The sequence below is a fragment of the Mus musculus genome, chromosome 5, assembly GCF_000001635.26.
Source record: "Mus musculus strain C57BL/6J chromosome 5, GRCm38.p6 C57BL/6J".
In the NCBI taxonomy this organism is placed as follows: Eukaryota; Metazoa; Chordata; class Mammalia; order Rodentia; family Muridae; genus Mus; species Mus musculus.
The window spans coordinates 137,263,062-137,376,188 of NC_000071.6; the positions used below are offsets into that span (position 1 = coordinate 137,263,062).

At 50.4% G+C, this 113,127-nt stretch overlaps 6 protein-coding genes, 2 long non-coding RNA genes, 2 other non-coding genes and 1 pseudogene across 40 annotated transcripts; 5 read left to right on the forward strand and 6 right to left on the reverse strand.

The window, feature by feature from the left end:
• Nucleotides 1-19,284: 19,284 nt before the first annotated feature.
• On the reverse strand, nucleotides 19,285-25,583 carry Gm42456. 3 transcript variants are annotated; one of them, XR_003955814.1, is made up of 4 exons: nucleotides 25,504-25,583; nucleotides 20,527-20,663; nucleotides 20,223-20,403; nucleotides 19,285-19,427 (listed from the first exon to the last, which is right to left on the reverse strand). It is a non-coding gene; the product is annotated as a predicted gene 42456 (long non-coding RNA). The 3 variants fall into 3 exon arrangements; XR_003955815.1 differs by having other exon boundaries at nucleotides 19,998-20,403; XR_003955813.1 differs by having other exon boundaries at nucleotides 19,285-20,403.
• Ache (acetylcholinesterase) lies at nucleotides 25,186-31,405 on the forward strand. Of its 6 annotated transcripts, none has more exons than XM_006504547.4 (5): nucleotides 25,186-25,306; nucleotides 26,951-28,040; nucleotides 28,418-28,902; nucleotides 30,107-30,276; nucleotides 30,393-31,405. In XM_006504547.4, the coding sequence occupies exons 2-5, from the start codon at nucleotides 26,973-26,975 to the stop codon at nucleotides 30,518-30,520; spliced, it is 1,851 nt and encodes a 616-aa protein (XP_006504610.1). In that variant the 5' UTR covers nucleotides 25,186-25,306; nucleotides 26,951-26,972; the 3' UTR covers nucleotides 30,521-31,405. The 6 variants fall into 6 exon arrangements, 5 of the variants coding, with proteins under 5 accessions (XP_006504610.1, NP_001276939.1, NP_033729.1 ...); NM_001290010.1 differs by having other exon boundaries at nucleotides 25,193-25,306; nucleotides 26,948-28,040; nucleotides 31,056-31,405; NM_009599.4 differs by having other exon boundaries at nucleotides 25,193-25,306; nucleotides 31,056-31,405.
• On the forward strand, nucleotides 30,719-30,815 carry Mir8116 (microRNA 8116). The gene has a single exon (NR_106196.1). It is a non-coding gene; the product is annotated as a microRNA 8116 (primary transcript).
• Nucleotides 31,406-31,607: 202 nt separating the features above from the next.
• On the forward strand, nucleotides 31,608-32,603 carry Ufsp1 (UFM1-specific peptidase 1). Its single transcript, NM_027356.2, has one exon. It carries the CDS (start codon nucleotides 31,729-31,731, stop codon nucleotides 32,380-32,382), a length of 654 nt encoding a protein of 217 aa, NP_081632.1. The 5' UTR covers nucleotides 31,608-31,728; the 3' UTR covers nucleotides 32,383-32,603.
• A 39-nt stretch (nucleotides 32,604-32,642) lies between these two features.
• On the reverse strand, nucleotides 32,643-44,655 carry Srrt (serrate RNA effector molecule homolog (Arabidopsis)). 11 transcript variants are annotated; one of them, XM_030254930.1, is made up of 21 exons: nucleotides 44,363-44,655; nucleotides 43,985-44,124; nucleotides 39,851-39,979; nucleotides 39,466-39,612; nucleotides 39,065-39,253; nucleotides 38,257-38,586; nucleotides 37,183-37,352; nucleotides 36,906-37,090; nucleotides 36,693-36,791; nucleotides 36,497-36,611; nucleotides 35,665-35,822; nucleotides 35,330-35,391; nucleotides 35,167-35,245; nucleotides 34,738-34,926; nucleotides 34,279-34,452; nucleotides 34,018-34,171; nucleotides 33,714-33,907; nucleotides 33,406-33,562; nucleotides 33,157-33,246; nucleotides 32,926-33,031; nucleotides 32,648-32,845 (listed from the first exon to the last, which is right to left on the reverse strand). In XM_030254930.1, exons 7-21 carry the CDS (start codon nucleotides 37,256-37,258, stop codon nucleotides 32,770-32,772), a joined length of 1,914 nt encoding a protein of 637 aa, XP_030110790.1. In that variant the 5' UTR covers nucleotides 37,259-37,352; nucleotides 38,257-38,586; nucleotides 39,065-39,253; nucleotides 39,466-39,612; nucleotides 39,851-39,979; nucleotides 43,985-44,124; nucleotides 44,363-44,655; the 3' UTR covers nucleotides 32,648-32,769. The 11 variants fall into 11 exon arrangements, with proteins under 11 accessions (NP_001103380.1, NP_001346531.1, NP_001103379.1 ...); XM_030254929.1 differs by having other exon boundaries at nucleotides 32,926-33,052; nucleotides 33,157-33,258; XM_030254928.1 differs by having other exon boundaries at nucleotides 32,926-33,052; nucleotides 33,157-33,258; nucleotides 38,257-38,873; nucleotides 44,363-44,653.
• On the reverse strand, nucleotides 33,563-33,627 carry Mir7036 (microRNA 7036). Its single transcript, NR_106003.1, has one exon. It is a non-coding gene; the product is annotated as a microRNA 7036 (primary transcript).
• A 1,191-nt stretch (nucleotides 44,656-45,846) lies between the features above and the next one.
• On the forward strand, nucleotides 45,847-46,788 carry Gm43013 (annotated as a pseudogene).
• Nucleotides 46,789-46,836: 48 nt separating this feature from the next.
• Nucleotides 46,837-51,419, reverse strand: Trip6 (thyroid hormone receptor interactor 6). 2 transcript variants are annotated; one of them, XR_003955619.1, is made up of 9 exons: nucleotides 50,899-51,419; nucleotides 50,520-50,647; nucleotides 50,290-50,415; nucleotides 49,645-50,028; nucleotides 49,079-49,172; nucleotides 48,813-48,982; nucleotides 47,540-47,770; nucleotides 47,224-47,344; nucleotides 46,837-47,113 (listed from the first exon to the last, which is right to left on the reverse strand). XR_003955619.1 is itself a non-coding variant. In NM_011639.3 (9 exons), exons 1-9 carry the CDS (start codon nucleotides 51,005-51,007, stop codon nucleotides 46,982-46,984), a joined length of 1,443 nt encoding a protein of 480 aa, NP_035769.1. In that variant the 5' UTR covers nucleotides 51,008-51,180; the 3' UTR covers nucleotides 46,838-46,981. The 2 variants fall into 2 exon arrangements, 1 of the variants encoding a protein (NP_035769.1); NM_011639.3 differs by having other exon boundaries at nucleotides 46,838-47,113; nucleotides 47,592-47,770; nucleotides 50,899-51,180.
• A 77-nt stretch (nucleotides 51,420-51,496) lies between these two features.
• Slc12a9 (solute carrier family 12 (potassium/chloride transporters), member 9) lies at nucleotides 51,497-77,009 on the reverse strand. 11 transcript variants are annotated; one of them, XM_030254938.1, is made up of 16 exons: nucleotides 76,883-77,007; nucleotides 73,370-75,429; nucleotides 70,825-71,210; nucleotides 69,395-69,617; nucleotides 69,065-69,199; nucleotides 67,882-68,013; nucleotides 65,376-65,684; nucleotides 64,536-64,643; nucleotides 64,310-64,421; nucleotides 62,456-62,613; nucleotides 62,262-62,344; nucleotides 59,986-60,110; nucleotides 59,655-59,847; nucleotides 59,335-59,509; nucleotides 58,333-58,479; nucleotides 51,497-52,776 (listed from the first exon to the last, which is right to left on the reverse strand). In XM_030254938.1, exons 4-16 carry the CDS (start codon nucleotides 69,573-69,575, stop codon nucleotides 51,890-51,892), a joined length of 2,745 nt encoding a protein of 914 aa, XP_030110798.1. In that variant the 5' UTR covers nucleotides 69,576-69,617; nucleotides 70,825-71,210; nucleotides 73,370-75,429; nucleotides 76,883-77,007; the 3' UTR covers nucleotides 51,497-51,889. The 11 variants fall into 11 exon arrangements, 10 of the variants coding, with proteins under 10 accessions (XP_030110798.1, XP_030110793.1, XP_030110794.1 ...); XM_030254933.1 differs by having other exon boundaries at nucleotides 70,387-73,520; nucleotides 74,248-75,429; nucleotides 76,883-77,006; XM_030254934.1 differs by having other exon boundaries at nucleotides 70,387-73,520; nucleotides 76,883-77,009.
• Nucleotides 77,010-84,538: 7,529 nt separating this feature from the next.
• Gm52791 lies at nucleotides 84,539-86,991 on the reverse strand. 2 transcript variants are annotated; one of them, XR_003955817.1, is made up of 3 exons: nucleotides 86,018-86,991; nucleotides 84,871-85,005; nucleotides 84,539-84,777 (listed from the first exon to the last, which is right to left on the reverse strand). It is a non-coding gene; the product is annotated as a predicted gene, 52791 (long non-coding RNA). The 2 variants fall into 2 exon arrangements; XR_003955816.1 differs by having other exon boundaries at nucleotides 85,997-86,991.
• A 56-nt stretch (nucleotides 86,992-87,047) lies between these two features.
• On the forward strand, nucleotides 87,048-111,461 carry Ephb4 (Eph receptor B4). 2 transcript variants are annotated; one of them, NM_001159571.1, is made up of 17 exons: nucleotides 87,048-87,588; nucleotides 91,028-91,098; nucleotides 91,219-91,506; nucleotides 94,481-94,877; nucleotides 97,304-97,459; nucleotides 98,073-98,405; nucleotides 99,302-99,453; nucleotides 100,098-100,263; nucleotides 101,887-101,989; nucleotides 102,392-102,456; nucleotides 102,563-102,676; nucleotides 103,480-103,727; nucleotides 106,652-106,867; nucleotides 107,650-107,799; nucleotides 108,963-109,156; nucleotides 109,324-109,479; nucleotides 110,451-111,461. In NM_001159571.1, the coding sequence occupies exons 1-17, from the start codon at nucleotides 87,537-87,539 to the stop codon at nucleotides 110,578-110,580; spliced, it is 2,991 nt and encodes a 996-aa protein (NP_001153043.1). In that variant the 5' UTR covers nucleotides 87,048-87,536; the 3' UTR covers nucleotides 110,581-111,461. The 2 variants fall into 2 exon arrangements, with proteins under 2 accessions (NP_001153043.1, NP_034274.4); NM_010144.6 differs by having other exon boundaries at nucleotides 99,329-99,453.
• The last annotated feature ends 1,666 nt before the right edge of the window (nucleotides 111,462-113,127 follow it).

The following is a 113,127-nucleotide window of genomic DNA, read 5'->3' on the forward strand; positions in this document are numbered from 1 at the left end:
AAGAAGGGGTCAGAGGAGCCATGGTGATTTCTGTCAGGGGAGATCCTGTGGGAAGGTCTGTGGTGGGATTCAGCGTGGTGTCTCCAGTAACTGTGGTAGCATGGCTGGGGAAGGGGGCCTGACCTGTTCCAGTCACCGCTGAGATAGAAGGAGGAGGCTCTGCAGATGTGGGGACTGTGGGTGTGGTGAGGGTGGTGGGTGTTTGGGTGGACTCGGCTGTCGTGTGGACTGTCTGGGTGGTGGTTGGAGCTGAGGGGACACTGTCCATATGTGTGGTCCCAGAGCTGTCGGGGAGGATGGATGGAGAGAACGCAGTTGTGAGTGGAACATTTGCATTGAGGATACTTGTGTCTCCTGCACTTCTGGTACTTAAAAGTGTGGGCAGCACACTGGAAACAGAGGGATGAGTCTTAAGGAGTGTCGTACCAGTGGTCTTTGTGGTGGAGTAAGATGACATGAAATCGGTGTGTGTTGCTGGCATGCTGGGAGCTTCGTGAGCTGAGGTGAAGTCTGTCATAGTGCCCCACGGAACAGTGTCGCCCATAGACGATGTGGTGAGACTTGTCGTTGTAAGAGTTTGGATGTCTTTAGTAGGTGACAAGGTTTCAGACATGAGTGTCACATAGGGGGATGACACGCTAGAAGCTGTTTGTGCTGACCCAAAACTCGACATTGTAGCTATGAAACCTGGCGTGTCTGCAGGCAGGTGGCTGGTAGCTGTTGATGTTGTGGTAGGGACGCCTGGGTCATGGGAAGACGGTATGTCTGTGGCTTGGAATGTCCCCACAAGGCCTGAAGGACTAGAAATTGAGATTGTCCCAGGTGTGGGTGTTCTGAAGGTTGAGTCAGTATCAGAAGAAACAGAAGGCAGAAATGTACCTGGTGGTGATGTTACATAGCTGGTGGTCATTAAGGTAGCTATGTTGGGTGTGGAAATCGTCACCGCATTGACGGATGACGTTGTTGGTGTGGTTGTGTAAGAAGATGTTGTGCTGACAGCTTCTCTGGGAGTGTCACTTATGGGCTTCTGTGTGGTTCCCCCAGAGCTACTCATTATTGTTATCCCCATAGATGGCTCGCCTGAATGACTGGTTGTTTTCTTAGCAACAGAAGCAATCGATGTTGATTTATTGGTGGAGCCCTGGGAACGGGTGGAGGAAGTTACTGTTTTGAGTGAATTGCTTGCTGTAGGAAATGGTTTGGTAATAATGCCTGTGGTGGTCATGAGACTGGTATTGGGCGGGGCGGTGTTATCAGTTACTGTTGTAAACGAGGTTTTTGTGGGAATTTGAGAAGGAGCAGTAGCAGATAGATAAGTAACCCTGGGAGTGAGGGGCAGTGTTGTATGGACACCTGTTGGGGACATGGTGATCATTTCTGTGATCCCTGTGGTAGAAGAGGTCAGAGTACCTTGGGTTGTATATGTGGTTGAGACAGAAGAAGAAGGTGGGGACGGTATTGTGGGTGTGCCACCCACATCTGTAACAGTGGAGGCAGAGGTCACAGATGAGGTCACTTTCCCGACAGAGATGGTAGGTGCCATAGTAGTAATGGTTGTCGTTGGCTTGTCAGTCGTGGGAGTGGTGGTATAAGAGCTGGTGAAGGGTACATAGGTCATGGTGACACAGGTAGTGGTGGGGTGTGTGGTAGTGATTGTGAAGCCACTGGGCTGAATGCACTCGGTAGTGGACACGTAGACCAAGACAGTAGGAGGACTGGTCTCAACCTTGATGACAAACTTGGACATGGGGGCTGTCATGGTGTCAGGTCTGACGGGAGAGCTGGGCAATGACTTAAAGTTATCGGGCACACCAGCAGTCCTGGGTGTGTGCTCCCCATTGTCGGCAGCTGAATTAGGAGATTGGTGGGGGCCGAGAAGCCACAGAGGCGTCCCCGCAGCGTGCAGAGCACTGCTGAGAGCTACGCTGGCTGCTTCCGCACCAGGCCAGTGCGAGCTAGAGGTGGCCATGGTCATGGGTGGAGCTCCTGTGTCAGCAGAACAGAGGAATCATGGGTGAATTCATAAGTCACTCCATCAGCATCACTGTGGGGGAGGTCACTTCTCAGCTTCCACACCCATGTCACAAAGAACAGGGTGTTTGTCTCCTATGGGAGGAACTCGCAACTGGGGTCTGTTTTGAGTCTGTTCAGGAGGGCAGTGGGGGTGAGGAACCCCAGTTCCTTAATGGCTGCTGAGTGTCCAAGTTCACCTCCTTCCTTCCTTCCTTCCTTCCTTCTTTCCTTTCTCTCTCTCTCTCTCTCTCTCTCTCTCTCTCTCTCTCTCTCTCTCTCTCTCTCTCTCTCTTCTTCCTGTCTGTCTGTCTGTTTTTTTTCTGATGGTGGGGTGTTATGTGTGTGAAGTCTGTGTGTATGTGTATGTTATATGTGTGTGGTTTCTCTGTGTTATGTGAATATGGATTGTGTTTGTGTTTTGTGTATGTATGTGTTGTGAGTATATTTGTGTCTGTTATGTGTATGTAGTTTGTGTGTGGGTGTTGTGTATGGTTTTGTATGTATAATGTGTGTGGTTTATGTGTGTGTATATGTTATGTGTTTGTGGTTTCTGTGTATGTGTGTTATGTATATATGATTTGTGTGTATTTGTCATGTATATGTGGTTTGTATGTGTCTTATGTATATGTGGTTTGTATGTGTATGTGTATATGTTATATTTATGTGATTTGTGTGTGTGTGTTATGTGAGTTTTGTGTGTGTTATACTTATGTGATTTCTATGTGTTATATGTATGGTGTGTGTGTGTGTGTTACATGTATGCAGTATGCATTGTGTACTATGTGTATACAGTGTGTGTGTGCTCAGTGTATGCAGTATGTATGTGTGCTATGTGTGTGTATATGTGTATGTGCATTTGTGTGGTACATGCATGTTGAATGTACAGGTATGTGTATGCAAACACCAAAGCAGCCCACCAGATATCTTCCTTTGCTGCCTTCTACCTTAGTGTCTTGAGACAGGGTCTCTCACTAACAGGAAGCTTGTTGTTTTAGTACACTGGCTTGTTAGCCAGCAGATCCGCAGGATCCACTGTCTCTGGCCCGAGTGCAGTTACAGGCACACATGGCTCCTCCCAGCTTTTTACACGAGTACTGAGTCTATGGACACCAATCCTCATGCCTGCAAAGCAAGCACCCCAACCTACTGGGCCATCTCTCCAGCCTTGTTCTTGCTCTTTTCAAAGAGGATCTCATGCAGCCCAGAGCAGTCTCCAGCTCACTACATAAGCCAGGATGAACTTGAAATACTATTCCTCTTGCCTCGATCTCAGGCGGGATGAATCATACCCGGCCTTACGGGGTTCGCGCATGCTAGGTGTGCATTCTACCAAGTAAGCCATCCCCCCACTGGTCTCCCTCCTTTCTTATCCATATCCCATCTTCCCTTCTCTGAGCCTTCTTCTCCACTGCTGTCTAGAGTCTTCCAGCCCTCTTGGATTTTGGGTCCCACCTTTTAACCAATGCCTGCCCTTTCTCTCCAAATTAGGAGACCCCCCAGAGCTTGGCTGAAGGGTGACCCATACCATAGAAACAGAAATCAGCTCAAGAGGGAAAGGATAGAGAGGGAACTCCAAAGGAGAACAAGAGACTGGAGTCCATAGACTGCTAAGACTAAGGGATGGGCAGAGAGGACCACGAGGCATGAAGGGACCTGGAAGAAGAGGAAGCATCCAGAAAGAGATGTCTGAGCAGAGAGCTTGCTGCCCTTCCTAACATGGTGACTTTGGCTCCCAGCATCCATGTCAGGCAGCTTAAGGCTGCCTGTAACCTCAGCTCCATTGTGCTCTCTGGCCTCTGTGGTCTGTGATGCACGGTGGGGGATACACATTTTATACAGTGGTTCTGTCCTGGCTTGTTTTATTTTATTTTATTTTATTTTATTACATATGTAAGGAAGGGAACGTGAACCCACAATGCAATGTGGAAGCCAGAGGACAACCTTGAGCATCTTTTCTCTCCTCTTGGAGATGGAACACGGATGATCAGATTTGTCAGCAACATCTCTATGTGCTGAGTCATCACACTGGTCCAGCAAGCGTCCTCTCCATACCTCCAAATACACAGACTTATCTCTCCCTGGCAAAACTGTCAGTCACAGCTTAGGTGCCCTCAGCCATCATACCTCTGCCTCATGAGTGCTAGAATTACTGGTATGTACAATACTCCTAGCTTGGGCCCTTTCATTCATTACACACAACACATGTGTTACATATAACAGCACTAAGGATCAGACAGCCACAGTGGGAGTGAGCGTGAAGCATCCCCATCTCTTGTAACCTGGCTTTAGCATCTGTGTAGGGACTCAGGCATGCCTTTCCTATGAGCTGGGATGTCACCTCTCATCCCAGCCGCTGGGGAAGCAGGGTGCATGAAGATTCCCCAGCTGGGTCCCTGTCTGCTAAAGCTGTCGCCTGCAGGGGACGCTGGAGTGCTCTGCAGTTGGGCTGTAGCAGAAACAAACACTAAAGGTCAGAAAGGAGGGAGGAAAAAGGAACTGGGGGTCCTTAGGTGTGAGCCCCACACTTTATAGTCTTGGGGCAGCGCTATTTTTTTTTCTCCCTTTGCTCGTTTACCCCTCCCTTTGGGGAAGGGGATGCTGGTGCTCCAGCCGGGAGCCTCTCCTGCACACTGGGTAAGCACCATGCCCTGATAACCACTGTGCCTCTCCAGCCTGGGAGATCCTGGGAGAAAAGCAAGGCAGGCTTTGAGGTTCCCCAAGGCGAGGTGAGCAGCAAAAGGCAGAGTGGAGAGGAGAGAAAGGGGGAGAGAGGAAAGAGGAAAGAGAGAGAGGAGGAGGAGAGGGCAGGAAAGAGAGAAACAGAAGCAGGGATAGGAAGGTGAGGAAGGAGAAGGTGGCAGTAGTGATGATGATGATGATGATGGTGATGGTGATGGTGATGGTGATGATGATGTGATGGTGATGATGGTGGTGGTGGTGATGGTGGTGATGGTGATGATGGTGGTGGTGGTGGTGGTGGTGGTGATGGTGGTGATGGTGATGGTGGTGGTGGTGGTGGTGGTGGTGGTGGTGGTGGTGGTGATGGTGGTGGTGGTGAATGACGATAAAAAGAGCAAAGGTGTCAGGACAAGGAGGAAGAATTCCCCCTGAAAGGGGCTCGGGAGTTGAGGGTAGACTGAGGAGTGCTGGCAGCTGCAGAGAGGGGAGACAGACAGCAAGCAGAGTCCAAGCAGCATTGTCAGCCAGCTGCTGCCCCCAGGATGCAGGTGTAGGCATCAGAAGCCTGCGGCTTCTCTCCTCCCCTTCTAGCCTCGACAGCCAGAGATGGGAGAGACCCCTCTTCCTGCTCTGCAGGCCTCACAGCCAACCCCGCCCCGCCCCACCCCGCCCATCCTTGATCAGGAGTCCCGAGGGTCTCACCAGCCCCTCTCTCACTGCAGCTCCCCCCTCACCTGCTTCCCCAGGGGAGGCTCTGAGGAGCCAAAGGAGACTGAGCAGCAACATAGACGTCAGCAGGCTGGGAGCAGAACCGGATCCAGAGCCGGGGGGGTGGGGTGGGGGGTGGAAGCTGTGAGCCGTGGATCCTGGCCCCAACGCGGTGCACTGGCTTTCTGCCCTGCCAGGAATGAAAACAGAACAATTTCACCTTTGAGCTGCGCAGCCTCCCTCTCTTCTCCCCGCTACCCGGACATCAGTGCTGTAGAAAGGGAGGGAACAGGAAGCTAGGGCAGGCCTACTAGGGGCCAGGTGGGAGAGCCCCACCCTTGGCCTTCCTGTCCCCCATGACTCCATCCTTTCCAAGGACTCCGCCTTCCTCCCCTGCCTCCTGTAGACAAAGGACCAGAACAAAGCCCTGTCAGCCTTTCAGCTTTGCTTCAAGTCCCCTCGACCCTCTGTCCACAGCTGTGGGACTCAGACTGTGACTCCACGGGGAATAACGCAGAATTTAACCTAAGTCTTTTCACTATCAGAAGAACTGGACTGGGTCCCAGGAAGGGAAGACAGCTAGCCACCGGGACAAAAATGCTGCTTTAGTGTGGAAGGCAATGGCGGGAGGGTTCAAGTCTCTCAGAGCCCATAGGCAAGACAGTGCGAGGCCTGTAACAACCAGGGCTGGGGAGACAGACAGGCAGGTCCCAGGGGCTCACTGGGTAGCTCGCCTCACCAATGTGGGAACTCCAGATCAGTGAGAGACCTTGTCTGGAAAAATAAGGTAGGAAGTGAAGAAGTGAGAGTTGGAGTTGGAGGTGAGGGGATGGGGAGGGAGGAAGTGGGGGTGGGGAGGGGCGGTGTGTTACGAACACACATACACGCATACACGCATGCACACACACACAAAATAATTAAAAAGGACACATACAAGATTTGGGGGGTTGTCTTTGGGAGAGGGAGAGATGTGTGGGAGGAGGAAGAGACAAGAGTACAGTGGAAGATCTACAAAGTACACTCCTCAGCAGATAGACCATCAACCACATACAAAGTGTACAAGAACACAGTTTTCAAAAGAAAAACAGAAGATGATTTGATTTTTTAAAAAAAAAATTTGGGTAGCACTGGGGATCAAACCCTGGGGCATCCGGAATGCTTGCAAGCACTTTACCACTGAGCTGAATAGCCCCAGTCCGTCTAGCGTGATTCTGAATTGGTTGGGAGACAGCTGAGCAAGTAAGAGTGGGTAGTGCTCTGTGGAGGACCAAGTAAGAACAGGTACTGCTCTGTGGAGGACCAAGTAAGAGCGGGTACTGCTCTGTGGAGGACCAAGTAAGAGCAGGTAGTGCTCTGTGGAGGACCAAGTAAGAGCGGGTAGTGCTCTGTGGAGGACCAAGTAAGAGCGGGTAGTGCTCCTTGGAGGACCAAGTAAGAGCGGGTACTGCTCTGTGGAGGACCAAGTAAGAGCGGGTACTGCTCTGTGGAGGACCAAGTAAGAGCGAGTACTGCTCTGTGGAGGACCAAGTAAGAGCGGGTAGTGCTCTGTGGAGGACCCTGGTTTGCTCCACCACACCTGTATGAGTTGGCTCATGGCCATCTGTAACTTCAGTTCCAGTGGATCTGTAGCCCTCCTCTGACCTCTAAGGACTCCTGCATGGATATGGTGCACATATGTTCACTCAGATACATATGTGCACCTTGTTAAATAATCCCGTTCCCCACAGCCTCCTACCCACCCTCTTCTCTGTTCAGGCACGCATTTCCACAGATGTCTGTTGCCCTCTGGTTAATTACGGCTCTAGTTTAAAAAAAAATGGCAGCAACCCAAGTTGGGTTATGGCCACTCTGCAATGAGAGCTGGGTGTGCAGTGATTGTATAGCCTGCTCCAGACCCTTGGTTCAACCGTGGTGTGGGTTGGTGGGTGGGGGAGGGTACCACCAGGAAATCATAGAATAGTCACACTGTGGACTACCATGCTCAACTCAGAAAGAAAAGGCATGAACACCAGGTGTGTGGCACATATGCTGTCTTGGGAGGTGGAGGCAGGAGGATTGTGAGTTCCAGACAAGTCTGGAGTACATAGTGAAAGGGAGGGGGAAGGGATGGAAGAACTTAAGTAGAAGTAGGTCACTGGGGCGGATCATTGTCCCAGGAGATGTCTGTCTCTCTTCCTTGGTTTCCTAGTCTCCTGTTCCACACCATCCTGTGGCGATGCTCTGAGCCCTCTGAAACAGTGAACTCAAATAAGTACTTTTCCCTTCGGTGGTTTACATCGGGGATTTGGTAACTAATACACAAATTGAGGTTTAGCGGGAGATCTTTGAGGTATCCGGGCCATGCACACAAAGACAACCCCAACATTTTACCCCTTCCTCCCACGGACCCATAAAGTAAGCAACAGCTTCCTCTATCCTGTCGCTCTGAGATGCTCCACCTCACCACTGATCCAGAAACTTTTGTCAAGATAGTGAACGCACATGCCCACATGCATGTGGAGGCCAGAGGCCATCCTGAGTTCAGTTCCCAGTAGGTATGTAAGTAAGGCAGGGTCAGAATCACCTGTCACCCCAGCTTTGGAGAATCTGGCTCCCCACTTCTGACCTCTGTAGATAACTGTATTCAAACATATACTCTCCCATGCACACACACACACACACACACACACACACACACACACACACATACACACACACACACACACATACACATACACACACACACACATACACACACACACACATACACACACACACACACAAACACACACACACACACAATCATAAATAGAAAAAAATAAATAAATATTTTTTGCTATTATATTATTATTATTATTATTATTATTATTATTATTTTATTATAGACTGAGACAGGGTTTCCTTGTGTAGCCTTACTGTCCCAGAACTCACTCTGTAGACCAGGCTGGCCTGGAACTTATAAATTCACCTGCTTCTGCCTCCTGAGGGCCGGGATTAAAGGCGTGAGCCAACACTGCCTGGCTGGACCTTTCTTTTTTGAGATGAGGTTTCTCTAACTCTTTTAAATCTGTCCTGACCACTGTACCTTTGACAACTTGAAAGTAATTAGAAAGTGTATTTTCTTTGGTTGGTGGCTTGGTGAGTGGGTGGAGGAGCACCCTCATAGAGGCAAAGGGGATGAGGGAGAGGGGGATAGAATGAGGGGTTTGGGGGGGTAACAAGGAAGGGGGATATCATTCGAAAATGTAAACGAATAAAATGATTAACAAAAAAAGAAAGAAAGTGTATTTTCTGTGTGTGTTTGAAGGTAATTAGAAAAAAATATGGTTTATGATTGAAGGCACAACTTAATGGCAGCCTTCTAACCTACCATGCACAAGGCACTTTAATGACAGCCTTCTAACCTACCATGCACAAGGCACTGGCTTCAACCCACAGTAGCATAAGAAAGAGATACATTTTTTCCATTTTCATATGCATGTATGTTTTACATGTGTGTAGACACATATGTATGGAGATATCCATGCATGTGTGCATACATGGACATGGAGGCTGAAATTATGTCAAGAATCACACTCAGTTTCTTTTCTACTTTATTCATTGAGATAGGGCAGCTCAGTCAAACCCAGAGCTCACTGATCTGACGAGTCTTCTCCTGGCTTTCTCTGGGGGACCCCATCTCCACCTGCATCTTCCAAGACTGGAATTACAGGCTGCACCTCCCTGTGTTCTGGGGACCCACACTCTAGCCCTCATGTCTGTAAGGGTGTTGCTTTAACCAGTGAGCAGTCCCACTGCCATAGGAAATTTGTTGTCTTAGATTTTGTTGTTGTGGCTTTTTGAGACAGGATCTCTCTGTGTAGCTCAAGCTACTCCAGCCTGCCAAGTGCTGGGATTATAGATGATTTCTATAATCTAGAAGTTTAAGGAGGCCAGCCTGGTCAAGAGAATAAGTTCTAGACCAGCCTAGGCTATATAGTGGGATACCACATCAAAATAGACAACAAACAAAAAATAAGACCAGAGCCGGTGAGATGGGTCAGTGATTAAGAGTGCTTGCCACCAAGACTAATGGCCTAAGCTCAGTCCCTGGAGCCCACATGATGGAAGACTGGGAAAATCCTGAAAGCTGCCCCCTGAGTTCTGCATGAGTGCCAGCATACACATATTCCCTTCCTAAATACACATGGTTTTTTTTTTAAATAAATCTACCTGCCTCCTTAGTGATCAGTCTGATAAAAATAAATAAATAAAAACAATTAATGGAGTACCCTGGAATAGCGAAGAGGACATTGACGCTCCCCAAGACAGACTTATTAGAGGCCATTATGAGCTGTGCAGTGTGAGTACTGAGAAATGAATCTAGATCATTTGCAAGAGCAGTGCCCACTCCTAACCACTGAGCCATCTCTCCAGTCCCTTAAACAAAAAAAAAAAAAAAAAAAAAAGTTTAAAAGCTGGGTAGACAGTGCAATTGGTAAAGTACTTGCCTTGCTGGGGAGTTGGTGTATCGGCTAGGAATGTCAGGTTGTGTTACAGTAACAAACATCCCATCCAGGCTCAGTGCTTTATAAGCACAAAAGTTTGTCATTCATGGGATTTAGTCACCCCAGTGTCTGTCCCCTCCTCTGGGATCCAGAATGATGAAGAAACCTGTTAGAGAGACACTGCTTATCTCACAGCAGATGGAAAACCACTGCCCTGATTTCATTTCCATAGCTATGATAGTATAACTTGACAAAATGTAATTTAGGGGAGAAAGTGGTTCATCTGGCTCACGATTCCATATTACATGGAGTCTATCATGCGGGGGAAGTCAAGGCAGGAACTTGAAGCAGCTATTTGTATCAAGTCCACACTCAAGAACAGAAAGAATTAAATGTATCCATGTTCACTTGCTCACTGAGATCTGGTTGATTTCTCTATTCTTCTACAGTTGATAATCCCCCTGCCAAGGGAATAGTGCCGCCCACTGTGGACTGACTCTTTTCACATCAATTAATATAAGAAAATGCCCCACAGGCCAACATAAAATGTTGGAGACCATACTGTAAGAAAGTAGGCCTTTCACAGTTTCCCACCCTAATAAGCCAAATGGCCTTGTGCTAAGGAGACGGTCATCACCTCCTCCTCCCTATTCCCTTCCTGGCACCAGAGACCCTAAAAGCTGAATTATAGTCCCCTCTTCCTTATCTCTTCCTGACTCCCAAGACTTCTAAGGACATGAGTTATGTGCTGAGCCCAGCCTGACACCCAAGGCTGTTAAGGAGGATTCTACATTCCGGAGATAGACTCAGAGTGCCTCCCGCCTGCAGTCTGAATTCGACCTTCAGGTCCCCAGATGCCCACTTCTTTGTTATTTGTTAATTCCCCCTCAACCCCTCCCTATTTCCCTTCGCTGTGTGCTTATACCATGGCGTTTCAGCCTAATAAACTGAGACCTTGACAACTCTTTGCTTGGTCTCGCTCTTCTTTCTCGCTCATTTCTCTTCAGGTTTGCGGTCCCCCTCGCACCCACGAATACCCGGGTCCTGCTGGACGGGACAATAAAACAGATGATCTCTCATTAAAGCTGTCCTCCCCAGTGATTCTAGACGGTGTCAAGTTGATCATAAGCGCTAACCATTGTGATCAACATCTTCCTTTTAAAGGTCACTTGGCTTTAATGATGCTGTGTGTTCATCACATATTTGGCTGGCTTAAACAAGTTTTCCTGGAACAGACAGGACAAGGATATTAAAGATAGCAGGGAGAAGCAAGGGAAGTCATAAGCCAAGTCTGATATCAACGAGGCAGGGAGTGAAAGTAAATATTTCTGATAAGTAACACAATATACCACAGATGGGAATCCTAGGGTGATTATGGTTTCTGCTAATCAATATGCTAACAGTAAGGTCTAGGGAGATTGATCAGTGGGCAAAGTACAAGCACAAGGACCAGAGTTTAACCCTCAGAACACATGAAATAAACCAGGTACTATAGTGCACACTTGTAACTCCAGACTTGGGGAGGTAGAGATGGGTGGATCCTTCGGGCCCGCTGGCCAGCCAGCCCAGCCTGCTTGGCAAGCTCCAGGTTCAATGAGGGACCTGCCTCAAAAAAACAAGGCACCTGTAGTTCCAACCCTGAAAGGCAGAGACAAGGGGTTCCTAGAGCAAGTCAGAGAGCAAGATTAGCGATATCAGTGAACTCTGGGTATGATTGAGATACCCTGACTCATTGAATAAGGTAGAAGAGCTATTGCAGGTGAATCTAGACATCAACCTTGGATTGCCTCCACACAAGTGCATAGGTACCTTCCCACATGCACTGACACACGTGCAAACACACACACACACAATGAGGAATAAAAACGAAAATATGGACAGTACCTGAGGGAGAACAGTTGACATTGCTCTCTGAGCTTCACATACATACATGTGTACACACACATGTGCACATACAACATGTGCACAGACATGTGCACACACACATGTGCACACACATGCACATACACTACTTAACTAAGCATTAAAAACTTTTAATTCCTACAGTGGCACTGGTAGATGAAATGGAGTCCCTGGTAAGCTTTGCCAGAGCTGTACAAATGGGAATGAGGCTTGTTGTGGAAAACTCTTTCAGGAGCTTGGGAAGGGGTACAGCATCATTTGGTCAAGGATGTTGGTGAAGTCCCTGAGCTGTTGAAGGAGCATTCCTTCATTGTGCTGGGGAAACTGGACATGGTGGTCTCACTGAAAGAGGGAGATTGCTCTTTGTACTGGGCAGGGTTGGCAAGCTGCTTACTCTAGTTTCATTTCTATTTCTGTGATAAAATTTCCCAGGGGAAAAAGAAACTTAGTCGAGAAAGTAGTTTGATGCCTAACAAGCTCATGTCACAGTCCATCGCTGTGGAGACGTCAAGGCAGGATCCTGAAGCAGCTAGTGACATCACATCCACAGTCAAGACCAGAGAGAATTGATGTAGGTATAACAGTCCTTGCTTGGTTGTACTCAGCTTGCTTGATTTCTGCACAGTTCAGGACCCCCTGCCTAGGGAATGGTGCCACCCCTAGGTGGGCTGAATCTTCCCACATTAATTAAATTAAAGACAATCTCTTACAGATATACCCACAGGTCAATCCAAGGTGGATGATCCCCTCATTGGGGCTCTTCTCTCAAATGATTCTAGTCTGTGTGAAGTTGACAGTTCACAGTTATCACAGAGCTCATGGAAGTATCCTAAGAGGCTTTTATCAATGGGAAGGTGGTGGTTTCAATACAAGCTCCTCTAGATACTGAGATCATGCGAGAAACACAGATAGTTACAGCTTATGTCTCTCTCTGGCCATTTTGTGACCACAGTAAAAAATATTTGGGTTGAGTGCAAGATTGTAGAATAATAATAAAAAGAAGGAAAAGAAGGAGGAGGAGAAGAAGAAGAGGAAGAGGAGGAAGAAGGGGAAGGGGAAAGGGAAGAAGGGGAAAGGAAGGGGAAGAAGGGGAAGGGGAAATGGGAGAGAAGAAGAAGAAGAAGAAGAAGAAGAAGAAGGAGGAGGAGGAGGAGGAGGAGAGGAGGAGGAGGAAAGATTTAAAGATGGTAGAATAAAATCATCAATGTATTTCATTTTCTTTTGTTTGTTGTTTAATTTTTGTTATATCTACTGGACTGCCTATCATTGTTTGTGTGTGGAGATCAGAGGACAACTTGTGAGAGTCAATGCTCTCTTTCAATCATTTGGTCCCTGGAAATCAAACACGGGTCATCAGGCTTGGTGGCAAGCATCTTTACCCACCCAGGCATCTTGCTGGCTCTTGATGTAGCTTTGGGTCAGGTTTCATATAGCTCAGGCTAGCCTCAAACATATTATATAGACAAGACTGATCCTGAACTACTGGTCCCCCTATGTCCCAAGTGTTATGGTAGCACTATATATACACCCAGCCTTCAGCATCTCCTTTTTAAAGTTATATGTGTTTGTTTATATGTTTGGGGTGCAAATACCATAGCTTACCATGTGAAGATCCGATGACAGCTCGGGAGAGTCAATTATCCTCTACCACCATGTGTGGACCGCAGGGATCAGCCTTGGTGGCAAGTACCTCTAACCGCCAAGCTATCTTACTAACCTTTAATGTTGATTTTGTCTGTTTTGAGACAGGGTCTCTCTATGAAATCCTTGGTATCCTAGAACTATCTTGAACTGGCTGGCCTTGAACTCACAGAGATCTGTCTGACTCTGCCCCCTAAAGCTGGCATTAAAGGCATGTGCCACCACAAATGGCTTTCTCACATCTTAAAATGAAGCATTAAAGCAATATTGAGAGGCCAGGTGTGGTGGCATACACCTCAATCCCAGCACTCAATGAGCAGAGGCACGTGGAACCCTGTGAGATAGAGGACAGCCTGGTCTATGTAGAAAGTTCCAGGCCAGCCAGGACTACATAGTGAGACCCAATCTCAAAAGAAAAAAGGCAATATTGAGAACAAAGATATATTTGCAGATGACTACATATACAACAACCCATTTATATTATATGCATTTTTAATTTGTTTTCTAACTGTTCTCTCTGTGTGTGTGTGTCTGTGTATAGCAGAGCAAATATATATTTATGAAGGAAAAATTAGAAAGAACTCCAGCACAGAATAAGGGCTCTAATAGATGAGCATCCTCTGATTGGTGTGTGTGTGTGTGTGAGAGAGAGAGAGAGAGAGGGAGAGAGAGAGAGAGAGAGAGACAGAGAGACAGAGAGAGAGACAGAGACAGAGAGAGAGAGACAGAGAGAGAGTCAGAGACAGAGATTTTTCTATTATATATATTATACATATTATCATATATAGGCTATATACACACATGTATATATACATATACACAGGATAAGATGTATACATATATATTATATGAGATAAATAGAAATATCTCACCTAAAATCTAATACATGTTTTTCATTTTAAAAAACCAGCCAGTAGTGTTTTGCTCATGCTTCCTGACACAGAGTACAGAGCCACGTGCTTAGCTCTGGGGCTCCCAAGGCCAGCTCCATCGGCCATACCAGATCAGGCATTATCTAGTGTTCCTGGCACTGGTAAGGATTAATAACCTCATAAAGTTAAGCACAGAGCTTATCCTCTCAGAAGGACGCACTCAGTGAGTTAAAGCCGTGAAATGACGTCGTTTATGGGTTTATGAGTTGCAAAGAAAGCTTGCGCAAACACGTCTCCACTGCCTAATTGTTTTTTTCAGGGAGACATTGAAAGGCAGCCCTGAGCAGCCTGAGTGTTCACAAAGTAGAGCAGAGCCTGAGCTGGGGATCAGGTTGTGGCTTTCTCTGGTGCTGGTCTCCTCTTTCCTAGTTCTTCCTCCCTGAGTGTAAGCAGCCAGGAGTTATTTTATAGCTGCCCACCCTGCCCATTGCAGCAGGAGCAGCTGTCGCTGTCCTGGAGATACCAAAGAGGGCCACTGGGTGGCTCCTGCTAGTGCAAACACAGCAACATAGTTAATGTTCACTCTAACAGGGCATCTTAGGTTTCTATTGCTGTGATAAAACACTACGTCCAAAACCCTCTGGTTGGTGGAAAGGTTTATTTCAGCTTACAGCTTGTAGTCTATCATCCAGGGAAGTCAGAACAAGAACCTGGAGACAAGAATCAAAATAGTAGCTATGGGAAACACTGCTTACTGACGCGCTCCCCGTGGCTCTGCTCAGCCCGGTTTCTTAGACCACTCAGGACCACCCACACAGGGCAGCACCACCCCCTGTGTGCTACGTCCTCCAACATCAATCACTGATCAAGAAAACTCACCACAGGCTTGCTTGCAGGCCAGTCTGGTAGGGGCATTGTCTCAGTTGAATCTCCTCTTCCAAAATGGCTCTGTAACATCTTCTGGAGTGTGGGTGTGTGCATGTGCGAGTGCGTATGCGTGTGTGTGTGTGTGTGTGTGTGTGTGTGAGAGAGAGAGAGAGAGACAGACAGACAGACAGACAGACAGACAGACAGAAGGACAGAGAGACAGAGACAGAGACAGAGATTTCTCTTTCATATATTAGACATTATCATATTCATACATACTCACATGTATATCATGTTATCATATATATAAGATATATATACATACACACATATGTGTATATGTATACATATAATATGTATATATATATACACACACACACACACAGGATAATATATGCAACACACACACACACACACACTCACACTTATATGAGAGAGAGAAATATCTCTATACCATAGCTTACATAGGGACATAAAACATAACCAACACACAGGGCCGAAGCCACCAGGGTGACACACAAGTGGGTCTATACTCAAGCACTTGTGGGGGATAAAGGCAGTATGTTCGTAAGTTTAAAGCCACCCTGAGCTATACAGGGAAACCCTACCACAAAACAAAGGCAGCAGAGTGGGCTCCACAGCAGCCTGGTAGGTCTAGTGAGACTCTGAGAGTCAGAGGGAATCTGTCTCAGAGTGGGAGAGAGGAAGAGAGATACTCTGCCTTAAAAAAAGAGAGAAGAAAGAAAGAAGAAAAAGATAAGGTGGGAAAAAAAGAAAGGAAGTGAGAAAGAAGATCAGTAAGGAAACAAAGATGAAAATGTCTTTTGTTTTTACTCATTTGCTGTCTTCCACACAAAGTACCATAGAGCCCAGACTGGCCTTCATCCCCTACTCATAGTGGAGGATGAGCCCGAACTCCTAATCCTCCTGCCTCTACCTCCCGTGTGCTGTGATGTTATAGATGCAGGCATCCTGCTCAGTTTTTACTGTCAATTTCACTCAGACTTGAGTCACCCAGGAAGAGGGAAACCCCACTTGAGGAGCTGCCTAGATCAGAGGGGCCTGTGGGTATTCTATGGGGGTTGTTTGGTTGCTAATTGACCCAGCCCACTATGGGCAGTGTCATTCCCTAAGTAGGTGGTCCTGGGCTATGTAAACATCTACCTGAGTGAGCATGAACTTGCGAGCAAGGCGGAGAAGCAGTTAGCATACAGCATTCCTCTATGGGTCTCGCCTCCAGGTTCCTACCTGGGGTTCCTGCCCTGGACTTCCTTCAACAGAACTGTGACCTATGAAAGCTGTACAAGCCAGAGCATTTTACCACAGTAACAGAGACCAAATTGTAATGGTGATCCACCACATGAAGTTTAAAACCTGGTTCTCTGGAACACCCACAAACTTGACAAAATTATATTTAGGTGGATAGACTAAGAAATAAAAAGAGTTGAGAAGACTCAAATCACTAAACAATACTGAAGAAATGAAAAGGGTCATAAGAGTATAGGGGAAAGTACATGCCAAACACATGGGAAAACCTAAATAAAATTATCAAAATCCTAGAATCACAGAACTTGAGAGCCCCTTGTCTTGTTTTAAAGACAGGGTCTCACTACAAAGCCTGTCTGGGCTTGAATTCACAAGGTAGCCCAGGTTGGCCTCACACTGAAATCTTCCTGCCTCTGCCTCCTGAGTGCTGGGATTAGAGGGAGGTGTCGCAATACCTGGCCTGACACAGTCTCTCTCTCTCTCTCTCTCTCTCTCTCTCTCTCTCTCTCTCTCTCTCTCTCTCTTTATAATTCTAACATTTTCATCTATTCTGGGATGGGCATATTGTGCATGCCTGCCACAACACACAGGTGGGAAGTGGGTTTTCTCTTTCTATCGTGTGGATCCCAAGGACTGACCTCAGGCCATCAGGACTGGTGGCAAGCACACCTACCTGGGAAACCATCTTACCAGCTCATGGCTTTTAAAATTAAGAGGAAAAATCTGAGCCATGTACAGGACCTAATGTATATGCTTTGCTTATGAATGTGAGTCAGAGGTAATTCCAGGCTCTCTCTCTCTCTCTCTCTCTCCTCACCCCCAGACAGGGTTTCTCTGTATAGCCCTGGCTGGCTGTCCTGAAACTCACTCTGTAGACCAGGCTGGCCTAAGACTTACAGAGATCCTCCTGCCTCTGCCTCCCAGCCAGTGCCACACAGAGAGATCAGGGGGAGGTAATATACGTGTGTGTGTGTGTGTGTGTGTGTGTGTGTGTGTGTGTGTGTGTGTGTGAAGTATACATTAAACAGTTTGACAACAGAGACAAGGAGATAGTTCACTCGGTGGGTGAAGGTTTGGTCACCAAGCCCGACAACCAACGTCTGGAAGTCCTCTGACCTCCATACAGGCAGCCTCGGCACCCATGTGCCCCTCCCTCCCCATGCTAAATACCTAAGTGAATGTGAAGCTTTGTAACTAAACCTTGACAGCATAAAAATAATAGCTGGGGTGGCTTGAGAAGTTAGGCAGGTGATTAAGCAAGGCTGGAATTTCACAGAGCGCCTTCTCAGAGAGCCTCAGAGATCAGTCAATTAATAAATGCATTAAATGCTTTAACGGTACAAAGGTAAATACTTAGACAGATAATAAAAGCTAACCATAAGCGAGGACGAGAGGGGAGGGGAGGGGAGGAGGACAGAGAGTTCCCTAACAACAGTCCTCACGTGAAGAAGCCGATCGACGTGGCTAAGGAAATAAATAATGTAATGGGTGGCCAAGGGTGATACAGGTACATTATGCCAGGTCTAAGAACATGAGGAGTTTGATCCCTGGAACCCACGTGGTGAGGAGAGAGCCGCCTTATTCATACCCTCATACACTATGGTACTCTTGTGTACACACACACACACACACACACAAAATCAATGTATTTAAAAAAAAAAAACAATATAATTGCAGGTAGAACTCTTGTCACCACCTAGCCCACTGTCCCTTGAAGCATCCCTGTCTCGGAAAATAAATAAATAAATAATAAATAATAAATACACGCACAAACTTCTGAGGACTAGTGATATGGCGGCTCCATCGGTAGAGCACTTGTTAGCACGTCTAAAGCCCCGTGTCCTGTGTCCTATCCCAGCTGCCACATAAGTTGGGTGTGGTAGCATAATGGTGGATAGGAGATAATTATTGACAATCACGCTGATTAAGCCAATTAAAAGTTGGGAACCGGGCTGGATTGATGACTCAGCGGCTAAGAGTTCAAATCCCAGCAACCACACGGTGGCTCACAACCATCCGTAATAAAGATCTGATATCCTTTTCTGGGACGTCTGAAGACAGTTACAGTATACTTACAGATAATAAATAAATAAATCTTTTTTTTTTTTAAGTTGGGAGCCTGCTTTTTTTTTTTTTTTTCCTTTGAAGGGCAACAGAGAAGTTGATCTTAGGGGAAAGGGGAGTTTGGGGGAGGACTAGGAGGAATAGAGAGAAAGGAAACTGCAGCCTGGCTGTAATGTAGGAGAGGAGAAAACAAATTTTAAAATGTGGGGGGAGGGGGTAAATCTTTTTTACCGGTAACCAGACTGGAGAGGGCTTATGCTTCTGAAAAGACTCCTGATGTCCGAACTCAGTGATCCAGAGTTTTTGAGGGCAAAACAGCCCATAAAAAACGTAATTTGCACAGAGTTAGATAAAGGGCAGAGTAATCTCAAGATGTTCATTCTTGACAGAATGTGGTAGTTATTTTAGACATCACTTGCTAATTATTTTGCTTACTACATCCAGACCCTGGTCATAGAAACCTTGGATGTGTTGCTGAGGTAAATAAGAGGAGCCACATTGGTGAGCTCTGGGTTTGATTGAGTGACCTTGCCTCAGGAATAAAGTAGAAAACCAATTAAGAATGATCCCTGGCGGGCTGGTGAGATGGCTCAGCGGGTAAGAGCACTGACTGATCTTCCAAAGGTCCTGAGTTCAAATCCCAGCAACCACATGGTGGCTCAAAACCATCCGTAAAGAGATCTGACTCCCTCTTCTGGAGTGTCTGAAGACAGCTACAGTGTACTTACATATAATAAATAAATAAATAAATAAATAAATAAATAAATCTTAAAAAAAAAAAAAAAAAAAAAAAAAAGAATGATCCCTGGCATCCACACGCCGCCCACTCACATATGTCCAAACACAACAGCAAACGTGATAAAAACACTGACCAAAAGCAACTGTGGTGAGGAAAGCCTTACTTGGTTAGAGGTTACAGCCCATCATCCAGGGAAACCAATGAAGGAACCTGGAGGCAGAAACAGAAGCACAGATCGTGGAGGAACACTGTTTTCTGGCATTCGGGCTTAGCTTCCACAGATTGCTTTTCTTACACCGCTCAGGCCTATCTATGCAAAGATGGCACCATCCACAGTGGGCTAGACCCTCCTACATCCGTTGGCAATTAAGAAAATACCCCACAGATGTGCCCATGGATCAATCTAATGGTGGCAGTTCCTCTACTGAGTTCCCCACCCAGTTATGTGTCAAGCTGGTAAAAACTATGACAGCCTCTTTCCTCATTTTGACGCTACCTATATGTCTCTCTACTTCTCTGGTTCTCTTGAGCCTCGTTGGTAGGAAGGGGTGGTTCACGGTGTTGAACCTGTAGACTAAGAGTGTCTTCGGCATCTTAGGGAGGGATGCAGGTACAAGATATCCAGCTCTGGGGGAAGAACTGGGGATAAGTGCGTTTTCTGAGGACCTTTCCTTGTTTCCTAGGACCCCGTGACTTTTAGGATGGCTAACTTTAACTATCAACTTGACACAACCTAGACTCACTTGGAAAAATAATCTCTGTGAGGGAGGGATTACTTACATTTAGCTGTCCAGCATCTCTGTGGGATTTTCTTAAGGCAATTGATGTGGAAAGACTTTGCCCACCATGGGTGGCACCATTCCCTAAGCTACATAAGAGTGGAGAAATCTAGCAGGGCAACCAAGTAAACTACATGCATCCCTGTATCTCTGCTCTTGACTGACCATGGATGTGATGTGATTAGCTGTGCCCTCCTATGACAACCCCATAGTCACAGATAGTAACCTCAAGTGGTAGAGCTAAAATAATCTCTTCTCTATTAAGCTGGTTTTTTCGTAGGTTGTTTCATCAGAGCAACAGAAATGAAAGTAGAACAGCTCTCAAAGATTCCAAAACAGAGAATCCTTCCAGATCATTCTCTGCAGGGGGCAGGGACAGAAGGGAGGGCTTGAGAGCCACAGGTATCCTGGTAAGAGAGGAAGGTAAAAGGAGGTGAAACCTTAAGCATAAATAAGTACGTAATAATACGTATTTACAGCCCCACTCTCCACCAACCAAACTTGCCTACCCCCCTCCCTCTCCAACTTACTTGGAAACCCCAAGAGCTCAACAACAATGGTGAGTGGGAAGTCCTGGGGCAGGTGCCCATCAGCAAGCATTTTATACCACTTCCTTGCTAGGAAAGGTGTCAGCAGAGCCAGAGAAGAGTACAGCTTCAGAGAAGACCTGGGCCATGGACAAACGGAAGCTACAGCAGGGGAAGAATTTGCTCAGCCTCTGAGAGCCGTCTGAGTCTGTGTTAACTCACTAATGGTACTCTCTCACCTCTCCTGGGTACAATGGCAAATATTCGCAGTCACTGAAGTTATAGCTCAAAGGTGCATCAGACCTGATGACCCAAGTTCCATACCCCCCGAACCCACATGGTAGAAAGAGGGAAACCACTCCCAAAACGTATCCCCTGACCACCACACATGTGACATGGTACACTTGTGAACACACACAGAGAAAGAAAGAGAGACAGACTTTAAATAAATATCAAGATGTAATATTTTAAGATAAAAAGATATTCCAAAGTGATATTCCCACCGTTCTATAAAGGCAGTACCCCTCAGCCATCCAGGTTTCAAAAGTGTAATCCAAGGCTAAGGCTGCTCCTGAAATAATGGGACATTGTCTTCCTTGACTTCCCCTGTGCTGGGCGGGGGTAGAAGCCCAGGATTTTCCACATCCTAAACCAACATCCTCTACCACTGAGCCACGCCCCCAGCCCCTCCCTGGGTGATTCTAGGCAGGGGCTCTACCACTGAGCCACGCCCCCAGTCCCTCCCTGGGGGATTCTAGGCAGGGGCTCTACCACTGAGCCACGCCCCCAGCCCCTCCCTGGGGGATTCTAGGCAGGGGCTCTACCACTGAGCCACGCCCCCAGCCCCTCCCTGGGGGATTCTAGGCAGGAGCTCTACCACTGAGCCACGCCCCCAGCCCCCCACTGGGGGATTCTAGGCAGAGGCTCTACCACTGAGCCACGCCCCCAGCCCCTCCCTGGGGGATTCTAGGCAGGGGCTCTACCACTAAGCCACGCCCCTACCCTTGAATTTTAGGACAATCTTAAGTAAGGGACATAGAAAACAATGAGCAGGAAAAGGAATGTGGGGCTGGTGAAATGGCTCAGAGGTTAAGAGCACCGACTGCTCTTCCAAAGGTTCTGAGTTGGCTCACAACCATCCGTAACAAAATCTGATGCCCTCTTCTGATGCTGTCTTCTTCTGAAGACAGCTACAGTGTACTTACATATAACAAATAAATAAATATTAAAAAAGAAAGAAAGAAAGAAAGAAAGAAAGAAAGAAAGAAAGAAAGAAAGAAAAGAAAAAAAAGAAAAAGGAACGTGCTTTGCCTAGCCTCGGGTTCCCCACTCTTGAAGAGCTACAACCTAGATTCAGTGGAGTCACTCAATGGCTATTTCAGAGACCCAGTCGAACAAACCTAAGATTAAGCTGACCAGAACCGAGCCCTCTGGTCCTGCACTGGAAGAACCTAGGTCAGGAACCAGTACCCAGAGCAGAAATTCCCTGTTTAGGACCCCTTGTCCTACACCTCTCCCACTTCACAGTGCCCTCAAAGACTTCCACTCTAGATGCGCCTTCTCTAATGGCCTTTAAAGTCCCAAGCAGTGCCCTCTAGTAGACATTATGAATGTTTCTCCTTCAACAGGATCCCATATCTCAAACAGCGCCCTCCAGTGGACAACTCAGGCATGGCATGAGAACTCATGCAAATTCTAGAGCACCAGTTAGGGGAAGGGAGCACTTGGGATGCGGGTTTTGTGAAAGAAATGAGGGCATCTTTGGAATCCGAAGATTTGGATGTGTTTAAGAGCTGCGATGACAAAAACAAAGGAAGGTGTCATTTAGCATTTAGCAAATTGGTAATGTTCTTTAGGATCCAGTCTTCCTTGTTCCTATCATTAAAACAGCCAAGGGAAAGACAAGAAGGCTTAGTGGGTAAAGGGGCTTGCTACCGAGATCTGTGGACCCATGTGATAGAGGGAGTTGATTTCCACAAATTGTCTTCTGACCTCTACACATATTCACAAAAGATAAATCTATCAAATGCAATTAAAATGTTTTAAATACAGTCAAATTTGGGCTGGAGAGATGGCTCAGCGGGTAAGAGCACTGACTGCTCTTCCAGAGGTCCTGAGTTCAAATCCTAGCAACCACATGGTGGCTCACAACCACCCATAATGAGATCTGACGCCCTCTTCTGGTGCATCTGAAGCCAGCTACAGTGTACTTAGATATAATAATAAATAAATCTTTAAAAAATATATATATACAGTCAAATTTTAGATCAGTCCAGACATCAAAACACAGACAACCTTTTTGGACCGCATTCATAGCAAACAACACCTTAGAAATACACCTTGGCCAGTAGGATGGAAACTCAAGAGTTGTGTGTCAGTTTCCAGGAAATGGCCTTAAACAGAGCAAGAACATCATTTATCCTGTCTTGGAGGGTGCAGATGTGACTGATGGCTGACACTCCAGGAGCCTTGTTACACCGTATGTTGTTGGAAGTCACTTTCTGAAGATGGTAAAGCAGGATACTGTGAAAGGTAGCACCAGGTTCCTTAAAAGCAACTGATACTTGATGTCAAGTGTAATCTCACATGGCTGTCTTCAGAGTTGTTTCTTCTTCCTCCTCTCCCTCTCCCTCTCCCTCCTCTTCCCCCTCCTCTTCCTCGCCCTCCTCTTTCTCCTCCTCCACTTCTTGCACTTATTTATGGAGGGTAGGGTACATCCCGAGGTCAGAGGACACATTTCAGGGAGTTGGTTCTCTCCTTCCACCACGTGGGTCCTAAGTATGTTCGGCGACAAACGTCTTGGTTGACTGGATCATCTTACAAACCTCTTCCTGCCCTTTTGCTTACTAAGCTGTCTAAGCTATTATGGATTTATGGTAAACCTGAGGCCCATCGACAGTTTATTCTTGTCCCAGGATCTTTCTTTCAGTGAGACAAACTCATAGTTACAAAGGTCAAGAGATAAATTGCCCAGCATCACCTGTTTTTGGAACAACTGGATAAGGAACAAGATACTGTCACTAACTGGACCCTGTTTATAGGCTAAAGGCGCTGAGCTTCAAGACTGGGCAGGACTGGCCTCACTCATTCCCTCATTTCCCTTCACGGTTTTAATAATCTGGCGTTACCATGCTCAGAAGCGGCGTCAGACTCTTTCTCTCCCACAGCAACAGTAACACACACCCTGTCTGTTCCTCTTTCCAGAGACACCAGGAAAGAGACAATCAAGGGTTGGTCCCACCCCAGTCCTCAAGGTCCGAATGACAGCCTCTGGCGCCACCTGGCGATAGTCAGCACGGACCCGTCGCGAGTGAGCTGGACTGCAGATGAGTTTCCCGGCATGCAGTGGCCAGGTTCTCCAGGGACAGGAGGGTTGGAGGGCGGGGGGGGGGGGCGGGGGGGATGTCGCAGTTTGGAGAGATGAAAATCGCATATCTGGGAGAGGTTGGACTCTGCGCTGGTATCTTCTGGGGACCAGCCTTTTGCAAGACAGCGCGCCTTTGCCCCTTGCTCGGAGGAAGTGACTGATGAGTGATGAGTGTCTGGGGCTCGAGGGAAAGCTCCCGGCGTCCACAGCGAGCATGCGTGCACGTGTCCCCCTACCCCCCATAGATCCACGCAGCGCCCCATATCGCGTGCGCGCACGCACGTCCCCACGCTCTCGCGTGCAGGCCAGTCGCCCACGCAGCAGCGGCCCGCAGGCTCCAGAGCCAGATGCCCCCACCCACCCCGTGAGCCAGTTGTCTCTTTCATGTAGTGATCTCGCGTGGGCACAAAACTGCACACTTCCCACAGTCACTAAGGTGCAGCTAGGTGGGAGACTCCCTAGAAGGCTGGGCGTGTGGTCTAAGGGACTCCCAAACAGGCTGGGGGCTCCAAGTGTAGGCCGCTCCCACCTGCTAGCCACAACAACCAATGAAAGCTTGGCCCGGTGATGTCATGGACCAGCCGGACCCTTGTGATGACAGCCGGAGGTCACCGGTCAGGGGAATTAGCTCAAGCCCACCCTCGGGGGTTCCGGAAGTTTCCAGAGCTGCAGCAGAGTGCATTGTAGCATCTCCCCACAGCCTTCTGCTTGCCACTATGTGGTCTGGCTTCTCAGCTGTCCCCGTGTCACCTCTTCTTGCCCACAGGGGTCTTTTCCTATAAGGGAGAGCCTGTGTTTCTGTTATTTGTTCCTACAGGTGTTCTTTCGTCTCCACAGAGATGTCCCACGTCATCTTTTCTACCAGTGTCAGCTGAAGGGGGTCCTCAGTCAGGCTTTCTCGTGTCTCTTCTCTTATTACCCTGCCCCAAGCTTTGTCCTGGTTACAGATGCCAAATATTAGGCCTCTGATCTTTCTGGATTAGAGCTGTCAGTGTGTCCTTCCGTCCGTGAAAGGCGACCGGTCTGTCTGTGACTTGTCACCGCAGGAGACTGTCGCCTGCGTGAACGGTGTCTGGTGTCTCCGCAGGCTGCGGTCCGTCTGTCACGTGGGTGTCTGCCCCGCCGCTGCGGGTCTGCGGGTCTGTCGGTCTGTCTGAATCTACCACTGGAGTGTGTCTGGGCTCCCGCTCCCCGGGGTCTCGGGGCTTGAAGGGAGGGAGGAGGGGAGGTGGCAGCCCGGGGGAGCGGGGAGGGGCGGGGGCGGAGACAGTGGGCGGGCGGGGGCGCCGTGCGGCCCGGAGGGGTGTGTGCGGGGGGCCGGAGGCGGCTGTCACTGTCGGCTCAGCCTGCGCCGGGGAACATTGGCCGCCTCCAGCTCCCGGCGCGGCCCGACCCGGCCCGGCTTGGCCGCCTCAGGTGAGTCTCCCAACCCACCCAGGACCCTCCACCGAGTCGGGACCAATCCGCATCCCGGGGGAAACGTGCGATCCTGGAACGATCGAAGCCCCCCAACAGAGCTCCTACTGCACCTCCTGCCCCGTGGGGCCTGCCTAGAGGGGCCCCTCCACTGCCTCGCACTCCTCTGAAACTCCCGCTAGCCGCTGCATACTTACTGATGATGCTCGCTGGGCCGGCCGCTGCCTCTGCGCTCCCTTCCTGCAGGGACCCCCTGAAGGCCCCTTCCCCACTCTCTTCAAAGTCTGGGGACACTGGAAGACGCCCCCTGTTTGGGGCGGAGCCCAAACTGCGCAGGTTACTGACATCCCGAATGCACCACCCCCCATCCCGAGGGCCGCGACCCCAACGTCCCTACCCAGCTGAGCCCCTTGCCAGCTCCAGGACCCCTCCTGCGCTCTCTCTCTCTCTCTCTCTCTCTCTCTCTCTCTCTCTCTCTCTCTCTGACTCTGTCTCTCTCTATGTGTCTCTGTCTCTCTCTTTCCCTCCCTCCCTCCCTCCCTCCCTCTCACCCTCCCACCCTCCCTCTAAAAGGAGGCTCAGCGGAAGCCCCGAGTTATAATTAGCCCCACTCGGGTTTCCTGGTTAATCTCCAACAACGCCACTATCCCCAGATCCAGGCGACCAGAACTGGCTGGGTGATGGGTGAACACCCGGAGGGGGTAGTTCCGACCCGGGGAATTTTGATCTCTTGGCTGGAGACGCCGGAACTACAGCAGCTGTTGCCCCCAAAATAGCGCCCCTGCCTTTGCTACGGGGATCTCCGGAGCTCCCGGAACACAGACGTCCTGGCTCGCCCTTCAACCCCCTCTGCGATGCTCACGATTCTCCAGATACCCCCACACCAAGGCTCGGGCGGGGAGCTCTGGCCTCTTCTTGGTCTCTACTGCTCCCGGTTGGCAGTGGAGGGCATTGCAATATGGGGATGCAATAGGGGCTTGAGTTCTGGTGAGCCCCACAAGGGGCGAGTGAGACAGTTGGCTGGAGTCAGGCGAGAGGGGTGCGGTTGATGTAAAGCAAACGGGTACCAACCGGCCGTACCAGAAAGAAGAGAGGCGGAGCAGGGTGGGGCAAGGTGTCGACTGGACAAGATTCCAAGATGCCTTCAGAACCTGGGACTCCCGATACCTTGAATGCCCAACCCACTCCCCAGAAGGCTTTGGCTAACCCAGGAGAGGCTTGGGCTGTGCTTTCTTATAACTTGCAAGCTCCCGAAGGGGCCACACCCGTCCGTCCATGAGGGTCCCCTGCACCTGTCCTGGGGCCTATACAAAGCCTTTCCAACCCTGTGCTGTATACTAGGGGTCTTAGCTCAAGCTGCAGGGGAAAGAGGTATGGAGGCCCTTGGAACTTGCTGGGCAAGGGAGACTATGTATTAGCCAGGCTTATCTCAGTTGGCTGCATTTGTTGCGGTATGGGTGTGTGTATGTCTGATCTTGTGTTTGTCTGCCTGTGTCGCGTCTCCTAGCTTGACTCCATTTCTCCCCTCCCCTTACCAATCTGCCACACCTCCTCTGCAACTCCTTGATAAGCCCTGGGCAAGACTGTTTCTTAATCTCCCACTGAGCTGCTGTCTTCACCCTTTGCCTTTCTTTCTCCCAGCAGACACCAGCCTGTCCTGGCAGTCATGAGGCCTCCCTGGTATCCCCTGCATACACCTTCCCTGGCTTTTCCACTCCTCTTCCTCCTCCTCTCCCTCCTGGGAGGAGGGGCAAGGGCTGAGGGCCGGGAAGACCCGCAGCTGCTGGTGAGGGTTCGAGGGGGCCAGCTGAGGGGCATCCGCCTGAAGGCCCCTGGAGGCCCAGTCTCAGCTTTTCTGGGCATCCCCTTTGCAGAGCCACCTGTGGGCTCACGTAGATTTATGCCACCAGAGCCCAAGCGGCCCTGGTCAGGAGTGTTGGATGCTACCACCTTCCAAAATGTCTGCTACCAGTACGTGGACACCCTGTACCCTGGGTTTGAGGGTACTGAGATGTGGAACCCCAACCGAGAGTTGAGTGAAGACTGCCTGTATCTTAATGTGTGGACACCATACCCCAGACCTGCTTCTCCCACACCTGTCCTCATCTGGATCTATGGGGGTGGTTTCTACAGCGGAGCGGCCTCCTTGGATGTGTATGACGGCCGTTTCCTGGCCCAGGTTGAGGGAGCTGTGTTGGTATCTATGAACTACCGAGTGGGAACCTTTGGCTTCTTGGCCCTACCAGGAAGCAGAGAAGCCCCTGGCAATGTAGGTCTGCTGGATCAACGGCTTGCCTTGCAATGGGTGCAAGAAAATATTGCAGCCTTTGGGGGCGACCCGATGTCAGTGACTCTGTTTGGGGAGAGTGCGGGTGCAGCCTCCGTGGGCATGCACATACTGTCCCTGCCCAGCAGGAGCCTCTTCCACAGGGCTGTCCTCCAGAGTGGCACACCCAATGGGCCCTGGGCCACTGTGAGTGCTGGAGAGGCCAGGCGCAGGGCCACACTGCTGGCCCGCCTTGTGGGCTGTCCCCCAGGTGGCGCTGGTGGCAATGACACCGAGCTGATAGCCTGCTTGAGGACAAGGCCCGCTCAGGACCTGGTGGACCACGAGTGGCACGTCCTGCCTCAAGAAAGTATCTTCCGATTTTCCTTCGTGCCTGTGGTAGACGGGGACTTCCTCAGTGACACACCGGAGGCTCTCATCAATACTGGAGATTTTCAAGACCTGCAGGTGACTAATGGCTGATAGGGGCAGACCAGATTCTTCTGGGTTTCATCCGTCCTTCCCCCTTTCCCAGGGACCCAGGCATGAGGGCTTACTACAGATCCACTGTTAGAGGTCCAAGTTTGTGGGTCCCAAAATCAGTCCTTCCCTGCCGAGTGGTTCAGATCCCAAAGTGGTTGCCGGGCGAAAAAGAAACTATGGGTATATTTTTTTCTTCCTCCACGCCTTGTCTCTCCACCCCACCCCCACCCCCACCCCGCTCTCTGTTCTACACAGTTCTGGCTTTGTAATGGTTCGTCTCTCTGGCTATTAGGTTGCTCATCTGTCTCTGTGTGCCTCTCTATCATCTCTCCATCCTTTCCCCCATCTCCAACTATCCTCAGGTGCTGGTGGGTGTGGTGAAGGACGAGGGCTCCTACTTTCTGGTTTACGGGGTCCCAGGCTTCAGCAAAGACAATGAATCTCTCATCAGCCGGGCCCAGTTCCTGGCTGGGGTGCGGATCGGTGTACCCCAAGCAAGTGACCTGGCAGCCGAGGCTGTGGTCCTGCATTACACAGACTGGCTGCACCCTGAGGACCCTACTCACCTGAGAGATGCCATGAGTGCAGTGGTAGGCGACCACAACGTTGTGTGCCCTGTGGCCCAGCTGGCTGGGCGACTGGCTGCCCAAGGGGCCCGGGTCTATGCCTACATCTTTGAACACCGTGCCTCCACACTGACTTGGCCCCTCTGGATGGGGGTGCCCCATGGCTATGAAATCGAGTTCATCTTTGGGCTCCCCCTGGATCCCTCGCTGAACTACACCACGGAGGAGAGGATCTTTGCTCAGCGACTTATGAAATACTGGACCAATTTTGCCCGCACAGGGTCAGTGGTATTGGAGTGGGGATGGCGTCTGGGGGTCCAGGGGAGAGGGGTACCCATGGATGGCAGTGAAAAAGAAGAAGAAACCTTCACAAAGTTAAGGGGTGAAGAGAAAGTCTCAGGTGATGCCGGAGAACAAGGCAGGCAGAACAGGGAGTCCTTAAAAGACAAAACCAGCTGGGAACCTTGAATCCCAGCACAGGAGGGAGAAGACAGTCTAATGTATACAGTTCCAGACTAGCTGGGACACGACAGAGTGAGAGCCCCCATAAGGGCTGGGAACAGCTCCATGGTAGACGGCTGAAAAGCAAATGTATATGAGGCCACCCCAGCACTCTAAAAGACAGCGAGGTAACTGGTATTCAACAGATAAAAGAGATTGCCCTGCAAGCCTATCTCAGTTGAATCCCTGAAACACAGAGAAGTGGCTCTCCACAAAGCTACCCCTGACCTTCAAATCTCTCTCACTCACACACAAACCCACACAGATGATGATGATGATGACGACAGAGAAAGGCAGTAGAGGTTTGGGGGTGTAGCTCAGTTAGTACTTACCTACCTAGCATGCACAAACCCTTGGGTGCATCTGATTTTCGTTTCCCAAAGTAAAAGTAATAATTGTAGAGACAGGACTGCACCTACCTACACAGCTAAAAGCACAATCCTAGAATTTTTATTTTAAAATAGGGTCTCGCTATGTAGCACTGGCTGGTCTGGAAATCTCCATGTTGATCAGGCTGGCTTCAAACTCAGAAAAATTAGCCTGCCTCTGCTTCCCGGGTGCTGGGATTAAAGCCTGTAGTACCGCACCCAGCTAGAAAGACTTTGAAAACAAAGGGAAATGGAGAAAGAGACAGAGATGTCCAGTGGAAAGAAAACTTCCCTAGGTGGTGGAATGGTAGAAGGTACTTAAAATGAGAAGGGAACCTATCCATGTCTGTAAATCCGTACTCTGGGAAACTGAGGCAGAAGCATTGGCAGCACTCATTTCTCTCTCTCTCTCTCTCTCTCTCTCACACACACACACACACACACACACACACACACACACACTCACACGGGGCGAGGGCGGGGGTGGGGGGCTGGCTGGAGTAGGGAGAAGAGAGTTGGGTGTTAAGAGTTGAAGAGGGTCCAGAGTCAGGAAAAGGATCCACGTCTTCATTCCTTATTCCTCTGGGCAGGCTGAGATTTCCCTTTCCTTCCTCAGGGACCCCAATGACCCTCGAGACTCCAAATCTCCACAGTGGCCACCGTACACCACTGCCGCGCAGCAATATGTGAGCCTGAACCTGAAGCCCTTAGAGGTGCGGCGGGGACTGCGCGCCCAGACCTGCGCCTTCTGGAATCGCTTTCTCCCCAAATTGCTCAGCGCCACCGGTAGGCGCATGGAGTGGGGGGAGCAGGGAATGCACAAGGCGGCAAGGGTTGGAAGGAGGGGAGAGAGATGGGGTGCAAAACACAGGGTGTAATCCCTCTCTTCTCCACCTCCCCAGCCACGGAGGCTCCTTGCACCTGCCCAAGCCCCGCCCATGGGGAGGCGGCCCCGAGGCCCGGGCCGGACTTAGCCCTGTCCCTCCTCTTCTTCCTTTTCCTCCTCCACTCCGGGCTTCCGTGGCTCTAACTGCAATCCTTTCCCCTTCTGGTCTCAAAGCACACTTACTCTAGTGTGTAGCTGAGAAGGGGCCCCTCTCAGGGATACAGAACCCCACTCCATTCTCAAGCCGAGACAAAATGGACAGACTCAGGGATCTTTGTTAAACAAAAATTCAAAAAACAGGATTTTTTTTTTTTTAATGTAAAAAATTATCCTTTGGAGCTTGAGCCTGGTGTTGAGGGGAGAAGGATCCGGGGCTAGTTGGCGTCAGCCAAAGGGCCTTATAATCGCCAACTATTTCTGTATCTTCTCTCTTTTCCCCACTAACCCATGAACCCTTCTCCCACTCTGATCCTGTCCCTCCCCTCCGTCTTCCGGTGATTTTTATCTCTTCCTCTCCTTCCTGTTCCACCTCTCCCTTCATTCTCCGGATCATCCACTGTTCTCTTTCCACCACCCCGCTCGGCCTCCGACAATGCGTGTGTGCCGGCGCACTCACGACCGGTCTCCACTACCCGACCTGTTCCGTTTCTCCCACTCTTGCGGGGTGCCCTGGCCGCAGATACTCTGGACGAGGCGGAGCGCCAGTGGAAGGCCGAGTTCCACCGCTGGAGCTCCTACATGGTGCACTGGAAGAACCAGTTCGACCACTATAGCAAGCAGGAGCGCTGCTCAGACCTGTGACCCCTTGGGGGACCCCAGGTCCTGCCGCCCTGCCCGAGCCCCTAGCTGTATATACACTATTTATTTAAGGGCTGGGATATAATACGACCGAGCCCCCAGGCCCTGTCCACTCCTCCCCGACTTCCTCCCACTAGGGGCTCCCCATCTTCTGCATGTCTTGGGCTAAGCTCCCCTCCCCGCGGTGCCTTCGCCCCTCTGGGCCGCCAATAAACTGTTACAGCCACCAGAGTCTGTGCAACACGCGGGAAGTTGGGGCGGGGATGAGGTCAGAGACGCTGGGAACAGAAGCCTCGGGATTGGTGAGCACTGAGGCACCCTGCCCGCAGCATCCGGCGGAAGCAAGCGCTGGGCCCGCCCCTAGGGGCGGAGCCTGCGACTGCGCAGCCAGGCTGGTTTGCCGGCGCCTTTTAGAAGGCTCCTTAATTCGTCTGCCTGTGGAATCATCTCTCCTGCCGCTAGCCTGCTTGCTGAGAGTTCTCCGGTTCTACGTGCCCACACTGCCCGTAGCTAGTCCCAGAAAACACCAGGAACCCGGAATTGGCCCTGCCTCGATGACAGCTGCTCTACCGAGCACCCTGGAGCTGCTGAAGGACGTGCACCTGGGCCTGCCTGTGCCCTGCCATGATCCCGCCCGACTGGCCCTCCTCTCAGGCCACTACCTTTACTATCACTATGGTTGCGATGGACTGGATGACCGTGGCTGGGGATGCGGCTACCGCACCCTGCAGACGCTGTGCTCCTGGCCAGGGGGCCAGTCCTCGGGCGTGCCTGGACTGCCAGCCTTGCAGGGAGCCCTAGAGGCCATGGGCGACAAGCCCCCCGGATTCCGGGGCTCCCGTAACTGGATCGGCTGTGTAGAGGCCAGTCTCTGCCTAGAACACTTCGGAGGACCTCAAGGGCGCCTATGCCACTTGCCCCGCGGAGTAGGGCTTAGGGGAGAAGAGGAGCGGCTTTATTCACACTTTACAACGGGTGGGGGCCCAGTAATGGTAGGAGGAGATGCAGATGCCCAGTCCAAGGCCCTGCTGGGGATCTGTGAGGGGCCAGGTTCAGAAGTCTATGTCTTGATACTGGACCCACACTACTGGGGCACTCCAAAAAACCGTTGTGAACTACAAGCTGCTGGATGGGTGGGCTGGCAAAAGGTAAAAAGCGTCTTTGATTCCAATTCCTTCTACAACTTGTGCTTCACCAGAAATCTCTGAATCACCACGCCCTACCTGCACCGTTGGGTAGATCCCAGAACTGAGACTAAACACAGCCACCTATTTACTTCGCACAGGCCCCCACCGCGATCAAGTTTGGGCCTGGCACAATGATACGGGCAGGTGAATCTGAGTTCAAAGCCAACTTGGTCTACACAGCAAGGCCAAGCTGGAATTAGAGATACTGTTCTGAAAAATAATAAATTGGCGTAATTCAGCTTACTATGGCCCAGCCTGTGTTTGGGAAGGGACATACAGCACACAGTTAACACACACTACCAAAGTGTTTTTACTAGCGGGTAAAATAACGTACAAAAAACTTTTCAGCTGATGGGATAAAGTGGTCACGGGTACTGATGTAGCAATGCAGGAGGGGACATGGATGGCTCAAAAGAAGTCAACATCATCCGGGGCATCCAGGTCCCGATACTCCACTATGGCCCTTGGGTCTCCTCGAACCATCCTGTGAGATAAAGGAAATGTGAACAGATGTCCCTATAGTCAGAGACGGGGAAAGGCAGCCTGGGCATCGTTCGTGCTCACCTGTTCCGAGGTTTCCCAGGATAACCGCCTTGGCCTCGAAAAGCATCATAGTTCCCACGGCCGGCACCATATGGAGCATGGGGGTATGGAGGCCCTCCTGTTGGGACTGCAGGGCGGACAGCACCAGCTATGACAAAGACCCAGGGTGAACTAAAAACTGACCTCAACCTCAGCCTAAGCTTTGTAGCCGCCTACAGACACCAAACCCCTGCACTGCCTTTCCACACTCACCTCCATAGCCCAAGATGGGAGGCCGGGGCTGACCATATGGCATCAAGCCCTGTGGCGTCTGATGTGGGTAGGGAAGTCCTGGGGTCAGGCCTGGGGGGAGTACAACACGGACAGGAACATGAATTACTGCGGGGGAGGAAAGGGACTGACAAGAATTCTAGGAATAGGGCCTGAAGGTTAGTGGAGCACACTTCTCAAAGTAGAAGAAAGAAGTCAAAGGTATGGCAGCCACCACAGATCGTATCTTACTCTGGGCAGGGCCAGGTGGCTGAGCTGGCTTGATCTCAGGCAAAGCTGGGCGCTTGGCGTCTGTGAGAAAGTTATTGAAGAACGCCACCTCCTTCTTCACCTCCTCGATCTTCTCGGCATGCTTATTGAAGATATGCTTGCGCACAAACTCCGGGCCCTGGGAGGAGCGGATGAGGACGGACAGCATGCTGCAGTCTCTTCCCCACCGAACCCCGCTGGAAGGTAACAGCTTCCTCCAGGCTTTTAGGGGTTTTGCTACCCAAGCCCTCCTCCCAATCTACCCTCACAATTCTTTTCACATCTCAGACCTTGAATTTCTTGCCACTGAGAGGACATAGCCACTTATCCTTGCCCAGTTCCTGCGTGTTGGAGGTGACAAACTTCTCCACTTCCTGCTCTGGGTCTTTTCGACCCATCTTCTGGGCCTCTTCCTCAGAAAGGGATTCACGCACACTCAACAGTGGAGTCAGTTTCTCCTCAAATGTCTTCTGCCACTCCAGCACTGTGTGGGTGACAAAGGCAAGCTGAGAGGGAGACTGGAGCAAGGGGGAAGAGGAGGGACAGTAGACAGAGGTTGGCCATGAAAGACAACATGAGGGACCTGCAACGTACCTTCTCCGTGACTAATTCGGTTGGGAGGCATGGGCCCCCGAACGTGGATTATGCCACAGCGGTTGGGCATCTCGTCTTCATTAGGGTACTCACAGGTGTTATAATAATCCAGAGAATGCACAATACGCAAATAGAGAAGAAGTTTATCCAAGACCTGGGGGGCGGGGAGGGTGGACACACAAGGTCACTATTCAGCCCCGATACAGAAAGCCGCATGCCGCACTCCCCTGGACGCATGCTCCAGATGGTCGGAACTGGCACCTTGATCAGCTTCTCATCTCTCTCCACGTTGATCTCGGCTGGGTTGCCCTCCTTGGGAGGCTCCTCAGGAGGGGGTCCCCCACTGCTCCCCAGAAGCTCCTCCTCCTCCGCACTCACTTCCTCAATCAGGTAGTCAGTGATGTTCTTCAGGATGGGGTTTTGCGAGGGGAGGCTCTAGCGAGGAGGACATGGACAGTAAGGCAGAGAAATCAGCGCAGAAACTGGGCCATGAAGACAGGATCAGCATCACGGACAAACCCTGTCTCCTAATCTCATTCGTCCATCCTAACCCACAAATGACTATGCTGTTGGAAGCTAGAGGAGGTAGCATCCAGACAAAGGGGCAAACAAAGGAGGTTATGGATAGGACCCAGGGATCAGGAAAACAAGCAGATGAGGTCAGGGGTAGCACAAGGAACCATTGGGTACACTAGAAACCATCCCCTGGGAGTCACTGACTGTGGGCACAGGAGGCGTCCCAGGCTCAGAGGCCCAGAGCTGGGTCCTGTCATCCAGTGTGTGGATTAGCTTGGCTGCCAACTTGATGTCATTGCGCACTATCTGCTTGTGCTGTGTAATGCCATTTATGTTGCGGACACGACGGGTCAGGTCTCTGTTCACACCGGGACTCAGTTCACACTCCCGGAGCTATAGAGACATAATTAACAAGGAGGCCATGACTGCCCCAGAACTGCACCCTGAGAGTTGGCCCTACAGAGACCCTTGAACCCAAGCTCTCCCCAAAGGGGACTGAACCATGGTCACAGTCCCAGAACTTCTCAGACAGAAGTGAAGCCTGCAGGTGAAGCCTCACGGCTGAGTGGACACGGGAGAAATGGACAAGCAGAGCCCAACCATGCTTCCTATAGCCCCGCTCCCAACACTCACCCGAATGTTCTGCAGGTTCCAACAGATCTCCTTAATGTTAACACTGCGGTCAAAAGTCACCCAGCCACGGCGAAAAAACCTACATAACAAAGTTTATCAGCACTGTCCCAGAACGGAGCCAGTGTGGCCTCCTTACCCCATCCCAAGGTGTGCAGCTTCTTACCTCCTCTCTGGCTGGGGCTCTGACAGTGCCACTCGCATAAAGCCTGGGTATCGTTTACAAAGCTGCAAGAGTCAAAAGAATCAAGGGAAAAGAAAAGCCACATAGGAACTCAACTCACTCCTTCCCCTCATCTCCACTGCTTAAAACCCTAAACAAGTGCCCTTTATCTCCCAGGAAGAAAAGGCCAGCACCCAACAAAGACAATGCACACTGAGCCAGGCCTCAAAGGGTGGGGATCCACAGGGACCAGGCCTCCTGATGCCAAAGGCAGTCTGCCACCTGAAGGATCTGGGATTCACACCAACCCTGCCCCTAAGACCGATGTCCCCACTCACAGAAATGATCTCTGCCCTTGAAATGTTGGGTGCGATGTTGCGCATGAAGAGAGAGCAAGTCTTATGCAAGGGCCGGGGCTTACACTCCAACCCTGCAGCATCCTTAGGCTTCTCCTTCTCCTCCTCTTTGGGCTTCTCCTTTTCTTTAAGTGCTTCTTCTAAGCAAGAAGTAACCAGTACAACTTTATTATACATAAATATAATGTGTAAGCAGCATTTAAAACTAGCCATCACCCCAGAACCGCCCCCCACACACACACAGACACAGTGTGAAAATTATCCTTATATTGTTCAAATGCTGATTTCTCTGCCCAGCATCTGGTTGCAATTCAGACATGGCACTGTAATGCTTACTTAACCAAGGCATCTCCCGCCTGAATGTCTGTGCAAACATTTTCCCCATTTACTCTATAAAAGCTCATCAGCCAATGGTTGAAGAGAGGAAAGAGCAGGGCTAGAATAGGGCTGGACTTCCAATCCCAGCCAAGGAGACAGAGAGGAGGAGGACCAAGAGGAAGAGGTCTGAGGAGAGACACATGGGACCACATCTGGAACAGAGAGCCAAATCAGTACAAAAATCCAAGTGTCTTGGGGATTTTGCCTTTTGCCTGGGAAGTAAGCTGATTGGCTTAGAGGAATAGAGTAGGTTAGTTACTGTTCAGCAGTTATGCTGTAAAGTTTATCAAAAAGTCTTATAGTCTTCTCATTTATTTGGGAGCTAGCCAAGCTACACAATGAAGAGCTGTTGATAAAAACGCACTTACACATACACTCACACACCCTCACCCAACACAGGAAAGCAAAGGAGCAGAAGCGAGAAAGTGACAAGTACCGGCCTCCTCCTTCTCCTCCTCGGCCTGGCCACCCTCAGACTCGGACTCAGACTCGGACACACTGCCCTCATCGAAGCTGTCATCGCCACTCTGCTTCCTGTTCCGCTTCTTGCTCTGTGGAAGCAACAGGAGGAGGCCATCAAGACCCCTCAGGAGCCGCCCCGACATCTTGGTCTCATGCAAAACACACCTTACCTTTTTGGCTTCCTTCTCAGCCTCTTCTTTCTTCTCCTCCTTGTCCCCATCACCCTCAGATTTTTTAGTTTTGTCATCGTTGGAACTGTCATTCTCAGCCTATGAGATAGTTCTGACAATGTCAGTCTTTCTTGCTGGCTGCATTAGTCACCCCCCTCCAACCCCCCACACCCCCAGTGCAGCTTCCAGCTCCCTCAGCCTCTGCCCCTCGACCTGTTTTCCATCTTCTTTCTTCTCATCCTTATCATTGGCTTTGCGCTCTCCTTCTCCCAGGGCTGGTCCAGCACGGGCCTCCTCTTTCTTGCTGGCCTCCCCAGTCTTGCCTGCCTGTTCCTCCTCCTCCTCCTGCTCCAAAATTCGGAGATCGTTCTCTGTGCCACCTTCCATCTTAATGACAGCTACCAATGACAACAGCAGGTCACAACCCAAAGGCTCTGATTTCTATTCTGTAACCTCCCAGCCAAGACCTCCCTACCCTTTAAGCCCATACCTGCATCTAGCATCTTGACAATGGCATCAGCTTTGTCTATGTCCAAGAGAAGGTTATCAAACCAGCCACTCTCCATGAGGGACAGGAACACCTTCAGCCGGTTCTGCAGGGCCCCCCGGGCCTCCTGCCGACGCTTTCCCACCTCATCAGGGTGGTACTTAGATCGGAACCTGGACAAGAAAGCAAGCAGGATGGGAGAGACAAAACAGTTACGAGCAGTCAAGACCAGAATGTGGGGAGGGGCCCAAGAAAGGCAGGGCATAGCCTCTCACACCCACAGAAGGTCTTAAAATCAAGAAAGGGGTGCACTAAAACCACCCAACACCCCAAAAGGAACCAGAGGTCGTACTCTGGAAAGATCTGGGGAGAACCAGGAATTGAGAGCTCTGGGTTAGGAGGACCATGGCTCTGGGGAAGGCCAGGGTTATGAGGCAGCTCTACTGCTGTGAGCCTCTGGGAAGCACTAGGCTGAGAAGGTGCCCTTTCCCATAGCTTCAGAAAAGCTGAGGGAGCAGGAGCCCCAGAGAACCTCCCTCTCCTGGCCAAGCCCAGATGAGGTTCCCACCAACTCCCTCCACCCCAGGTGGAGCCAGAAGGAAACCTCAAGTGTACCAGATAGAAAAGGCCAAAAGGCAGGACACCTTTCTCCCCTCGAAGGAAGAAAAGGCAGAGGGGCAGGAAAGAGCAAAGAAAGAGGCCAAGTGCCTGCACAGCCTCAGGTAGGCCATGGGATAGAAGAGGGCTGGAGGGTTAGGATCTGGGCAGAGCATGAAAAAGAAAACATTTTAATAGGCCTCTGAGGGCAGGGGAGAAAAACAAAGGCAGAAGAAATTAGGGGTAGGAGAAAAGGAGAAATGGGGAAAATGTGAGGGCCCCGAAATCTAAAACAAAGACAGACAGGTTGAGAAAACAGAAACAAGAAGTGTGTAGCAGAGAGCAAGAACATGGAGAGAGAAAGAATGGAAGGTGCACGAGCGATCCCAAGACACACAGGGCAGTCAGAGGGCACATGAGACAGGACAGAGCAGGCTGGGCAGAGAGGAAAGCCGCAGGCGTCGCCTCCAGGGTCTTTACCTTGGCTGCTTGGTCAAACAGAGCTCAAGATTTAACTAGTGGCGCCCAGGGCCCATGCTGGCTGGCGGGCTGCCCGCTGGCTCCTGGCTGGGGTGACCGGCCTAGATGCCCCGCCCCCGCGGGCCTCCGCGGTGGGGGCCCTGACTGACTAGCTGCCTGAGCAATACATTCAGCTAGACCACTGCATTGTGCACAGCGGTGCCCTGCCTGTCTGCCTGGCCGGCCCCGCCGCTCAGCCCGGGGGCTCATGTATGGGCTGGGTATGGTGGGGGTGGAGGTGGGTTTGCTCCGAGCTCCGTCGATGAGCGGGTGTAGTTCCCAGTTCTGGCTCTTTTCAAGGAGGAGGAGCAGAAAGAGGATGAGGAGGAGGAGCAGGAGGGGGGAAAAGATGGTTGATTAAAATTAAAACATCCACATAAGGAAAAAAAAAATTCAAATTCTTTTTTTCTGTCAAACGACCCTGAGATCTTGGCTGTTCTTGTCTGGCTTCACTCGTTGCCTTTGGGAGACCACGGCCACACTGGGTCCTGTTGACTGGGGATGACAATGACCCACACCAACAAGAGGATCGCAGTCTGTGTGCTGTACCAAGAGGCTAAGTGGCTCTGGTCAGCTGCCTGGAGGTGTCCCAGTGAGGAAGGCAGAGAAGGAGGTGGGTGTGATCCCACCAGCCAACAGTGTTTCCCTCCCCTTCCCCACTCCCAGGAAGTGCCACGGTGGGGAGAACCAGAGGACAGGGCTGCAGCTCCTCCAGCCAAACCAGAGAAATGGGCCAGGGCCAAGGGGGCAGGCAAGCAGGGGCACTCACCACTCCTCGTCTTTGTGAGCCAGGAAAAAGTCCTGCATCTGCTGCCTTCGGAAGTCCAGCTTGTAGTCATTGTAGCGTTTAACTGCCTCTGTCTCATCCACAGAGTCATCCAGAGACAGGAGGAACTCTTTGAAGGACTTCATTATGGGCGGTGGCACCCCCAAGTCAATCTCTGCGATGCTGCCCAGCCTGGGGGGGCATCCAATCACAAAGGCTTGCTTGTGAGCAAGACGGAGAGCCCAGGTAGTCGGTCTCCGCTTCCTGTGCCTACACGCCCACCACTCCAAGCACGCAGGCACCCTAGAACCTAGCCTGTCCCAAGATCCAACCATAGTCCCCCACAGCCCCAGACATTCCCCCAAACTCGGCAACCACCTTCTCCCCAGAACCCCACACCTTACCTGGCCTGGATGGGCAGGACATGGTGCTGCATGATGTGGACGTCTGGGTGGCCCCAGGGCTGAGGGGGGCCGTAAGTTGGTCCCCCACCCCCCCCAGCATAGGGCATGTCATAGCCACTGTGGTATGGGTCAGAGCTGTGCTCATCCCTGAGGGTAGGGGACACAAAAGTCAGACACAGAAGGAACTAAAGCTACCTCTCCACAACATGGACAAGGGCACGAGGAGGGGCACACGGAGGATATGGTCTCTCACCCAAGGGATAAAAGGGACAAAGGAACGCTGGGTGTGTGGGATACTGAGGCAAGGAAGCAGCCAGCTTTCAGCAGGAGCAGGGCTGAGGCCTGAGGGACCTGAGGGTAAAAAAAGAAAGTGATGCCACCTCACCAGTCTCTCCGCATGCGCTTCTGGGGGGGGCTTAGTTCGTGTCGAGGGGGAGAGAAGCGCTCCCTTCGGTTCCTGTCGTAGTCTCGATATTCACCCCGACTGCGGCGCTCCCGGCCACGGTCCCACTCTCTGGAAGTGAGAACAAGTTGTAATAGCTGAGATGGAGCTGAGATGGAGCCGTCCATCAGCTGCAATGCCTGCCTAGGAAACCCAGGCGGCCTTGGTTTCACCCTCCAGCGCTGCACTCAAGAAAACAAACAACAGGAAACAGTAGCCTGACAGCAGCCATGGTTCACACGCAAGCTGGCCTCCAGCTCCCTCCATAACCAAAGCTCATCACTTTGAATTTCTCTTCTCCCAGTTCCACCTCCCAGGTGCTGAGATCACAGGGACACATCACTACACCTACCTTAAGCCAGTATTTAGCATCTACGAATGTTAAAGCTACACATTAATATAAATTACTCTGAGGATACACAGACTGAATCTAGTACTTCTTGAATTCACTCGACCACTGAATTATGCTAGCCCCCAGCCCTGCTTCCCTTTCAGAAAACTTGAGATGGTGTCCCTGAACTACGCAGGCTGCCCCCGAACTCACTGTACACTAGGCAGTACACAGTGTCCTGAAATTGCACAAGCTGCCCCTTCAGGCAGATCTTGAGCCTGAGATCCTCCTACTTCAGCTTCAAGAAAAGAAGAAAAGATTATCAGCCTCTGTCACCATGCCAAGTATATGTTTTTAGGAAAAATAAGTATTTTCTTTAAACAAACAAACAAACAAACAAACCCCACCCTGCTCTGGAGGTGCGCTGCTCTCTTCTAGGTCTGGCTTGATAAGGGGAAGACCAGGACCACTCCTCACACCGATAGATTATCACAAAGGAAACACTCAATGGCCTCTTCAGATAATCTGGGCTTTTCTTTCTGGTTTCTGCATAAAGCGAACATAATCTTGCTGTGCTGACAGAGCGCTCACCCTCTTGAGCAGCTGGGTTAAGTATCTGGTGTGTGTGTGTGAGGGCAGGGGGATTGTTTATTTATAGGTAGACAGGGTCTCTCTACATAGTTCTCTAGAGCTTGCTGTATAGACCAGGCTGGCCTCAAAACTCAGGAGACCCTCCAGCTCCTGTAATTAAAGGTAATTATTAATCCATTCAGCCCCTTTTTGGTTTTTGAGGCAGGCTCTCATTTGTATCCAAGGAGGGCCTGCAACTCCCTACTTAGACCAAGATTGTCTCCAACTTATAAATGTCCCTGCATTTGCCTCCGGAGTGCTGATTAGAGGTGTGAGCCCTGCTCCTGGAAAGAGCTGGTTTAAGAGTAAGTTGAAGCAGGCAGAGTGTAAATCTAGCACTTAAAAATGGAGGCAGCTACAGTGTGTATGAGATACACTAGGCTACATAAGACCCTGTGTCAAAACTAACTCTGAAGTGTGTTGGACTGACTCATCAAACCACACCAGCAGGCTACAGCTGTGGCTCAAACACTCGCCTAGAATTGTCGATGCCCTTCAATTCTGCTACATTAAAATCACTGCTAGCAGATCTTAAACAGCTCCTGACACTTTTCACTGTACAGTATCAAGCCATGGTGCATCATAGACTCTCATCTCAAAGTCTAAACATCAGGACTACTCATACTAATATATACAAGTTTCTAAAATGAGTTTCTACCAGCATGCTCCACTAGCAACAAATACTGACAGCTTTCCTCTTAGTAACACTTCTCTTAACTTCTTTTCCTACACACATCTGCCAAGCACTAAGTGTGAAGCCCCGGTGTTGACAATGCTCCAATAAAAACCCAGCACCTGTGAAAACCACTCCAGGCTCCCCCATCAATCACCCAGCTGCTCTTGCAGTGACTACCCAATGCTTAGCACAATGCTCTTTTATGCATTCTTCTCATCCATAAAACCAAACCAGAAACAAAACACAGTGCTCTATCTGGGACACTAAGTGGTGCTCTTCCTTCAACCGTGCATCCTTTTCATGACTTCTGTCCTAAGGTACTAGCGGCTTTAACCAGCACTCCTGCAGCTCCACTAAGAAAAACAGCAATGTCTCTCTACAGTCTGAGAACCACTACATCAACCAAGAGCACGTGCTCCTGTCTCAACTGTGTTGTGCTTACTGACCGCAAGCTGTTCACAGCACCTGTGTCTAGGGAATTCCCTAGAAATCCAGCTAAGTGTCTCTTTCCTGTGGCTCTCCAAAGCACTACATAGATGGCCATCTTCTGCTCCTCAGAACTTAAGTTCCTTTGCAATGATCATGCCTACTTGTGACATGTAACCAAAGCCACTTTGACCTCTGAAAGACTTCATCTAGCTTCAGACTCAGAAAAGCAAATTTGATTTTCTTTTTTCTTAAAGAAGCACTAAGGTGAGCTGGGCATGGTGGCTCACCCTTCTATTTCCAGCCCTGAAGAGGCTTAAGGCAGGAGTGTTATGTTCCAGGTCAGCTTATTCTACGTGAGGCCCTTTCTCAAAACCTAAAGGGCAAGGGGGCTAAGAGAGATGGCTCTCAGAGTTCAAAGAAGCAAGGCTCGGCTCCTAGGAGCCACACAGCAGCTCACATCCTTCTGTCAGTTCCAGCTCTAAGGATACAACACTGTTCTGGCTTCCTACAGCTATCAGGCACAGCATGAATGTGGTGCACAGAAATCACGTAGGCAAAACACTTATACATTAAAAAAACAAAAACCACAGTGCCGCACACCTTTAACCCCAGCACTCGGGAGGCAGAGGCAGAGGCAGAGGCAGGTAGATCTCTTGAGTTCGAGGCCAGTCTGGTCTACAGAGTGAGTTCCAGGACAGTCAAGGCTGTACAGAGAAACTCTGTCTCAAAAAACATACCAAAAGCTAAATAATTAATTTTTGATAACGTGCTGGAGAACTGACTCAGTGGTTAAGGGTTCTTGCTAATCCTACAAGGGACCCATGTGCGGCTCCTCTTAGCACACGTGGCAAGCCACTCACAGATGCTTGTTCCTCTAGCTGTAGGCCCCATAAATCACACTCATTTGCATATACCATCCACACACTCTCACAATCACACCCACACTAGGCTTCCTCTTTTCCAGGCTTTCCCTTCATTTCATACTTGTTTCGTGAAAGGGAGTCTCACCATGTAGCCCTGGCTGGTCTCAACCTCTTAAATTCTATCTCAAAGTCATTTCAAATCCCTCTAAAGAAACTGAGAGATGACTCAGCAGTTAAGAGCACTGGCTGCTTATCCAGGTCATGAGTTCAAATCCCAGCAACAACTACAGGGACCAGATGCCCTATTCTGTCATGCAGATGTACATGCAAATTGAGCACTCAAACAAATAAATCTTTAAAAATAAAGAAATCTGTTTTCAAGTTGAGCTATGGCGCTTAACTCACTAAACTGGCTTTGTTTTTGTTGTTTTTACTTCACCTCTGGATTTAAAAAGGAAGAGAGGTAGAGAGCTGGCTCAGTAGTTAAATGCACTCCTTTTAACCACTCTTGGTTGGCTCCTCTTGCGGAGGACTAGGCTTTGAGTCCCAGCACCCACAAAGCAATTCACAACCATCTTTCCTGCCCATTTCCCAGAGGATCTAAAGCCTTCTGTTGGCCTCCTCGGGCACCAGGAACGAATGAGGTGCATAGACATAATGTAAGCAAACCCCCATGAACGTTTTATTATATAAAAGAAGAAATGCACTTGCACATTTCTTATCTCAATTACCTGTTTTAAAAATCCTTTCAAAAAACTCTTAAACAGGATGTGGTAGAATACTTCCTTAATTCAGAAGTTTAATGTCATCTTGAGCTACCTAAAGAGTTTCGGGCCAATCTCACTTTGGTCAGTTTGTGCTTTCTTAATATTTGGATTTGAGATTGTGTCTCCCTATGTAGCCTGCACGGAAGATGCAGTCCAACCAGCTGTGCGGAGCTCCTGTCCAGCACTAATACTGACCGTCACTTTGGTTAAAAGCTCAAAATCTGAGCCAACGGTGAATAGACTGAAACTACAGAAATGGCTCAACGGTAAACTGCATCCTAATAAGATTTTGTAAGGTAAAGACAAAAAAGGAAACGAAAAGAAAAATTGTGGCGCGGAAGGGTTGTACGGGGCGGGGTATGGACGTTAATACTGTCTCACCGGTCATTCCAATCGTCCCCTCGCCGTCTTTCATCCCTTTCCCGGGAACGGTCATAATCGCTGCGCTCTCTTCGAAATTTGTCCCTGCGTCTTCGGTCGTATTCATCATCACTGTCACCCATGGTGCTGTCAGAGGAGGCCTGGGGCCCGGCGGCGGGTAGACACGGTGATGATGAACAAGGACCAGAGGAGGGACAATCCCCCGGGGACAGCACGCCCGCCTCCCTCCCGCCGAGGCCGGCCTGCCATCCCGGGCAGGGCGATCGCTCCGACAGTTTCACTGTCCCCACGGATTCCCCCTCGTCCACCCCCGAAGCCCCCGGGCACGGTCCTCTCCTCGCAATCCCGCCGCCCGGGCCTTTCCTTCCCCTCCCCCACCTGGCAGCGGTCGGGGCCGTTGGAAGCGCGCGCCGGCGGGCTTGTTTTCCGGGCGGACCGGAACGAGCGACAATGGACCACAAAGAGGGTTGGAAGGAGACGCTGGGATTCTCAGCCCGGAGACGAAGGGGAAGAGAAGAGCGGGACCGCGGGGGGGGGGGGGGGGCAAGGAGGCGCGCGCGCGTCCTACGTCACTCCCGGAGCTCGGCCTCCAACTACAAAACAAGACCCCCGGACCAAACTAAAACTCCGAGATTAAAAGAATGACGGGAAGAGGGTGGAGACGCGGAAGTCTCGCGTGGTTTTGCGACAAAATCGCCCCAGCTTCTCGGAGCTACGGAAGTTGAGCTGGGCCAAGCCAGGCCTTCTGAACGTGCTCGTGCCTACTTGAAAAGGAGGGCACTGGAGAAGTTAAGTGTCACTCCCGTAAGGTATCCTGGGTAGGAGCTAGTTTGCATCCAAAGGTTGCTTTGCAATAGCCCTGGGCTGGGGCACCTCTTGACCTCCTCAAGGGCGGATTTGCTATCGAGGGGTTTGGGGACGATGGATGTCTAGGGAATAATTCATAGAAGCAACCATTTTAGAGGCATCTCCTCCCACCATTTTCTCCTGCAAAAAAATACAGTATGTGCTACTTATAAAATGCGTTCTTCCTGCTTGTCTTGGACAGAGGAGCCTAATACTCATGCAAAAGTGTAAACCTCGATCTTAATGCCCAGTTCTTTAATGGGAGTCTTTACATTGCAGTCTGGAAACAACCACCAGGATCCACTAGTTTCCAGTTGAAATCCCTAAGATAACAGTAAGCCCTTTTCCATGAATAGAATACTAAGCTAAACAAGGGAGCATGCCACTGTCTTGCTCCCAGAAAAGAATGAAAAATCCCAGCATCTAATAAGGTGTATTTACAAGGGGGCATTTTAAAAACTTAGCAGACAGTTACGTTGGCACAGGCGTAACCCGAGTTACTCAGTAAGTCAAAGCAGAATCAAATTCAGGGGTTGCAAAATGAGTTCAAAGCCAGCCTTGACAATTTTCTAAAACCCTTTCTCAAAAACATTTTCCAAAGAGGCCGGTCCAGTGTGTAAGAGCACTTCCTGGTCTTGCAGAAAATCAGAGTTGGAGTCCCAGCTCCCATGTGGCTGGCTGCTCACAGACTGTTAACTCCAGTGCCTAGGGAACTGACACCTCTTCTGGTCTGCAAGGGCACTGCACTCAGATGCACACACACCCACACACTGATACACAGATACATATACTCATCATTTTGTTCCAAAACAAGGTTTCTGTGTACCCCATGGCTGGCCTGGAACTCCCCTTGTAGACTAGGTTGGCCTCAGACTGAGAGATCTTCCTGTCTCTGCCTCCTGAGTACTGGGATTTAAGTCTTGCAACCAGCTCATACACACGTAATTCAAGAAGATGGGAGCATGGTGGCGCTCACCTCTAATCCCAGCACTCTGGTGGCAGAGGCAGGCAGATCTCTGAGTTGGAGGCCAACCTAGTCTACAAAGGGAGTTCCAGGCCAGCCAGGCAGGGCTACACAGAGAAAGAAGGCCCCGTCTCAAGAAAGAAGTAGAGGAGGAAGAGGAGGGAAGCAATGAGAGTCGTACAGCTCAATGATAGAATGCTTGCCTACCGTATGACAGGACCTGGGTTTAGGAAGAAATAAGCTAAGAAAGGAGAGAGGGAGACTGAAGGTGCTGTTCAGCAGGTGGGCATGTGCTTAGCATATATGAGTCTCTGGCCCATCCCCAGCACCCTCCATCCCCCACAAGAAAAGTAGCCATGTGCAGTGTCACATTCCTGCAGCCCCAGCACTGCAGAAATGAGGGCAGAGGGATCCCGGGTTCGAGAACAGCCTCAGCTATCTAGCAATGTTTCAAACCAAGGGTAGCCTGGGATACTTTACAGTTTGTCCTTTAGAGAACTACCTCTGTTTGACATTTGGCCTATGTCACGGCACTGTGGCTAAATGCACCGAGCAGGTCAGCATCGTAAGTAAACATAGGATCCGAGATGATGCCTCCCTCTGGAGAATGGCATGGAAAATTGAAATCGATGAGCACACCAGGTATATTTGTTCCTTCTGGAGCAAGACCAAGATGAAGAAAACAGGCCACTGGCATCTGGCACTGTGGTGGCTGGTGCAGCCCAGATCTGCGACACCACTTCTGCTGTTGTATCTGGCATCAGAAGTCTGAAGGACTTGAAAGACCAGCAGAAATCCAATCATCTGAGACATCCCTAGCCTACAGTAAACAGGTTAATTTATGTAACAACAACAATAGTACAGGATGAGAGTTAATAAAAGATATGCAGGATCTCATTATGTAGCCCCTCACTGTCCTGGAACTTAGTATGTAAACTAGGCTGGGCTCAAACTCACACTCTGCCTCCGCCTCCTGAGTGCTGGAGTTCAAGCTTTCACCAGCCTCATCCTGTGAGACTCCAATAAAGAACAGACTTGGAAGTGCTTTTAAATGCTCCAGGGATTATTATTTCATGAAGAGAGGAAGAAAAGACAGCATTTGATGGCAAACACTAAGGGTAGATGTTGGGGGAAGTGACGGACGGACGGACGGGGGCTGAGATCCCAGCAGGTACTTCTCAGAGCAGTCAACAATCAGTGGTGACAGTGGCTGAGAGCTCTTGGATACGCCAGGCGCTGCAAGCCTTGCACAAGATGTGCCCATCCAGCGGGTAGCAGCCTTGACACTCTCCCTCAGAGGACAGCAGCAGCCCACACTCCTGTGAGAAAGAACAAAACCTTCATTAGCCTGGGACTTTCCCACAGTGCTTTTCCCCCAGCTTCCCGGGCTCTGCAAAGCTCTCGCTCCTGCCCAGGGACCCCCCCTCACCTCACACTTGTAACAGCCGATGTGGAAACTTCGATCCAGAGCAACAATTCTCACCGTCTCCTCCTGACCTGGTTCCGGCATGATGGCCCCACCACACACTGAGCATCGTGGGGCAAATTTCCTGCAGTGGAGGGGAACCAAAGAGGCTATCAGGTCCCTCCCTCCCACACCATCAGGAGACTCAAAATGAAGCCCAATGAAGGTGGAAGGGGCAGGGGTGGGGATGAGAAGGATATAAGAGATGTGTCTGGGTCTTGGGGAAGAAAGTGGTGTCAAAGAAAGAGAGCACCAGAAGGTGGAAACAGAAGAGGCAGACCCTGGGACATGAAGAAATAGGTCAGTGAAGACATGCTGAATCCAGGCAAGACCTGTGGAAATCTTCAATGCAGTGGATCTGGCTGGTGGCGTCCACTGTGAACGGGATGCCATCAAGACCACGGTGGCATACCACACAGGTGAAGCAACCAGGGTGGTACGCCTTCCCCATAGCCCTCAGGATTCGGTCCAGGATGGGTTCAGAGCATGTGGAACATTTCTCCAGGGTGGCCTAACGAAAAAAGAGGAAGGAAGGTCAGTGGAGGGAAGCCACTCCAGCCAGGAAGGAGTACTCTCTGCCCAGCCATCTGGTGTGTGTAGTTCCCTGCATGGGATTCAGTGGAAGGTGGACTTAGCATTTCTGAGGTCTAAGAGCAGCACTGAAGCCTCTAGACAAGGGATTTGGTCTCCACACACTTCATCTTTCAGTGAGATGAATCAGTAATGCCTCTGAGGAATGCTGTCAGATTTTCACAAATAACCTCAACTCTAAAATGCCTTCCAGCTGGCACAGTGGCACATATCCGGTTTCCTAGCTCTTGGGAGGCTGAAGCAGGAGAACCATAACTTTAGGATCAGCCTGGGCTACACAGTAAGACTCCGTCTGGAAGGAAGGAAGGAAGGAAGGAAGGAAGGAAGGAAGGAAGGAAGGAAGGAAGGAAGGAAGGAAGGAAGGCAGGCAGGCAGGCAGGCAGGCAGGCAGGCAGGCAGGCAGGCACCCACCCGCTTGAAAGGAGGAGCTGTCTTTCCCTCCTTCATCTAGTCTCCACAGTTAACTCATTCCTTAGCCTGGGGCCATAGCTCAGTTGGTAAAGTGTTTGTCCAGCATGCACGAAGCCCTGGGTTCCATTCCTAGCACCACAAAGAACAGGTCTGGTGGCCCACACCCAGAATCCCCGTATCTCATGGATAGAAGGAGGAAATTCAAGGTCTTCCTTAGCTACACATAAGAGTCTCAGGCCAGCCTGGGACATGAGACGTATTATCTCAAAACAGCAAACAAGTAATCAAAGAAACAAAACCCAAGATGTTCCTTTGGGTGATGGACCAATTGATCTTGGGAAACCTGCGCCTTGGGCTGCCTTCAGACTTGCTCTGCAGCTCAGGCTCTCCTCCAGATAGGCCCAACTCACCACATTTAGCTTCTTCCTTCTTATACCTCACCCGACTTCCAGTCCCACCCGACTGAGTATCTGGCCCTCTCTTAGACAGGAACCTGCCTGTCTGACTTGATGCTTCATTTAGCATCCCTCTGTCACAGCCCAGCCGCTCACCACATAGCAGCTCTCACAATATGCCCGCCTCTCCACAGCATAGAAGTGCTGGCCCCGGAGCTGGGCCCGACAGGTAGAACACACAAAGCAACCAATATGGAAGACACGGTCCAGGGCCACAACCCCAGCTCCATCGCCCACCACATCTTCGCCACAGCCACCACACCGACCTGAGGACAGAGAGGAACGAGATCAGCCTCCACAGACCCACAACAGCAGATCCTCTGTCTCCTCCCTGTCTCCACCCTATCCAGCAGTCAGCTCACCAAAGTACTCCCCACTGGGAGGGTGGCTCATGTCATGCACCAGTTTCTTGGTCAGTCTCTCCAGTTCCTCTTCAGGAGGTTGGCCTAAGGGGCCCTAGAGTGAGAATTGGGGCTTTGAGGCGCTGCCTATAGTCTCAGACACCATAAATAACTCATACAGTCAGGAACCCCAAAATCTCAGAGGACATCTCTCAGAAGCTGATAGGGGGAAAGGAAGCCCCTTCCCTTTGGACATCTTGATCCTTGACCTCTGAGTACCTTAAAACTGGGATTGACTTATGCACTTATTTATATTTGAGACAGTGTCTCATATAGCCTAGGCTGGCCTGGAACCCATTATGTGCGTCAAATATGACCTTAATTTACTGATTCTCCTGCCTCTACCTCCCCCGCACTTGGTTTATACAGTGCTGGGTCTAGAACCTTGGGATTCCTGCATACTAAGCAAGCACTCTACCAACATCTCCTAAAAACAGTATCTTAAGTACTCCTCGGCCTCCACGCCACCTAATCAATGCCCAGTTACTTCCGGTGACCACAAACCACAGTGCCCAGCCCCAGCTTACCTGAGGCTCATGCCCACCTCCTCTCCCTCCTCCTGCAGGGATATGTACTCCAGAAGGTCCCTCCGGAACCCCCGGTCCTGGCTCTCGGTGGCTCCTATAGCCAGCCCCCCAGACTTCACCACGACCTGTCAGAGGAAAGTGGGGGCCTGGAAGAGGCCCAGAGGCCTGAGAGGCCCCTCGCCTGGGCAGTCCACAGCCTCTCACAGGTTGAGCCACCTTCACTTGTACAGGGAAAGCAGGGCCAGCTGGCGTGCTCGCGGTAGCATAGGAGGCTGGGGTAGGTCCACCATAGTGGGATGCTGGGAGCATCGGGGTTGGAACAGCACCTCCACTGGGCTTCAGGGAGCCTCCGCGGTAAGCATGGGGTGGGGGAGCCTCAAAAGCCTGGGAAGACAAGCAATGCAGAAACAGTAAAGCCAGACCCAAGATCCATGCGTGCCAGGTGGGAACCCCAGGGTAGCAATGACTTCTGACAAGTTCCCATGGCCTAGGCCTGCCAAGGAGGAAGTGCGTGATTCCTTGAACCAGGTGTTTATTAGTTGCAAAGAGGGTAGGTGGGCAGTGAAGAGGGTGGACTGAGGCTGAGAAGCTAGGGCAGGGAACTGGCTGAGGATGGGGAAGCAGAGACAGAACACAGGAAGTCACCTGTCTGTCTGGCCGCCTAGGTGCATGACTGCGACCCCCGTCCAGATCAGCCAACATGCTGGTGAGCGAATCTATCTCAGCATCCAGACTGCCAGGGCGGATGATCCCCCTGTCTGGAGGGAGCCCCTGAGACAGAGGGAAAGGAGGAAGAACAAATGCTGATGACACCCCCGACCTAGACTTCTTTCACCTTGACCCTGAGAGACCCTACCCTCATCTCCACTTCTCACCTGCAGGCGCTGGGGTGTTCCATGGGATCCCACCCAAGTAGGCCCCCGATCTTCCGGTACCCCCGGAGGCTGATAACAGTGTTCAGGCGGGAGGGGGCAAAAGTTGACCCTGGGGTGAGGCTGGAGTGCTAAAGGGAGAGACAGGAGGTGGGACTGGAGAAGGGTACCTCGGTAGAGCTGCCCTTCTAAGGGTGGCTCTCCTTCTTCACATTCCCGGGAGTCTGGGAATCAACCAAGAGTCAGGGAAAGTTGCACAAGAGCTGGGGCCTCTGGTTTGGGAAAGGGACAGCAGGAAGCAGGCAGGCAAGGGAGAAAAGGTGAAGGAAGGTGGCCAGCGGCTCTTCTGCTACTCCGGCGTGTGTGAGAGAGGAACACTTACTTGCTCCGTGGGCCGTTGGCGGGCCCAGGGCGCCTCTGGGCAGCGATCTCCCCTGAGGGAGTCTGGAGGGTTCTGGCTGCTTCGGGGGAAGCCAGGTGGGCCCGGACATGGTCTGGAATAGGGTTACTCCACTCCAGACAGAGGTCAGGGTCCCCACAAGCTCAGAGCCTGGAGCTCGGAGCCTTGGGCCCTTTCCCTCCCTTACTGTCCCACGCCCCGTTTGGGACTCCCGCAAAGAAACTTTTTCTGGCTTTTTTTCCTCCCTTCCTCCCCAATTTTGGAGACGACCACGCCCCCTGACGTCACCACATTCCAGGGGAGGGTCACGTGGCCCCAAGCCTTATTCTACAATCCTTCCCCTCTCTGGCCCCCTCCTGTTAAGAGAAGACCGCCCTCCTCCGGAGCCAAGCTGCAGGGTGGGCTGCAGGCCGCTCTGAGAGGCTCTGGCCCAGCAATTCTCTCGGATCCCTGCCCCAGTCTTGCACGTGGCAGCCTCTCGGCCCAGGCTCTGAACGCATCTGTCTCCACCCCCTCACGGTTCTCTCCCTTCCCACCCGGCTGCCTCTCACCTACCCACCAGCAGTGCTCCACCAGCCCATAGTGTTTCGGTCTTTTATTTATGGTCAGTAGTTAGAAAAATAAAACAAAACACAAACATCACCACCCAAGGAAGTCGGGGAGAGGGAGGCGGTGCGTCTGTGGCCAGGATGGGGACACTGAGGTAGCCTAGAGTCACAGAAGAGGCCAGCCCCTCTGGTCAAGGCACCAGTGAAGGAAGCGGAGGAAGACCAGGGACAGGGCCGCAATGTCCTCCCCTACAATGGGGCAGCCACCTAGAATTAGTGTACTATGTCCGTTCCCCCGCCCAAAGGAGACCATGGTCCCCTTAACACATCATCCAAAGGGCAGGGCCCACTTGGGGCGGGGGGAGGGGCGTCCATTGCTCAGAATGAGCCTGGGCCCGCTCTATCCAACCCTGTATGAACAGGCATCAGAGATCAGTGCAGGTTACCGGAGTGACCCCGTGAATAAGAAGGGTGGGACCCAGATCACGGCTCAGGGTCTCCAGCAGTGCCAGGTATCTGGGGTAGCGAGCAGGATCAGCAGGCGGTCGAGGCAGGTACAGGAAGGTAAGGGCTGTGGTGGGTCCCTCCTCCCCATCCCTTCCTTCGGGTCCCCCAGGGCCTCCTACGGTGCCTCGCCCCTGCTGTGCTCGCACCAGGGCATTGGCACTGCAAGCTAGAGCCTCAGCCTCTTCGTCTCCTCGACCACCATTCACAAAGTCCCCTTCCTCCTCCTCAGGCTCGCCAGTCTCTGCCCCTTCACCCCACACCACCTCTTGCACCTCTGCCCGGATCCTGAGTTGACTCAACAGGGCCCGAAGCCTTCCCTCTGCTGCCCCAGGAGCCTCCCTGGGCCCCAAGCACAGGAAGATCCGGAGCCGGGCACTGTGCCAGGCAGGCACCATGCTTAAGATGGTAGCCATCTGCAACAGAAAAAGGCCACAGACGTCCACGTAGCCAGGTCCACCCCGGGGCCTCAGCAGGTTTAAGGGCCACACGTCCACATGATGTAGCTGAGCGCTGCTACTGGACCCCCGGCTTAGCCGCTCCGGGGGCAAAGCCCCACATGCTCGTGCGAGAACCACATTCTTGTTCATCTTGAGAGCATCTGCCACCGTGGCCACGTAGTCTTGGGGACTGAGAGCCCTGGGGCTCCCAGGAGCCCGAGGTGGAGGGAACAGCGTGCTCAGGGCTGGCGACCCGCCCTCTCTGGTGCCCTCTGCAGGTTCAGAGAAGGCTGGGTCTGTTAGAAAATGGTCCTGGGGTGGGGCATCGTCGTAAAAACCCAGCACCAATGTGTTGGGCTTCATGCCGCCTAGGAGCAGAGAAGGGAGGCAGGAAGGAACAGAAATCAGACTGAGGACTGAGTTTACACCACATAAAACGCGCCCACTCACACTTAGGTCAGCCATGAGGTATGGTATCCTCCTTGGCCGAAGCCCTTACAGCAAACATCAGACACAGGTTTGCACAATGATTTGGCTTTGGCTAAACACTTTCACAGGCATTTATTTGACTATCTCTAGGACTCATCTCTTCCACTTTAAATAGGTAAAGTTCCCTTTAGGATGTTTTTCCCTTGTGAGGAGAGATGCTGGAGATTAAAGCTAGTGCTACGAGATCGATCAAGAAGATTAAGAACAGCTATATTCCAAGCCCCATCGTAGATTTCCTTTAGGGTTGGGGGGGTGTCTGTCTGTCTGTCTGTTGGCTTGCTTGTTTTCTTGCTTTATCGTTCTAAGGCAGGGTTTCATGATGTAGCTCTGACTGGGCTGCAACTCACTGTGTAGAACCAGCTAAGCACAAACTCATGGAAATCGACTTGCCTCTCTCTTCTGAGCTCTGGGATTTAAGGCACTCACTCACTCAAGGTTTTTGGTTTTCCAGACAAGGTCCCAGGCATCCTGGGCTTTCTTTGAACTCTGAGTGGCAGAAGATAACCTTGAACTTCTGATCTTCCTACATCCTCCTCCTAAGTGCTGGGATTTGTGGAGTGCTGAGAGGAACCTTAGGGACCTAAGTGCTCTACTGTACTGGCTGGTTTTGTATGTCAACTTGACACAAGCTGGAGTTTTCCCAGAGAAAGGAGTCTCAACTGAGAAAATGCCTCCATGGGATCCAGCTGTAAGACATTTTCTCAACTAGTGATCAAGTGGGGAGGTCCCCTTGTGGATGGTGCCATCCCTGGGCTGGTAGTCTTGGTTCTATAAGAGCAGGCTGAGCAAGCCAGGGGAAGCAAGCCAGTAAAGAACATCCCTCCATGGCTTCTGCATCAGCTCCTGCTTCCTGACCTGCTTGAGTTCCAGTCCTGACTTCCTTTACTGATGAACAGCAATGTAGACGTGTAAGCTGAATAAACCCTTTCCTCCCCAACTTGCTTCTTGGTCATGATGTTTGTGCAGGAATGGAAACCCTGACAAAGACATCTACCAATGAGCTACAGCCCCAGATCTGGGTTCTTTTAGTGCTAGGGTTGGCTGTTATCAACCTCAGGCCCTAAGCAGCTCATCTTTTTCATGTTAGGAGAAGCCATTTCAACCAGGCATGATGGCTCCAGCCCATAATCCCAGCAACCAAGAGGCTGAGGCAGGAGGATTGCTCTTAGTTTGATGCCAGCCTAGACTACAGAGCTAGACCCTGTCTCAACCAGAAAACAAGCAAGCAAAACCCCAGAGATTCAAGTTAGCCTCTACTGAGGAAAAGAGACTTCTGTAGCCCAGGCTGGCTCTGAACTTGCAGCCCTCTCTGCCTCAGCCTCCTGAGTAGCTGGGATTACAGCCTGCATCACCAGGCTTGAGTGAAATAAAAGCAGAGAGCCTGGCCATTCAAGTTCATGATGTCAATCTCCAGGGAAGACCTCCCAGGCCCCTAAAGGGAGGCCAGGACGATCTATCTCTAGTCTTTGCAGCTTCCTTCAAAGCTCCAGGGACAGCAGTCTGCAGGCTGGTACCCAGAGGAGGCAGAAAGTGTCTGTTGTTTATCAGAGGCCACATCCTAGAGAAAGCGTTCATTTACCTCATTTGAACCCTGTGGTAACGCTATGAGATAAGTACTATTCAGTCTGCCCCTTTTAGAGATAAGGAACCAGCCTCAGGCCCCACGCAATGAAGTCACTGGCCTCAGGCCTGAGAGGGCTTGGGCACGAAGCTGAATATGTCTGCCCACATGAGAGGCCGTACGTTCGGTCTCCAACCTTCCTAGCTAGGCTTGGAGCAAGCACAATGACTCAAGGCTGTCCAAGAAGTCCCAGTGGTGTAGTAGATAAAGCAAGGGCCTCTCACATCCCCGACCATAATCGCTGGAGATTTACTTTTTTTACTTTAAAAAAAATTTTTTTTATGAGACCAGATTTTCATTATGTTGCCCAGGCTGGACCGCAACCCACCAAGCTACTGCCTCAGAAACTTCATTTTCAGGATATGGCAGCTCATGCCTATAATCCCAGCACTCAACCAGCTAAGGCAGGGGCATCATGAGTTCAAAGTCAGCCTAGACAATTTAGTGACACCCCATTTAAAAGAAAAAAAAAACTTCTAATTGTTTTTTTCCCTTCTTTTTTGAAACAAGGTCTCACTGAGAATCCCTGGCTGGCCTATATCTCCCAAGTGTTGGGGTTAAAAGTGTATGCCTTGATACCTGGCCTCTACCTTCATCATCACCATCACCATCACCATCACCATCATCATCTTGTGTTGTGCATGAAAGGGGGGTATGGATGCCAAGGTATTCATGTGCAGGTTAAAGGACAATTTTATGGGGTCAGTTCTCTCCTATCTTTATGTGGGTACCAAAAATGCCAGCCCTCTACCTTATTTTTTGAGTCAGGGTCTTACAGAATCTGGCGTTCATTGCCTGGCTGGCCCTAAGAGCCTTCTTGCCAATGCTGGAATTAGATGTGCCCAGAGGTGCCCGGCTTTGACATGGTGCTGGGGACCCGAACACAACTCCTACTTACACAGCAACAGCTGTACCTGGTATGCCACGCCCCCAGGCACACCTTTTCCTTTCCAGTGCAGCCATCTCCCTCACCCTCAGGGTATGTCTCACTAGTATAGGGACCCCTTTGTAGAAGAAAAGCTAAGGCCCTCAGGTGCCCTAGAGGTAAATGGTAGTTATATCACAAACCTCTTAGCAGAAGCTGACTGCAAGCCCAACTAATTGTCCACCACTTTGCACCAAGCAGTTCAAAGTTCAATGCTGTTGACCTTTGGCCTGACTTACTGCAGGGGGAGATGGAGGTGTTTGCTCAGATAACAGACACTAGTCTTGGGATCTAGGAGGTGTCTAAGCATGGGATCGGAGGTCCCTGGGGTACAAGGCTGCAGGCCTGGCTATATGAGTCACAGAGCTGCACTGCCTGCTAGTGTAGACCTGTGATCCTAGCTGTGTGGGAGGTTGAAGCACAAGGATCTAAAATTCAAGGTCTCTGGAGATAGTGGCACACACCGTTATTCTCAGCAACCAGGAGGCAGAGGCAAGAAGACCCCTGTGAGTCTAGAAAGTGAGTTTTAGGACAGCTAGGGAAACACAAAGAAACCCTGTCTCAAACCCTTGCGCCCCATGGAAAACAAAAAACAAAAAAAAAAAACAAAAAACAAACAAACAAAAAAAAACACTAAAACTTTCAAATTCAAGGTCTTCCTGCGCAACCTGGTTATACTCATCAAAAAAATATAAAAGAAAATAAATAATAAAAGGGCTAAAACTAAAATTAAGCTTGGCTGTAAACTATTATTAGAATTAAAGTATTACTAGAATCCTCCAATGAGGGGCTGGGGGCGTGGCTCAGTGGTAGAGCCCCTGCCTAGAATCCCCCAGGGAGGGGGCAGAGGGTGTGGCTCAGTGATAAAGCCCCTGCCTAGAATCCCCCAGTGAGGGGCTAGGGGCGTGGCTCAGTGGTAGAGCCCCTGCCTAGAATCCCCCAGTGAGGGGCTAGGGGCGTGGCTCAGTGGTAGAGCCCCTGCCTAGAATCCTCTAGTGAGGGGCTAGGGGCGTGGCTCAGTGGTAGAGGCTTGCCTAGAATCCCCTAGTGAGGGGCTAGGGGCGGTGGCTCAGTGGTCGAGCTCCTGCCTAGAATCCTCCAGGGAGGGGCTGGGGGCATGGCTCAGTGGTAGAGCCCCTGCCTAGAATCCCCCAGTGAAAAATTGGAGACATGGTTTAGTGGTAGACCACTTGCCTAACTTAAGCCAAGTCTAGGTTTAAACCAGACTTGTGTATGTGTGCATGCACCACATGCATACATGTGTGTGTACGTGTGTGTGCTGGACAGGAAGAGTCACAGATCTGGCAATACTCCATTTATCCAAAGCACCACTCTCATACACCCTCAGCATCCTTTGTGACACAGGGACCCCATGACTCCTCCTTCCTGCTACCCTGACGGTTTGTTGGTAGTAGGGTCTGGCTGTAAAGCCCAGCCTGACCTAGAATTCTTCGTCAGATTCCCAAGCGCTAGGAATGTCGGTGTAAGCTATTACCCTGGCTTCTCTACTACAGAGCCTTTCCAGCCTACGCAGTTGATTTTTGTTGACCACATCAGTAGTCAGAGGTCTTGCTTTCTTTGAATTCAGTTGGTTAGCACCCATCTTGGTTTATCTGTGGCAACACCACCCCAAACTTACTGGACCTCAGACACTAAGCAGGGTTAAACCTAGTTAGCATTTGGATGGGTGAAATTTTTAGTGGACAGTCTAAGCCTCAAACAATTTTCCAACTCTCCTTGGAAAAAAATATTCTCCAGAGCCCAAATATTCTCTAAGTTTTGCTTCAGAAAAAGAGAAAGCAGAGGACAGGGCTCAGCTTATAGAGTTCTTTGCTGGCATGCGAAAAGCCCTCGGTTCCATTCTCAGCACTGCATGCCTGCACAGTACTCCGTGCCTGTACAGCACTGCATGCCTGCACAGCACTGCATGCCTGCACAGCACTGCATGCCTGCACAGTACTGCATGCCTGTACAGTACTCCATGCCTGTACAGCACTGCATGCCTGCACAGCACTGCATGCCTGCACAGCACTGCATGCCTGTGATCCCAAGCAAGAGGATATGCAGTTCAAAAATCATCCTCAGCAACAGAGTGAGCTCCAAGTTAGCCTGAGCGCCACTGGACCCTGGCTAAACAAAACAAAAGGGGGACAGCAAGATGGGTCAGGGTTAGGGGTGTTTGCAGCTAACCCTGATGATCTGAGTTCAATCTCTAATAGTCACATGGTAGATGGAGAAAACTGACTCCTGAAAGCTGTCGTCTGACCTCTGCTCATGTACTGTGGCATGCTTGTACAGACACACATACACACGCATACACACATGCACACCACACACACACATGCACACATATACACACAACACACACATAGTAATACACACATATACACACAGCACACACATATTCACACACACAAACATGCACACCACACACACAAATACAGACACCATATACACACACACACACACACAAACTCACACAATTAAATGTAATTTTTATTTGTTTTGTTTTGTTTGAGACAGGGTTTCTCTGTGTAGCCCTGGTTATCATGGAACTCACTCTAGACCAGGCTGGCCTGGAACTTAGAGATCCAACTATCTCTGCCTTCCAAGTGCTAGGATTAAAGGCATGTGCCACCGCCATCTGGCTAAATGTGATTATTTTAATCCAACTACCAATGTCATGCCCTGCCTATGCCATATCTCCAATCAGACACTGTGGTCACTGTCAGACAGTCTACTGCTATTATCTTTGGCTACTGTCTTATCTATGCTATATAGTGAGTTCCTTTTGCAATCTACAATCTAGTGGATTCCCTAGGGGAATGGTGCAGAGATTGAAAGGGGACACTCGGGGAGTCTAAAGAGAGCGAGAGAAGAGCAGCTCACCAAGACCAGAGATCCGGAGCAGATGCTGAGCCCCCTGACGCACGGAGGGTGATAGGGTGAGATCCACAAAGGCCTTCACTTGGGCAAGGTCCACCAGGCTCAGCCATGCACCATACTGCGGCTGCACAGGATCTGATGGTAAGGAGTCTACAAGAGAAAGTAAAGAGAGAAGGTGATGCCAGTCATAGTGACACACACCTCACCCCAGTGCTCACGGGACTGAGGCAGGAAGGTAATAAATTCAAGGCCAGCCTGGACTTCACAGGGAGAACCTAGCTCACAAGAACAAGGGCGGGCAATATAGTTAAGGGTCTGCCCAGCATGTGCAAGGTACTAGGTTCAATCTTCAGAAGTCCAAAAACAGGAGAGAAACAGAGACACAAAGAGAGACACAGAGACAGAGACAGAGACAGAGACAGAGACAGAGACAGAGACAGGGGTAAGGGGAGAGAGGTAGGGGCAACAACTATTGGCCAAGGTCATTTATTCTTTACTAGAGTTAGGACTGTATTTCATCAGTAGAGCTCCTGCCTAGAATCCCCCAGGGAGGGGTTGGGGACGTGGCTCAGTGGCAGAGCCCCTGCCTAGAATCCCCAAGGGAGGGGCTGGGGGCGTGGCTCAGTGGTAGAGCCCCTGCCTAGAATCCCCCAGGGAGGGGTTGGGGGCGTGGCTCAGTGGTAGAGCCCCTGCCTAGAATCCCCCAGGGAGGGGCTGGGGGCGTGGCTCAGTGGTAGAGCCCCTGTCTAGAATCCCCCAGTGAGGGGTTGGGGGCGTGGCTCAGTGGTAGAGCACCTGCCTAGAATCCCCCAGTGAGGGGTTGGGGGCGTGGCTCAGTGGTAGAGCCCCTGCCTAGAATCCCCCAGGGGCATGGCTCAGCAACATACTGGGTTATTTAAATCATTTACTCCTTTCTAGAGTTCAAAGTCTGCATGAGTCTTGACAGAAACATGAGGCATGAGACAGAAGAGAGGAAAGTCAAGAGGGGGCAAGATAGTCACTCACCAAGGTCTCCCAGAGTGACATGGCCCAGCACATAGAGTCCCCCCTTCTTTAGCTGGTTGGCCAGGCGAAGCAGAGGCAGGGCACCCCGTGGGTTTCCCACCAGGAGCAGCAGCTGGGGCCGCCAGAACTTTACGTGCTCCTTGCGGACATCCAGGCGGAGCAAGTACTTCCGAACCTGAGAAGCATGAGGAGGTGGGCGGGAGGAGGGGTACCAGCAAGGAGTTACCATTCAGTTCTCGGCCAGAAACACCAACCCCCTGGGGTGGGAGGAGAGAGTTTCCCCCAAGACTACCTCCCACCCTTCCTCAAGGGTCCCCAACCTGGTGGAAAAGCAAGGCTTGGCTGACATAACCCCAACTGCTGGGTCCTCCTCGTGCGGTGAGAAGAGCGGAAAGCAGGCCCATGAGAAGAAGGGACCCGCCGGCGGCCCCAGGACTAATGAGAAACATCATCAGCAGGCAGGAGGCCACCCCAAGCAGGCAGGTGTGCCAGGAGAACAGGCTGAAGGTGGGGCTAGAAAGAGGGAAAGCACTCAGGGCTGTGCCCCACCCCCAACACTTGCCTGCCACTCACTCTAGTCCCCATTCCACCCTCCACGAGGCTCCAGCCTTCCCACTTCTCCTTGTTCTCTAATGTATCTTTATTCCTCACCGGAAGTTAGGGGCCGAAGCCCACTCCAGACTCAGGCAAGACAGGTCCACCGCAGCATAAGCCACCAAGTAGAAGACGGTGACCACAGCAGCCAATGTGTTGAGCTTCCCAGCCAGCAGCACCAGCTGAGAAAGAACCATGGCTTATGTAGCACTAATCAAAAGTGCCCATTCCAAGGGCTGGCCAGATGGCTCAGTGGAGAAAGACATCTGCTGCCCAGCCCAGTGACCTGAATTCAATCCGGGGATTCACATACTGGAGGGAGAGACTCGATTCTCCTGAGGTGTCAGACCTCCACACACATGCACGCACATATGCGCACGCAAGTTTGGGCACCCATGTGCACACACAGAAAGAAGTGGAAGGGATTAGGCCAGGTGTGGTGGCTCACACCTTCATTTCCAGGGGTCCCCAAGTCAGATATTTCTCTATGAGTTCCAAGTCAGTCTACATAGCAAGTTCCAGGTTGGTTAGGGCTACAAAGTAAGACCTTGTTTCAAAAAAACAAAAACAAAAACAAAAAACAAACAAGCAAAAAACACAAGAAAGCTTTGCCACTGCAATGTTAGCGACATCATTCAGGCAACAGAATGCCTGCCTAGCACTTATGAGGCCCTGGGATCCATCCCTGGCACCACACAAACAGTCAAGGCATGGTAGCGCATACCTATAATCCCAGTACTCAGAAGGTAGAGGCAGAAAGATCAGAAGTTCGAGGCCAGCCTAAGATATGTAAGACCAAGCTTATTCCCCAAATCTAAAAAATATATAAACAAAACTCAAATGCCAATGTACCTCTCTACAATATCTGTGCACTCTAAGGGGTGCTAAGGAACTCTATTTAAAGCCAGTTTACCCACATGAAGTTTCATAAGATGCCAGTGTCCCCCAAAGAAAGGTCATTGTACACTAAGAAATGCCAGTGCACTCCTAGAACTCAGGTGGGAAGGCAAGAGTTGTGGGCTAGCCTGGGCTACACAGAGAGTTTTAGGCTAGCCTGGGCTACACAGAAAGCCCCTGTCTCAAAAGCAAAACAAATAGATGAAGGGTGGGGGATAAAACTCAGCAGTAGAGGACTCAGTATGTGTAAGATACTAGGTTTGATCCTTAGGACTGCCAAATAAAATTAATAACTTAATTGTGGCCAGGCACATCTTTAATCCCAGCACTCAGGAAGCGGAGACAGGGGCTGGTGAGATGGCTCAGTGGGTAAGAGCACCCGACTGCTCTTCCGAAGGTCAGGAGTTCAAATCCCAGCAACCACATGGTGGCTCACAACCATCGGTAACGAGATCTGACTCCCTCTTCTGGAGTGTCTGAGGACAGCTACAGTGTACTTACATATAATAAATGAATAAATAAATCTTTAAAAAAAAAAAAAAAGGAAGCGTAGATATAAGTTCTAGGCTACTCTGGTGTACACATCAAGTTCCATGGCAGCCAGGGCTACAAAATGAGACGGTCTCAGCATAAGTAAAAGTAAATGGCAGTTCATCAAAAGGGGTGCCCCCCACCCCGTGTGTGTGTGTGAGAGTGTGTGAGAGTGTGTGAGTGTGTGTGAGAGTGTGTGAGAGTGTGTGAGTGTGTGTGAGAGTGTGTGAGAGTGTGTGAGAGTGTGTGAGAGTGTGTGAGTGTGTGTGAGAGTGTGTGAGAGTGTGTGAGTATGTGTGAGAGTGTGTGAGTATGTGTGAGTATGTGTGAGTATGTGTGTGTGCGTGAGAGTGTGAGTGTGAGTGTGAGTGTGTGTGTGTGTGTAAGACAAGATCTTACTCTGATGGGCTAGCCTGGCTCACACTTGTTACAATCTGTATACCTCTTGTCTCCTGAGTGTTAGGACTGCGTGCTTAGACTACCCACTTTATGTTAGTTATTTAATTTTAGGCAGTGCACAACTCTGGCTGGCCTCAATGTTTCAATGCATCCCCTTCCCTCCGCCTGCAAATCCGATTACTGATTTGCACCTCTACGCCATCCTCATTTTCATTAACACCTCTGATCCAGACCTAAGATGGTTTCTTTTTTTGTTGTTGTTGTTTTTTTTTTTTTTTGGTTTGTTTTTTTTGGGGGGGGGGGGGTGAGACAGGGTTTCTCAGTGTAGCCCTGGCTGTCCTGGAACTCACTCTGTAGACCAGGCTGGCCTCGAACTCAGAAATCCACCTGCCTCTGCCTCCCAAGTGCTGGGATTAAAGGCGTGCGCCACCACTGCCCAGCCTAAGATGGTTTCTGAGTGGGCTAGCTAGAGAGTGGGAGACAGGCCAGCTCCAAGGAACACTCACCTGCACCAGGCCCCAGGAATACAGGACAGCACCCCAGGGGTTGCCCCCTCCAGATACCACCTTGGCTGGTGCCAAGATGACCCCTGTAAAGACAGAATCGCAGCAGACACATCAGTCTGGGACAGTCCAGAGGGGACAGAGACAGACTCAGGAGGGCCCGGCCAGAGCAGCTCATCAGACAGAGGGCACCACACCGAAAAGGTCATCTTGGGCCAGCGCATGCAGGATCCGGGAGGCACCGATGAGAGAGCTCATGGAGGCTGAGAGGGCCGTGGCATAGATGCCGATCAACACGAGCGGGGGCCACAAGCTGATGTCACGGAAGAAGCCATAGTCTTCTTGAAGCAGGGCTCTAGCAGGAGGAAGGGGAGGAGGAAGGGCTGGTTAGCGTGCTGCTGTCCTAAGGTCCTCGAAAGAGACACTGTGTCCCTAGAGCTAGGTCCTGGAAGGGGCCTTGTAATCCTAGCATTCAGAAAGTGGAGGCAGGAGGATCTCGGGTTCTGGACCAGCCTCAGCTATGTACATACGGGGCAGTGATTTTCAACCTTCCTCATTACAGTTCCTCAGGCTGTGGTGACCTCTCCTCCAACCATAACATTATCCTTGTTGCTACTTCACAACTATTTTGCTACTGTTATGAATAATAATGTAAATATCTGTGTTTCCAATGGTTTTAGGTAACCCCTGTGAGTCATTTACACCTCCCCGCACACACACACACAAGGGGCCACAACCCACACGTTGAGACCTACTATTATAGAGAGTTTGTGGCCAGCCTGAGTTATATGAGACTCTCAAAAACAAAAGAAGTCAGGTCCTCCATCCTGGCCTGATGACTGACTTACACCTGTAATTCCAGCACTCAGGAGCCTGAGGCTGGAGGATTGCTATGAGGGTAAGGCCATGGAGTAAGATCTTGTCAGAAAAAGAACTGGGTTAGGCCACTGATAGGCACATCTGCAGAAGGGACTAGAGAAATCTCTGATCCACGGCCAGTTCATGCCTCAAGAGTACAACAAAGGGCTGGAGAGACGGCTGAGTGGTTAGGGGAACATTCTGGTCGCCATGAGGACCTGAGTCTGAATCACAGAAGCCACGTAACATGCCGAGCATGGTGGTAACCTCAGAGGAGACAGGAGGACCCCTGCAGCTTGTTGTCCACCAGCCCAGCCAACAAAACAAAACAAACAGTAACCAAAAAAAAAAAAAAAAAAAAAACCACCCAGCTCTCCAGCTTCAGTGACAGACCCTGCCTGAAAATAAAAAGAAACCAGGCACTGGTGCCACACGCCTTTAATCTCAGCACTCGGGAGGCAGAGGCAGGCAGGTCTCCATGAGTTTGAGGTCAGCTTGGTCAACATAGTTCCTGGCCAGCCAGAGCTACACAGAGAAACCCTGCCTCAAAATAAGTAAGTAATTGGGGGCTGGCGAGATGGCTCAGTGGTTAAGAGCGCTGACTGCTCTTCTGAAGGTCCTGAGTTCAAATCCCAGCAACCACATGGTGGTTCACAACCATCCATAATGAAATCTGATGCCCTCTTCTGGAGTATCTGAGGACAGCTACAGTGTACTTACTTATGTAATATAATAAATATTATATTACTTATGTAATATAATAAATAAATAAATCTTTTAAAAAAATAAGTAAGTAATTAACTAACTAAATAACTAAATAAATAATAAGAAGTGGGGCAGGGAAGATATCTGAGAGCTTCCTTCAGCCTTGAGGAGGAATTTACACACACACACACACTTTTCTTTTGAGACAGAGTTTCTCTGTGTAACCCTGACTGTCCTGGAACTCGCTCTGTAGACCAGGCTGGCCTCGAACTCAGAGATCCACTTGCCTCTGCTTCAGGAGTGCTAAGATTAAAAGTGTATGCCAGCAGCCCTCCACCATGTGTAGCACCAATGGGAGAAGCTATCTCCACCTGTCCCTCCACCCCCACACCCTGGGTACCTACTGGTCAACCTGTGTTGACCCAGGGCACCATCTCATTCCAACACCCAACTTCAGCGAGAGTCTGTCAGCTCCCACCACCACGTACCTGTCACAAGTGAAGCTGGAGAGGAAGAACAGCAGGATGTAGATGAAGAAGGTATAGGCGACTGCAATGATGGTGCCCAGAGGAATTGCCCGGCTGGGGTCCTTCAGCTCCCCTGGAGGGACAAGAGCAGAGAGAGAGAGAGGCCAGCTCTCCTATCACACCCATCTCTCTCACACCAGCAGCCTTACCACACCCCATCCCCCACCCCCAAAGAGCAGACTCTCACCTGACATGTTGGCCCCAGCCATGATGCCCGTGCAGCCGTTGAAGAGGACAGCAAAAACACTGGCGAAAGTCATCATGGCCCCTGTGGTGTAGTCCTCGGCGTAGCCAGCTGGGGGGGGTGGGGTACAAGGGATCAGGATTCCTCTAAGGGATCCAGACACCTCAGCTCGGCCACTTCACACTGACATCCCCTCCACAGCCCTGACTTGGACGCCAGGGCAGCCAGCCCATGTGAGGGGCCCTGGGTGAGCTCCCCATTTTCCTCGGTACTATCTCACAGACCTCTCCTACCCTCTTCTCCTATCCAATTTCACCCACCCAACTCAGAGTACCTGCAGGACCTGCTTGTGCCTTCCCCAGCCTGAAATCAAGGTTAGGTCTCCCTTCTTCCTTTGTTTTAAGACAGGACCTCATTGGATCCCAGGCTGGCCTCAAACCCACGTGAAGCCAAGGATGATAACGAACTTGCGATGCTCAATGCTCTGGCCTCTGCCTCCTGAATGCTGGGATTCCAGGCATGCACAACTATGAGCGTCTTCTGCGGTGCTGGGAGGAGAACCCAGGGCTTTGTGCACGCTGGGCAAGTGCTCTGCCAACTGAGCTACAGCCACAGCTCCTCTGGGGATCCTTGCTTTTGAGACTTATCTGCATATTTTATTATGGGGGTGGGACAGGTGTGGGGACAGGCTCTATGTGTGCAGGTGCCCAAGAAGGCCTGCGAATGATGTCATTCCCTGAGGTGCTGGGCATTCCTAACTGCTGAAGCACCCCAGCCCCTCCTCCAGGGACTCTAAGGCCCACCTCTCATATAAGGCCCCTTGCACTATGGTGTTCAACTCACCACCTAAGTTGTCCCTTAGGGTGCTTCCGTTGAACCCAGTGAAGTGGCCATGCCGGTGTGGCACGGAGGAAGCATTGGTGCCCGGTCGAGGAGCTAACGGGATGTTCCTGGGTCCCACTGCCACAAAACTGACCAGCACGGAGGCCAGGGAGCCAGAAACCAGCAGGAATGTAAGAAAGGAGGCTCGGGCATAGAGCCCAGCTCCCAAAGTGCACACACCACCCACGAGGCCCAGCAGAAGGGAGCCATAGAGCAGATTCCAGCCATAACCCTGGGGTAGAACCTGGATCCCACTGGAGCCTGTGGCATCTGGAGAGAGACAGGATTGAGTTAAGAGGTGTGGGCCCTAAGGAGATACCCAGCCCCAGCTATGATCTCTCCATCCACCTGTTTCTAGAGACCTCATTAACCTACATTGCTTTTCAGGATAATCCCAGCATCTTTGCTCTCCCTGGTGAGGACCACTTGCTATGGAAATTTACAGACCATCAGGCTGGTCTCTCTGACTAGAACCAGGCATGTCCAATCTTTTGACTTTGCAACATGACATTGTCATTGACAAATCCTGCTTCCCATAGAGAACTTCCCAAAGTACAAAAAAACAAAAAAAAAAATTTTTTTTTTAAAAAATCTCAGAAAAAGACAGCAAGATGCCTCGGGAGACAACGCACCTGCTGCCCAGTCTGACAAACTGAGTTCAACGCTCAGAACCCTCACGGGAGAAGAAAAAAAAAAGCAATTCTTTTTTATTTATTTATTTATTTTTTTTTTTTAAAAAGACTTCTTTATTATTATATCTAAGTACATTTTAGCTGTCTTCAGACACCCAGAAGAGGGCATCAGATCTCATTATGGATGGTTGTGAGCCACCATGTGGTTGCTGGGATTTGAACTCAGGACCTTTGGAAGAACAGTCAGTGCTCTTAACCTCTGAGCCATCTCTCCAGCCCAAAAAAAAAAAAGCAATTCTTATAAGTGGTCTTCTGACCTCCACAGGAAGGCTATAGTATACACACACACACACACACACACACACACACACACACAGAGAGAGAGAGAGAGAGAGAGAGAGAGTATGTGTGTTTGTGTGTGTGTGTGTGTGTGTTTGTACCTGTAGTTGGTAGAGGGCTTACTTAGCATACATAAAGGCCTGGGTTTCGTTCCCAGCATCCACATAAAACCAGTCTCAGTGGCACATGCCTGCAATCTAACTATTGGAAGATGTCGACAGAAGAGTCAGAAGTCCATCGTTATCTTCAGGATACATGAGCCTTTTCCCTTTCCTTTCCTTTCCTTCTTTCTTTTTTCTTTTCTTTTCTTTCTTTTTTTTTGTCTCATTATGTAGCTCTAGCTGTTTTGGAACTCACTGCGTAGACCAGGCTGGTCTCAAGCTCACCAAGATTCGCCTCTCTCTGCCTCCCGAGTACTGAGATGAAAGGTGCGCGCTACCCCACCTGGCAGAAGACCCACTTCTATTTGGGATCTTGGAGGTGAGGAAATAAAACTTTAATCTGGACCACACTTTCCGCTGGCAGCCTATATGAAGGACATGGATGAAGGATGCTCTTTCTTCGCCTGCTTGTTCTCATCCTCACTAGCAAATCCACTCCTTCACTGGCAGTAGAGCCTACTTCTTCAGGATTCCGGTTTATACAGAAGACCAGCTGAGACACCCAGCCTCGCAGACCAAACAACTCCTGGATTCTTAGACCTTCCACTCATAGGCAGCCATTGTTGGACTATCTGAAGCACAGCCTGTAAGTCATTCTAATTAAATCCCCATACATGCATGCATGCGTGCGTGCGTGTGTGTGCGCGTGTGTGTGTGTACATATGTACACATGCCTCCAAAGGCATGCACCACCATGCCCAGCTTAGGAGTTATTTCTTACTTTTCTTTAACAAACCAGTGCTCAAAAACATAAGCAAGACAGCTCAGTGGGTAAACCTCGTTTGTTCACCCCAAAACCTCAGTCCCCCAAAACAGCATAAAGGAGAAAACTGACTGCACAAGATTATCCCATGACCTCCACACTCAACCACAATACAGTGCACAATAAGCATTGTACACACAGCAATAAAAAAATAATGTCTATTTACAAATAAATAAACAAAGGAAAAGTGATAAGGGAAGATAGCCAACATTGACCTTTGGCCTCTACCGAGGCATACTCAACCAGGCTCACCTACACATGCACATACACACAACACACATGTACACTCCATATACTGCCCCCCCCCAAAAAAAAACAGAAAGAAAAGAAAACACATCTAAACAAGAACCTAACGTTTGAAGCAAGCTTAAAATTTTGTGTTGGGAGCATTCATTGCTATCCTTGGCCACATGTGGCCAGAGCACTACAGGTTGGACATGCCTGGGGACAGTAAGTTCCCTGGGGGCAGAGACAAGCACTGGGTTGCCCATGTGCATCTTGGGAGACATGACTCCACAATCCCAGATTCTGAGAAGCCCAGCACCCCCCACCAGCTTGGGGAGAGCACAGACCAGCCCCGAAGACGTCCAGTATAGACTCCACCAGTCCCAGCAGGGATACGGCACAGCCACAGACGTTAGCCAGGTAGAACATGAGGCCAATGCTGCCACCAACCTCCGGCCCCAGAGTCCTGCTGATCATGACTAAAAGTGGAAGCAGGAGATTGAGCGTTAAGGGAAAAGAAACTGAAATAGAGGAAGGGGCCCTAAGCCAACCTCCCAGCTGCCTCACATCCAGGTTTCCTGTAAGCATCAGCTCAGCTGCCAGCAATGCTGTGCCTATGTCCTAATCTCTGCATAAATCCTAAGAATGCACAGCTTTCCCCATTTCCCCGCTAGGATACATGAGCCCATTTGTCAGGCAAGCCCTCTACCCTGAGCGCCTCCCTTGCTCTCTTTTTACTCTTTATTTTGTTTGTTTTTTAATTTTTAAAAAAAAAAAAAAGAATTCATTTCATGTACATTGGTGTTTTGCTTGCATGTGTGTCTGTGTGAGGGTGACCGGAGCATCTGGAACTGGAGTTATAGACAGTTGTGAGCTGCCACATGGGTGCTGGGAATCAAACCCGGGCCCTCTGGAAGAGCAGCCAGTACACTTAACCCCTGACCCATCTCTCCAGCCACCACTTTGTGTGTTTTTGATACAAGGTCTCAAGTAGCCCTGGTGGCTTCCAACTCACTATGGGTTGGATGACCCAGAACTCCTCAGCATTAGAGGCATGGTTCATCATGTCCCTCTCTTTATTTTTTTATTTTGCCCAGGCTGGTCTCAAATTCATTCTGTAACCCAGGGTACTCTTGGGATTTTCATCCTCCTGCCTCCATCTCCCAGGTACCCAGGGTGAGAGGCCTGCATTTCCATGCCTGGTATCACTTTCCTCATCTGTACAATGACTATCAGTGAGCAATTTTTTGTGGTTGTTGTTGTTAGAGGGGGAGAAGGACTGGGGATCGAACCCATGCATGCTAGGCAAGCACTCTACCCCTGAGCTACATACACACTCTGTGCTTAAAAAACGCTAACTGCTAACAGTGTTAGGAGACCAGGCATGAAGATAAGAGTGCTGGTCACCTTTACTGGCTATATTCATTAACATTTGGCCTATTTTCAGACAGAAGATATTGGCCCCTTTCCCCTCCTGAACCTTGGAGGACAGAAATACCCAGACCCCAGTCCATCTAGGTTGGAGGATACAGTAGGCTCCGCCCCCTCTCACAGCTCCATTGGTGGCAATGGCACACACTGAGAGGACTGTTAGTGCCAGAATGATGTAGGCAACCAGTAGCATCGCCAAGGCCTGCAACAGCCCAGCGTGGCCCACCACGAACCCTGCACAGGGGGAGAAAAGCAGGTCACAAGGGATGCTTATATACCTCTCCCCCTTCCCCCCATCCCACTGGCCAGCACAGTCCCACAGCAGAGCCACACACAAGGCCTCAAGGGGCCTTACCCTCCATCTGACCACATGTACTAGGGTCCATCCCTAGCCTTAGCCCCTTCCCAATAATTCCCTCCTCTACTCACCAATCCTCAGAAACACGACTATGCTAAACATGGACAGAACCGTGGGCACCACCACACCCAGGAAGGTGGAGAGCTTGCGGGATGATGGCACTCCAGATACTCCAGCTCCATTGGGAGGGAAGGCAGCCCCCTCTTCCCCCAGAAGCCGGTAGGCCAAAAGAGGGGAGCTCTCGCTGGCCATTGCTGAACGCCAGCAGAGGAAGCCACAAAAGGGCTAGGAGACCTGTAAAAAGAGGTTTTAGTGGCTGGATAGCAATACCACAGACCCTCTCTCCCTAAACAAAACCCTAATTAAACACTCAGTTTCCTCAAAAGGAGAGTTGCAAAGGATACACACACACACACACACACACACACACACACACAGGGCACAGAAACTCAAAACTGTCCCAGCAACTTCCCCACTCTCGGACCCTGGTGTTTAAATAATCAGGGTCCCTTTCAGTTCTTAGGGACCGTGTCATCCTCCGTGCCTCTGAAACTAGGGGTAGCAGTGAGTCTGCGAAAGGGACACAGATCCCCTTGTCAAATAGGTCTCGCCTTAATTGGCAACAAGAGGGGAAGAAGATCTCCTCAAAGGGAAGTTAGCTATTACCAGTAAACACCTCCTCCCAAGTCCTATGCTGCTCCTGTCGAGTACCCTCAATACAGCACCTCACACATGGGCAATAAGAAACTTTCAAAGCTCTCAAAGCTCCACCTTGTATCACCCCTGTCCCTCAACCCATCTCAATCCTGACCAGATTTTTCTAATCTCTACAATGAGCCCTCCAAACTCTATCAATCCAAACAGAGCCATCAATTGTCCAAACACAAATGCAGGCAGCCTAGCATCAGCCACACAGGATCCCCAGGGTCCTCCTCCCCCACCCACCCGCTCTTGTCCACTTGCTTCAGTAACTGGATGCCTGGGGGGGGGCGGGGGGGACAGGCATCTGGCTCCAGCCGGCCAAGTGCACCCTGCATCTGGGTGCCGCAGGGTGCTCACTCACCACCTAGGAATGAAGCTGCTCCGGTGTGATCCCAGCGCGCCTGTGGGGCTCCGCTATAAACCGAGGGGGCGAGGGAGCCGGAAAAAGCAAGCGGGCTACCGGGATGTCAGGCCCGGAGCCTGCCCTCCCCAGCAAGGCGTCCCATTGGTCCCGATTCAAGCCCCGCCTCAAAGGTGTGGTCTACACTCAAGCCCCGCCCACACTCTCGTACGCTGCCTTGCAAGCCAAACCGTTCCACGTGCGTCTCGGGTGTCTTTTGCAAGGTAGTGGGTCACGATCCTCAGAGCCCCCCGTTGCCAGGATGCTAGCAGATGCCCATGGTGAGGGTCTGACTGCACTCCGAGCTCCAGGACGCCCCCAGGAATATCTGAAAGGGGCGCGTGGCGACTGCGGAAAAGTGGAGTGGGCGGAACCGCGGCACCTGACTCAGGTACACACCTGGGAACTGAGAGCGACGTCGGTCGGCGCCTGCCGGAGTCGTACTATTTCAGCTTCTCGGGAGACCCAGAGTGCCTCGGGCTTCCAGCCTGGTCCCTTTCACATTCAGAGGAGACCCCCTCCTCGTCCAGTTTCAGCTCGCAGGCTGCGCTCTTCTCTTCGGCCACGGGAGGGAGCCGTGATCCTCCATCCCGACTCAGGTCCGGGTAAATAAGCAGGTAACCCTGCTTGCTTTTGTGCCTAAGATCCTGTAACTGTGAGCTGGGCAGTGGTGGCGCATGCCTTTAATCCCAGCACTTGGGAGGCAGAAGCAGGCGGATTTCTGAGTTCAAGGCCAGCCTGGTCTACAGAGTGCGTTCCAGGACAGCCAGGGCTACAGAGAAACCCTGTCTCGAAAAAAGAAAAAAAAAATCCTTTATCTGTGACCCCAAAACTCCAACTTCAACCCTTACAGGTCTTACCAACGACGCTTCCTCATCTATAAAACGGGACTTAAAAAAGACATCCCTTCAAGGAGAGCAGTTGAGAGATGAACTAACCGTGTATACTCGCAGGGGGCATGGGTGGGGGCGCTCTTTATGTAGACCGGGCTAGCCCCATTTCAATACATAGCTGAAGAAGACTTCGTGTTTCTGATCCTCCTGCCTATACCTCCCATGTGTTGGGATTACAGATAAGTAACAGCACAGCCTGATGCAAATATTTATTTTCCTAAAAGAGCACTGCCCCCACCCACCCCGAGATTAAACACAGAGCCTCAAGCACACTAAGTGATGCTATAGTACATACGAAGCCTTAACATATTGACTCTTTAGTCCAATACATACATATTCATTTTTCCCCTCACACGGTATTGTATTAAATATGCATAACCATTCTGTGAGTGCACGTTCTACTACTGTGGTTGTATTAGATTAGGGAACTGAAGATGGGAAGCTTTTTTTCTTTAGATTTTTTTTTTAAATGTGAGTATTTTGTCTCATGTATGTATGTGTACCACGTGCGTGCCTAGTGGCCATAAAGGTTAGAAGGGGTGCTGGATCCCATGGGAGTATAGGTACGGATGATTGTCAACCACCATGTAGGTGATGGGAACGGAATCTGGGTACTCTGCAAGAGCAGCAAGTGCCCCACTGAGCCATCTCACTGGTCCCCCTTGGAGACCTTTAGCCACATGTTCTGAATTTTTATGTAGCGTAGCAATTCATGGTCACCCTGTTATTTGGACCTCCAGAATGAGCACAGTTATAGAGTCTCACATTCCCATAGAAGAGGCTGGGGCTCCAAGTTACCAAAAGCACTTGTCCTAGAAGCACAAAGACCCGAGTTCTGATCCCCAGAGCTCAAGTAAAGGAATCTGAATAAGCCGGATGCTGGGGAGGCAGACAAGAGGATCCCTGGGGCTCAGCATAGCTGCACTGGTGACCTCCAGGTTCAGTGAGAGAAATAAAGTAGAAAGTTACTGAGAAAGACACGTGACCTAGGCTTCCTCGTGCGTATGAATTTATGTGGACACAGATGGGCACACCTGCTGTGGCTCTACCAAGGATAAATCAGGCATCCCTGCTACCCATGTTTCAGACAATATTTGGCGATTTTTTTTTTTTTTAATTTCTAAAAGCTCCCTCCACTCTGACTATGCAGTTTGTGTGATTGTTTGAGCCTGGCTCTTAAGTAACCCAGGCTGCACAGCTGTGGATAACCATGAATTCCTAAGCTTCCTGCCTCCTCGTCCCAAGTGCTGGAATTATAGCTATCTTGCCACCATGCCTGCCTTCTTCTTTCTTGGTTGTGTCTCCCCCACCCCCTCAATTTTTCAAGACAAGGTTCCTCTGTGTAGCCCTGCCTATTCTGGAACTTGGAACTTGTTTTGTAGATTGGCTGGCTTAAAACTCAGAGCCTCTGCCTCTGCCTCTCTGCCTCTGCCTCTGCCTCTGCCTCTGCCTCTGCCTCTGCCTCTGCCTCTGCCTCTGCCTCTCTGCCTCTGCCTCTGCCTCTCTGCCTCTGCCTCTCTGCCTCTCTGCCTCTGCCTCTCTGCCTCTCTGCCTCTGCCTCTGCCTCTGCCTCTCTGCCTCTGCCTCTCTGCCTCTCTGCCTCTGCCTCTCTGCCTCTGCCTCTCTGCCTCTCTGCCTCTCTGCCTCTCTGCCTCTCTGCCTCTGCCTCTCTGCCTCTGCCTCTGCCTCTCTGCCTCTCTGCCTCTGCCTCTCTGCCTCTCTGCCTCTCTGCCTCTCTGCCTCTGCCAAGGGCTGAGATGAAAGGTATGAACTACCACATCTGGCTAGTCTTGTTTATGTCTTTTTGTTTGTTTGTTTTTGAGACAGGGTTTCTCTGTAGCCCTGGATGTCCTGGAACTCACTCTGTAGACCAGGCTGGCCTCAAACTCAGAAATTCACCTGACTCTGCCTCCCAAGTGCTAGGATCAAAGGTGTGCGCCCCCACTGCCCGGCTGTTGTTTATGCATTAAGTGTGGTTTTGTCTGTTGGTTTTGAGGCTGGGTTTCATGTAGCCCAGGTAGCTGGCACTCAACTGAATCTCAGAGGTATACCTATGTAATAGCACTCGGGTATATCCTCTGACTGTTACCACAGAAACCTTCCATCCAGTGAAATGTCTTCAGGAAGCAGCCCAGAATCAACTCCAGCGTCAGACAGCCTATCAGGGTAGGCTCACAATCCTTTCATAATGAGCCTCTCTCCCTGGAAGAGAGGAAAAATCAAATAAACTATATACTGATCATGGTAGTTCATGCTTGTAACCCCACCATTCACTCACAAGGCTGGGACAAGGGGAGTGAGGGTTCAAGGTTATCCTTGTCTACATAGACACTTTGAGGCCAGTGGAGTCTACATTAGAACCTATCTCAGCACTGAGGAAGAGGAGAAAGGAGGGGAAGGAGCTGCCACCCTCTGGCTTTTTTTCTTTTCTTTTTTTTCTCCTTCCTCCCTTCCTTCCTTCCTTCCTTCCTTCCTTCCTTCCTTCCTTCCTTCCTTCCTTTAAGACAGGGTCCCACTAGTGTAGCCTCTGCTGGCTTGGAACTCACTCTGTAGGCCAGGCTTTCCTTGAATCCTACATGTCTCTGCCTCCTGAGTGCTGGGCTTAAAAGCATGCCAGACTATTTCTGTCCCAATTAGCTTCACTTTCATTAACCATCAGAGCCTCCTCCGGAAGCCACACAACTACATGTATGTGCCCCGTGAGTTCAGGAGAAGGTATCAGGTTCCCTAGCACTGGAGTCACAGATGTTTGTGAGCCACCCTGTGGGTCCTGGGAACCAAAGTCCCGTGTGCTGCATCTGTATGCTTTGCTGCCTTAACCTTTGGGTCAAGGTCTGATTAGTCTCCCAGTAGCTTTAAAGATAACACCTCAACAGGTTATGATAACAGCCAGGGGGGTGGCTGGCTGTTCAGTGACTGCTTTTGTTACCCACGAAGAAGACTCTGATTCTCTTGAGCTAGCAGGTGTCCTCAGGGTGGCTGGGACTGGATGAGGAGTCTTGATCTCTGTATTCATTTCTTTTCACTTTAATGTAACGACAGCCACCAGCCACGCAAGGAAGCGATTATCCTGGCTCCCGGCTGGAGCAAGAGGCAGCTGGCTCACACTGGATCCAGTCAGGAAGCAGAGAGAGAGGAACGCTGGCCCTCAGTTCAGTTCTTTTCATTCAGTCCCCATCCTACAGTAAGACGCCAGGCGACAGTGAGGGGTTGCCTCCCCACCTCAACTGAGCTATCTAGAAAATCCCTCACAAACCTACCCAGAGGTTTGCTTCGTTGGTGACACTAGATCCTGTCGAACTGACAATGAAGATTAGCTGTCAGAGCAGCTGTCCCTGTCCTTGCATTTGTACCCTTTGCTGCCTTAACCTTTGGGTCAAATTCTGTTCCACTTTGTATACAGACTTAGGTCAGTTGAGAACTATTTTGCCAGGGGCTGGAGAGATAGCTCAGCAGTTAAGAGCACTCCTTGCTTTTACGGTGCGTTCCCAGGACCCACATGGTGGCTCACAAGCATCCGTGATTCCAGTCTAGGGAACCTGATGCCTTCTCCTGAACTCTTTGGGGTGCGTGCACATGGGGCACATACATGCAGGCAAAACGCTCAAACGCGTAAAGAATTTTAAAAAGAGAAACGCTTTGTCCAAGGCGCCACAACACAGAATTAATTAGTTATTTAGTCTCTCGTTTCCCCTTTCAGAATTAGGACAACCACCGGCCTCAAACTGGGCATGGTAGCTGGCTCATCTCAGCACTGACAAAACAGAGGCGGGTGGACCCCAAGTTCAAGGACAGCCTGGACTACGTAGCCATACCTGTCTCAAATAGATAGATAGATAGATAGATAGATAGATAGATAGATAGATAGATAGATAGATAGATAGATAGATAGATAGACAGACAGACATATCTTTAGACTGCAGTTGTAGAAATTCTCTTGATTCTTCCACTCCACTGTAAGCCGACAGTCTTACTCTTCACGTGACTGCACAGGCCCCGCCCTCAAGGAAGGGAATGTGGCGGCGCCCGGGGTGGCTTCAGAGAGGGCAATCAACGAGAGGACGCTGATGCGCCAGAGCGTCCATACCGGCGTGGTTTCTGCGGTTGTATGCTGGGAAGACGGGAATTCTGGCTCTACGCACTGGACGGCCCTCTCCTCTCTAGTTTTTTTTTTTTTTTTTTTAAAAGACGGGAAACAAGCAAGCAAACAAACAAAAAGCCCAACCACCCAACTTCAGTGGTGGCATGATCTGACTACCCGCTACCTCCGCACTTCTTGGGTCCCAGGATGCAAGGCAGGAGGATGAACTTGTGGCGTTTAGTAACTGTTCTTCCCCCTTTGTGTCAACTCTTTGCCAGCTTATTAAAGTGACCTCATGTCAGCGCAGCCTCTCATACACACACACACACACACAATCTGTCCTTTCCTTGTCCGATCAGGAAGTCCAATCAACCCGGGAACTCCGAACGAGACCTCATATGATAATATAATAATTTCCTGGCGATGCCCCCAATCCTCCCTCCCTCCCACCGTGAGTTCCCCAGAGTCTGGTGATTCTGTCCCTACCCCCTCCACCACAACCATGTCCAGGTCCCTAGGGCAGATGAGCCCTTGGCCACCACCCCTCCAATTTCCTGAAAATCCAGCAAACAAAAGGCTCGGGAAGGGAGGCAAAGCTGAGCAAGGCGCCCTTCCTGCAGGACAGCTGATGGAGAAAAAAAAAAAAAAAAAAAAAAAAAGATCCAGGAGGGAGCAGAGGGGAGGAATGGCATTCCAGGGTTCCTCCATGGATCCTACTAGATCCTGGAGAGGAGTGAGAGCATCAAGGGACCTGGACCTTAGATGGCCCGGGGACACCTGAATTTGCAAGCTTGGTGGGGTGATGTCAACCTCAGGGAATGGAGGGGGTGGGGGCAATCTTGGGGTTCAGGTGTGCTGTTTGGCTCCCAAGCGAGAATAGTGGGGGCTGGGAGACGCCTGAAGCCCTGCGTCATCTCCTCTGGGACCCAGCCTACCTCCCCCCTGGCCCGACCTGCTACCCTCTGTGGTGGCCCCACCCGGGGCCTGGCTTCCTGCTCCTCCCCAACACAGATCTTACCCGGCCAAGCTGACCTAGCCGACTCTGATTCTTTAGGTCCTTTTAGAACTCCCCGGTAACCTAGCCCCTAACCACTAATAGTTCTCAGAGTCCCAACCAGAGTTAGTCTTCAGCCGGCCCCTGCTCCCGCCCCCTTTCCCATCAGGAACACAATAGTAAAGGAAAGAGCAGTCTGATGGTTGGGGCCGGAGATATTGGCATGGGAGGGGGGCTTGGCCTCACATCCTGACAGGCTGCCAAGGGAAGAGAGGAAACAAAAGACTTCCCCCCACCAGGACAATGAGCCTCCCACTAACTCTCCTCCACCCTCCCTTTGCTCCACCTTTCCAATCCCCTGCCACCTTAAACTCTGGCCCCAGTCTCTCAGCCTCCCTTCTACACTGTGCCCCGCCACACACTCACGCACATGCATGCACACGCGGCGCACACACGCACGCACGCACGCACACACACAGACGCACATACCAGCTAGCTCTGCCTTATCCGGTTCTCCATCAGGTTCCAATAGGTCCTCTCTACTCTCTGATATCCCAACAGCAACCTCGGTCCTTCTTCTCCCTGACAGGGTTGAAGGCAAGGTGGATAGGCTTTTCTGCAGTGGTAGGCAGTGAACCAGCCCCTTTCAACAGTGACAGGCAAGTATTAGCGTAGGCTGCATACACCAGTGTGGTGGCACACGCCTTTGATCCCAGAACTCAGGAGGTAAAGGCAGACAGATCACCGGTTCGAGATCAACCTGATCTATAGAAAGAGTTCCAGGACAGCCAGGGGCTAGAAACTGTGTCTCAAAAAAACAAAACAAACTAAGACACGGGGAGAGGGGGAAACAAGGACAGACAGACAGAGAGATGGGGGTAGAAAGAGAAAAAGTGTTGCCTCGCCAAGAATGGCACCACCACTCTGGCTGGACTCTTGGCAGTGAGACAGGGCTGTGGGGCTATCAGTTCCTTGCAGGTGGGATGGGACACCCGTCTCTATGCTGACACCAACAGAAGAAACAGTGGGTCAGCTGGTCTCGGTGCCTTTGATGGGTCATGAACCTCTTTTTAAATGTTACTTATTTTGTGTGTGTGATTGAGCACGCTCCAATGCAGCCTTGAACCTGTGCCGTGGCTTGTGAGTAAAGGTGATAGACTTGTGGGAGTGAGTGCTCTCTGCCCACTATGTGGGATGTGGGGCCTGGGGAATCAAACCTGCTGATCCATCTCGCCAGCTGTTCCTGTGTGTGTGTGTGTGTGTGTGTGTGTGTGTGTGTGTGTGTGTGTGTGGTGTGTTTACATGCACATGCATGCTTGTGTGCATGAATGTGGATGTGTAAGCACTATGGTGTTCATGTGGAGATAAGAGGTCAGCTTCTGGCATTTGTCCTCACTTCTACCTTGTTTGACACAGGGTCTCCCTTGTCATTCACCAGTGTACACACCAGGCCCTCAATCGTCCAGAGTGTTTTCTGTCTTTATCTGTCATCTCCTGGTAGAGCTAAAAGTAGCAATTACAGATGTGGACTACCACATCTGTTTTATGTGGGTGCTGTGGACTTGAACTCCGGTCCTCATGCTTGTATAGAGAGCTCTTTTCCACTAAGCCATCTCTAACCCTGTCCTCATGTTTTGGATTTATTTCGTGTTCCATGAGACACAGGGTCTCAAGGACATCAGACTGTCCTTGAACTCAATATATACTCAAGGGTGTCCTTGAACTTGATCTTCCTGCCTCCACTGCCCATTGCGGGGGATTACAGGAGTCTGTTATTTTGTTTGTTTGTTTGTTTGTTGGGACAGGGTTTTACTCTTTAGCTAGGCTGTCCTTGAACTCTTGACAATCCTTGTGCCTCACCCTCGCAAAGAAGCCACCCCTCCCAGCTTCTCTCCTGTCTGAAGCTGTCAAGTCTCAGACATCTCAGGCTGGCATACAGGGCGCTGGCATTTCAACCTAGTGCTCCAAAGCTTCACCTGGCACTTGCATCCTTTCGTGAATGGATTTCCCTTCTTCTTCTTCTTTTTTTTTTCCTTCTATGACTTTGAAATGTTTATGTGCATGGTGTTTTACATGCACGTATGTCTGTGTGAGCGCATTGGATCCCCTGGAACTGGAGTGGTGCTGGGAATTGAACTCAGGACCTCTGGTAGAGCAGCCAGTGCTCTTAACCACTGAGCCATCTCTCTGGCTGTAACTGTGCTCACAAGTCTCTCCAACGGGCTCTAAGCCTGTAAACCGCTTAAGGGGTAGCATTATGTTATCCAGGTATAATGGAACTTTTTAACAGAGAATGAACGCAAACACAACAACCGTGCAAAGTCCTGAGCTGTCATCCCATCGTGAGAAGTGGGGTTAGAGAGAGACCTGTGGTGAACCCTCTGTTCTAATCAAGCGTCGAGCGATCATAGAAATTAGAAAGGTACATGCTTTTAATCGGTGGTATTTATTATATATTATATAAAATAAACAATATATGTATATAAATGGAAAGTTCAGTGTAGAGAGTTGAGTATGCCAGGTAGAGACTGAGGGATGCTGGGAGAACCTGGAGGCCAGGTCCACTTTGGTAAAATATGCACCTCAGCTGTTTGTCCTGGGTCTCAACCCCAACAAGGGACAGTCGCATAGTTGGGGACCCTGACTCATTAGGTTCCTTGTAATGGTGGGGCATTTCTTTTTTTTATGATTTTAAGATTTATTTATTCAATATATGTAACTACACTATAGCTATCTTTAGATACACCAGAAGAAGGCAGGTTTCATTACAGATGGTTGTGAGCCACCATGTAGTTGCCGAGATTTGAACTCAGGACCTCTGGAAGAGTAGTCAGTACTCTTAACCACTGAGCTCTCAGTGGTGGGGCATTTCTGTCTGAGTTCTACAACTTCTTTTTCTTTTTCTTTCTTTTCTTTCCTTCCCCCTCCCCCCCCCCCCCACTTTCAGATTCTGGTTTTTCAAGACAGGGTTTCTCTGTGGAGCCCTGGCTGTCCTAAAACTCACTCTGTAGACCAGGCTGGCCTTGAACTCAGAGATCCACCTGCCTCTGCCTCCAGAGCTCTGGGATTAAATGCATGTACCACCACCAACTGACTCCAGCTGTTATTTTAAACTTGGGTTTTTCTCCTAAGGCCTCTGATGGGCCTGAGGGGGTCAGCTAAGAGATGTTTAGTTTGGCTTAGGGCCAAAGATGGAGTAGCGTTTGTTTTCTTAGGGTAAACTGAATTCCTTAGGGCTCCACGTATGCCCACCTCTTTTAAGCTGTCGATTCTTAGCTGGCCCAACATTGCAGGTATAGCAGTGTCTCCCCATAGGCAGCATCTGGCTGCTGAGGGTGGCTGTTTGGACAAACAATCTCAAACTCCGCATCCCTGGAAGAAATGTACATAGTTCACGCGGGAAGCCTGCCCACTCCTATCTTAAGTTTAATCTCTTCAACCTGCAGTGTGTTCTATCTCTATCCACCAACTGATGTTTAACTGCCTCTTCTACTCCAGAGGCCACTGGGAACCAGACACACCTGCCTCCAACACGCACCCAAGCCCATAGGGTTTTTTTTTTTTTTTTTTTTTTAACATTAGAAGACCAATAAATCCACAATTTTACGTGAGGTTTTTCAGTTCCAGTGTATGGTCCTAAGCTGCAGTTGTTCCTGGCCACTCCATTAGTTAAGTGGTGGAGAAGGCTCCTATCCCCAGAGACCTACTTCCCCCTAGGAATACAGAAGAAACCAACTATACCTGGCAGGGGTTTGTCTGTCTGTTTGTTTGTTGTATTTTTTTAACCTCTATGATAAGCTGCTAGTTCAGTCCTATGGACTTTCCATGATTCAGCAGCATCACATTTGATCTTCTGTCCGATTGCCCCCTAGAGACTCTGACTCAATGAAAATCTACCCACATTTGCCTCCTAGAGAAACCAGAGGGTCCATTGTTTGGCTTGTTATTTTTGTTGTTGTTGTTGTTGTTTTGTTGTTGTTGTTGTTGTTTTTAATCTGTTTATACACTGGTGTAAGCAATCTATGCCTGTCGAAGCATCTCCTACGTCTTCGAGACTGTGTCCTTCCACGACCCTAAGCAGCAGCGGCACTAGAACCTGCAGGACCAACATGCAGTCTCTTTGCTCCCTCCCCCAACCCCTTCTTTGTTTTCCAAGACAGGGTTTCTCTGTGTAGCCCTAGCTCTCCTGGAATTCTCTCTGTAGACCAGGCTGGCCTTGAACTCAGAGATCTACCTGCCTCTGCCTCCCAAGTGCTGGGATAAAGGCATATGCCACCACTGCCCAGCTCATTTTTTAAAAGATATATTTATAGTAGTGACACATGCCATTTATCCCAGCACTTGGGAGGCAGAAGCAGGTGGACCTCTGGGTCGAGGCCAGCCTGGTCTACAGAGTGAGTTCCAAGACAGCCAGGGCAACACAGAGAACTCTGTCTTTCAAAAACCAACAAAAACAACAACAACAACAACCAAACAAACAAAAATGGAAGGAAAGAAGGAAGGTAATTATTTTTATGTGTATGAGTTTTGTCTGCATGTATGTCTGTGCACCATGTGTATGCAATGCCCAAGGAGGCCAGAAGAGGGCCTGAAATTATTGACAGTTGTGAGTCACAACTGTATAGGTGCTGGGAATGTGTGTGTGTGTGTGTGTGTGTGTGTGTGTGTGTGTGTGTGTGTGTTTGTGTTCTCATTTGTATACAGGTGTCTGAGGAGGCCAAAAGAGGGCATTGGATCTCTTGGAGCTAGAGTTATAGGTGGTTGTGAGCTGTGTTGAATGTGGGTTCAGGGAACCAAACATGGGTTCTTGCTAAGAGTAGCAAGAGCTTGTAACAGCTAAGCTCTCTCCAGCCCCTATAGACATCTAAGTGATAAACACTGGCATGCATGTTATGCTATCTAGAAGAACAGTATTTGTTGCAAACATTCCTCATGTGAGATGCCTTGGTGGTGGTTTGGTTTTGTTATCGGTTGTACCGGCCATAGAACACAAGACTGTCCAGGCTAGACATTCAACCAGCTACTGAGCCACTTCACCAGCTGCCTCTGTGTTATTTCCATCTTCCTGTTAGACGTGTACTGTTTGCTGGGCGTGGTGGCTCATAGCTTATAAGTCTAGCATCTGGAAGGCAGAGGCAGCTGTTTAAAGCCAGCTTCTGCTACATAAGGAGTTTGAGGCCAGCCAGGCAGGGCCCCATGAGACCGTTTCTCAAACAACCATAAAAAGCCACTGAGATGACTTAGCCAGTAAAGGTGCCTGCTGCCAGCTGCATAGCCTCAGACTGATCCTTAGGACCCACATGGTGGAAAAGAGAGAAGGAGAGAAGGGAAGAAGGAAGTCCTTTGTGTGTCTGAGTGTCTTGCTTGCATGTATGTCTGTGTACCACAGGCATGCCTGGTGGCCATGGAGATAGGAAATAGGATCGCACAGACTGTAGTTAAGGATGGCTTTCAGCTATTGTGTGAGTGCTAAGAACTGAACCCAGGTCCTCTGTGAGAGCAGCAGCTGCTCTTAACCGAAGAGCCATCTCTGCAGCCCTGAGAACCAACTCCTGCAAGTCACTTCTGATCTCCATGTCTTGCTGTTGTCTTTCTGTGTGTGTGTGTGTGTGTGGGTGGGTGGGTGTGTGCGCACCTTTCAAGTGATGGTATCAAAGGTATGCACCATGCCTGGACCTACCGAATTCTTTTTTTTTTTTTTTTGTAAATAAGAGCTCTGGGAGGTATAGATGAATGGATCAGGTGTTCAGAGTGACCCTTGCCTATACCGAGAGTTCTAGTCCAACCTGGGATATGTGAGCCGCTGTATTGGTAATTAACAACAATGAAAAATGATGCTATAAAAGAGGGCTGTCCAATTCCAACTGCTACCGACCCACCAAAGAACTGGTCCTCACTGAGGATGTAGCTCAGTTGGTAGAGTGTTTGCCTACTGTGCACACAGCCCTGGTTCAATCTCCCAATCCCCAGCTCCGTGTAAGCCGGGTGAGGTGGTGCATGCCTGTAATAGCACCACTGAGAACAGGCGTTAAGAGCCATTTTCAGTTACAATGATTTCTAGGCTACCCTGGGATAAGTGAGGTTGTGTCTCAACAGGAGAAAAAGGGGTGGGGTGAGGAGTGCTGGTGTGTGTGTGTGTGTGTCTCAGTGGGTAAAGCATTTGCCATGCAAATGTGAGAAGCTGAGTTCCTATGCTTTGCACCAGGTGTAAAAGCCATGGTGGCACATACTTGTGACCTTAGCACAATGGGGTGGGGGGGGGGGGGGAAGAGAGCATGAATAGAGTCCCTGTGGCTCTGTCCAGCCAGTGCAGCCATAATAGAGAGCTCTAGGCTCAGTGAGAAACTCTTGTCATCAAAGACAGGGTTAACAGCAATAGAGCAAACACCTGCGATCAGATTCTGGCCTCTGCATGCAAAGAGGAGCACACACACACACACACACACACACACACACACACACACACACACACTCACACTGAACCACCACCAAGAAAAATCCGTTTAAAGTGGCGGTATTCATTAACTAGGGCCAGGGAAGCAAGCAGATGTGTGAGAGGTGCTGTGGTTTATACCTCAGGGAACTTTGGACTCCATGGGGTTAAGTGAGCCAAGAGAGGAGTGGCTGGCTAGGCTTCAACGCGGGGACTTCACCACTTACCGTTTAAAGGAGGCACACGGCTAGTCTGTTCTCTGCTACTTCAAATGTACAGGAATGTTTCCCCCTGCTTTGTTCTTATCGATTTTGGGGTTTCGTTTTCATTGATTTTGGGGTGTGCATGTGTGTGCCTGTGGGTGTGTACTCACACGTGTGTATGAAGATCAAAGGACAACTTTGTGAGGATTCTCTCCTACGATGTAGTGGGTCCTGGGGCTCAAACTCAGGTCATCAAGGGCAAGCAAGCCCTTTTATCCCTTGAGCCATTTTGTCACCATCTTATTAAGTGTTTAATGTGTTTTGTTATGACATTTCCATAGGATACTTTTATGTTTATGTTCTCAGTTCTTATTCATGCCTCCTCTCCCACTCCACCCCTGCCCTCCCACTCCCACCCCTGCCCTCCCACTCCACCCCTGCCCTCCCTTATCTTTTTTTTTTTTTTTTTTTTTTTTTGAGACAAGATTTTTACTGTCAGTCCTAGAACTCACTAAGCAGGGCAAACTGGTCTCAAAAATCCCAGCGCTCTAGCTTCTGCTTCCTGAGTGCCTGGGATTACAGGCCCAGTTTACCCAGTTTACATATAGGAAAAGCCTTATCTCTCTGAGGGCTCAAAACAAACTGTCACAGTGTGAAAGGGACTTCTAGGCCAGGGTGGTGGCTCACTGGAGAGAGAGACGGAGACAGAGACAGAGGCAGAGAGAAATTGCTTAGCATGCCTGAAGCGGGTGGTGGGGGTGGGGGTGGGGGTGGTTGGGGTTTGGGGTGGTCAATCAGGAGCACCTCATAAGCCTGGTGGGATGGTACATGCCTTGCATTGAGGCCTTGGAGGCAGGGGGACCAACTGTTCAAGGTCATACTCAACTGTATAAAAAAAGGGGGGTGGCGTTTGTTTGGGCTAGAAGAAAGAAAGAAAAGACTCCTAATGTTATTTGTACTCAAGAAGACTATATATATATGTACAAGGATCTGGCCTGCCAGTGAGGGGGAGCATACAGAGGTGACTGTTAACACCCGCAGTGGGAAATCTGTGAAGGGCTTCAGAGTTTGTTTTGGTTTTAGATGATTTTTTTCTAGATGACTCAGTTTTGTCTTATGTGCATGAGTGTTTTGCCTGCTTGCATGTCTATGCACCACATGTGTGCCTGGTGCCCACAGAGGTCCAAAGAGGGCATTGGAGCCTCTGGAACTGGAGTTATGGATGCTTGGGCACCAGCTCGTGGGTGCTAGGAATCAAACCCACGATGTCCTCTGTGAAAGCAACAGGTACCCTTCACGGCCGAGCCATCTCTTCAGTGCCTTTCAAAGTTTTTGTAATCCTATTTTTTTTTTTTTTTAAAGATTTATTTACTTATTTATTATACGTAAGTACACTGTAGCTGTCTTCAGACACACCAGAAGAGGGCATCAGATCTCATTATGGGTGGTTGTGAGCCACCATGTGGTTGCTGGGATTTGAACTCCAGACCTTCGGAAGAGCAGTCGGGTGCTCTTACCCACTGAGCCATCTCACCAGCCCGTAATCCTATTTTTTATTTGCATATTTATTGCGTTAGGAGAGAGCCAGTGAAGGCCACAGTGTCCATGTGGAGGTCACAGATGACAGACAACTTCTGGAAATCGGTTTTCTCCTTCCACTATGTTTACCTTGAAATTCAAACTCAAGTTGTCCGCTTTGGCAGCTGGCACTTCTACCACAGAGCCACGTCCCAGTTCCTCCAAGTCCCCTAACACCGAGAAGAAGAAGAAAAACAAAAAGGTTTGAGATTTGGTTGGGTCTTTGGGACAAACACTGATTTTGGGCTAATGGGAGTTCTCACCTGCAGCAGAAGGCTAAGCAACTCAGTGCTGGCAGCAGGAGTTTCTGGTGGTCCGGGAGTGGAAGGAATGACCTCACACACACAGGATAAATGGAGGGTGCTTCCTGACCCGGGGAGTAAAGATCTCGGGCGTCACTTGCATGGAAAAGGGAAATCACGGGATTTTCACCAGTGCGCGCTCTCTCTCTCTCTCTCTCTCTCTCTCTCTCTCTCTCTGTGTGTGTGTGTGTGTGTGTGTGTGTGTGTGTGTGTGTGTGTGTGTGTAAGACTTGCAATGTAGTCCAGTCTGGTTCCACTTTCCTCCCAAGTTGTGGGAGTATGACCACACTGGATCTGTGTAGGAATGGGATGGAACTCAGGGCTTTCTGGGTGCTAGAGAAACTGTTTACCAAATTCTCTACTGATAGCAGCAGAGAGGCCAGCCCAGGAGTCATTCTTACTGATACACTGTCTTTGGGTTTTCGGAATAATCTGATGGGCTCTTTCATCTTTTCAGCTGGGTCTCATCAACCGAACCCTCCTCCACGCCTGCCTCTGTCATCCAGGCTGCTTGTCTCTCCTCTATTGAGGCGTTAATCGTCTCTGCATACTAATGAATTGCTTATCCCACTAAATGTGAAAATTTTTAAGCAATCAAAGGCTTGAAGTGGGCTGCTGATGGTGGCTCCTAGGGTGAGAACAAGCCACGACTCAGAAATTCAGGGGGACCCGGATGCAGAATGATAGCTGCAAAAAAGGGGGTGTCTGTGGATAAGAGAAGGGGAGCCTGAGTCTGCGTGGGGAAGGAGGAGGGGACTCCCAGATCTAGCCGGTCAGCCTGGCTCCAGCCAAGCCGGCTGTTTCCTGCCCTGGCTGACCCCCCACCCCGGAGCGGGACCCAGGCAGGGCTGTGAGGAAGGGCAGGGGGTGGGGAGCACTACTTGCGCCAGGAAGATAAGTGCACGGGGACAAAAGGCCATCACGGGTCTCCCGCGCCCGCTGGTGTGTGTGTGCGCGCAGGCGGACAAGAGGTCATCACCGGTCTCCCGCGCCCGCTGGGGTGTGTGTGTGCGCCCTTAGGGTATTTGGCAGACTCCCAGGTGCCCCAGACTCCTACCTCAGAGTTTCCAGACCCTGTACTAATTACCTTAAATTAAAGTCTCCTTACCGCAGCCCTTAAAGGACCGACTTCGGGAACAGCACCTCTCTCATCCAACCATCCCGTGCCCCACACTCACAGTGCCCTGATGTAGATAGGAGGCCGTCTTTCCTGGACCCTCCCCTCAAACTGATGGATGAGAGGGGGTGCTAGCAAATGAGAGGAAGGGCCCTCCCAGCCATCCCGAGGGCCCCCAGGAGCCAGACAGGAAACAGCCTCAGGAAAGAGCCACAACGGTCCCTACCCCCGCCTTGGAGGTCAAGGCTGCAGGCGGCGGGGAAGTGTCCCCCTCCTTTAAAAAAATGAAATGAGGTGTTACGGAGATCCCTCACCCTCTCTGACACGCCTGCCTTTTATTTACATTTTCTATACTTTGGGTTTCAAACCACTTTCTCCAGCGTTAGGCTGCGCGCTCAGTGGATCTCCAGGACTTAACGAGCACGCACTGATTGTGTGAGCGCTCTCTCCGGAGATAGACAAGCTGGGATTATTGCTTGAGGAACGGAGGTCTGTTGGGAAGCTCTCCATACCCAAATGCAAAGTTTTAACCTTCTCCTCCCAAATGCAATCCCCTGCTCCAACTAGGTGGCAGGGGGCGCATCCAGATGTGGAATCTCAGGTCCCGCTGCAAGGTCAAAGCAGGCTTTGTGTGGGGGCATTCACATTTACGCACACATCTGTGAGGCCTGGTAGGTTCAGGTCAGTCCTGAGGATTCCTGGGCTACTGCCCCAACATGCACAATCAGGGGTAGTAGGCATGGGACACCCAGCACCCCTGGACAGTCCCTAAGTTCCACACATGCCGCCCCTCCCCCTCTTGCAAACTTTCTCCTAACTTCCCGACAGGCTCAGTTCGGGCGGCCCCCCCTCTCATGAATTATTCAGCAGCATAGGAGCCAATCAGCTCCCCGTGCACCCCCCCCTCCCAGAGAAACCCGGGCTCCAGGGTGTTGGGAGATGGGGCGGGGGGAAACTCTGACATGGGACTGTCTCCGCCTCCTATGCGCCCCTCCCTCCTAGGCCAGGCGCCGCCCGACTCAGTCTCGACTCGGCCCAGCCCTGGCCCAGCCTGTTTCCCTCCCTCCTGCTCGGTTCCCACTTTGGTTTCCACCTTCCTTGACCGCGACCGGCGCACTAACCCCGGCGGCGCGACATCCACCAACCACTCCAGGGAGCGAGAGAGACCGCGAGCAATCGGCCCACCCCAGCCAGCCAGGGCGGGACCCCCGAAGCCCCGAAGGGACCCCTAACTCTCAGCCACGTCCCGATCTCCGCCCGCCCAGCGACGGCCACTGCCAGGACGTCCCCCCTCAAGGCTGGCCTCCCCGCGCGCGCGCGCTGCGGCGGGGACGTGGGGGCCGCACCTGAGCGCGGGTGCCTGGCGCGCCCGCATGGGCCATCGTTGAGAGGCCCTCGACGGAAAGTCCCAGCAGCAGAGTCGGTGTGCACCCGCCCAGGGGAGGGTCAGACCTGGGGGGGCCAGGGCCCCCCAAACTCGGATCGCATTCAGCCAAAGTGAGGCGGCGCCATGGAGCTCCGAGCGCTGCTGTGCTGGGCTTCCCTCGCCACTGCTTTAGAAGGTGAGTTTTCTTGGGGTGCCCCCTGTTCTTGGGGTCCCCCAAAGTTGTGCCTCAGAGTGCAAAAGCTGGTCTCTCCCTATCCCAACTCCGGTACCCCTTAAACACTTCGGACCAATAGCACTAGAACGGGAGGGGGCGGGGAGGAGGCGGCCTGGCGGGGAGTGGGGTTTTTCTTTTGTTTGGGAAAGAGATGGAGTCGAGAGCTCAGACCCGGGACCTTCCCTTACCCAGCCTTCTAAATTCTCAGTCCTGATGCCAAAGGCCCATGACAGCCTTCCTTTTCCTGTCCACCCTAATGTTCAAAACTATCCCCCAAAGTTTTTATCCTCTCTCCACCTCTGGCTAAACTCCAGGGGAAAGTTCCTGAAGGGGCACTTGCAGGCGAGGCAGACCCCAGCTAGGCCGTAAAGCGACCCCCACCTCTGGTTCCCTAGCGTTCATTCACACCTGGACTCCACACCCCAGTCAGGATGGCCCCATCTGCAGCCCCACTCTCCAACTCCCAAATGGCTGGCCAGGCTACTGACCTCGTGCAGACTCTTTTCTTGTTTTTCTCAAGGCTGTACCCCAACCTTTTACATGCCATTTAGACCTCAACTTTTCCCAAGGCTGAGGCTTTCTTCCAGCCATGCAAGCCCGCAGAAACTGCCTAACACCGGCCTGTGTCGCCCTAATTCACCCCAGCTGGCCGCCTCCTAGCCCGCCTCAGATTTCTGGTTTTTTTTTTTTTTTTCCTTCTGTATTCCTCTCCAAATGCCTCTTCAGATCTGTGAGCCCCTAACTCCACAGTCCCTCTTGGGGCTGCACAGGACTCATAACCCCCTTTCCTGCCTCCCTAATCTCTTTTCAATGAATTTGGCTCCCCCACAACCTCCCTTGCTGCTTAGAATCAAAGGAGAATCTGGGGAGTGGGACACAAGAGTGGGGGAGATCTCTCCCTGAAGCGATGGAATCAAAGGAGCTCCCTCTAGGCTGGGCAGTGCTGTTCTGGGCTGATCAAAGTGTGGGAATGGGGTGAGGACAGACTTTGGGCTCCTGGAGAGGAGGAAGTCAAATGGGCAGAGCACCCATGAAGTGTGTCTGGAGGGAAAGACGGGCCAATAGGAAATGCCCCTTCTCGCCTGCGCTACCTGAATGATTCTCAAGCCCCTGCCTTCACCTGTGCCAACTGCGATTATTTTACTGTTATTTTGCCCAGCAAAAAAGGAGAGTTCTTGTTTCCTTAACAGGTGACAAACTAAAGCTTTAGAAATGTTAATTAGTTTATCCAAGGCCTCAGGCCCTAAAGGAGGTGTAAACTGGGAGATGTGGTGGTGGGGGGGGGAGGGGACGACGACCTAGAAATGGAGCCCTGGAGGGAAGGAGGTGAGAGGTGGGTCTGGGAACTGGGGGACTGAAGTGAGCTGGAGGCAAACTGGCGTGTTGTGGATGCAGGGAAAGTGAGTCTGGGCTCAGCTCAACAGGCTGAAGAGCAGCCTGTTGCACAGACAGTGTGTAAATTGGAGACAGGAAAACGCTATCCAGGCTGGAACAATGGAGGGTGGGGACGGCGGCCTCTATCCACCCCCTTCCCAGAACCGTGGGCATCCTGTCCCCAACGTGTTCTGCTGTCTCCTGCCACCCATTAGAGGGGCCGGTAGGCTTTGCCTCTGGCTGCTCAGGTTCCTGCCTGCCCCCTACACCCTGAGACAGCACCGCAACTTTGAGGTGATGCCTCCCTCATCCACCCTAACTCCAGGCACTCCTCTCTCTCAAAGCCAAAGGGGAGGGCGGGACCTGGTCCCAGGTGTTCCGCTGACTCCCCTGGAGGCCCACTCTCAACGCATGTGGTTCCCAGACTCCTGCCCCCTCCCAGGTTGCCTACCCTCACCAGGGGATTCCCCAACCCTCCCTTCCTCCCTCCCGGTTGTGTTGCCAGTGAAGTCTGCACATCTCCTAATCCCTTCCTGGGTCAGCATCATGTCTGCTCCCCTCAAATGATCCCAGAGCCCCTCCAGGTGTGTTCACACACAACTCCCCACCCCTAAACTCTCCTCCTTTCTTTCTCCTAACCAAGTCCAGATGTGGTGGGGCCTCTGCTGGAGCTGAGCGAGGCAGGGAACCCAAGAGTCCAGGCTTCCAGAACTTATTTCTCTGGTGGTAGCAAATGGGGGAGGTGCACTGCCTCAGGCGAGGGCATCACCTTGAAGGACTGGGTGTCTGGTGTGAAAAGGGGGCGGGGACCGGGATGGAAGCCAATTTTGGCACTTAGGAAAGGGAGGGAGTGTGGAGCCTAAGACAGGCCTCTAGGAAACCTTAGCCTGGACCAGCAGTTCTCAGCCCCAGGAGGCAAGGCCAGGACTGGGTTTTGTCCTGTTTTTTGTTTGTTTGTTTGTTTGTTTCCAGACAAGATCTCATGCAATTCAGACTGGGCACAAACTCACTAGCTGGTCTTGAACTCTTGATCTTTCTGTCTCTACCTCCCAAGTGCTGGCATTACAGGAATGTGCTACCAGGCCCAGAACTTTCTTTTCTTTTCTTTTCTTTTCTTTTCTTTTCTTTTCTTTTCTTTTCTTTTCTCTTCTCTTCTCTTCTCTTCTCTTCTCTTCTCTTCTCTTCTCTTCTCTTCTTTTCTTTTCTTTTCTCTTCTTTCTTTTCTTTTCTTTTTTTTTTTTCTTTTGCAATTCTGGGGGTGAAGCCTGGAGCCTGACTACACGAAGCAAGCACTCCAGCTGTGCCATACCTGCCTTCCCTGAGAGCAAATGCTGAGAATCAGCCCAAGAGCGCCTGCTGCTGCTGCTTCTTCTCCTTCTTCTTCTTCTTCTCCTTCTCCTTCTCCTTCTCCTTCTCCTTCTTCTTCTTCTTCTTCTCCTTCCTTCCTTCCTTCCTTCCTTCCTTCCTTCCTTCCTTCCTTCCTTCCTTCCTTCCTTCCTGAGTTGTGTGCACATTTAACTTCCAGCATGAGTTTCCCTCATTTTTCTGGGTACAGCCCCTCCGGGGAAATCTAGAAGCTATCCAGTGCCCACCAGCTGCTGATGGGAGAGTTGGCACTGGGAACAGGGGTTACAAATCTAAGGGCATTGGGCTGGTGAGGGCGTTCATCAGGGAATGCTACCTGCGAGCCTGCCGACCTGCTTTAAATTATCAACATGCGCTTTATGTGAGGTTGGGGACAAAGAGGAAGACAAAGACTTCTCTTGTGCCTAGTACTTGTGTCACACTCAGAGGACAACTTGTGAGGCTCTCTCCTTCCACCATGTGGGTCCCAAGGATGAAACTCAGGTCTGCAGGGTTGGTGGCTAGGGTCTTATTTCCTTCGTCCAAGAGAATAAATTTTGCTACCTCCTGGAACTAGAAAGACAACCCACTCGCCCTCATTCCCGTTTGTTCCCAGCAAGCTGTTGGCCCTACCTCTCACACATACCTCCCCAGTGGGGCTGACTTTGTCTCTCTGTCTTAGAGACCCTGTTGAACACAAAACTGGAAACGGCGGATCTGAAATGGGTGACTTACCCTCAGGCAGAGGGCCAGGTAAGAGCTGGAGGGGAACTGAAGCAGGAGGTTGCACAGAAACACTCCGAGATACTTGTTTCCTGTAGCCACTCTGACCCTAGCTAGACGTCCTGACTGACAGCTTTCGTCTCTGCACAGTGGGAGGAGCTAAGCGGCCTGGATGAGGAACAGCACAGCGTCCGCACCTATGAGGTGTGCGACATGAAGCGTCCAGGGGGCCAGGCTCACTGGCTGCGCACTGGCTGGGTCCCAAGGCGAGGTGCTGTCCACGTGTATGCCACGATACGCTTCACCATGATGGAATGCCTGTCCCTGCCGAGGGCCAGTCGCTCCTGCAAGGAGACATTCACTGTCTTCTATTACGAGAGCGAAGCTGATACGGCCACGGCCCATACGCCCGCCTGGATGGAGAACCCCTACATCAAGGTACCAACAGTCTGGGGGATCGATGCCACTACAAGCAGTTAAGTCCAGGGAGGGAAGAGGTGGAGGTGTGTGTGTGTGTGTGTGTGTGTGTGTGTGTGTGGATAAAAGGGAAGAACGAGTACTGCCTCTCCTGTGTGGGGAGGTCCAACTTGAAGCTGCTTTCACGACATCTCTGCAGACCTACCTGCTGACCTGCTTGCTCACTGCTGGGCCCTACTGTACTCTTTGCGTCTCTGTCAATATCGGGTCCTCTCACATCCCTACCTGGTTCCTCTACACCAAGCTCTCACCTGTCCTTTTATTTGTTTGCTTTCTTGAGACAGGGTCTTGTGTAGCCCAGGCTAACCTCAAACTCACTACACAGCTAAGGCTGGCCTTGAACTCCTGATCCTTTTGTTTCCTCCTCCTGAGTGCTGGGCTTATAAGGGGGTGCCATTGTAATCCTGGCTGTGTTTTTAATTTATTTCTTTGTTGCATTTTGAGACAACGTCTACCTATGTAACCCTGGCTGTCCTGAAACTCACTCTGTAGATCAGGCTGGCTTTGAACTTAGAGAGATTCACCAGCCTCTAACTCTCAAGCACTGGGATTAAAGGTGTGCACTATCGTGTCTTTCTTATTTATTTTATGTGTATGAGTGTTTTGTTCCAGTGTATATTTGTGTAGCATAGTCACCCTGGAATTGGAATTACTGGTAGTTGTAAGAACTGCCACATAGTTTCTGGGAATCGAACCCATGTCCTCTGTAACATCAAGTGCTCTTAACTACTGAGCCATCGCTCTAGCCCTGTCTCTTAAATTCTAGTTACCAGCACCAGCCACACCTTGCCTCCCTATTTTTGAGCTATTGCTGTGCTGCCCAGACCAGCTTTGAAACTACTGGACTCAAAGTTATCCTTGAGTTCAGCTCCTCCACTTTGTTAGCCCAGAAAAGGCTAACCAAAGCCCAGGCTAGCTTGAAACACCTGATCCTCTTGCCTCCACGTGTGTGTGTGTGTGTGTGTGTGTGTGTGTGTGTGTGTGTGTGTGTGTGTGTATTGTGTAGCAGGAGTTGGTTCTCTCCTCTCACTTGGGTTCCAGGGATAGAACTCAGATCCTTACTCCCAGTGGCAACCTTTACCTCCCCCGCCATCTTACCAGCCCTGGTTTTGTTGTTGTTGCAGTTTTTAAAAAAAATTTTATTAGGCTTATTAATTATTTTATATGTGTGGATGTTTTGTCTGCAATGCGTTTTATGTGCGCCCCATGTGCAGGCTTGGTGCCTAAGGACGACAGAAGAGGGTGTTGGGTTGCCTGGAACTGGAGTTAAAGATGGTTGTGAGCCACATTGTGGGTCCTCTGTAAGAGGAACATGTGCTCTTGACTGCTGAACTATGTCTCCAACCTTCTCGGTTTTTCTTTCTCTTTCTTTCTTTCATTCCTTGTTTCCTTCCTTTCTTCCGGTAGTCTCTCTACTATGCAGATCAAGCTAGCTTTGACCTCAGGGATCTCTCTGCATGCCTCTTGAGTGCTGGGTTTACAGGCATGTGCCACAATGCCCAGGTTTTATTTCTGGTTTTGTTCATATGTACATCTTAAAACTTATTTGCTTTTATTTTCTGTGTCTGAATGTTTGCCTGCATGTGTGTGTCTGTGTGCCATGTGCATGCCTGGCACCCACAGAGGCCAGAAGAGGACATCAGAGCTCCTGGAACTGGAGTTACAGTTGTGAACTACCATGTGGGTGCTGGGAATTGAACCCTGGGCCTCTTGCAAGAGCAGCAATTGCCTTAAACTGCTGAGCCATCTCTCTAGGCCATGTTTGGTTTTTGAGACAAGATCTCACATATAGCTCAGGCTGACTTCAGATTTTCTTATGGAGCCAAGGGTGACCATAAACTCCTACTCCTCCTGCCCCCACATCCCCAGTGCTGGGATTACAGGTGTGTATTAGAGATTGAGCCCAGAGCCTCCTGCATGAGCTAACTTATCTATGTCCCCGCACCTAAAAGGTGTATTTTTACAAATCTTCACCCAAAACTAGTTATTGATTTCCCATGGCATGTCAGCATCTGGGGTAAGAATCTTAGTCTCTAGAGCAGGTGGCTACCCTCGCCTTGGCTCCTGCCCTACAGGGCCATCTGTCTGTCTATGATTCTCCATCCTTTCTCCTTGGCTCTGAGGTCATGGCGCAGGTATCTATGAATATTCCTAGAACAAATGACTCATTGGGAAACCAAGGCAGGACAAAGTTAGACGAAGTGCAGCTCAGCAAGCATTAGAGGACGGCAGGCGAGTCCCTCAGTTGTGAGTGCTGGCTTAGCAGTCACAAAGCCCCGGACTGGATGGAGCAAGCATGGCCGTGCCTGCCTGTCCTCCCAGCACTTGAGAGGTGGAGGCAGGAGGATCTCTCCAAGTTCAAGGCTAGCCTGGACTATAGAGTGTGTTCCAGGACAGCCAAGACTACAGAGAGAAACCCTGTTTTGGAAAAACCTTGGCTACATAGCAAGTTTGAGACCAGCTTGGACTACAGGAGACCTTATATTTATGTGTGTGTGTTTAACTATATGTACACACACGTGCGCACACACACACACACACACACACACACACACACATTACATATGAATATTATATTTGTGTGTATGTATATGTGTATGTGTGTAACTATATACATACATGTGTATATATATATACATATACATTTATGTATGTGAAATACATATGAATATATGTTGTATGTTTATACATAATGTGTATATATACACACATATGTAAGTGTATGTATATTTTATATATTCTATATATACATTTTCTTTCTATATTCTCTCTCTACACACATACCCCATACACACATATAAAACACGTATCATGGAAAGTAGATAGAAGGTTCTCCACAGAAGCTAAAATGGTTGGAGGTATCTGTGAAGAAGGTAGCCCACCAGAGATCCCAGAGGACCTGGGACAGTGGTGGTGAACCTGGGTTCTCCTGCAGGTGGACACAGTGGCCGCAGAACATCTGACTCGGAAGCGCCCTGGAGCTGAAGCCACAGGGAAAGTTAATATCAAGACGCTGCGCCTGGGTCCTCTCAGCAAAGCTGGCTTCTACCTGGCTTTCCAGGACCAAGGAGCCTGCATGGCTCTGCTCTCCCTGCATCTCTTTTACAAGAAGTGCTCCTGGCTGATCACGAACTTGACCTACTTCCCCGAGACGGTGCCTCGGGAGCTCGTGGTGCCGGTGGCAGGTAGCTGCGTGGCCAACGCGGTCCCTACCGCCAACCCCAGCCCCAGCCTCTACTGCCGGGAAGATGGTCAATGGGCTGAGCAGCAGGTCACGGGCTGCAGCTGCGCGCCAGGGTACGAGGCTGCGGAAAGCAACAAAGTATGCAGAGGTGAGAACGCGAGTACCCGGGAAAGGTGGGGCCAGCTTTTCCTCCTGCTCTCATCCCTTAGGATTCGGGGCTTCTTTCCCCTCGGATTTTATTCTTAGAATAGTAGAAAATAGTATTCAGAATTCTGTTAATTCCGCTGATTGGTAGTAGATCCCAGCGACGAGACTCATGGGCACCTCTGTCCAGCCTTTAAGCTTCCCTACGTTAAGTGATTGTCACTGAACAGCTCGGATACCTTGTTGGGTGGTGGAAAAGGACTTTACGATCGATCTCCATTATTTTCTGTTATTTGTTCTGAATTCCCTCCCATTTGCTGATATGACTTTGCTTCTCTGACCCTGGAATTCAGCTTGCTTTTGCTTTCCTTTTCCTTTTTCTTTTCTTTGTTGTCAGCACTGAGGATTTGAGCCAAACTCTGTACGAGCTGCGTTATATCCTCCACCCTTTAGTTGTTTCTTTTAGCCGGGTGGTTTGGTTTGGGTTTTGTTGTTCTATATTCATTATTATCTTTTAAATGCAGGTGCCAGCGATTCAAACTCAGGTCTTCGGATTTGTATTTTCATTTGTTTGTTTTGTTTAGAGATTTGCTTAGTTTGTGTGTGCTTGCTAGGGGCCGTGGCCTGTGCTGTCGAGGCCCCCTTGTGGTCAGAGGTCAGAGGTCAGCTTGCAGGCACCAGTCAAGTCATTAGACTTGGTGGTGAGCACTTTTGCCTCTTGAACCAGCTTGCCGTCCTGTAAATGACTCCATTTCCACAAATGTCCACCTAAAATTAGCCAGTCCTTACTTTTGGAATGTTGGCAACCTCGGTGCCTTTGGATTGGGATCTGAGGGTTTACATACCATCCTAAACACAGGGCTTCACAAAGCCCACTCTGGGTGCCGCATCAAGCTAAAACAACATCTTTGCTCATGACTTCGGTGTTCTGGAGGTCCTAAGGCCATCTGCGGCATCTCTGGGTATTTTGTTTGGGGTTTTTGTTTTTGTACTGGGATTAGGTCTTGATTTATAGTGCACGCTGCTCTCCAGCTCATGAACTGTCCCACCTTAGCCTCCTGGGTGTATTGCTGTGACTGGCTTGTCTCTTCTTTGGGTTTTTGTTGTTATTGGCTTCTTCCTTCCCTCCTTCCTTCCTCCCTCCTTCTCCCTCCCTCCCTCCCTCCCTCTCTCTCTCTCTTTCTTACTTTCTTTCAACAAGATTATTTATCTTATGTATGTAATAAGTACACAGTCTCTGTCCTCAGAGACGCCAGAAGAAGGCATCAGATCCCATCACAGATGGCTGTGAGCCACCATGTGGTTGCTGGGAATTGAACTCAGGACCTCTGGAAGAATAGTCAGTCAGTGCTCTTAACTGATGAGCCATCTCTCCAGCCCAGCTTGTTTCTGTTTTTATAATTTTAAAATGTTCATATTTCAAATTAGTTGTACATGTGAGGTTATGTGTACATAAGGCATTGTATCTCCCCAGGGGCTGGAATTACAGGTGCTGCTGTGAGCCACCCACTATAGGTGCTGGGAACTGAGTTCTGATCCTCACACGAGCAGTGTGTGCTCTTAACCTCCGAGCCATCTCTCCAGCCCTTATTTTTGTTTCTGAGAAATGGAGTCTCACTATATAGCTCAGGTTGTCCTTGAACTTGCCTCTGGCTTCCAAGTGCTGTCTGTTATTACAGGCTGGGAAAAAAAATGCCTGATTTCTACCGTTCATCCGTGCTTTCTTAATGCTTCACGCATCACATGTTAGCTATCTTGCATTTTTTTTAATAGTTCTATATTTTTGGCAGTGTGTGTTCACAATTATTCTGATGGCTGGGAACATGGTAGAGGGCTTGCTGGTGTGCACAGAACCCTGAACTCCGTCCTCTCCACCTTGCAAACTGGATGTGGTGCTGCACACCTGTAACCTCCATACTTCAGAGGTGGAGATAGCGAAATCAGTTCAAGGTTATCCCTAGCTATATATGGAGTTTGAGGTCAGGATATATAAGATGCTGTCTATAAGTCAATTAATTAGTAAAATATCATGAGATGGTTTCACCAGACTGCCACAGTTAGGGTTAGGCAGAGTGAGGGATGACACCCCCCCCCTTTTCCTCTAACTGGCCAGTCTCTCATTTATTCCTAAGCTCTGTCTGCATGCAGGTTTTGTTTTTGTTTTGGAGTCAGAAGATTCCTTTTAAAGATTTTTTTTAACTTATGTGTGTGTGTATGTGTGCAGTTGCCTGCATGTGTGTATATATGTCTGTGTGCTGTGTTTGTGCCTGAGGTCATAAAGGGGCACTGGATCCCCTGGAATGATGCTTGTAAGGCACCCTGTGGGTCCTGGGAACTGAACCCAGGTCCTCTGGAAGAGCAGCCAGTGCTCGTAACCTCTCTGGTCTTCAGTTTTGTTTTCTTGATAGACATCTTTGTTCTCTCCCTCAGCCTGTGGCCAGGGAACCTTCAAGCCCCAAATAGGAGACGAGTCCTGCCTGCCATGCCCAGCCAACAGCCACTCGAATAACATTGGGTCTCCTGTCTGCCTGTGTCGAATTGGGTATTACCGGGCCCGCTCAGACCCCCGGAGTTCACCTTGCACTAGTAAGTTTCCAGGAGTGAAAAACATCTGATGTCCCATGTGTGGTTCATTGGGGGAGAGTGTGTGGACTCCCCATATGGTTCCTGATACAGTTTTCTGTTGCTGTCGTAAAATACCATGATAAGGAACCATTAAGAGAGGAAGGAATTTATTTTAGCTTAACTCCAGGTTGTAGTCCATTGGCATGGGAAAGTCAAGGCAGGAACAGCCAGTCATACCACATCCAGAGTCAAGACCAGAGAGAAATGAATGTACCCATATTTGCTCGACTGCTTGCTTGCTTGCTTGTGCTCAGCTTGATTTCTCTGTTCTCACATAACTCAGGACCCACTTCATAGGGAGTGGTGCCACCCACAGTAGGCTGAGTCCTCCTGTATCACTTAACTTAATCCAGAAAATCCTGTACATACACATCCATAGGCCAGCATAACAGTCTCATCAAGACTTTTTCCAAGTGATTTTAGGTTATATCAAGTTGCTGAAGATAGCCCACCACAGCCCACATGCTTCCCAGCTTTGGCCTCACCTCTAATACTTGAGAAGATTAGTGTGACTGACTGTCTGTCCTTTAGGCTAGTCCATTCCTACCCTCTACCTGATTCTCTTTTCCCACAGCCCCACCCTCTGCTCCAAGAAGCGTGGTTCACCATTTGAATGGTTCCACCCTGCGCCTGGAATGGAGTGCTCCCCTTGAGTCCGGAGGCCGAGAGGACCTCACTTATGCTGTACGCTGCCGAGAGTGCCGTCCTGGGGGTTCCTGCTTGCCCTGTGGGGGCGACATGACCTTCGACCCCGGTCCTCGAGACCTGGTTGAGCCCTGGGTGGCAATCCGAGGGCTGCGTCCTGATGTCACCTATACCTTTGAGGTTGCTGCTTTGAATGGTGTGTCTACCTTAGCCACTGGACCACCTCCTTTTGAGCCTGTCAATGTCACCACTGACCGTGAGGGTAAGACAAGGGGACAGAAAATAATGATTTTTAAAAGTAATAGAGGGGATGATGTGACCAAAGAATATTATGTGTTCATATGGGAATGTCATAATAAAGCCTTCTGTGAAGGTACTATGCTCTGGTAAATTTTAAAAGAAGGAGAAAAGGAAAGAAAGAAAAAAAAGCAACATTTATCATCATAATCTCAGTATTTGGGAGTCAGAGACAGAAAGATCAGAAGTTCAAGGCCAGCCTGAGACTCTGCCTCACAAAGAGAAAGTAGATCTTAGTTACCGACTCTGCCTCCTGCGCTCTGGGATTACAAGTGACTGAGATGTCTGTGCAGCTTCTACCTGGGTGCTGGGCATCCAAATTCTTGTGCCCCAGGCAGTTTGCTTACTGGGCCATCATCCCAGACCCAGATTAGTCCTCCCCCCCCCTTTTTTTTTGAGATAGCTGCTTGTATGTAGCTGAGGCTAGCTTCAAACTCAGCATTCTCTTGTCTCTGCTTCCAGAGTGCTCAAAGGAAAAAAATTTTTTTTCAAAAATGTATTAATTTATACATGTGTGCCTGCATTCATTTGTGTAAACCATATGTGTGGAGGTGCCCAAGGAGGCCAACAGAGGGTATTGGATGCCCTGGACTTGCAGTTACAGGCAGCGGTGAGCTACTGGATGTGGGAGCTGGGAACCAGACATGGGTCCCCTGCAAGAGCATCATGCAGGTATTAGAAGAGGTTGCTAGGTATAACCTCCGGAGGAAAAATTAGGAAGCAAAACCCCTAGGGTTTGTGGTCCGGCTCAGAGGTAGAGCATTTGTCTAGTGCATGTAGGGCCCTGACCGCATCCCCAGCACTGTGGGGGTGCGGGTCGGGCAAGAATTGGAAACTGCTAATTGCTAGACTTTGCAGCAGGGCGCATTGGGTTTCTTTCTCCTGCAGTGCCTCCTGCAGTGTCTGACATCCGAGTGACTCGGTCGTCACCCAGCAGCTTGATCCTGTCATGGGCTATCCCCAGAGCACCCAGTGGGGCCGTGCTGGACTACGAGGTCAAGTATCATGAGAAGGTAAGGCTAGGCTCTGTCCCAGGTAAGGGGACTGGTGGGCATTGAACCAGAGCTGGGAGCATTGCAATTCAGGTTGACTGTTTATTAACTCTACGACTACAGGCTAGCCCTTGGGCCTCTCTACGCTTCAGTTATTGTTATCTGTAAAATAGTTATAATATAAATATAATATAAATAAATAATGTAGTAAATATATAAATAAATAATACAAATAAATAAATGAAATAGAAAATAAATAAATAAATAAATGTATAAATATAAAATTTTATTTTAAATAAAGAAAAAAATATATATATAAATTAATAGTCAGTTAGTTATATACCAGGACAACCACTGTAAAGGGTTGTCAGGATGGCTCAGTGGTAGAGCCCCTGCCTAGAATCCCCCAGGGAGGGGCTGGGGGCGTGGCTCAGTGGTAGAGCCCTGCCTAGAATGCTTCTGTGAGGGGCTAGGCGGATGGCTCTAGTGGAGTGCTTGCTTGGCCTGTGAGATGTTTAGGTTTGAGTTCCAGCATCCCAAAGAGAAAAAACTAAAGCTGCAAGGATAAATGATGCTATACGATAGAACAAAGTGGGAGTGACGGGGGAAGGAAAGCAGCAGAGACGGGGGAATCTTACGGCCCATTCCTTTCTCCTCCTGCACAGGGCGCAGAGGGCCCCAGCAGTGTTCGTTTCCTGAAGACATCAGAAAACCGAGCTGAGCTCCGGGGGCTGAAGCGGGGAGCCAGCTATCTGGTCCAGGTACGCGCACGGTCCGAGGCTGGCTACGGTCCCTTCGGCCAGGAGCATCACAGTCAGACTCAACTGGATGGTGAGTCTGGGGTTTCCGGTGGAGGCTGGGAAGGTTGCCCCACCAGGCACGGCGGGCTTCAGTATCGGCAGTCATCTGCCTTGTTCTTATCCTTCAATGATAAGCCCTGGCCAAAACCTAGAATAGAGAAACTAAATCCGTGCTGTGACGCCTGCTGGCTCTTCACTCTAGCTGCATGTTGACCCACAAGCTCCTCCTGTTTCCTCCTCCAGTAAGATGAGCAAAGCCTTCCACCCTGATGAGAGTCCTGAGGTAAAGTGAGGTAGCACGTGCTTTTTTGTTTTTGTTTGATTTTTTGGTTTTTCGAGACAGGGTTTCTCTGTGTAGCCCTGGCTGTCCTGGAACTCACTCTGTAGACCAGGCTGGCCTCGAACTCAGAAATCCGCCTGCCTCTGCCTCCCAAGTGCTGGGATTAAAGGCGTGGACCACCTCGCCTGGCTTTGTTTGGTTTTTTGAGAAAGAGTTTCGCTGTGTAGCCCTCGCTGTTCTGGAACTTGCTCTGTAGATCAGGCTGGCCCGGAAATCACAGAGATCTACGGACCTTCTGCCTCTCAAGTGCTGGGATTAAAGGCGTGCCCAACTTAACTCCGTACATTTTTGAACAGCTCCATGTTTTTTGAGACAGGGCCTTGCTATGTAGCCACGGAGATGTTTTTGAACTTGCAAGGCTGGACTTAAAGTTGCAGCAATCCTTCTGCCTCTGTCTCCCAAGATTACAGGAGTCCCCCACTTGGGGGGACTTGGCTCCTTCCTTCCTTCCTTCCTTCCTTCCTTCCTTCCTTCCTTCCTTCCTTCCTCTCTCTCTCCCCTCTCTTTCTTTCTTTCTTTCTCTTTCTTTCTTTCTTTCTTTCTTTCTTTCTTTCTTTCTTTCTTTCTTTCATCTTCTCTTCCATCACTTTTCTTTTTCTCATTTTTATGCTTTTTAAGGATTTTATTTTATTTTATTTTATGCATATGAGTGTTTTTCCTGCATGTATGTCTGTGCACTGTGTAGATGGAGGCCAGAAGTCGATCCTGGAACGGGAGTATTTGAGCTTCCCCCATGTGGACACTGGGGAGTGAACCCAGGTCTCCTGGAAGAGCTGCTAGTGTTCTTAGCTGATGAGCTAGAGATAGAGTCTCATTGTGTGACACAGGAGGGACTTTAACTTGACAATCCTCCTGCCTCAGTCTCTTAAATGCTGGGGTTACAGACATAGACCATCACTTTTGTCTTACTTTTCTCAGTACTGAGGGACCTTGAGCATACTAGCCCAGCACTCTACCACTGAGCTGTATCCTGGCCTTTATTTTTATTTTGAGATGGGGTTTTACGAAGTTGTCTATGCTGAAGCAGAACCTACTATTGTAGCCCAGGCTAGTGTCAAACCCTCTATCCTCCTGCCTCAGCCTCCTGAATGGGATTACAGGTGTGTGCTATCACCTTCGGACTCTCACCCAAAGAAGATTTTCTTTGTTAAACTTGGACACTTAATCCATTGTCCTCAGTATGAGCTCAGCAGTTGCTTAGCTCGTACTGGGCTGAGATGGGAGTCAGCTTAGGAGATCTCAGATCATTGCTTGATGGTGGAGTTACGGGGAATCAGGAACTCTCATCTTTACCTGACCTCTTCTCCCCCCCAGAGAGCGAGAGCTGGCGGGAGCAGCTGGCCCTGATTGCAGGCACTGCGGTTGTGGGTGTGGTCCTGGTCCTGGTGGTCGTCATCATTGCAGTTCTCTGCCTCAGGTAAAGACTGGCCACCTGCTCACACACCCCAGGGCAGTGGTATCAACCTGCCGAATGATGCAATCCCTTAATACAGTTCTTCCTGTTGTGATGACACCCCCCCCCCCAACCATTAAATTATTTACATTGCTTCTGCATAACTGTAGTTTTGCTAGGTATGAATCATGGTGTAAATATCTGATATGCAGAGTATCTGATGTGTGGCCCCTGTGAAAGGGTCGTTTGACCCCGTTTCAGGTTTCAACCCACAGGTTGAAAACCGCCATCGTAGAGCAAGCCTTCCTGTCTTTCCCACCCATCAGTTCTCAGTGGAGATTTTTCTAGACCCCAACTCCTTCACTCTCTGTGGGCCCAGAGATGTATGACTCAGTTTGCCTTTTGCTTCTTTTCTCACTGCTACAGGAAGCAGAGCAATGGGAGGGAAGTTGAGTACTCGGATAAGCATGGGCAGTATCTCATCGGGCACGGTATGTGGGTCACAGACAAGGGGAAGAAAGCAGCTTTGAGTTAATGGGACATCTTGGCCCAGAGGAATTTACTTCCTGGTTAATGGGCTCCTGTGTGACTCCTTAGGTACCAAGGTCTACATTGATCCTTTTACTTACGAAGACCCTAATGAGGCAGTGAGGGAATTTGCCAAAGAGATCGATGTCTCCTATGTCAAGATTGAAGAGGTAATTGGTGCAGGTAAGAGGAACAAGTCGGGATGCTTCAGAGTCGTACAAACGTGAGGACCTGAGTTTGATCCCCAGACCTGTGTGAAAAAGCTGAGCATAGCAGCACATGCCTGAAATCCCAGCACTAGAGTGAGGGATTGGGGGAGGGGTGGGGATCGGAAGGGACATGCAGAGGGTCTGTGGTGCTCACTGGCCAGCCCATCATCCATCAGCCTAACCAAACTGGGTTCAGTGAGAGACCCTCTCTCAAGAAATCAGGTGGCTTGCTGTTGTGGCAGTACGCATCTTTAATTCTAGTACTCAGGAGAAGAGGCAGGGTACTCTCTTGGTTTGAGGTTAACCTGGTCTACATAGCAAGTTCCAGGCTGGCCAGGGCTACAGGATGGCTCAGAGGATAAAGAGGACTGCAGCCAAGGCTGATGACCTGTGAGGGACCCACATGCTGGGAGGAGAGAACTAATTACTGAAAATTGCCCTCTGAATGTCACGTGTTTGTTCTCTCACATGTGTACATGCACATGTGTAACCATGAATATAATTACAAAAAGTAAGAAAAAAGGTAAAAGAGGTAGAAGAAAACACCGTATGTTGATATATGGCTGCTATCACATGCATATACACACACCAACAGGAAAATGTACATCCAATGTACATGTTCACATGTTCAATGTGCGTACATGCTCGCTCTCACTCTCTCTCTCTCTCTCTCTCTCACACACACACACACACACACACCACAAAAGTAAAAGCCTGGGCTTGTTTACAAATGGGTCAGAACAGGAGAAAAACTGACCATCTGCATTGTGACTGAAGGTGAGTTCGGCGAGGTGTGCCGGGGTCGGCTGAAGGCACCAGGGAAAAAGGAGAGCTGTGTGGCCATCAAGACTCTGAAGGGTGGCTACACCGAGCGCCAGAGGCGTGAGTTCCTGAGCGAGGCCTCCATCATGGGCCAGTTCGAGCATCCCAACATCATCCGCCTCGAGGGCGTGGTCACCAACAGTGTGCCGGTTATGATCCTCACGGAATTCATGGAGAACGGAGCCCTGGACTCCTTCCTGCGGGTAAGCCTCCTCCCCACCTTCACAACCGCTGCATCTTCCTGGGAGATGGGGTGGGAACTGAGGAAGCAGGGAAAGCCGGACGTAGAAAATAGAATAAAGCAGAAGTCATGCCTGCCGTCCTAGCATTGCAGAGGCAGGAAGTTTGTGAGTGTACGTCATCCTAGGGATACAAAGCCAGTTCTAGGCCCGCTTAGTATTACATTGCAAGACTTTCAGTATTGTATTACATAGCAAGACTACCTCCAGAAAGGAAAAAAAAAAAAAAAAAAAAAAAGCTGAATAGTTTCAGACATGGAAGAAAAAAAAAATCAAACCAGATCTTGAATAGTGACTGAATTATTTCATTGATTTATTTTTGTACATTACTGGAGATTCAAACCAGGGTCTCATATATAGGCTCTACAATCTCTCTATTGTAGAACCACAGACCCAGCCCCTCCCTGGGGATTCTAGTCATGAGCTCTACCACTGAGCCATACCCTCAGCTCCTCACTGGGGGATTCTAGGCAGGGGCTCTACCACTGAGCCACACCCCCAGCTCCTCATTGGAGGATTCTAGGCAGGTGCTCTACCACTGAGCAACACCCCCAGCCCTTCACTGGGGGATTCTAGGCAGGCTCTACCACTGAGCCACACCCCCAGCTCCTCATTGGGGGATTCCAGGCAGGGGCTCTACCACTGAGCCACGCCCCCAGCCCCTCACTGGGGGATTCTAGGCAGCCTTCTACTACCTGAACTATATTCCCAGCCTGCCTCTCTGTATACTCATCATTCTGAATTTCTGTCTACATTGGCTCTCTACTCTAGGCCCCAAACACATTTTCCCTCACTTCCCGATTAACTCTCTCTTTTGCAATCTTTTCCCACACTCATCTCCCTTACTCTGCAACAGGTCCCTGGTCACATAGACTCCTGTGTCAATGATGAGGGGGTCACACTGCGTTATGGATCTGCTTCAGCATCCATAGGAGCCTGGGTGGGTCTGGGACAGTATGTACAGTGTGTAGCACAGCTCCCCTGTGTGATCCAGCCACAGATGCCTAATTTCCAATTCATCAGGACATGGGAAAGAGATCTGGTTACAGGAAATACAGGAAGACAAGTTAAATGACTCTACATGGAAGAAGCCATGAATTCAGAAGGGGCGGGTGACATTCTAAGGGACAATTGTTACAGCACTTCAGCATGTCAGTCTCATATCAAGGACTCTCTGGGATTTAGGGAGATACATGCAAATAGCCAGTATGCTGCCCGACGTCCTAGCCACGTGGGAGAATGAGGCACAAGATTACAAGTTCAAGCCCAGCCTGGGCAAGGTAAAGAGAGTCTGTCTCAAAATAATAAGGGGGAAGAAAGGGCTGTGAAGTATTTTCATGGTAGATTGCCTATGTAGAAAACCCCAGTGAGGACCTAGGGGGGTGACTCAGTGGTAGGGCACCTGCCTAGAACCCCCCAGGGAGGAGCTGGGGGCGTGGCTCTGTGGTAGAGCCCCTGCCTGGAATCCCTCAGGGAGGAGCTGGGGGCGTGGCTCAGTGGTAGAGCATCTACCTAGAATCCCCCAGTGAAGGGCTGGTGACATGGCTCAGTATAGAGTGTTTATGAGGTTTTAGGTTCAATTGTCATCATTGGAAAAAAAAAAAGCATGGTTGTGGAGATGGCTCAGCAGTTAACAGCACCGTCTGCCTTTCTAAAAGTCATGAGTTCAATCTTGGGCCATCTGCAAAATTTGTTTTTAATTTTCAGCCAGGCAGTGGTGGTGCATGCCTCTAATCCCAGCACTTGGGAGGCAGAGGCAGGTAGAGTTCTGAGTTTGAGGCCAGGCCAGGAAAGGAACTCACTACAGAGTGACAGCCAGGGCTACACAGAGAAAGTGTGTCTCAAAAAAACCAAAAAAGAAAAAGAAAACAAAAGAAATTCAGATTTTGGATGCAGCCTCCTTGTTCTTCCCTCCAGAGGTGTAGGGGGTATAGCTCCTGCATCCTGCCTTCAACCCAGATGGGCTCCATTTAGTTTTGTTATTCTGCTTGGTATAGCTATGAGGGCAAAATGAAAACATCTCAAGGTCGGGCCCAGACCTCACCTTTGTCACCATGTCCCTCCGTTTCATCCTGTTCTCTTCTGTTCACACGCAGTTGATTTGGGACCTTGTCTCCACTGCCGGGCAGCTCAGAGTACACTCCTAACTGGCCCAGCTCTGCCTATCAAATCTAAGGACTTCGTTAGGATAAAAATGTTAGCTGAAGCCATTAGTGATGGCTTGCATGTCTAATCCCAGAGTTTGGGAAGCTGAGCCAGGAAGATTGGGCTGCCACAACTCTGGGGCTGGCATGGGCTGCACATTGAGACCCTGTCTCAGAAAAACATCTCAAAGTAAATAATAATTAGATGTTCTGATTAGAAGCAGAACGCGGTGGTTCATGCCTGTAAGCTGAGGCAGAAGGGACATTTCAAGGCCAGCCTGGGCCGCGTAGTAATTTCCAAGCTAACCAGCTAGAGATATATAAGGTGATCCTGTCCAAAAGAGCACAGATTGAGATGTGGGGGAGGGCCTTAGAAACATCTCTTCACAATATGGGAGTGGTGAACATACAACTTTAAAATGAAAGAAAACTGGGCGGTGTGATTGGTTCATGCCCGTATCCCCATTGGTTTGAAGATGGATATAGGGGAATGGGCCATATAAACAAGACAAGACTTTGTCTCAAAAGCAAAAGCCAAACTATGAGGCATGATGAGAAACGGTGCCAAGGTGTGGCTATAGCAGGGGAATTTAGGAAGACCGGGGGCTGCCTGAGAGAACTGCATGCTGTGTAGACCCCAAGATGGGTAGGCGAGTGATGGCTGTGCTGAAGGCAGGGGCGAGGAGGATAAACCATGGGCGATCCATCCTGAGCAAGCCTTTCTCCCGTCTCTTTCCTCTCCAGCTGAACGACGGGCAGTTCACAGTCATCCAGCTGGTGGGCATGCTGAGGGGCATCGCCTCGGGCATGCGGTACCTGGCTGAAATGAGCTATGTCCACCGAGACCTGGCTGCTCGGAACATCTTGGTCAACAGTAACCTGGTCTGCAAGGTGTCCGACTTTGGCCTCTCCAGATTCTTGGAGGAGAACTCCTCTGATCCCACCTACACAAGTTCCCTGGTGAGCCTGGGTCCAGAGATCCCAGCTAAGCATTCACACAGGGAAGAAGTGGGTTGGTTGGAGAAACCATGGGTAGAAGTACTGGCAGCTCTGCTGGGGGGGGGGGGGGGGGGGCAGCCGGGAGTTAGGGCAGTTGGGATGACACCTGTTATTCCAGCAGAGAGGAGGTTAAGAGAGGGAAGCTCTGTGATGGTAGCTAGCCTGGGCTATCTAGGTGGATCCTAGATAGAAAGAAAAAGAAATCCTGTAATCCCACAACAGAGGCAGTGGAGGGTGGAGGTCAGAGAAGTCCATCTTTGGCTACCTACCGGAACTAGGGAGCTGGAGGCCTGCATGGGCGACACGTGACTCTGTTTCTAGAAAACATCACAAAACAGGAGACAGGGATGGGGGTAGGTGGGGCGTGGCTTAGTTTCTTTTCCTATGGCTGTGATAGAATACTCTGACAAAGGTAACTTAAGACAGGTTTATTTTGAGCTCAGAGTACTAGGGACAGCCTGTCACAGTGACAAAGCCGAGGCAGCAGGTGGTCACATCGCACCACAGGCAAGAAATAGAACAATTAATGAATGCATGTGGCCCGCTCACTTTGTCCTTTTGATTGAGTGCAGGGGCCCAAGCCCAGGGAACCTCGTTTAACCCAGTTAAAGTGTCTTTCAGCCACATCCACAGGCCCGTCCTTTAAGAGTCTAGATTATGTCAAGTTGACCACACTATCCCTTATGGATGATGTCCTGGGTCCTGCTGCTGCCTAGGTTCACCTTTGCTGGCTTCCTCCACAGGGAGGCAAGATTCCCATCCGATGGACCGCCCCTGAAGCCATTGCCTTCAGGAAGTTCACCTCTGCCAGTGATGCCTGGAGCTATGGGATCGTCATGTGGGAGGTCATGTCTTTTGGGGAACGGCCATACTGGGACATGAGCAACCAGGATGTAAGTGTTCTGTGGTCATACCACGATTTCCTGGATATTCTATCAGGATAGTCTATTATGAATCCTGGATACGGGAGTGGGGGATAGAGTTCCCAGACTCTTTCCCCATCTGTGTGTGTGGGCACAGAGGGGTGATGTTTGCATCCAGGAGTTGGCTGCAGGGACTGGAGGGCAGATGACGAAATGAGTACATTCCTTGCCATGCAAGGCCGAGGCTCTCCACAGCCTCACCGCTGGGGTGTCGGGGGCAGACAGGTCCGGGACTTAATTGGCGCACCAGCATAGCCAGTCAGTCAACTCCAACTTCTGTGAGACCTTGTCTCACAAAACAAGGTGGAGGGGCTGGGGAGATGGCCCTGTAGGTGAAGTGCTGGGAATGTAAGCACGAGGCCTGGAATTCAGATCCCGAGCCCTTGTGTAAACCACAGGGAGGTGTGGGAGCATGTCTGTAATTTCAGATTTGGACGGTAGAGACATAGAATCATAGAGCTTGATCCTGGATCAGTAAGCTCTGGGTTCAAGAGAGAGACCCTGACTCAATGTAGAAGGTGAAGGGTGACTGATGAAGACACCACACACACACACACACACACACACACACACACACACACACACACACACACACACAGAGAGCCACCCATGCACATTACACATGTAATCAAAGGAAAGTGATGAGCTGGAAGGTACCGCAGTGGTCCTGCTGGTAAGTCTGATGATTTGAGTTCAATCCCCGGAACCAGCACAGTGGAAGGAAAGAACTGATTGCTTCAAACAGTCCTCTGACCTCCATACATGCGCCGTTGTGCATGCACACACACACCAGCGTCTGCAAATAAATAGATACATGCAATTTAAAAATAAGGTGGAGAGTGAGGTAGGAAGGTACCCTTCATTGATCTCCACATGTTACATCCACATAGGAACACAGGCACAGAGTTGTATGTAGTAGCAGCGTTGGATTCGGGGATGGGTGGAGGGTAGGGTTGGGAGGTTGCTCTCTAGACTGAAGCTTGAGAGCTGCAGGGCTGGGTGAGTGTTGCCAACCAAGGCAGTTTTCGTCCTCCTGGGACTCAGGGGGTCTGTGCTTTTGGGGTGCCTGTGGTTCCTTCGGCGAACGATTCTCTCAAGCCAGCTTCACCCAGTCTTCCTCCTTGTCTCTGTAGGTGATCAATGCCATTGAACAGGACTACCGGCTGCCTCCTCCTCCAGACTGCCCCACCTCCCTCCACCAGCTCATGCTGGATTGTTGGCAGAAGGACCGGAATGCCCGGCCCCGCTTTCCCCAGGTGGTCAGCGCTCTGGACAAGATGATCCGGAATCCCGCTAGCCTCAAAATCGTGGCCAGGGAGAATGGCGGGTGAGGATCCCAAAGGACAGCTCCGACCCACAACCCAAGAGTCCTTCCAAGTGGCCCTGGAGTACCCATGCCTTTGTGTATAGACTGGTCTCTGTTGGTGTTCCCAGAGCCTTCTGATGAGGACTGACTTAGCATTTCTCTCCATCTTTATCCTCTCCACCTTCCAGGGCCTCACATCCACTCTTGGACCAACGGCAGCCTCACTATTCTGCTTTCGGTTCTGTGGGCGAGTGGCTTCGAGCCATCAAGATGGGAAGATACGAGGAAAGTTTTGCAGCGGCTGGATTCGGCTCCTTTGAGGTGGTCAGTCAGATCTCTGCCGAGTAAGTAGAAGGGACCGCAGTGGGGCACAGAGCATCGGTATAGGAGGCTGAGTCAGACCCACCCCCTCCCCGGTTCAGTAGGGACCTCTGAGTTCAGCTTCAAGGGCTGTTTTATATGGTGGCTCAGCGCTGTGATGCCCGAGGCCGAGCCCCGGGATCCTCCCACAACAGCAGGGCCTGGCTAGTGTTCATTCTGGAGCCTCCTCACGCCAGGGTCATCTATCTCCCTTCCCATTTCCAGCCTGTATCTGTCTTTGTGCCTCTATCTACATTCCAAACGTGGCTCTCACAGTAATGTGTCAACTCTGGCTCCCTCTTCCCACCCATAAAAGGAGAGGACGGGCCTGAGATTTGGAAATCCCTTCCCAGCTTTGATGATACACGGTTTTATGATTCTATCAACTCCCAAATAACTGTTCTCCTGCCTGTCTATCCTTGGAGCGCCTCCTCCCTCCCATCTCTGGTTCTCTCCCAAGGCCTCTGCTTACCCCAGCTTTGGATGGGTGGTGGTGGGGGGGATCACAGACTTATGTCGGGAGGAGGTAGCTGTGGTGGTATATCACTGTGCTCCCAGCTCCTGGAAACTTTTTCAATTGAGGCTAGCGTGGGCTACATACCAATACTTTAATCTCAAATAACCAGTTAAATAATATGTAAAATGAAAAAAAAAAGTCTCCAGATGATGTCTGGCCAGGCAGGTCTCCTGGTCCCTCCTCAGTATCTTCACTGAGCCAAAGTGCTCCCTAATTTAAGGCCTAGTTCTTTACCTGTGTGGTCCCTGTCTGTATTTCTTTCTCCTCCAAGGCAACCTCTGCAGCTTCTTCCCCCTAAAATCTCTCTGAGGACTCTCTCTTTCCTTCTTCTACGGAGGCCGCTCAGTAAATGTTTGGTGATTACTCTTGCCTTTCTCCTCCTGTGGCCTCCCTGCTTGGCTGGTCCCGGGACTCCTCCAACCTTCTGTTTTTCCACAGGGACCTTCTCCGAATTGGAGTCACTCTGGCAGGACACCAGAAGAAAATCTTGGCCAGTGTGCAGCATATGAAGTCCCAAGCTAAGCCAGGAGCCCCTGGTGGGACAGGGGGACCAGCCCAGCAGTTCTGACCTCCAAGGACTCACCACCGTGGCAGATTCTTCTTTCCGGGGGGCAGAGTTGGGTGGGGACTCACAAGATGAGCCCCTCCCCCTCGTCACAGCCTTCCCATTGGATTGCACTTTGAACAGAGGGGGTCAGAGACCCAGGATTTGGGGAACCGTGCCATATGGGATCATACATGTGCCCTCCAGGCGGGGAACCCCAAACTCAGAGTGAGTCTTTCCCTCAAGACTGGGCAAAGAAACATCCCTACGTCTCTAACCTCCCATCTTCCCAGAGGGCTCTCTCCCCAAGCGCCTTCCACCTCAACGGGCATGTCCCTGCAGACCAAAGAGAAAGGGTGACCAGCCTGCCAACTTGGGAGTGGAAAATGCCGTCCCAGGAGGCAGGAAGGGGCTGTCAGGACCCGGTGATGTAATCATTGGGTTTTGATGTCCTGACTTGCTGTCACCACCAAAGGCAATCATTTTTCCCTTGTAAATGCCCCTCCCCTCATCTGCCTTCATATTGAAGGTTCTGAAGTTTTACTGTTTTTTATTTTGTTAATTTTTTCCTCCTTCCCCCCTCCCTCCCCTTCTTGTCCAGATTTTGTGTGTTAAAGGGCACCTGGTTCCACTATCTCCTGTTGGGAACAAGGACCCATCGATATGTTCTAGAACAGTGCCTTGGAAATGCCACAGCCTTAGACAGTTCCTTCTTCCTTTCCTCCCCCCAAGTGCCCCCAAGCTGTGTTGTGTGGAGGGAAGGGGGGTGATGTTGTAAAAGGGACAGGAGGTTGGTGGTGGTCAACAGAGGCAGACAACGGTGCTTGGAAGGGGGTTCTTAAATTATATTTAAAAAGAAACTTTTTTTTTTTTATAAATAAAAAAAAAAGGGGGATATGTCTCAGTCCAGAGGGTGACTGGGAGCTGGGGTTGACCAGATTTCTGAGACTAGGGGACCCCTAGGAGTGTGGATTTGGAGGGTCAGGTCAGGTGGTTGGGATTATGGTGTGAGGAGGGGCTGGGTGTTGGTTCTCAGCCCCAAGGTGTTTTGTTTGGGTTGGTGGGAGGTGAGTCACTGGCAGCTGGTGCTAACTGCTCCAGCTGCCCCTGCCAAGAGCCTCCGGCACCTCCGGGGTGGGGCAGACACCTTCTGCCCCTCCTCTGTCTCCTTAGCTCTGGCAGGGGGTTGTATAAGAGAAGCCAAGCGTGTAGCCCATAGTCCTGCCCTAGAACTGCTTTAAAAGGATAAGGGGGCACGGGTGACTGTGGGTGGGGGGTCCCAGTTAGGTGCCCACAAACTTAGGCTGGATGTCCATAGCTGGGGTTGGTTTGGTGGTAATGGGAGAGCCAGCATTGGCTGTGAGGGGAGGGGAAGATGGGGAGTGGCTGAAAGGGGGCCCTCACATCTGTGTACTTATGCCAGGTAGCTCTCAGGACAATTCCCCCATTCAAGATGCTGCCCAGGCAGGTTTTCCTGGCCTCCTGGGAAGGGGAGGGGGAGCCGCTCCAATGAGTCTGCTGCTAACTTCTCCCAGACAAGGAAAAGGAGGATAGGGTCCATACTCCATTCCAGCCTCTCCACTTCCCCCACTGTTTTCTCGGCCCCCTCTCTGCTCCTGGGTATGCCTTCCCATTGGGACACCTGTAAGGGCCAGTTAGTGCAGGCTAGCCTGATTGAGCTGCAGTGGATGTGAGGGGTGCAGAACCTCACACACTGGCCCCAAGGCAGTGTTGCTATCATTTCCCCTGCACGAATGTGTGTGTGTGCGCACGCGAATGTGCATGCTCATGCATGAACATTAAGTGAGAAAGACTGATTCTCTGCAGGTCCTCTCATTCCCCTAAAACTGGCCATGTGGGCTAGCCTGGTCAGCCACATGGCCTAGGAATTGTTTCTTCCCTCCACAGTTCTAGAAGGGTAAGCCCATACTACCATTCCCACCGGCCCCTCCTCTGCTGCAAACAGCGGAGCTTCGAGCTTGCTTGCTGACTGAACTAGCTGCCAGAACCCATACCCCTTCTTGTATTTTGTAAACCAGGGCTTGCTAATAACCCAGGCCAGCCTTGGTACTCACTATCCTCCTGCCTCAGCCTCTGGAATTCTGGGATTATGGCATGAATCACACTAAGTCCTTTGTCTCCTCTCCCTGGGTGACATTTAATATCTCTGGAGGGTGGGAGGGGCTCATTACTACCAGGAAGGGGAGTGTCCCAGGGGACACTAATCCAGCCAACTGCCTTTCGCTGCCAAACAGACATCCTGGCTAGATACAGTGACCTCCACAGAGAGCTGCTACGGGAAAGAAAGATGAAGGTCACAGCATCCAAGCAGTACAAAGATGGAGGCCAGGGGGAGAAATGGGGCTCTAGGCAGGAGGTTAACCTGCTGAGGGGCACTGTGCCTTCTGTCCTAGTGAGGGAAACCAGGGTCCTGCAGAGCATGTCCCACCCCTGTCCTGGGCCCTTTCCATAATATTGAGTTTGGCTGACTTCAGGAAAGGTCTCCAAAGGTATAGTTGTCACACAGATTAATAATATCTCCCTGGCCTGTGTCCTCCCTGCCTCAAAGCA

Coding starts and splice junctions, on each gene's coding strand:
- Ache (XM_006504547.4), top strand. CDS start 26,973: ATGAGGCCTCCCTGGTATCCCCTGCATACACCTTCCCTGGCTTTTCCA. Junction 28,903..30,106: donor ACCAATTTTGCCCGCACAGG/GTCAGTGGTATT, acceptor TTCCTTCCTCAG/GGACCCCAATGACCCTCGAG. Junction 30,277..30,392: donor CAAATTGCTCAGCGCCACCG/GTAGGCGCATGG, acceptor CCACCTCCCCAG/CCACGGAGGCTCCTTGCACC.
- Ufsp1 (NM_027356.2), top strand. CDS start 31,729: ATGACAGCTGCTCTACCGAGCACCCTGGAGCTGCTGAAGGACGTGCAC.
- Srrt (NM_031405.2), bottom strand. CDS start 44,106: ATGGGTGACAGTGATGATGAATACGACCGAAGACGCAGGGACAAATTT. Junction 39,613..39,850: donor AAGCGCATGCGGAGAGACTG/GTGAGGTGGCAT, acceptor CCCTACCCTCAG/GGATGAGCACAGCTCTGACC. Junction 35,392..35,664: donor CAAGGGCAGAGATCATTTCT/GTGAGTGGGGAC, acceptor TGACTCTTGCAG/CTTTGTAAACGATACCCAGG.
- Trip6 (NM_011639.3), bottom strand. CDS start 51,007: ATGTCCGGGCCCACCTGGCTTCCCCCGAAGCAGCCAGAACCCTCCAGA. Junction 50,416..50,519: donor GAACACCCCAGCGCCTGCAG/GTGAGAAGTGGA, acceptor CCTCTGTCTCAG/GGGCTCCCTCCAGACAGGGG. Junction 48,983..49,078: donor TCCCAGTGGGGAGTACTTTG/GTGAGCTGACTG, acceptor CTCTGTCCTCAG/GTCGGTGTGGTGGCTGTGGC.
- Slc12a9 (XM_030254934.1), bottom strand. CDS start 69,575: ATGGCCAGCGAGAGCTCCCCTCTTTTGGCCTACCGGCTTCTGGGGGAA. Junction 58,480..59,334: donor TGTCACTCTGGGAGACCTTG/GTGAGTGACTAT, acceptor TTTCTCTTGTAG/ACTCCTTACCATCAGATCCT. Junction 52,777..58,332: donor GCTCCGGATCTCTGGTCTTG/GTGAGCTGCTCT, acceptor CTCTGCTCCTAG/GCGGCATGAAGCCCAACACA.
- Ephb4 (NM_001159571.1), top strand. CDS start 87,537: ATGGAGCTCCGAGCGCTGCTGTGCTGGGCTTCCCTCGCCACTGCTTTA. Junction 91,507..94,480: donor TGGAGAACCCCTACATCAAG/GTACCAACAGTC, acceptor GTTCTCCTGCAG/GTGGACACAGTGGCCGCAGA. Junction 97,460..98,072: donor CCGGAGTTCACCTTGCACTA/GTAAGTTTCCAG, acceptor CTTTTCCCACAG/CCCCACCCTCTGCTCCAAGA.